Raw genomic sequence first — 144,179 nt, forward strand, 5'->3', positions numbered from 1 at the left:
GTGAAAGCTGCCCTATACAATGACCAGTTCCCTATTCAGATAACCTGGAGGAGTTACCACTGAGGGCCTTAATGAGGCTTTGGTTTCCTCCTTGGGGTCAAAGAAATGAAAGTCAAGTAACTGACTCCCTTCACATTAGGGCCCTGAGATGCAGTGGGATCATTAAGTTGATTTGTTGACTAAATTGAACTCCCTCAGCTTGTATAGGCACCTTCTCTCTTTTCCTTTCGGCAAAGCTTTTGGGGACAGTTCTATAAGTGATGCCTATGTCAGGTAAGTCCTTGGCCCTCATCAATGTCCATTGTCATTTCAACAATTCCCATGGTCTCAATATTATATAGAAAGCTCTCCAAATGTACTTTAGGTATCACCTCCTGATCCAGACTAGAGTCCTAAAAATCTCCCTATTAGAACTGATTATTGCACTAAAATCAAGGTACCATGAAGGAGCAGTGGGATGAGGGTGGGGCTTTTGTAATTGCTATAGCATGTCTGCATGCTACTTCCTAAAGACCTACTGAATAAATGTGAGTCCTTGTTAACCCTGCTTTTGGATTTATGTCTCAGACATTGGTTCTCCATTCTATGCCCTCATGAACTTTGTCTTCTGTCAAATTTGCTGGTCCTTAGTAGGTTCTTTACATGCTTGCTGGTGACCTGCCTGTGACCCTGATCTCTGATTTTAAGTATATACCCCTTTTTCATTTTTGAACAGGCTCCGGTAGCTCAAGGGAATTTATTAATCTTTCATCACCCTTCAATAGCTTCTGGAAAATATTGACTTTCAACCATACTTTATCTATAGTAACTCCTACAAAGTGGATTATCCACTTCTGTTATTAATGCTTTTACATATTATAGCATTTATCACCTAGGACCTAACTTCAGTGAGCTTGCAATCTGGTGTGAGAGCAAGATAAATAAACCTATCTTAAGGAACTCCAAAAAAGTTGCCACAAAGGGTAGAAGAGACAACCAAAACACAAATACCTAGAATAGTATGGGATAGGAAGAGGTTAATTCTCACATGGAGATCCAAGAGATCTTGCTTAGAACAAGGGGTACTTATACTAAAGATTAGTCAAGCTTTCACTCTGAAAAAGAGAGCTAGTGAAAAACTAGGTAGAGAAGCGCCTGGGTGGCTCAGTGCTTGAGTGTCTGCCTTTGGCTCAGGTCATGATCCCAGGGTCCTGGGATCAAGTCCCACATCGGGCTCTCCTCAGGGAGCCTGCTTCTCCTTCTGCCTGTGTCTCTGCTTCTCTCTCTGTCTCATAAGTAAATAAAATCTTAAAAAGAAACCAACAATAGGTAGGACCTAAGCTGTCGTGGACTCCCAACACCAATGTTAAGGACAAAGTTGAAAGAAGACATTGCCACAGGACACAGAACGTCAATCTTTTCCCTCCTGAATCTGTTCAAACTCCATCTCTTTGGCTACTTCTTCTCTGCACATTGGGTGAAATCCAGGGCAATGCCCTTTGACCCATTCTTTATCTCAGTAAAGAAAAAACTCAACCCCATGTAATAGTCAAATTCCAAATTTCATTGAAAGTTAAAACCTCTTTCCCAGATTTGAAGGGTTAGCATCTTTTCTATGCTTGTCTCCTACATCCCCATTTCTCTGCAGCTGGCTAGTCCAAGCATTGGGAGGTGTATGCAGTCACAGCAGGAGGAATGAGAAGAAAAGGTTTTCCTAGATTAGAACTGTTGTGGTCTCCCATTGGTATACTGGGGGGTTGGGTGACTGACTGGTAAATGTTCAAAACCGACCTTGCCTCTAATGGGCTGTTTCTGTGAATCCTTCAGTAATCACCTTTTGGAAACATTGATTACAACTCTCTCAACAAGAAGTCTTATCTAGTACCAGGTATACATAAAATACCCTAAAACTTAACAGCTTAAAAGAATTATCTCACCTGGTTCCTATGTTTGGGAATCTAGGAGCAGCTTAACTGTGTCCTTGGGGTTCAGGGTTCCTCAGGAGGCTGTGGCCAAGCCATTAGCCAGAGAATAAGTCCTCTGAGGGCTTGACTAGGGTTGAATGTTCCCCCAAAAGGCCTAATTCAAATGGCTGTTAGTTTGAAGCCTCAGTTCTTAGCTCTGTGAATTTCCCTTTAGAACAGCTCCAGCGTCCTCACAACATAGCAGCTGGTCTCTAAAAAACCTCCACCTCCCAGCCTCAGCCTGAAGTCCTCTTGGGTGAAGCCCCTTATAAAACAGTCCTCTATGTGGTTACTCCAAAAGAAGGCTGACCCTGGGGTACCTGCTGATGTAGTCACGGGAGCATGTGACTCAATCTCAGGGTTGTGAGTTTGAGCCCCACATTGGGTACAGACATTAAAAAAAAAAAGCCATTTAAAACAAAACAAAAACAAAAGACTGACTCAACTTATTGATACTAGAGCAGTACAACTTGCTCTCAAAGTAGCTACTTTTCTTTGCTCCACCACTGGGAAAATCTTGTTCTTCAGACTTCTCAGATGTGGGTGAGACACAAGATCCAAGAACAGAGACCTCTCTTGGATGGACTTTTTGTTGTCCTCTCACTAGTCTTGAAATGAGAAATCATCCAGTGGGAAGGCAGAGCAGGGAAAAAGACCAAAGTATTACAAAAAAAACTTTCTTCTCAGCCCAATACACAACTCAAGAGTATAGAAACAATTGACTTTGAGGAGGCTGGGAGTCACACAACCACATAGATCACCCCATTTGCAAGCCCTACATAACATTTTTGCCACATATTTTGTACCTGCTATTGAAAGTTTCATCCTAAACTGAGAGGACCCAATCTGTTTTAACATTTTGTTATTCTAGGGCAAGGATTTCATCAATGTACTTGTCAAGCCAGCTCTGCATGTGAAAGTCTTTTGTCTTGGGGTTCCCTAGAAGTAAACCCTAAGACAAAGATTTGAATGCAAGTAGTGTATTTCAGAAGTAATGTCAGTAAATACTTCTAGGAAAGTGGGAGAAAGAGGACAAAGAAGGGAGCAAATAAATGTTGTATTATCAAATCAGTTACTACGATAGACAACTAGAGATTAATTCTGCTGAGAAACTCCTGATAATAGCAGAAAACACCTGTTATCCCCTATCAAAGGAAAAAGGGTAGGTATTTATCTACCAACTTCCTTTTTGTCATTACTTGAGGGCATGCGTTGCTTGGGGACTTGATGTACTGAAATGAGCATGAAGTACTGTGAGTTAGCTCCCCAGTTTCCAGACTGGACTTGGAGCCACCTTGAAATTTTTTCCGAGTCAGTTAGCCATAGGAGGGTGGTCCTAGACGTGAGAGAGCAGACTGTGTTGGAAAGCCACTTTTGAGTATGCACCTCGTAGTGTGGGGGAGAAGGGATGGCATAGATTCGCTCCAAGTGGTGGGAGTGTGCTCTATGAAACTCCTCAGCCTAATATCTGAAGCCTTCTTGCTCTGACTCCTCCAGGTACATTCTCCAGTCTTATAACCTGCTATTCTCTTCCTTGAAGCCAAGTTTTCAGGCCAAACCTAATTTTATGTTTCTCAATGATCACATCTTACATTATCTCTTTTCCATGTTTTTTCCCTCTTCTGCTAAAATCAACCTGCCCTCTTTCCTGGACAAGATGATGCAACATAGCATACTTGCTGGGATTTCTGTAGTCTGAGGAGAATAAGGGACAAGGTGTAGGGGTGGAGTGGGGAGGTGTAATACTAGACTCGAAATGTGGAGACCTGAATGCAGCCTCCTGCAATGAGGCTTACACACCACAGGACTTTACAAACTGAATGACCTTACCTCTCTGGGCCTCAGTTTCCTCATCTGTGAAATATAAAGAAGCCTACCTGGTGGGGCAGCCACAAAATAGTGATTGCAAAGTGCTTTAAATTGTGAAGCAAATCCTTCTGCATGTGTTTGCTTATGCAAACGTAAGGGATTGTCATTAGTATTCAGGATCATCCTAGCTGATGTGTTTTTGCAAGAGTTTGGCTAGAAACATGATTAAGATATGTCCCAGCTGAGTAGCTTCTTGCAGTGCAGCTTCAGCCCATAGCCACAAAGGGGATAGAATAGGCCTTTTGTGATTGTTTTTCACGTAGTTGGAAGCATTTCAAAGCATTAGATCTTTTTTTTTTTTTTTTTTAAATGAACCCTGCTTTATTTGCCTTAAAAATCTAGCTTCATCAGTGCCGAAGAAGCTTTGGCTCCAGTTAATAGGATAAGGATCTTTTATTTTCAACTATCAAATCTTTAAATCTTTAAAAAAAATTCGGATTTTTCAAAGAGTTCATATATCCCTGACAATACTGATGAATCAAAAGGAGAATTGAGGAATCAATCTTGATTAAACATTATCAGCCTAGAAAAATTTCCTCAACTATGAAGCTTGCTTCTTGACTGTTAGAAAAATAGAAGTTAGATCCAATCAATTAAGAAATTCATGAGAAAAAAAAACTTAAGGAGAACATTCTAAAGTGAAGGACTGGAAAAGGAACAGGTTGGGGAAGAATATGATGAATTCACTGGAATCTTGATTTCAAAGTGCCTTTGAAAGAGGCCATGTTGAAGTTCAGACCTACAAAGGTAAAATGCAAAAGTGATGAATAGAGGGTGAGACTTAAATATGACAGATTAGAATTTAGATGGAGTGAAACCCTGGGCCTAGAGATGATGAGTGAAGGGGAAAAGTGCCAGCATTTAGAGCTCAGGACAAAGATGAGTATCTAGCAAAGAAGGCTCAAAGGGCAGTCAGAAAGGTGGTAGGAAAATCCAATGAAATGGAGTGTCCCTGAGCCAAGGTAAGTATAAATCAAGACAGAGGTCAGCAGTCTGCAGTGATAAATGAGGCCCTTAAGTCTAGTAAGAATTCAAAAATTCAAAGTGGTTTCCTGGATGCAGCAACATGAAGGTAACTCTAGTGAGAACCATTTTGATGGAATTATAGGGCAGAACAGATTGGAATGGGTTAAAGAGAAGATGAAAAATGAAGACAGAATGTAGAGGTTTGTTTTGTTTTGTTTTCTCCAAGAAATTCAACAGTGAAGAAGGGGAAAAGAGGACAGTACCTGGAGGGGAATGAGGACTCAAAGTCTTTTTGTAAACTGGAAGAGACTGGCATGCTTGATTCATAGAAGGGCTCCAGTTGAGTGGGAGAAGTTAATGACATAAGAGAAAGACACGTAAGATAATCTGTTTGCCAAGGCACAGATCAGGATCACCCATCCCATCTGTTGTCAAGGGAAGCTACCTGGAGAAGGTAACACCTGAGTTAAGCTTCTTAGATGAATGTATTTCTCCAGGCAAAAGGAGTACATGAAGAAAAGGCATTCCCTATCTAGTGCACTTTTCAATTTCACTACTGGGGCCTTTCAAACTTGCCTGATTGAATGAAGAAAGTGCTCTTGAGTAACATTTGGTGGGGCTGTAATTTTTCTAAACTCATTTTTACAAATAAAATGTGGGTTTGCTTACACAAGGCTTATATTGTATGTCTCTACCCAGGGTACATTTCTCATCTGGGTTATTTCCTTTAGAAAACGTGCAGCTAATGGTAGTGAGTCTTAACTCCCATGCGTCTGCAACTATTTATATCATGCAATGGGTTGCCTTACTCCCTATCACATTTCCTTTGTATTTAAGTGAATAATTTCCTTATAATCATGATGCTGCCTAATTAGAGCCTGTCCATCTCAGCTGAAAGGGAGAACTTGGCCTTTTAGGTGGTCGGTCAGGTCTGAGCTCACTTGATGAAAGACATATTTCTCAGTGATGAGAGGTGGGGGGGCTGGGTCTGGATTGGGAAGGAGACTTAAGATGCAGCCTGTTCTGTGAGACACACAATCCACAAGGAAGGTCAGCTATTTAAAAACTCATTTTTTCCAAAGCTGATTGTCACACACTAACAAAAACTTAATAAACATGACAAATTCAATTCACAAATATGTGGAATAATGTTCAAACTCTCTAGTAACTTAAGTGCTCATTAAATTGAAGTAATATTTTCACTATTAGCAATATTTTCTTCTAAAATACAAGTAGCTAAAGCTAGGAATATATGGGAAAAAGTAGTATCTTTGATTATTCTTGTTATTGGGGTAAATTAAGGTAATTCTTTTGGAAAAGGATCTGGAACCATGAAACAAGAGATATAAAAATGCTTATATATCTTGACTCAAATTATTCTTCAGGAAACTTATCTTTTAAAAATGACCTAAAGATGGGAATGAGTTTTAGCTCCCTTACAGAGGGTATGATTTCCTAATTTTCTGTACCTCAATTTCTGACTCTGAAACCCATTTCTTTAATAGTCTTAGAAAGTTGAAGATCATTTTTTGGTGTTTTCCTGAATAGAGTCATGTACAGGGTTCTGGGATCATACATGATGAAGTTTCATGTGATTGGGAGATCGGTGTTCAGTTATCCACTGTTGCACACCCGAGGTGCCCTGGCACTCAGCCTCTCTGTTGCTTCTGCATCTTATGGAAGGCAAAGGGATCACCGAAAAAGCTCAGAACTGTGTCTCTACAGTCCCACACTATGTATAACCCCTCTTGGCATGGGGCCTTGTTACCTTCCTAGTTTTGCCAGGAGGAAGACCTTGGATTCCTGCTTTATTGATGTTCTTGGTCACATAGTTCTCTATTTCTCCTCCGTCCAGGGGGCTTGGGAGGGAATGCTCCCCAGCACCCCCATAACAAGGAGAGAAGAAGGAATCCTGTTCTCATTCTATTTTCCAAGGCACTCTGCCTCTCCCCAGATCCCCTGGCTGCCCTCTCCTCTTAGCCCTCATCAACTCACATGCCCACCTCTAGCCTTTAAAAATAAAAGAAAGAGAAGAATTTTATTGAAGGCTGTGCTTTTAGTCCAATCCTGGGCCTTTTATAAGCTGGAGTAAGAACAGTTTATCTATTTGGATGAAGGGCCACAGACAGAGAAAAAATATCTCAAAATATTATCCTGGTGAAGAGATTAGAAACAAATATCCAACGATGGGGAGACATGATCCTATATAACTGTATAACCAGAGCAAACTCCTTTTCTCCAAGATTACCTGAATTTAATCTTTATAATAACCTTTCGAATATCATGATCATTAGAAATAATTTTGAAGACCAGGCGTCAACCCAGAATATTATGTAATGTTAATAATCTGGTTGTGCACAAACATATTTTATACTATTGCAAAAGCCAAAAGCCACCAGCAACGATGAAAATGTCTGCAGTGTTTGGGTGGCAGGATTTCGTGTGAGTTGTTTTCATAGTAAGGATTATATAACAATGTTAAAAGAAATAGAAACTGAGGAGAAAATACTTCTTTCCAGATCTGGAATGAGAAATGAAGAAATCCTTGTGGATTTTGCCTCGGAGCGTATCAGCAAGATGCAGTTCCAAGAATTCAAAGCTATTCCAGCTGCTGCCATTGTTAATGAGTTGAGATTGCAAAGACCATTTTTTTCTCCCTTGATTTAACATTCTCTAATTCACTAAGACTTATTCTCTGTTTCTCCAGATCCTATCCATCTTTTAGATAATGGGGAAGCTCAGAATAAAAAAGAATTTGGAAAGAAATAGTCAATAAGTCTTCTGGTAAGAGATGAGCAATGTCTGGCCCATCTGATAGAGCATTTGTTTCCAAGCAAGTGGAAATCATGCTTGTAGGATACCTTCTATGTTCCAGACACAAGGGTAGATATTTCACCATTACATAATCACATTTACTCTGAGCTCTATTTTACCACTGTGGAAACAGCCCAGAAAGGTTAAGTGATTTGTCAAGTGCTACTCAGTGACTGAATCAGAATTCAGACTCCACTCTGGCTGAGCTCAAGGCCCAAGTTACTTTCCATGACACTGTTCCCTCTCCTCAAAGTAGCCCCTTATTAGCAAGTCTATCCTGTCTGCCTAAGGCAAAATTTCAAAAACCTCAGTTTCATTATCATTATAAACTAATAGAAATATCAAGTAATGCATTATTACTGAAAGCAGAAATACCATAGGCCAGCAATACCCAAAAATATATAGTCCATGAAGTGCTTCTTAATATATTAGATAGAAACATTTCGTGGCAAAATATCACAGATGCAATATCCATGGGCTCCTTTTGGAGATTCGCCACCCACTAAAGACTCAGTGTAGTTGGAAAAAACTCCCTCTTTAAATGCAGTGTTGTCTAGACTGAACTAGTCCTAAAACTGCTTTCATTCCAACACTTTTACAGCCCCAGGCCCACTTGTACAAACCTGTGTCAGAGACCATGGAGGGATCTCTAGGGAGAAGTTAGAGGACAGTATTTTCCTGGGGAAGGGGAGGGTATTTTGTAAAAATTGGGAATACCTGGGCTCAGTGACCTAGGAGAGAGGGATGTTCTCCTTAACTCTGAGCAAACACCGAAAAGTCTCAGCACAGTGAAAACTCCAAGAGCTGCGACTTCACATTGGCATGGCAAAAGCCTGCTCTTTTGGGGACATCAGGACCCAGGCAGCACCATGGCATGGCCAGTAGGACTCAGCAGTGATGAGAGGTCCTCCAGTGGCTTCTAACCATACACCTCAGTGAATACAATTAGAACAAGAGTGGGACCCCTGTTCCTGGCCCAGAGCAAACACACAATGTTAAATGTCATGGTGGAAAGTTTGCTTGAATTTATTCAGGTTTTCCCTGGGACTCCAAGAAGTACCTGGATATATCTTCTTGGCCTTGGCAGGAAAGGGATGGGCCAACTCAGCAGGGTTAAATGAATAAGGATTTCATGAAGGGACTCTTGACAGAGAGGTTTAAAGGAATCAACAAAGAGTGGAAAAGCACCCAGGAACCAGCAACTGCAGGAAGCTTTTTCTACCCCCTGAGTCTGAAGGGAGTAGAAAAGAAAGCAATGTTGTCAGAACCTAGTGAGAACCAGAGCCATGGAAGAGGCTTCACCTGACAGGTATGTGGCAGGAAGAGAAGAGCCAGCTCAGCAGTAAGACCTATGCGATGGGCTAAGAACCCCATAGAAGCAGATGGGGGGAAACTGCCCCAAAAGGGGTGTCATTATTGAGAGGTCACAGTGTATGTCCATAGATTGGTGAGGCTCGGGGATGCAAAGAACTAAACTGAGAAACTCCAAATCTAAGAGGCTTAGAGTCTTAGAATTTTAAAATACAAAAAAAAAAAAAAAAAAAAAAAAAAAAAAAAAGAATTTTAAAATACAAAAACTCATGGTTAACGTGAAAAAAAATAATTGGGTGAAATTGAGGCTCCCTTCCCATTTCTGTGGCCCAGTGACTGCCTCCTACTCACTGATGCAAAGCATGCTGAATTAATATATGGATGTTGCCTCCTTTTCAACCTTCATCAGGTGGGACACTTGGAGACTGTGGTTGGTACATTTATTTTCTTAAAGCTTTCCTGTAAATGAGCCCACCCATGATATCTGGGGAAAGCTTATGTCTTGGGAGGAACTATTCTACCCCAACTAAGTAGAAAGAGGCTATCAGTCAACCCCATGAGCCATTCCAGAAACATGGGCTTGAGTCCCCATGTCCTTCTCAAAAATGTGCTCAGAAACCACAGGGATGTCTAGGTAATGGCCCAGAATGTGTGGAACGTAGGGCCCAGGATTCTGCTGACCAAAATTGGATGAATATAATCAGACTTGTTTCTCTGAGTAGGCTGTGTATAAGGAAGAGATGAAAGCGTGGCCAGAAGAGGGTGGGGCAACTCTGATACTAGCTATGCTGGGAAGCGTCTACCGCCTATAGGACTAAAGACCCTGTTTCCAGATCTCTGTGGAAGCTGGAACCTTGAACCTCAGTGGGCCTGCCCAGTGGGAGTTTGAGCCACAAAGAGCGAAGACTATCCACTAGTAGCCAGGTCCATGGGGCAGATGCAGTCCCTGCTGGAGATGCTACTCAAAGCAGAGAATATGTGGAAGAAGTACTCTGGCTCCACTTTCCTGCCAAGGTCTTTCATAAACTTAATTCGGTCTGAAGTTTGGCTGTTGGCAGGGCATGTTAGAAACTATTTCTCTGCAGTGCAGAACAGAAAAGGAAAAGAATGGAATGGGTGTAGGATCAAACAGGCAAATGACTGTACACTATTGTACGCAGATATTCACCCCTACACCTCTGAACTGCTCTCATCAGTGTCACCCAGGACCTTCACTTTGCCCAATATTATGATAAATGCTCATTTCTTATCTTAACTCTCAACAGCATTGGAACTCTGCAAGTATCACTTCAAGTATTTTCTTCCCTTGGCTTCTGTTTTTTGTTTTTTTCTTTCCCCCTATGTTACTTGCTGCAAATTTTTTTTGGCCCCTTCACTGGTTCCTTCCCATCATCGATGTTGGAGTGCTTCAGAATTCTTTCTTTAGTTATTTCCTATTTTCTCTTCTACTCCTTTGCTGCTTTTATCTGGACCTGTAGATTTAGATGCCATCTACCTCGATAATTCCCTTGAAATTTCTAAGTGCAGCCCCACTCCTCCCCTTTTGTGCTGTGTTTGGTATATCCATGTGACTGGAAGAGCTCCAGTTGGAGGCTAGTGGGCATCTCCAATACAATAGGTTATAAATTTAAAACTTTTTTTATAAATTTGTTTTCCCATTTTCAAAGCTTAGTTCTGTGCCCATAGATGTGGAATGTACATATACTTTAAATATATTTTCCATAATCACTACGAAGTATTTTAAAAGCATTTCATTAAACAAGTACTGGCAGAGTGCCTGAGAGGTGCTGGACCCTGGGCTAAGTGCTAGGTAAACAAAAATGAACCAGGCATGGTACATGACCTCAAGGGAGAAACACGTTACTTGCGTCCACTTGCACACATATTGTGTATATAATCAGATCCTCCACCTGGCTTTAGGTTCCTTGATGACTAGTGTATTGTTACTGTTCTTTGAGTTGAAATAGAAACTAGTTTAAGCAAGAAGCAGGATCTTGGGGTCTGTTCCAGAAGTCAGAGAAGGTACAATAATCAAACCACAGAAAGGCAGGGACCTCAGCAGCAGTTTGTGGACTTTTCTCTAGAATACTATAATAATAAGACTCAGCTTCAACTCTCATTGGCAATAGAACAATAGAATCACAAAGCATAAAAATGACAAAGATCATCTCTGTTAACCCCAGGCTCATCTATAAAATAAAGTTAATAATACAGTGCCATTGTGGGGATTAAGGATCATAATGCACATGAAATACAGGACATGTCTGGATATAGTAAGAGAAGCTAGCATTGAATCAGTGCTCACTACTTTTGTCTTTATTATTTATTCCAACTCCTCATCTGTTATGTGGATGGAAAGTAGAATCCAGGGGAAAGCAACTTAATGTCTGCTCTAAGTTTGGCAGGCACAGAGCTGGGACCAGAAGAGTGGCCACCAAATTGCCAGTCAAGCAGTGTCCTCGTGGCAGAGCCATGTGTCTTCGTAAGTGTGATTCTCTAGGACTCAATCCCTGAATCACCATATTTTAGCGAATTTTCATGTTCATCAACGATTTGCCTTCTATTTTACATGTAGGGACCTATTTATGAACAAATGAGCTCCTTATCAGAGCCCATTTGGGAACAACCATTTAGAAAGCTCAGTTTATACAAAACTCATATCTATCTCTTCCCAAGCTCGGCCTTTTTTCTTTTGCCTTCAGAAGACATTCAGAACTTGAATCAGTCTTTTTTTTTTTTTTTTTTTTTTTTTCTATGACCGCTTTTGAGGTATTTGAAGAAAGATCTCACTGGGTTTTCCCTTTTCTATTGTAAATGTTTCCATCCATCCCACGACAACCTTATCACCCAAGAATCTGGTCTCTCATCCCTTAGACTATTAAATACCAATCCTCTGAGTTCTATCACATTACTATTTCTCAAACCAGTTCTCTGGCCCATCTCTACTGTCACTACTGCATTGAAGTTTCTGGTCACCTTGCAGCTAGATTATTATAATCACTTCTTTATCCTGGCATCTGTCCTTCACTCTTATGCCTTTTAATTCATCACCTATACTTACTACTAGAGTTAGTTTTCTAAAATTCAAGTCTGACCCCATTACTCGATTCCCTGTTTCTTACCAAATAAATTCTGAACTCCTTAACATGGTATATGAAGATCTTCATGATAGGAACCTCTTTATAGATGTCCCCATTACTATCCAGTAATACTGGATATTGGCCTCTTGAAGGCAGGGAAAGAAAAAGGCTCTTTTAACAGCTGAAGTGGGAAAGGAGAGTGGTCATAAGGACAGTGGGATTAGAAATTAAAAATAGGGGCTGGATTTGGAGGGCACCTCAAAGGTAAACTCAAAAGACCGTGGTTGATTCTTTGCCATTTAAAGATAACTGCCAAATTTCTGTTTTGATTGACTAAAGTGATGCTGGGGTTACTCATTTAGAATAAGACACAGAGAAGCAGGCTGTCAGAGCTTGGGAGCATAAGATGGTGAGCACACTTTTCAATGAGATTGAAGGAACCCACAGTTAATACAGAGGCAAGGGACTGGGGGAGATATATATACCCCTGGAAAGCTGCACATTGGTGATGTAGCTTGGTATGGAATCGGCTGCTTTGGTGGCCACAGGGCATAGTTGGTTCTTACCAAGCTACAAATGGAGTAAATTCTGCAGATGAAAGAATGAAGTCTTGCCCCCTGTCTGACCTTGGAGCAGGAAAACAGCTTTAAAACAGCCATCTTCTGTGACTGTAGAAGGTTGTTTTTATTGTTGTAAAGAAACATTCTACTTTGCTTAAAAGATTTGTTTATCCTCTAATCATGAAGGATGCTTCCAGCTGCTGTAACTCTTCATAACTTACACTTTACTTTTCATTGCCCATAACTGGGAGGTCACCCATTCAGGGAAGGGAGTGGGTCTTTATTTGGCATCAGAAAGAGATCTAGGCAAGAATGATACTGTCTCCAAAAGCAGCAGATAAGCAGATGATAATCTCACTGGTGACCAGCTAAGGTCAAAAAGAGTCATCCGGGCAGCCTGGGTGGCTCAGCGGTTTAGCGCCGCCTTCAGCCCAGGGCGTGATCCTGGAGACCTGGGATCGAGTCCCACATTCAGGCTCTGCATGGAGCCTGCTTCTCCCTCTGCCTCTCTCTCTCTCTCTCTCTCTCTCTTTCTCTGTGTCTCTAATGAATGAATAAATCTAAAAACAAAAGTCATCCATTTAATAACTATCATTTTATGATAAATACTAATAGATAATCACTAATTATATAAGAATGTGTATTTCAAATGCAGATACTATGGTCCAGACAAGTTCAATAATTTGTCTAAGGCCATACTTCTAGGAATAGAAACAGACCTTGAATCCAAATCTGACTCCTTGAACTTAGCCTTGTTATGTCCTTCAAAGCAATAAACATACCAAGGAGATTGTCTTGACTCAATAAGGAGCTATGTGCAGAGACTATAACTTGCCATGAGTCTTGGCTTTGGGTATAGAGACTTGGATTACCTTCTCTTAACTGTGATTTTTTTTTTTTTTTTTTTTGAGCAATTCACATGAGAATAGTTTGTCCTGTTTGCCTGATGATGTTGCTATGGTATTCAAGATCAGTTAAATAAAAATGATTTATAAACTTTAAAGCTTTATACACATATGCAGAGATATTAATCATGATTGTAATTCCTGCTTATGATCGTGATTATTGTAATAGCAAAGTCATTTCCTTTTCCTCTGGACCCCAATTACCACATCCATGAAATGTTTGAGTTTCACCAAATACTTTTTAGGTTCCTCCAAGGTCTATTAGCAAAGAATCATGAGAATTTTAAGTACAGAAAGCAAGGGACTAGGGTGTAAGGAACACTAGTGAGACCCTTTGGCTGAGACAATTGCAATGTAAACTGAAAACAAAGTGGTTGTCAAATTAAACGCTAACTGTCAAAAGAACCTTGATTAATATTCCAGAAATAAAATCCTAAAAATTGTCCAGAAAACCAATTAGCAAGTGCTTTAGAGCCACTAAATAGGATCACATTTGTGCATAGTCAACCATGAGCACGAAGCAACAAATGCTGACTTGCATGAAGGTATTCCCATGGAAGACTTTATTGTCTGAAAATACCTCCCTACCACCTTCATCCACGAACACTTCTACTACATATATTCTGGAGTATGCTTTAAGGCATTTTTCTTTCACAAAAATCCTGTAGGACTTATTTTTCCTTCATGTTCCTCCATCAGTGGTCTTCCGTTATAATGACATTCTCATTTGAATGTATATAATCCTGTCAAGGGTCCTGGCTGAAGGGTATGGAAGGTGGGTTAGGATCTAGACCCTGCCATCTACTTGGCATGTGGAACCTTGGAAAAGTCTAGGTTTACTCCAGGATTCCTCTCAGGAGAACTTCTCTAGGACTTATAGGACTCACTTGAACTTCAGAACTGTGTGCTGCTTCTGGAAGTTTCCTAGCCCTCATTGAATAGATGATAAATCCAAAACCATTTTAGTCCATACCAGATTATCTGTGGACAGAACAACTTGCAGACCATCTCCACAGGCTGGCACTTCCATCTCCATAAGCACCGTGCATTATATTAGGTGCTATGCAAGCTATAGACCAAATGTTTGTGCCCTGAAGTTCATATGTGAAATCCTAATCTCCAGTGTGATGGGATTTGGGAGATGCTTAGGTCCTAATAGTGGAGCCCTCACAAATGGGACTTATGTCCTTATAAAAGAAACACCGCAAAGTTCCTTTGTCCCTTTTGCCACATGAAGACACAGCAAAAAGACTGCCATCTCTGAACCATGAAGCAGGCTCTCACCAGGACACCAAATCTACTGGTGTCTTCATATTTGGCTTCTACATTATACCAAATCCCCCAAGGCTCAAAATCACTCCCCACTGAGAATACTGTATCACATAATGCCTACCAACAACTTGATGAAACCTGTAACTATTAGTGTGATTTTTGTTACTGTACTATCATTATTAATGTTGTCTTCTGAAGATAACATGGATTTCTAACCTGTGGTGTCATAGAGAGGAATTTAGCTTTCAAAGCTCAAAGAAATAATTCTAGTATCATAGAATTGGTGGCTCCAGTTTCCCCATGTGTCAAATGGTGGTACTGCTTAGGCTGGTGAAGATTTCATGAGCAAACACAGATCACACAGCCTGGGGCTGAGTAGATCATCAGTGACTGCCTTCTGAATATCCATTGTATGAAAAACGGTGCTCTAAGAACCCTGGTGTCAGGAGAAGAGGTAAGTCACAACTTAATGCTTATCTCTGCAGAGCAAAGTCATGTTTGAGCACAGCTGGGGGCAGCTGTTCCCATGGTTTCCTAGGAGTGAAGCTTGCTCTGTGGATGAGCCTTTTGGGCACCAGAATGGACAGAGCTAAGCCAACCTGGGTGTTTGCCAGGCACAAAGCAGGCCTAGCCTTGCCTACCCATGTGCAACCCTCTTCTGCTGTAGTTTCATTAGAAAGGAAAGAAATTCATCTCCAACCCCTCTTGCAGAAAGAAAACTTTCTCTGATTTTCCAACAAATTTGCAGGGAAGCCCAAATAGGTATTTGTGTCACACTAGCATATAGTAAGTATTCAACTTGTATTTTTTAAAACCTGTGATGGTGCTAGTTTTATGTATACTGCTTTAATCTTTACAATAACCCTTGGATTTAATATTAGTGGATTTTGTTGGAGAAATGAAGGCTCACAAGTTAAGCAGATTTTCTAAGAAAGCATAGCAAGCAAGTGGTGGTCCTTGGGTTTAACCGATGACCAATCCTGTTCCCTTCTCTCTAATATTACACCTATAAGGGTTGAGGAAGAAAAGTAAACTTAATTATTTCCTGAAAAATCTGGGCATCTGAGCCTTATGATAAACACACTTTCACTTAAGCAGATGAAGAGATTGCCCACTCAGGCAAGACCAAGTAACAGATAAGTTTCTCTGACTTCATTAAGAGCAATTTCATATCTAAGAATTCAATGTCTCATCTATTCATCCTTTGGCCAGGCAGGCTGAGTATTTGAAGCTGAGAATTCTGATCTGATAAGCCTAACTGGAAGACTTGAACGAACTTAAAATACCCACTGGGAAAAGGGAGATAGCCCTTTTGACATTTCCTTGCATGATCCTCATTGTGACAATGATGTATTCCTAAGTGCTGTGGGAACATAGGGCAGCCGTGAGCAGCTCTATCTGTGGGAGTCAGAGCTTCCCAGTGAAGAGACACTTGACTGAATCTGAGAGGATGAGTAGGAACATGTGTGAAATGACTTGTCCCTCAGTCTGGGCCTGTATGCGATTGATTGAATTTTAGGATCTGTCATTAGGATGCAGCCCTGGCTGATAGGGCATTCACTTGTGGGCAATTCATGCCCTTCTAAAGTTATCAGATCTAGATGTGAATGAGGAAACAGAAGTCCAGAGAAGGAATTAGGCTTGTTCAGGGCCACTGGAATGAAAACTCCTCTTGTAATTCCCAGAACACTCCTTACCACCCTCACTTGGAGCCGTGCCTATTTGTCTTCTGCCTGGCCCAGATTCCTGGGGTCTCAAACCACATGAGACCTAAGAGGAGGCATTAGTCATTTGTATTACTATCTGACCAACATAGTTTCCTGGTCATGAAGCCTCCTGGCTTTGGAGCTGTGTAACATGTGCTCATTTCCTTGCAGGGTTCAGCTTCATTTAAGCTCAAACAAATGAGAAATGCTCCAAAAAAATGTACAGTCCTTGACCTTGGAGCTCTTCTACTTGGCTCATGGCCTTGGGTGAATTCTTCCCCTGTGAATCAAAGTCAGGAGCCAAGTTGCATTATTGTAAAGACTTCAAGCTCCATGCCTTTTCCCTGTCTGGAATACTGTTCCATCCTCCCAGAAGTCCTACCAAGTCTTTGAGGCTTAGGCCAAGTGCCATTGACTTTAGAAGCTACTTCCAATCCCCACCTCTCCACCGCATTCAGCCCATAGTTACTATTTCCTTCTCTGAACTCCTAACATACTATCTCTACTACCCACCCCACACCCAGCATATTTTAATCTGAATAGTAAAAGGAAAATTCATATTATGTCTTAAACCAACCCAAGATTCTACACCCTGAAGTATTCCCCCCCCATGCCTTTTGGTATTATCTGTCCAGTGGCATATTGGCTTACTGCTCTTTGGGATGCCATGCCTACCTCCCCTTCCACTGTTCTCATATTGGTTTCCTTCTCTCTACCCCTCTAGCCACTTTTCTGACTCACTACTGGCTCTTAGTGGAGGCTGAATGCTCAGCCAAGTTACCATGCAACCCAAGCTGTTCATAATGAACTAGGTGTTGTCTGACCTTTATTATGACCAAGTGATAAAGTTAGGTATGCACAGCAGTACTCTGCCATAAAATAAGAGTGGTATTCGAGATTGAGCTCAAATAAGCCCTGGAGGCCTAAGTCAGCTACATGAAGTAGCCCAAATGCCAATGATTGCTTTCCCTAGCCTGTACCTATGCCTTGTGAGGAGTAGCCTGTCACCAGGGGACACCATCGTTTCCCTCCAGGTAAATATAGAAGCCCCCAAACTTGTTCTCCTTCCTCTAGTCTCTTTTACCTTTAGAGCTCTCAGGGCACCTGATCAGAGCCCAAAGTAACCTCTGCAAGAGTCTTTGAGGACTAATGACTTACCTAAGAATTATACCAACCTGACCTTCTAGTCCATAATTTTTCTGGGTGTTTTAATATTTTGTTACATTTCCCTGTTAAATTTGCTATTTCAGGCAAATGTACTCTTTTTATCCTATAGCTCTTTGTATATAGTACTGGCATGCCACCATCCCTCTCCCATGTCAATATTCCCAAATTTGGGCCCATGCTTCTTCTCACACTTCTTTCATACTTCTGCTATCTCTTTGGCTTGGTTCTGTGCCTGAGAAATTCAAAATCTAATGAAGGAAATTTCACACTATGCTATGATGATATTCATATCATCATAAATTATAAATAGTAACCAGTACTAGGCATTTGCTGGGTTAGTGTATCCTCAGTATCCGTTCCTTAGCCTGAAACCAAACATAAGTCATGACTGCACACAATAATACTATTAACACAACACCAGCAGCTACAACTTACGTAGTGCTTATTCTGATCAAATTTTTCTTTGACACTTCTCAACTCTTTAGTATTAGTAACTAATTGTAGCAGTAGAAGTAATATTAACACACATGCTGATGTAGTCCATTAGAAATAAAATGAGTTAAAGCATAAAAATCACTTTGAAATGCTCCTACCACAGACTAGTCCATTAAGAGACCATCCTGAATAACCCCTCCCTGAGCTCCGCCTCCCTTTCCTACCCACAGAAGTTCAGGCAGAGGTCTCCCAAGATCCCTGTGGTTAAAAGTTTCAGGGAGAGCGTGTTGAAATTGGATCTGACTAGAAGAGCCATAGGCAAGAAGGTGGAGTTTCAACTATGTGAGTTCTTCTGATTGACACTCAAGGACCCACTTTGGTCTGGCTCCTATTAACAATAGGCAGTCCTCAAACTTAGAAGCCTTCTCTTAGAATGGAATTTGTGTTTTAGTTCCAGGAAAAGGCTCTGCTATTGAAAGAATGTGAAGAAGCCCAGGTGTGGGGGCCCACTGTGTGCTGTCCTTGTGCTAGACTTTGGTATATAACTGACCCTGTATTTTCCTCATGATGTCCTGGGATGGGCACAAGACCATGGCTGTCTTACAGATGTCAACACTGGTGCTCATTTAGTCCCATACCCAAGGTAATACAGAAAGAAGCATGCAGCACCAGTATTAGAAGTCCTATACATCGAACCACAAAGCTTGATTTTAAAGAAGGTACATGGTATAAAGTTATATTTGTTACCAAGAATATAACATTAGTATAAAACTTTAAAAAGGAGATGTCCCAAGAAATACTAAGAACTTTACATTTGAAGTCTCTGGTCCTTAGTTATGCCTTATAGGAGCAATCTCCTACTTCCTTTAAAAAAAAAAAAAAAGATTTCATTTATTCATGAGAAACAGAGAGGCAGAGACATGGGAAGAGAGAGAAGCAAGCTCCATGTAAGGAAGCTCGATGTAGGACTCAACCCCAGGACTCGGGGTCATGCCCTGAGCTGAAGGCAGGCGCTCAACTGCTGTGCCACCCAGGTGTCCCAGGGCATAACTTCCTCATATCTATAGAACTCAGAATTCTCTTCATTATTTTGTGTCTTTAAGTGAGATGGCCACAGGCCTCAGTGGGTATGATGACAGTGGACAGATGTGTGCTTTCTAGGATCAGTTGTTTCCAGAGCCAAACAGAAAGGGCAGGTCGCAGAGGGTGGATGCAGGAAATGGCAATAGGAAAAAGTGCGGTAAGAGGGAAACACCTCTGAGGGTCTAGCAGTAGGAAAGGGAAGGGCACATAGACAGTTATCTAAGGTCTCCCTCAATTTGCTAGAGCGAGATCAGTTAAAGGGATGGGGGCAGAGAGTTAGTTGAAGGCTACAATTTTAAGATTGAGGGAAGGAGCAAGCAAGAACTTCTGGGCTTGGATTTCATAGGATTCCCAAAAAAAGTTACCAATGTATGGTATCCAAACAACACCTGAGTCTAATTATAGAAACAAGAGCAGAATGATCAATGCATGAATAGGATGAACAGAGCAGGTAACTTGACACAGAATTCTGTGAAATACCAAACAAGGACTCCCATGGTCCCATGTCTGGAAACTGTGTAAGATTTTGCCAAATGCTGACATCAGAAAGACGCTAAAGGCAGAGAGAAGAGCATGTGCCAAAACATAAATGCTGAATATACATGACATTTAAGAGCAATAGCAAATAGTTTTTTGGGCTTTGAATTAAGGGAAGTAACACTTAGAGAATGTTAGTGGGGAGGAGATTATAGAGGACCTTGAATGTCATTTAAAGAGTCTAGAGTTCATTGTGGGGAACCAACCAGTCTGGATGATTCTAGCTGATGGAAGATAGAGGAAAAGAGGACACAAAGCTCACAGTAGGTGTTTGGTAGGGGAGAAATGGATCATACATCGACTGCTGCTTGTAGGATCACCCAGAGCAAAAGAATGAATGACAGTATTCAAGCTACAAGATATCTTGGAGACTATAATTTCCTTATTTTACAGCCTAGGGATACCAGCCTACAGAGTGGAAATTACAGTGATCTATGCAGAATGAGGAATCGTGCTTATTCCAGTCTATTGTACTTTGAGATTGCAAAGTTCATAGAAGAACAAGAGTTCTCCAAATTTTGATATTGTTGGTTATAAAAATAAGTGTGTGTGGGGGGAATCTCTGGGTGGCGCAGTGGTTTGGCACCTGCCTTTGGCCCAGGGCACGATCCTGGGGACCCGGGATCGAGTCCCACGTCGGGTTCCCGGTGCATGGAGCCTGCTTCTCCCTCTGCCTATGTCTCTGCCTCTCTCTCTCTCTCTCTCTCTGTGTGACTATCATAAATAAATTTAAAAAATAAAAATAAGTGGGGGAAAAATCATACTGCCCTGGGAGTAGGGCTGAATAATTAAATTCAAAGCCAAATTTCTAACCTAAATTTGCAGAGTCCAAGGATTTGTGGTCCCCCTTGGCTCTTCTTCCCAACTTCTGCAGGTTGGCTTCACATGGATTTGATCCTTTGGTTTATAGGACTTTTAACCCATAACTTGCACAAAACACAGCAAAGTCGGGCAAATACTTGCAAGAAGACTTTCTGTTTTGCAGACTTAGCATGGAAATGCAATCTGATTCCAGGAAAGAGCTAGACACCAAATCCAAAGAAAGGCAAGATCAATATGAAAAGAAATCCAACCACATTACCAGTTATTGGCCAACATGTCCCCTTTCCCTTAACAGGGGCCTAAATGGAGAAGGGAAAAACAGTTTTCTAATACCTGATTCTCCCAATGTGACAAAGGCACATTGCTTATCTCTGTTTTTGTTACACACCAGTACCCTGGTGAGATCCGCTCAAAGGATACGTGGAATCCAGAGGAGGAAGCCGTTGCTCTTGGGGGAACCAAAGGGCTCACCAGGAGACAACATTTGAATTAGTTTTTGAAAGATAAGAAGGTATTTTTTCAGATGAAAGACAGAAAGGTTTTTCAACAGAGGAAATCATGTATGCACAGACATAAAAGAGACTATTGGGTGGAAGCAAGTAGATCAGTGTGGCAAGAAAATGAAAAGCTGAAGGTATGGAGGAAGAAAAGCATTCCAGGCTTGTGCAAGGACATTCAGGTGTGGGAGACCCTGAGTGTGAGAAATGGTTCTGGGTGGGGTGACCCTAAGGCACAGAGAGGGAGCCACAGCTAGAAAGGGAGAGAAGGCTTAGGCCCAGGAGGGCTGTGACTATCCCTCTAAAGAGTCTGGCTTTTATTCAGCAGGGAGTAATGAGCCACTAACAGTGTCTGAGCAGGGGGTGACACCATTCATTAGAACTGTGCTTTTAGGAAAATGATTGGAAAATGAGAGACGGGAAATAGAATGCTTATGATATGTGCTCAGATAAGACACTAAAACTAAAAGGACACAAACGAGAGCCTTGTCTGTGCTGTAGACCCAGTTCTACCAAGGACTCTCCCCAAGCTTCCTGTCTACACCAATACCACCCTTGTCCACATACCTTACTGCTAACATGACTCCCAATCATTGGACCTCTAACAACACTACTAACTGTAGATTTGTCTCCTTTGTGCTGTGAATGGCTTTAAGGCATGAATGTGATCTGAAAAACCTCTATCTCCAGCATACAGCGAAGAGTCAGTCCCATGGGAGTATTTGTTGACTGAATGCAGGCTGAAATGGCTGAATAAATCAGTGAATGAATGGAAATAGGATGCAGCTGTGTGCCCCACCCACCTACTCTCCTTCCCTACCCCAACCCCTCCCAGTCCTAACACTGGCTGGGTAAGTAGGGCAAAGTTGTTTCTTTATTCATTCATCAGTAGGACAATATTAATCATTTTTAAGTGCCACTTGGCTACCACTCAGACAACGTGAGAGCAAATGAAACCAGTTGGCCGGGTGGCTGTGGAATGTGCTACATCCTATGACTAGGATACCATGAATGCTTCCCACATCATCCATCTGTCCTTCCCATGTAGACCCATACACGCACATACTCTGGGAGGCAAGACCCACCTGATAATATTGGCTAACTAAAGGATGGGCACGGTTGGATCTTCAAGACCTGTGGGCACCTGGCTCAAGGACCTAGGCATGGGATCCTTCCAGATAAGGAACTGTGCCAGATGGTAATCACTGGTCTCTCACATCTAGTGTCTATCTTTATTAGATCATATGACACTGCAAAGTAGGTCTTACCCTCCTTGTGTAACAGACGAGGGACCCAGAGCTTAAAAAGGTTAAACCAGTGATTTTCCACCCTGGCCATAATGGACAGTCACCTGGAAAGTTATTAGTGATTCTGAGGACCAGGCCCTAGCCCAGGCTATTACAATCAGTTTCTGGAATGAGATTCGGACATCAGTGTACAAGGTGACATGACTGGTGATCAGAAACCTCTGGCCTGAAACTCAGGCTCCCCTAGCCTTAGGAGCTTTCCCAAACTCTACTGGCATTAAGTACCATTCTGGTCTAGAACTGTCCTGAGGAACTTTCAGTCCAGTGTAAACAGGAGCTAGGGGGTTGGGAGGATGCAGGGAAGGCAGCAGATAGGGAAACAGGCATCTCATCAGTTTGTCAGTTCCTATGTTCTCTGCTTTTGATCACAAACCAAAGGATTTATTTGTGGCTTTGATGGTTAACTATTTAGGTTCCTCACACCCTTCTACTCAGAACACAGCCTCTTTCCTGCCAAGTGAGGCCTTCCTGGCACAGAGGCCTGGCCTCTGCTGCTTCTTTGATTAGGGCAAAGCAAAGGGCCGCTTTGGCAGCTTTATGGGCTGCCTCTCAGGCTGCTGACACAACTGCCTGACAGATGACCTGCCACACCGTGCTGCTGGGGCTATGTCCCCAAGTTCACCAAAGGAGCCCACTCGGGGCATGTGTTTAGGCTGCTTTTTATGAGAAGATTTGCATTAGCTCATGAATCAGAGTAGCCATGCTAGAAAAAACCTTATAGGTAATCTAGTTGACTACCTCTACCATCACCACTCCCTGGACACTTTTCTGATGAGAAAATGAAGGCTTATTTGATAATTAAGTATTAGCAATAACCATGAGTCCAACATAGTAAAACACTTCAATACCAAGAAATTATAATAAAAATAGATGTTTATTTTGCGTCGACTATACTCCAGAGATGTTACATACATTACATTGGTTAGTTCTAAGGTCCACTGCACCGCCCACATCCAGGGGTCAACCATAGTCTCAGGGTACACGTGATATTGCAAGGATGTTCATGGATCTACTAGAAGAGTGCTGTTCATAACTTGTGTGGCTATTCCTTGTGGCCCTCTCAAGACTGATGACCATGTTATGAGGAAGCTGTCATTTCTGTAGTAGTTTAGGGTATGACCCACATAGCCTGCTTTCTGGAGCACAAGTGGCTCATCATACAAAGATTCCTAGCCATGTGGGAAACAAGTTATCACTTAAATTTGTGTGATCACCATGTGTATCCAATAGCTCTTGACGGATATTGAGCTGCTCCAAAACTTAAAGGGTTTAAAACAAGGACCATTTGTTATTACTCACAAATCTACAGATCAGTTCTGATCTGGGCTTGGTTGACCTTGGTTGAACTCACTGATACACGTGCATCCATGAGTGCATCTATTGAGGATGGCTGGTCTATGATGACCTTCACTAGGCTGGCTTGGATACCTGGGATATCTCTCCTCTGTCTGCCTCTCTCTCCCCCCTCTCTTTTCATTCAGAAAGTTAGCCTAGGATATGCATGGAGGACACAGAGTTTCAAGAAAGTGAAGGGGAGCAGATAAGACTCCTTGAGACCAGGACCCAATCACTTCTCCCTCTGTACTCTGAGGCTTGTCCAATTACAGGGGTAGAGAAATTAACTCCACCTCTCAAAGGGAGAAGATACAAAAACTTGTGGCCAATTTTTGTTGTCTACCACACCCTTTAACTCAGTCATGGGTTACCTCTGTTAGAGAGCATGCCTTAAATCTCCACCTGAAAGCAGTTGACCCACACTCACTGTGATAAGCCCGCTTACAGGTGGAGTATTGGGAACGCAGAACAGAAGATGGAGATTTTTGTCCAAGGTAGTGACCCCGCCTACTAGCTGGGGGTTAGAGTTTGATCTCCATCAGTACTGAGTTTGCTCATTAGGCACTCCTTTTCAGAGAGCAGTGTATATGAGAGTAGAAGAGTCTATAGGGTTTCCACTGAGTAGGGAATAAAATGCATGTTCTCTCCTCTGTGGGTCAAGGTGGGAATGTAGGTACAGAAGGTCCTTTATTGATCAACAGTCCGCAGATCCAGACAAGGAAATGGAGGCTCAGAGAAATTATGTTATATGCCCAAGAGCACACAGTAAAAAAGATAAGGCATACTGTTCAAACTTTAATACTGAGGCACTAAGATCAGCCTTGCTCAGGTTCCCATCCTCTATCTCTTCTAGCCCTTTGCTGAGTGAGTCAAACAAGGTCCTCAAACGTACTGGGAAGCTGATTTGGTCCAAGCACTGTACTCAGCACCTTCATAAAAATCAGTGCAAAAATCATCCCCACTCCAAATGACTATTACTATCCTAATAACTAATGAGGAACAGTAGACTCAAAAATGATGTGTTCAAGGGCTGCCTGGCTCAATCGGTTAAGTTGCCAACCTTGATATTGGCTCAGGTCATGATCTCAGGGTCATGAGTTTAGGCCCCATGTCAGGCTCTGTGCTTAATGGAGAGTCTGCTTCAAGATTCACGCTCTCCCTCTGCCCTTCCTCCCACTCAAGCATGCTTGCACGGGGGTGCTCTTTCTCTAAAATCTCTATTAAAAAGTAATGAGATGTATTTAAGACTATGCTAGTAAATGAAACAACCTGGACTTAAATTTGAATTAAGGCTCTCTCAAGTCCAAATGCTCTCTTGGGTATGGGTAAACTACTGGATTCCCTTGTCATGCATTGTATGCAGTGGACAAACTGGGTTATTTTTTCTCCCCAGAGGATTTTTCTTTATTCTTTGTTATTGCTTTCCCTCTACAAGGAATGTACCAGGAACCACTTTTTTGGTGATGTAACATTTTCCCTTTTCCCCCCGCATCTGTTACCCTTCTTGTAAGACCCCTACCATCTTTGGGGCACCTGGGTGGCTCGGTCAGTTAAGGGTGACTTCAACTACTGTTATGACCTCAGGGTCCTGGGATCAAGCCCTGTGTTGGGCTCCCCACTGAGCAGGGGAATCTCCTTGTCTCTCTCCAGCTCCCTTTACCCCTCCCCCCTCCTTGTGCATTCAGTCTCTCTCTCTCAAATAAAATATTTAAAAACAAAAAACAAAACAAAAAATCCCACAACCCTCCTATCCTTAAAGGACCAGCTGAAATACCATTCCCTCCAAGATCCAAAGTTAAGGTCTGTTGTTGTCCTAACAGGAAGTGCTCCATCCCTATTTTCTCTGTGATCCTACCTTTCATTGTGCACTTTTTAATCTTTGGTTTTGTTTTGTTTTGCTATATGCTACTATTGCTTGGTTCCCAGCTCTAATCTCCTATGACTTGAAAGCTTGCTGGGCCACTGGGCTCATCACTATAACACCATTGTCTTATTGAGGAGACAAAGCAAAAAAGAAGAGTATGATTCCCATGTGCAGGTGGCAGGAATTGAGTAGATCCTCCTTTGCTGCTGGCAAACCTGGAAGACTGCCTGGAGGGAGCTATGGGTCTGGGCTTAGGAGCAACTTCTGAGTTTCCCCGTTGCTTTCGGTCTTTCTCATCCTTTTTGGTCTCTGATGTCTAAAAGGTGTTGAAAGCGCTTTGGTAGAAATCAGTAGTGTGTCAAGCTTGGTTATGGCTGTTCTTGGAAAAGAGCAGGGGGGAAAAAAGTGTGCACAGCCTGGTGTGGTAATAATTTAAGTTTCAGCCAAATGAGATGGGGAGGCCTGCTTGAAGTGACACATTTCTGGCAGCTGATTGTCCCTGGAAAAGATAAAAGGGGGAATGAGAAGACAGCGTTTTGTGGGAGTGCTCACCATTTCCAAACTAAACTGCTTTGTTTCTCATTCTCACAGAAAAGAAGGGATGGGAGTAGCTACTTTCTAAAGGTAAAAGAGACTAAGACTGCACTCCGTGTGTGTCAGGCATCTGATAATTCCTAGCATGTGTCCAGTGCTTTCTGCTCCATAGCACTTCCCAGCTGTTCTCACTCTCAAACTAGCCCATGGAGGAGAGAAACCCAGAGAAGAGTGAGAAGTGCAGGAAGCTTAAACTCATGGCATAATGTAAATTTTTCATTGTCTCTTTTAAAGAAACCTTTTAGTATGGTACATGTTTTCTTTTTGATGACCTTTGATTTTTTTTCTTCAAGACATGAAGGCTGATTCTTTGAAGACTACCCTCCCCCACAGGAAGTGATCCAAGACCAAAGAACAAAAGGAGCGAGTGAGAGAGAAGCTTTAAGTAAAAGAGACATTTCTGGCTCCAGATTCTAGTCAGGGTTTGCCTGTGACCCACCTCATGACCTGGGGCAAGACACTTCAACTGTCTTACATTTCCCCGGCCAGAGAGTTCATCATTCCCTCCCCTCTGCTCCCAACATGTTTTCAACACCATATTATCATTTAAGTTTTATAACATATGTATTGTTGGCCTGCAAGTCACCTCTTCCAGGATTTTCCCCACAATCCTCCCATGTAGAGTGGCTTCTTCCACCAAATTCTCTGTCTTGGCCCCATATTGGTTATTTCATAACCCCGATCATAGTTGATCATATGGTCCTTGTATCTCTGCTTCCTTGGTAAAGGTCCTGGCACTCTCCCCAACTTCATGAAGCTGAAGCCAGGGCCAGGTCTTTTTTGTTCACCAGTGTTTACCTCAGTGAAGTCAGGCCTCAAATACTGATGGGGAGTAGATGCCTCCTGTAGGAGATGGTGGGGGAGGGGACTCCTCTTTTAGTCTAGGATCTAGTATAGAGCTAGTGCTCTGTTAAGATCATGTTGAGAACAGAGGCCTGTCTCCACCCCTCACCTTATACTCTAACTAACCTTAGCCCATGAGAGAGGGAGCATCTACTTCTATCCTTGTACTCAGGGTTTCCACCTCTTAACAGGCTCTCCTGAGAGGAAACAGGATTGTCCACATGGTTGGATACACCTTGACAGTTCTGACCCTGAGTTGTGAGTGGGCAGGGCCACTCTGTAGAAAGCCACCATGCAGCTGTGAATGTACCCTGTTTGACTTCCTGAAGCATGAGGAACAGGATTCTGTTCCCTCTGTCTCTGAGCTCATGCACATGGGCTGTATTACCTGTTTTCTGTCTGCATTAAGTGGCTGCTGGGTAGGCATCTACCACCTATTCTGCTGTGTGACTTGTGATGGGACGAGATGGTCAGGCAAGTATTCCTCCTCCATATGGTTGTTCAGGTAGGTGAACCTGAGGTTGGCTTCACCAACTCAGATGTCTCACTTTGCAGATAGGAGACTGTAAAACCAAATCAGGTCCAGGGTGTAAGTAGAACATATGCTTAGGTCTAGGCTGCCTTCTCCAAGACAGCTTCACCAGCGTTTTGCAGTGTGGTGGTATGTGCTTGCCCAGACATCAATACAAGTAGTATCTAATTTTCTGTTTCCTTCTGGATTTGTGTGCTGGGTACTTCAGGAGACAGAAGGATAAGTGGGTATTCAAGTTCCAAACTCTACCCAAACACCAAAGAGTATTTCACTTCTCAACATGTAGTTCTAGACCACCTGGATCCTAAAAATGCAGAATCTGAGTGTAAAATGTCTACATCAAGGAACACCCCAGGTGATTCCTGCATACTCAAAACTTGAAAACCATGTCCTTACCACTCTGCTGAATAAATGAATGAGAATGAGTTCCTGTGAATTTGACAGATGGTCCCTGTAGATCAATGAAGCTGGCTCTGACATCCTAGGTTTACTCCTACACGATTGAGAATATGATTCTGTATGAAGACGTCGCTAGTAAAGGCTTATGGGCCTTGGCATTAGACCCATCTGAGCTAGGGTCACAACTCAACCATTCCCCAGTTGTGCAGTCTTAAACTGGGTACTTAACCTCTCTGAACACCAGTTTCTTCAATATATAAAATTGGAAGAATGTTATCCATTTCTTAAGGTAGTTGTGAGGATTACTAATCTACTAGGCAGGTTTTGATGCATAGAAGCAGTTAGTGAATGTGCTGCAAAAGAAAATAAATGAAAAAATAAAACTTTCAACCCTGAAAGGCATAAAGTACAGTGATGGAATATGCCTGGGGTTAAGAGTCTGTTGAAGTCTTGAACTTGCCCCAGGATTCTCGCATGTGCGTAGACACATTTGTGCCTGACTAGTCTCACTGCTGCAGAATAGAACACAGACTATTCTAGCCTGTGGGTGTACCTGAACCAAGTCAGTTTGTCTGCAGCTGGCCTCTGCCAAGTCCTTACAGTGGGCACACTTTGCTTCCATAACCTTGAGGATAACAAGTGCCCTGTCTTCTCTGAAAAGATGGAAACATGCAAGGCCACACTGTTTTGTCTTAGAACATTCATTTGACAGAAACCAGTAAAACTAATTGAAGCTCATTAGTTAGGTAAATCATTCTGATTGGAAAATCATTCCTAAAACAAAAATCAGAAGACCCGCCCTGCAAACTTACTAGGAAATGATTTTCTAGTTCAATGCCCTCTTCTTACAGATAGAAAAAGCCCAGAAAGAGGAGGTGACAAGCCCCGGGTCAGCTATTATAGCCAGTTTCTGGTGAGAACACAGCTGACCATAGCAAGCCAGGAGGCAAGGCCTGGGATGGGCCTAGGAACCTGTGCTGAGTGCTTCAAAGAAAACGTGTTTCCTTGGTCTGTATGGCTCCTTTGCTGGGAGAAAAGACTCTGCTCTTTTGCCACCTAAGACCTCAGTGCTTGTCCCTTCCCCCTTAGGATGCCACAGAAGTCCCTTTTATCATTAGGGGGCAGCAGTCCTCAACAACTTTTGTCCAGAAGATTAATTCCTAGGAAGCCATGTACCAGGCCTATTTAGTCCTCTCAACTATCCCTGGAGCTGGATGTCCTCCTCTCCCTGGCAGAGAGGGAAACAGAAAAGTGCCAAATGGAGCTATGGGACTTGGAGCCATAGGGCCAAGCTACCCTGCCCTGGTGGGAGGCCTGCTATCTAGTTTCTAAACACCCTTTCTTCCCACCACACCCTGCTGCACCTGTTTCTTGTTTAGCTGTCATTTGTAAGATAAAAGTCCTATCTATTGGCTATATCAGTTTCTTTAATGGAAAATATGCTTCTTGGGGGGGCAGGGGATCTCGTCCATCTTATTCTTTAGTATTTCTGTAGGCCTTGGGCAATGATAAACAAGAAGGAAGGAAGGGGAGAAGGCAGGGAGGGAATGAAGAAAGGTTTCTGCTTCTGCCCCTAAGCCTCTTTTTTCTGTTCTAGAATAAGATCAAAATAATGACATCCTCAAAGGTACATAGACTTCATCTTTATAAATGTGTTTTACAGGCCTGCTGGGGGGAATCAAGAGAATGCAAAGTGGAAAGAAAAGGCATCTTTATACATATACTCATATACATATACTCATAATGTAATCCTCTTCTGAGAACTACTGAGTCCTAAGAGTCGGGAAGGCCATGGGCTACAGCAGTGACCATACCTGCTCCTCCTTTTCCCCCTGTCCCCTTCAATGGAGTATTGCAGCCATAATCGGTGGTAGTGGGACTGTGCACAAAAGGAAGGGATCTGTTCCGGGAGGCCTTCTGGAACTCAGTACCCCAGACACAACAGATACTTGAGTTTGGGAAGAACATGTGCAGAAGGAACAGCACATGCAAGGTCCACACGTCTGAGAAAGTGTGGTGCCTCCTGGGAATGATGTGGCTGGAACCCAAAGTGCATGGAAAAGAGCAGACACAGGTGCTGAAACTGGAACTGTGCACCAGACCTCAGGGAGGCCTTGAATGCTTGGACATCAGCCTGGAGACGGAGCCATTGCTGATGGACATGGGCCAGCGTGTGGCCCCCTCTGAACTTCCTGTTAGCACTGCATCTTTAGAGTCCTCTCCTAAGGGCGGAATGGAGCTGGGCAAGCCTATGGGTGGCCAGAACAGTTAGGAGGCTGGAAGGAGCATTCTGGAGAGAGGGGACAGAGGGAACAGAGGATGCCCTGAGGCCGTCACAGCACATTGCTGCAGAGGGCAGAAAGTAAGGGGAGACTCAGGCAGAGTGAAGGTCGGAGTGGGCCTCGCTCTGCCCAGGGTCTCCACAGCAAGTAAAAGGCAACTAGGGCCTCCGTGTCCTGGGTCAGCATTCTTGCCCCCACAGGGCAGCACTGCCTCACACACCCCTGCAGTATGGCTGGGGCCCTGGAGACGCCTTACACTCCCCGAGCCCCCGGCTGTCCACCCTCTGCTCTGCCAGCTGCTCCTGGCCCTGTGCCCATCTGCCTCTGTTTCCTCACTTGATTCCCCTTAACTGGGAGGCTGAGCAGTTATGATGCTGTCAGTAGTGGGAAAACGTTCCATTTCTTCTACCTTGAGGGTTAAGGGGAGCCCTCCACCCCACCCCCGAGTTACCTCTGTTCACTCATTCACTCCACAAATATCTTTTACGCTGAGCGCCGGGACCCACCTGGCCTCTCAGGACCTCTCCTCACTTTATCTGTGGGCTCGTTTGATGTGAAAGTTCAAAGATTTTTGAATTCACCTTGGCTCAAGGTGAGCCTGCCACTCGTCCAAGGTCCCAGCAAGTGAGTTAACAGCTCTGGTCTCTAGGCTGACTCCCACCTCCATGGGATTTCCCTGACCTCCTAGTGGCCTAGGAAATTAGGGCTTCAACTTTAGTGTCATCAAACCAGAACACTTTTCATCATGGGAATGAGGAGCCGCCAACAGGTGAATGGCATCCCTGGTTCCAGGTGAGGCAGCAGAGTGGGTTCCCTGGCACCGCGGCCGCACGAGCCAGTACAGGGACGCATGTGGGGTTTGTTCTTGCCTCATTCTGTGGTTGATGTGCTCGTCGATGAGCTGCGGAGCACATCCAGAGTGTTTTTGGAGCTGTTAGCTATTATGTCCTAAAAAATAATAAATCGCTCGTTGTGGCTCTGTTTCTTTCCCTCTTCCTTTCAAAGCAACTGGAGAGCTAAAAATACTGAGCTGTTTCCAGGGCCCTTATCATGTCAGAGTCCCCACCAACAGGAAGAGAGGGTCCCAGAGGCCCTGGAGCCCTTATTGACTTTGCAAAGCTCACTGGGCACCCACGGAGAGCCCTCTTGGCCCCCGGGCCTTGGGAGGATGCCTTCCCGGGCTCCTCTGTGCAGACGCAGACAGCAGGCTGCCCGGTGTTGGCAGAGCGGAGCTGCACCCCTGCCCGCTCCTCGGGCCACCGGGCGGGCGTTTATTATTCCAGATGATAAAGCATACTGTCCTGAGGAGTTCAAAGCCCCAAATAACGCGACTGCCTCATGGGCAGGAAGATTGTGGTTGTCGATTTCCTAGAGCAGCGGCCAGCCTCTTGCTGTCCCCTTCCCCCTGCCCTCCCTCTCCCCCCTCCCCTTTGCTCTCCTCTTCTTTCCTTCACAGGCCCTATTCTCCAGTCTCTCTTCTTCCCTTCTTTGCTTTCTTTTTTTCTTCCTTCTCCCAAGAGCCCCTGAGGCAGCTCAGTAGAAAGCCGTTGGAAACACTGGGGTCACTTGCTAAGGGCCTCCCTGGCACCAATAACATATAAAAGCCATTCTTCTCCATTTTTGTCTTAGGTCACACATTTTGAGTGGGAGTTTATAAGACAGGCTGATAAATGCCCAGCTTTCAAGCCAGGGAATGGAAATCCCTAGCCCAGCCTGCCTGGAATATTAGTAGATTAAAAAGCTGGTCAGAAATAGGAATATCTACATGCAGCAGAACAGACCAGAAAATTAGACAACTCTGCAACATTCCTAGATTTTTCATATTGGGGAAAATGATTTTTCTGTTGGTCCTCAGTTTCTAATAAGTCTAAAGGGGTTAAGAATCCTTGGCTCTCTCCCTTCTAGGAAGGATTGAAGCTTACATAGGATCACAGATAGGATAGGAAAATCCTTTGCGGATGTGATGCTGTAGTAACATTAGGGGCTCCCTATGAGCCATGGTTATTGTAAGAATGAACCAGGACTATGTATATAAACTCCTTCACATGCTGTCAGGCACAAATAAACATTAGCTACAATCGTCACTTGTCACTGGCTAGGTCCCCCAAGTGGCAGGCTGAGCTGGAGATGTGCATGCAGAGATTTTATCAGGGAATGTTCTCAGGACTCCCCACGTCCTGAAACAGAAGGGATGGTGGAAGGGCCAGGCAGAGGAAGATGTGGGTTATGGTGCAACCTCAACAGAGGTCTCAGCCAACATTACAGAAAGTTCTAAAGTGGGAAGGGCCTCTCTGTTATCCCTAATTAGGGGAAGGGAGCCAGGCATTTATATTCACCCCCAGAATTCAGTCGTTGGATGTAAGCTGCCCTACGAAGACCGTGTGATCTCAGGAAAGACAGCTCTTTTCAGCTGATGCAATCCTCAAAGGGGACTAAGAATGGAGGGCTGTCTGCTGGCAGCCCTCCCAGCAGCTGGAGGAATAATTCCTTAAGTGCAGAGGCAAGGTCTGGGTCATGCATCCCAGCATCTCCTACATCATAATTATTATTACATAAATACAGGGATTTATTTTGTTTCTTCATGTGGCTGAAAAAATTCTGATATTGGCTAAAGAGTCTGTAATTAGAAATGGGGGGAAAATATCTACCTAACCAGCCAGTAAGTAACCACGATCAGCAGCTGCTCAAAGGAACACGTCAGACTGACCCATCCGATGGGCCCACAAGGAAGAAGTGTGATTTACAAGACCACTTAGTGACCTATTGATCTTCCAGCCTTGCACATTCTCTCACCCCCTACTGGCCAATTCTGTGTACTGTCTCGATAGTTCTTTCTTACTGCCCTCTGATAGTAGTAGCACCCTATTGCTTAAACAAAACCAAGGGCTTCCATCCCCTATGGAAATAGTCAGGACTCCTCTTCACAACTACTCTGTCCTTCCCTCCACCTCGTGACCCCAGGAGCATCCTACATTCCAGGTGCAGCACTATGTCCACACCTGGAATTCTCTCTCCATGTCTTCCTCATGGTAGATTCCTACGTATTCTTTGAAGCCTGGCCCAAATGCCCCCCACTGTGTGTGTTGCACGCACCTCTAGGGTAACACAGCCAGTCAGCCCCGGTGTGAATCTAGTCTACCCTTTCCAGATTTGAAGCTGTTCTGCAAAGTCTCCGAAAGACTCTGAGGCTGTTTCCTTATCTGTAGGATCAGAATAATTATAAGGGATTATCCCTCACTTCAAAGGATTGTTGTGAAGATGAAATCAGGTGAGAGGTGTAAAACTCCATGGCCGAGCGCCGGAGTCTCAGTTTGGGGGTTCATGGAGAGCAGTGTCTATTTCTGTGTTCTCTGGGCACAGATCTGGCATAGCAGAGGTGTCTCCCATACTGGGCTCTTAAGTTCCCTGAGGGGCAGGTCTGAATCTCCTTGTTCAAGATTGCATTCCTAATGCACAGCTCCATGCCTCAGTAATTTCTAATAAATTAAAAATAAATATTCTGAAGATGTTGAAATCAATAGACTTGAACAGGATTCCTTAAGGTTTTCTAATGCAGACGGCATCCATGTCCTTTTTAGAGAAAAGCAAAATGAAATAACATGATGACCAGCCCTGGAGCATCAGCAGATGGGAGGAGGAAGGACTGGCCTGCCATGATGAACACCCCATCTTTCTTCTCCTTTCAAGGCAGCTGCACTCCACAGTGATTCAGCCATGCCGGACAAGCTCAGACTAAACACATATATATCACTGTCTCCATGTGTTCCAATGTGTCCACGTCAAACTTGGGAGAAGGTTCCTGAGGACAGTAAATGGGACTGAGACCATCTCGAAGTAATTTTGAACCTGTGGACCTGTCATCCTCCTGCCACTCTTTCTGGAGCAGCCTTGGGACAAGTCCACAGGGCAACGATGCTATGTTTCCATCAGACCACTCCACTCACCCTTCATGAGCTAGACACAGGCCAGCTCACTAGATCCTCCTCCTATGAAAAGAGCAAATTATATGGCTGACAGGAATTCCACTGAGAAGAGTTGGTCCGCTCTTGGCTTCTTTAGTTCTTCATAAGGAACATTTATGATATAATGACAGGAGGAACTCACATTCAGTAATCTGGTGGGTACAAAACCCTCATAAACAACTAAAAAGACCAAGGATATCAAAGATGGTATTCTTCTCTTTCACGCGATATTGAGCAAATATTTATTAAATGTCCACCATGTGCCAGACATTATTACTCTGTGCACTGGAGGTCCAAGGAAATGAGACACCAACTGCGCCCACATGATGCTCACAGCTAACCAGGTGGCAGTGTGATAAGCACTGTGGTCAGCCACGTACACTTGTGGGTCAGAGCCGTACTACAGACTTGGAAAGCTCCCAAGAGCATTAATTAAGCTGAGTCCTAAGGGATCATCTCAGAGTTATGGGAAAACAGGCAGAAGGTAGAGCAGGAAAGAGTGTTTCTATCAGAGGAGATGGTGTGTGAGAAAGCACAGAGGTAAGCAGAGCATTGCTCATTAGAAAGGACACATCCAGTCACTGTGGGTGGAGCACTGCATCTGCAGATGGAGGCAGAAAGCTTAAGATGGAGGGACGTAGAAGCCCTGTTAGGACATCCAGATCTTAGGAGCACAAAAGAGCCCATAAAGCTCTTGAAGCAAGACCCTAAAATTTAAACCAAAAGTCTACTGTGAAGGACATACCTGCCACCTTCATTTGATGGCAGTCTCCTCATTTCCATGTCCTGTGCTGGCCCTGCACACACCCTAAATTATCAACCAAACATAAGAAAACTTAAAGCTTGCTTTCAGAACTTGCCCAAGCCTGAGGAAGTAGGAGAGATAAATATAGCAATGGACTAGTGTGGTTAATTTTATGTGGCAGTGGGCTGGGCTAGGCTGCACAATTGTTTGGTCAGATACTAATGTAGATGTTGCAACGAAGGTCTTCTGTGGATATGATTAACAATTATAGCCACTTGATTTTGAGTAAAGCAGATTAGCCTCCATAATGTGAGTGGGCCTCATCCAATCAGTTAAGGCCTTCACTGCAAAAATTGAATTTCCCTGAGAAGAGGGAATTCTGCATCAAGACTATAATACGGAAACCCTGCCTGAGTTTCCAATCCGTTGCCCTGTGCTAAGGGTTTGAGACTCAAGACTGCATTATCAGCGCTTACCTGCATCTCCTGCCTGCCAGCCTGCCCTGCAGACTTCTGACTTGCCAGCTTCCATAATTGCATGAGCCAATTCCTTAAAAGTAATCCCTCAGGTAGAGATAGATGACAGAGATGATAGGGAAGAATGCATGTGCACATGCCTGCACACTTGTACTATTGGTTCTCTGTCTCGGAGAGAAACCTGACTGATAGAACCAGGATTCAGAAAACACTCCAAATGGCGCTCTCTCCTTGAGCTTCTCTGAGTCCCTTGTGTCCTCAGCACAATGGGTACTAACCACCCCTTCCCAGGATGACTTTGAGGATTAACTGGATATGTAAAGCCACTCTGCATGGTGGCTAGCTCATAGTAGGTGCTTCAGATTGCTTCCTTTTCCCTTTCCTTGATTGATAGGACCAATCCATGCCCAACGAAAGGGCATTCTTTCTGCTGACACAGGCTGCTCTGGATGAAACCTGATCTAGAATGGGAAGTGCTAAACAAATAGAAAAGAATTTACTCTCAGTAGTATTGCCACTGTGATGGATGGCTGCTCCAAAGGCTATTTCTCAAGAGTCCACAGTAGAGAAAAATGTTCCGGCTTGATTTTCTATGTGTGTGGAAAATAAATTGTATGACAAGGGTGGCGACATTTGGACGGGGAGAGGGCTTAGCCGAGGAATTAAACATGTCAGGAGGCTCAGAATGAAAACAACACAGAAATGGAAGGTGAAAGGGGCATATTTGGAGAGCTTGACAAGTGGCACAATGAGAGGAAAGGTGGCATCTGGAATGGGATGTCGGCCATTCCCTGCCACTACAGCCACAGTAAGCCCTCAATAACTCAGCAAGGTGAAAAGGAAAAAAATATGAGCTCAGGTTCTAATACTCTGTTATCACAACTGGCTTAAATTATATTTCCTTGCTTAATTGACCACATAGCAAACAGAGCAAAAGCAGGCAGGCTGCTGCTTTTTTTTTTTTATTTTATTTTTTTTTTTTTATGAAATCTTTACCTATTTAATCTCTCAAGCTCCTGTCAGCAAAACTTCCAATGTTAGATCTATCCGAGACCCAGAGAGAGGAAGTGTCTGGAATAATGTCACCCAGAACAGAAGTGGAAAACCCAAGTCTTAACCCCAGGTCTATCTGAGCTCCCAACCCCAGGGCTTCCATCTAGGCAGGGATGGTAAAGGGGTTGCCCTCAGTGCATGGGCTCTGATTGATTGACAGCACTTGGCTGAGGGGCATGAGAGCAAATGCAGGTTTGACATGAAAGAGGGTCATAATTGATTAGTGACATCTGTCATGGGAGACAAACGTTCTGCAGAGAAGCCAAATATTTGTCATTCCTTACCTGTCCAACTTTTCCCCCTTTTGCCCTGCATTATATAGGTCAGCAAAATATAGCCAAATGAGGCCCACAGCCTATATTTATAAAGTTTTATTGGAACACAGCTCTACTCACTCATTCACATATTACCTATGTCTACTCTTGCTGTACAACCACGGGAAGGAGATTTCGTGACAGAAACCAAGTGGTTCCCAAAGCCTAAAATATATATAAACTGTCCACTTACAGAAAAAGTTTGCCAACCTTTGCTCTAGGGTACACTGGGAACTGGGCTGACCTGATTCCAGAATTCCAGTCAGATAATGAGGTCATTCATTCATGATTCATCACATATTTACTGGATGTCTAATGTGTTCCAGATACTCTCTATGTATACTAGTAGTATATACAGCATAGTAATATGTATTAGGAAGGGAAACAGCCTGATGACATGGAGATATGCATCTGGATGTACATGTCATCCTCAGGCTATTTCCCTTCTTAGGCACAGAATGGCTGCCAGGGACAACCTGGTCTGTATGCTTCATCGCTCACATTCAGCAGAGAAGGCGAAGAATCTACCCAGGGATGTGCCATGTCCAGACTAGCTCTATTAGGATCAATCTCTAAAACGGAGACAGTAGCCACTTTCCCTGAGCCATGTGGGGGAGAGAGAAATACGTGCGTAAAATCAAGCTTCAGATAAGGAGGAAAGCAACACAGATGGTTGGACAACCATCAGGGTCCCCTACAGTGGCACTTGTGCAGGAGAAGGGTGGCAGTGACTTCTTAGGGGAGACCAGGACAGAAGACACTGGACAGATTGGAGCAAATATAGAAGTAGAGGGACGTGGTACATGGAGTGTGACAATGGAGGGCAGAGAGAAGGCTCACTCCCTCAAGTTCCTGGCATGTGCAATGAATCAATGATTTTTACCAATAAGGTGCAAGCATGGAAGAGTCAGGGAACTCTGTTCTCAATCCTGCCTGCTTCTTAGAATCACTGGAAAGCTTTTTAGAATATAATTATGTGTGGGTTCTTTTCCAGACCAATTAAATCAAAAGCTCTAGAAAGAAGCCTGGACAATGGTGTTTTTGAAAAGTGTCCCAGCGGATTTGAATGTATAGCCTGTTGAGAACCAGGGTTCTAAACCATTTCAAGTAGGAGTAAAGCCAAGAGATTATTTAACCAAACTCCTTATTTTATGAGTAACAAAACCCTGAGTTTTGTCCAGTGTCACAAGCTTTACCCCATTTCCTTTCATTTAAGTGAGCTATGTTTGGGTGCCCATAGTGTGTTGAGAACTGGGCTATGTAATGAGAAACCAAGGTTAGTGGAGGGCCTCACCATGGTGTAGTAGGAAGAGTGTAGATTCTGGAATCACACCAACTGGGGCTCAGTTCCTGGCTCTGCCACCATGAGGTCTTGGATCAATCATTTGAACAATGAGTGTCTTTCTAAATTCTGAGGAGTGAGAGTATCTTGTGGAGGGGTGGAAGAGGTTAGCTGAGAGAATGAATGTACACACTGCCCACAGAGAACCCGAGAGTCAATTGGAGATTATTAGCACCTTTCCAAACAGGTTGGGGATGATTTCAAGCAAGTTGGGGACTGGCTGGGCAATAATTCTGTAACTGAACTGGATATCCCTGCTATACATGATCGCTGTTGGCCAGGATCACATGAATGCACAGGCTGATGGGCCATTAGGATTTCAGTTCAGGTTTTTGTAAGAAAATGACATCCCTTGCCGAGATGACTGATGCCAGAAGAGAGCCCAATCTAAATTTAGAGGGTTTCATAGTTCTCTCAAAAGTCCAGAAATGTGATTTGTCTTCATGCTCAGAGCTTCCAAGATCATATGTAGTAGCCAAGCTGACCATGGTTTCCCCACTTGCTCCATTTTGAACAGTGAATCACTGTATCTATATTGTCAGTTTGGGAACTGAAAGATTGATTCACCAGAGCCATCCAGCTTTCCATGGTAATCAGCTGTCATTAAGAGAGAACATGAGTCATTAGGAATTTGCACATGTGCCTCTGTGTGTGTGTGTGTGTGTGTGTGTGTGTGTGTACGCGCACGCGCGCCAGGGATTTACTCGTTCCTTCTACATGAATCACCAAAGGCACAAAATCATGACCAGCCTGGAGTGATGGTGCCAAATGAGCATGACCCTGGGGACCCCAGGCCGGACTCAAGACCATCAACAATCTGCAAATAAGTGCACATCTCGCTTGCCTCATGACTTTCCCCATGGGATACCTTGCCTGAAGTTTCCAGGTCAGGAAAAATAATCTCCATCCACAGGGAGAAGATTCAAGGTCCAGGAAAAAAAAAAAAGGTCAGACTAAAAACATGAAAACAGAAATGCTTTTCAAAAATAATACCTGGATTGAAGGTGACACTTGTCTGGAAGGGGGATAGGACAAATAGATATGGAGTGCTTCCCATGTGTCAGGCACTGAGATTGTAAACATAAAACATCAGAGTAAATTAATTCTGCATGCTTATTTCTTCATCTCAATACTGTTTTGAATATGTGTGTCCTAAGTTTTGAGTTATAAAAATATTTAATAATAACAGGAAACACTTATAAATCATTGAGCTAGACACAAAATTAAATCCGTGATATATACACTACCCTGCTGAAGAGAATAATGCCCATTTAAAGGAGATAGAGCCTAGAGCCATGGCACAAACCAGGAAACCAAGGCCTCCAACTGAGGCTCATCTGCAAGATTTCACACAGAAAGAGCAATCAGTACCATAAACCCTGGCTGCTTAATGCCAAATCTCCCTGCCCCCACCTTCCCCAAATAAATGGGGACACTAGTATGGTATGGCACTTTAATTTTTCTAAATCATAAAGGGGCAATGCACAGTCTTGAACCTGGTGTTTCCTGGCTCCTGGTCCACTACTATTTTAAACTTCTGCCTTAATATGTCCCATAAAGTCTAAAGCAGGTCAGACACCCTGAGGCTTCAGGGTGTTTGCACATCTTCTTTGGTGAGGAGCAACCCATAGAATGGTGAAGGCCAGTAGTCCAGACCAGAGGTCCTGGAGTAATAAGAGATACTCAATATCTGGTAGCCATGTCCCGGATACTCTAGCACATATCATTAGTCATTAACACAAGTCTATGAATTAAGTAGAATTATCTCTGCTTTATAGGAAGCAGAAACCTACAAAATGAAATTACTTGTCTGAAGTTGCTTGGCTGGCATATGAAAGAGTTTATATTAGGATAATAATTTTCTTTCCTGCTATCCTGAAATTCCTTGAGGTCAAAAGCACGTGTTGATAGTTTTGGTAACTTATCACAGTGCCTGGAACAGAGCAGAGCCTCAATAATTGAAAATGTATGTTCTTCTTTGACACTAATATTTAAGAATGTGCCTGGCATTGTGCTAAATGCTTTATAACATATTTTTTTCGGTGTTCAACATGAGCCTCTGAGATAGATTTTGGATATCCCTTTAGGCTGGGGAAATATTCTAAGTGAGACTAAGGCTAATGATGAGCACACAGCAGATACAGAATTTAAATTGAGGTTTGTGCAAGCCCCGTGTCCTCCAAATTTATGCTTCTCTGCTTTTTTGGAAGAAGAATGTTACAACCAATAGTCTGATGCTGGAACTGCCTCGCCTCCACGTCTTTCATGCCCTCAACAATTGGCTTCCGACAGCACTGCTGTGCCTTGCAAAGAAAGAACCTGTAGACTCACGGGCAGAAAATGGATTTGCCAACATTTTCCAGGCCGTTTTGGAGTTTCTAGAGTCTGAAGTCAGAATTATTGGAGCTTGGTGTTCCTTACACACTATTTTTATACCTGGAATGTGTTGGGAGCCAGCTGGCTGCTGCCATAGCTCAGATATCACCTGGTGCTTTTTTCTGAACAGGGTGAATAAATCCCACGAACAGCTAAGCCAGACTGTGTCTGTCTGGGTCTGTATCTGATAAGAAGCTCTCAACAACAAGTGAGCTGTATTCCACTTTCTGGGGAGCTGGCTATGTAAAAGGCAGTGGACAAGTGGATAAGAATCACTGGATTTCAAAACGGGAAGGCCCATCCAACCCCATTGCTTTAAGGTAGAAAAATGGAGACCCAGAGCCTTAGGCTGGTATATTGGGTTGCAAAACATGGAAATCAACTCAATGGAGAGTGGCATATCATAATTACGGAGGGCTATTTCATTGAACCCACTTGTAAGACAGACAAACCAGATCGCAAGAATTGGAAAGTCCTCCCTCTTGTGGCAGAGAGATACAGGACACAGATCTCTCCCACCTCCTTCTTTAAAAAAAAAAAAAAAAAAAAAAAAAAAGCCCCAAGGCTGAGGAGAATGTTGCCAGCAGGCAGCTTCCAACTTTCCATTCCTCAGGAGTCTGCCTTAGCTATAGAGGCCAGCCTCCAGCAATGCCCTTACTGGAGTGGCCCACATCCTGTGACTAAGCTGGCCAGTGTCAAAGCCCAGCCATTCAGACTAACAAGGGACATCCTGACAGGCAAAATTTATTCCAAAATACCCACTGTGTTGGCTAATGCTTTGTTGGACCTCTATCACAGGTCAACTTCTTCCTCTTCCTCACATAGCTTCCTCTCACTTCCTTTCACAGATGTTCACTCCTAAATACCTTGTACCCCAAACTCTAAGGATCTCTCTTGGAGAACCCAACCTGCAATACTCTGACTCTCTCTGGTCAAATGATATTTTCTTCCTGCAGTCCCTGGTTTATCTGCTCTATTTGACAGCTCTTTTCCCTATAAACTATCTTTGACTTTTCTTCTTGCACATAACCCATCGTGGCTGCACCCCAAATGATTTGTCTCAGCACCAGTGGTACACCATATTTTCCAAACTAACTGCCACAATAGTTTCAGTCCTACATGTCCTTCCAGAAACTGCCACTCCCCATCAAGAGGCAGAGTCTGTTTCTCCTTCTGATGAAGCTGGGCAGGACTTTGTGACCACGTTGGTAAGTAGAATGCATGTCATGAATAACATCATGTGACCTCTAAGATTAAATCATAAAAGACAATATGGCTTCCACCAGGCTTTCTCTTGGGAGACACTTTTTTTTTTTATTTTTTTAAAGATTTTATTTATTAATGAGAGATCCACAGAGAGAGGGAGAGAGGCACAGGCATAGGGAGAAGCAGGCTCCATTCAGGGAGCCTGATGTGGGACTTGATCCCGGGTCTCCAGGATCTGGCCCTGGGCTGAAGGCAGCGCTAAACTGCTGAGCCACCAGGCTGCCCTCTCTTGGGGGACACTTAATATTGGAACCTAGTCACCATGCTCTGAAGGGAGCCCCAACTAGCCCATGTGGTGGGAAAACGTGAAAAGAAACCAAGGCCTCCAGCTGACATCTAGGATCAATAGCCAGACATGTGAACGAATGAAACTTGAGATGATTCCAGCCCCCTACCTTTGAATCTTCTAAGACCCCATACATGGTGGCACAGTTCTTCCCACTGTGCCCTGTGTGAATTCCAGATCATCAGAATCTATGAGTATCATAAATGGTTGTGGTATACCACTGAAGTGATTTGTTTCACAGCCTGGTAATTGAAACAGTCCCAAAGTTCACAGGTGTCTTTGACTCCTTTTCCATAGCCAACTGACTCCATCTCAAAGCCCCAATTCCAAATTCCTTGGAAGAGACAAATCAATTGGACCAGGGTGGACACATGACTCAGACCAATCAGCTGTGGTCCTGTGACCAAAAAGCAAGTCTTCACATTTAAAATCCTTTATTGATAAATAATCACATGTCTGTGTGTGTTATATGTTGGATGAGCTATACTGTGTTCACAGTGGGGAGACAGACATGGCCCAGCTAGCATGAAGTGTATTTGTAGAGAAATCAGATAACAAACAAGGAAAATAAATCACTTTTTTCTAAGGCAGCTTAGAATCTCAGATCTCCGATCTCAGTTATGGAGACTAAGGGAACTAATTTTTTGGAGAGTCAAGAGTGTGGTCAAGAGTACTATTTTTGCTTTATCCAGATTCAGCAAGCATTTGAGTGTCTACTCTGAGTCTCAGGCTATGCTAGAGGATATTTATGTACAGATGATCCTATATGATGAATATTTGAATCTTCCACTAGGCCTTGAGCATCTTAGGTCCAAAGACATGACAAAATTGTTTGAGCCTGAGCTCAGACCTGGACCACTATCCACCCTTCTGATGGTCTCCCCCCTGACACCAGGCTGCCTTAACCCGCATCTGTCAACATAGCTCAAGGTAAAAAGAGTCCTGCCAGAGACCGAATGATATAAAGTGCATGGGCTCTAGAGACAACCTGCCTAAGTTCTAACCTTAGCTCTACCATCACAGCCAGTAAGGAGACAATACAGGGCATGGTTAGCCTTTCTGAGCTTCAATCTCCTGGTCTGTAAAATTGGATATTAATAGTGCTGACCCTGTGGAGAGGAAGAGCTAAACCACGCAATGAGCTTAGAGTACTCTGACACATGTAAGTGCTCAATATATGTTAGCTCTTCCGATCCAGTTCGAGAGGCTGGAGGAAGCTTCCCAGAGAAGGGCCCTTTGAGTGTGCAGATTTTGAACACCTAAAGTTAGGAAAAGAGATTTCCTGATGGAATTAGCAGTGGGAGCAAAACTAGGGAAATTATGGGACACTTAAGCAATCCTATTTCATGGAGCTTGAAGGAAATTTGTCGACTTGTTTATCTTCTGCCTCTCCCATTAGTACATTAGCCTCCCATGAGATAAAGGGCTTCGTCCCACCTAAAGTGTAGTGCCCAGTACACAGCAGGTGTGCAATAAAATTTTACTGACAAGATTAACGAGGTATGCACTGTGTGGTTTTGGGCAAGCTGGCTCTCCTCTCTGAGACTTAGCTCCCTGCCTTCCCAGAAAGGGATAGGACACAATTTTCATGGGCTGTTGAGAGACTTAAATGGATAATCATTGCAAATCCTGGCCTCTAGTAGATATTCAACACAGCTAATTCCCTTTCCTTGGAGTCAGGTATCCAGCACAATGTGAAGTGGAGTAGGATCAACAATAAGAAATGTAAAGAGGGAAGTGAAGAGAGGAATTGGGGCATGCTAGGAAAAATAGGGATGTCTTCCTAGAGGAAGCAGAATTAAAACTGAGCCTTGGAGGAGGGAAGCTGAGCTGTGTTTGCACCATAACTTCCAAGACGGACTCCAAGTTCATAGGGAGCTAGGGACAATGGGCATCTACACATGTGCTGCACTGGGCTCCACAGGAAACAGAACCTTCAGGGCAAAGACTCTGCCAGTGAGATGTGCTCTTCCCTCAAACTTTTCAAGTTGTTAGCTCTTGGCACCAGAAAATGACACACCTCTTAGTTATAAGACACCAGCTTGTTATGTGATCTGAGCAAGTCACTAAACAAGCTGGATTTAGGTTACATCTGTAAGATAGGATCGATGAGCACCATGGACCCCCCCCAGCTCTGACACTCTCAAGTCCCTAGACAGACATCAGGCAGTCATCTCATAAACACATCAACAAATGCAGTTATGCAATCGTTTGCACGTAGTGTTCTTTTGTATTAAAATTTCAAAACAATTTCCAATGAAAGACCTAAAGTAGTTTGATGGGAGACCTGTTTTGAGGGTCAAGTAATACAGAACTAATATAGCAGCAGTGGGAGTCAACTGGCCCTTGGCTATACAAATTCTCTCCTCTTCTCTGGGCCTTGAGCTTTCCCTCTATATAAAGAGGGAGCTGGGTGAAAGGTTGGAAGGTATCTCTGGGCCTTTCAGATCACCAAATTTTTATGATTCTCCTGGGATGAGATCCTTCAGAAATAGTTGCCAGGAATGCTGATGGGTCCCTGAAAGCCTGTTCATTTGGACAACCTGCAGAACTGTGGAATCTGAGTCTGTTTGTGGTCACATCAGGATGGCCTCACCAATGATCTCATTCTCTGGCACATCTTCTGTTATGACAAAGGCCTTGGTGCATCCAAAAGACCTGCCCTGGGTCTAGGGTGTAGCTGTAGCGCATCTCAGCTAACAGAATTGCCTAAACCCCAGGAATTATTTCGCTACGAGGACAGCCTGTGCCAGGAATAAGGGTGGATGGATAATAATAACTCATAAAATCTGCCAAGGGCAGCAAGAGGGTTGCAAAGATTCCTAATTCTAGAGTCAGGAAACCTGGGGTCACACCCAGAGCTCTGTCCCAGCCAGCTATTTGTCCTTGGTTAGGTGCTTACCCTTTCTGAGTACCCCTTTCCACATTTCAGAGTGGGGATGGTATCTTACACACCTCACAGTAAGCTTGTGATGATCCGGTGAGATTACAGATGCATATCCTTGGAATACTATCGGCCCACAAAGTTGAGACAACGTTGTCTCTGATAGTTGCATACACAGAGTGCTTGACAATTTATGGAGCACGTTATTCTTAATGCACGTTCACACCAATTATCTCACATGCTCCTCAACTGCCCTATAAGGAGATTGAGCAAGCCTTATCCCCTCACTGCTTATCAGCTCTGCTCTTGGGGCACTTACTTAGAACATTAAACCTTCAACTTCGTATTTTACTTATTTATGCACATATCTAATCTCCCTATCTTAAACAGAAGCCAGAGCAGGCACGGGGTCTCATGGACCTTGCTCCACCCAACCCCCATCCATACACTACTGTCCTATACATGCTCCATCCTTAGGAATGGAAGTAAGGAAAAGGATGGGAGAGAACAAAGAGATGTGGGGAAGTATGTTATTGGTCCTTGTCTTAATTGGAATGGTATAAGGTAAACTGTCTACTGTAATAGCTACTAGCCACATCAGATTATTTAAATTTAATTAAAATTATATAAAACTTAAAACTCAATTTCTGGGTTATACTGGCCTCATTTCAAGTGCTTGATAGCCATAGGTGACTACTGCATTGCTCAACATTTCCATCATCATAGAATACTCTATTGGACAATGCTTATATAGAGGAGGGAGCATGAGCTCTGTGTCAGAACCGATTCCAATCCCTCTTCTGGTTCATGCAAACCAGCTCATCACTCTAAGCCTCAGTACCCATATCTGTAAAATCAGGATTAATAATTATATCAATATCCCTTTCACAGGATTGTTGAAAAGTAAGAAAATTAGTTGTTGTTAAGATTTTGTGAGAGTGTGTGGACAAGCAAGAGGTAAGGGACAGAGAGAGAAGCAGACATCCTCCCCCTGACCACCACTGCTAAGCAGGGAGCCATAATGTGGGCTTAATCCCAGGACCCCGAGATCATGACCTGAGCCGAAGACAGACACATAAGCAACTGAACCACTCAGGTGCCCCCAAACGAATTCTGTTTTAAACCTAAATGTGAGCAGTCCCTTTGTTCCGATGCCTCCACATGATGGTTAAGATAATGGGTAGATCCAGAAACTAGTATTTACACCATGGGAAGTATCAGGGCTGAGTGGAAGGAACACAGGCAGAGGGGCAGACAGACTGAAGTCTGAATCTTAGTTCTACTTGCCAGCTATGTGATTTGAAGATGATCATTCAACCTCTCCAGGTCTCATTGTCTTTTCAGGTGGAAAAAAATCATTATCTTCAGTTACTTCAACATCTCTACAAGTTAAATACATAAATACATCAGTTCTGGGCAATAGTACATGTTCAATGATGGGAAAATTACATATCACCACATTATTTTGTGGTGAAAATTATATCACCACAAAAAGCACATAGCTGAAATTATTAGTATCTAATTGCTTTAAGTATGGTCACTGTCTTTATCATTATTTTACCTACTACTAACTAGTTAGCTAAAGGTATATACCTTAAGCATAGTAGGGGGTCAAGAGGTGCTGAGAAATTGAAATAAAGTTCTCTCCACAAAGCAGCCAGAAAAGTACCAGAAAGTAATTTTTTGTTATGAAAGGCTGATCATGTCTTTGTCCTAATCAAAAATATCAACATCTTTCCCCCACACATAGAATACATTAAAATCCCCACCTTTGATGGTCTCTAGCATCTGTTGCTGACATACCCTTCTTAGTACCCATGCCCTGGCCACACCAAAGGTCCTGCTCTTGCTAAGGCATGGCAAGCTTATTCCTGCTCCAGATCTTTGTATTTGCCTTTTTCTCTGCCTGAGCTTCACTCCCCACATCCTTACAGAACATCCGGTTCTGGCTCCATAAGCCTTTACTCAAATGTCGTCTGGAGGGCTACCCCTCCTCCATGATTTGCTCCCTGTCCTGCTGCTTGATTGCTTTATAGAGCCCTTACAAATATCCTCTCAACTGAAGATATGGCTTCCTTCCCTCACTGCATTCTAGTATTCACTTTATTAATGCAGTGATGAGTAACTCAAATGTAATCTCTGTGAGGGAGAGATCTCTATCTTATTCATTACTTTTACCCTGGATTCAAAACAATGCCTAGAACTTGCTAGGTTCTCAATATATTTCAGTGAATGTTAACATTCAAACAAAATCTGAGGGCTTTGGAACTCCCCTTTCCATTTCTGATACAAAGATATCAGCTTGAGCTCAATGGCCATATTTTCAAATATATTCATACACCCATTTGTTCCCCAAATATTAAACATGTACAGCATGCTTGGTACCTAATCCAGTGCCTGCCTCTGACAAGAAGCATATGACCCTTCCTTAAGGAGTCTTCTCTCCATTCCTGGATCTCCATGAGGAAGCTCAGAAACCATCTGCTGTCTACAGGCTTGAGTTGAAGAAACACATAGAAACCCAGGTGAAGGAATGATTTCTTCCACTGGAAGACATCAAGAGAAATGCCTCAGTGGAGGTGAACTCTGAGCTGGGATCTAAAAGAATAGTTGGGAGTTTGAACTCCCATTGAATACAATATGACCTCTGAGCTGAGATGCCTGGATTTTTTATTTATTATTTATTTGTTTATTAATAAATTCATTTTTTATTGGTGTTCAATTTGCCAACATATAGAATAACACCCAGTGCTCATCCCATCAAGTGCCCACCTCAGTGCATGTCACCCAGTCACCCCCACCTCCCCTTCCACCACCCCTAGTTCGTTTCCCAGAGTTAGGAGTCTCTCATGTTCTGTCTCCCTTTCTGATATTTCTCACTCATTTTTTCTCCTTTCCCCTTTATTCCCTTTCACTATTTTTTATATTCCCCAAATGAATGAGACCATATAATGTTTGTCCTTCAACTGACTTATTTCACTCAGCATAATACCCTCTAGGTTCATCCACGTTGAAGCAAATGGTGGGTATTTGTCGTTTCTAATGGCTGAGTAGTATTCCATTGTATACATAGACCACATCTTCTTTACCCATTCATCTTTCCATGGACACCGAGGCTCCTTCCACAGTTTGAGATGCCTGGATTTGAAACCTGTTTCTGCTGCTTCCCTCCACAGAACTGTCCCCAGATGTCCCATCTGTAAAATGAGGACTGTAAATTAGATACCAAGTAGGATTGATATGAGAATTAAATTGGATTATCCATTAAAATTCTTAAGTTGGTGGTTGGTGTCTAGTAAATGCTCAATAGATATCAATTAGGCAGCCATTTTCTTAGGAGAACATCCGAATGCTGCATGACCATAGAAGAAAGTTAGTGCTTTCTCATAACTGCAGCATGGAGCACCTGGGTGGAGCAATCATGGAAGGAGAGATTGGTTGAGGTCATGTCCATGGAGGGCTTTGTAAGCAGAATTTGGCTTTGATCTGAAAAGAAATGAAGAGCTCTGGAAGGAGCATAAGTTGGAACATAGCATTCTTACATGTGCAAACTGTCTAACTGCTGCACAAGGATGTGAGGAGCTGGCCAGAGTGGAGGCAGAAGGAAGTAGGCTGTCACACAAGTCCAACCTAGAAATGAAGAGCATCATTAGTGGGAGAAAGAAGAGAGACCCTGAAGAAATGAAGAGTCTTGGTCACGTTGTCACTGTGGGTCCAGCAGGCCATAGGCACACTCAGAAGGATTGTATTTAATAAAAAGCCACCCTGAGTGGTATAAGCAAGATTAAGGAACAAGTTACAACTAAGAGAATGAAGGCATCACCACCCCCAGATCTGCGGAGACAAGGGAAGGGAATAATATTTACAAGAACCCAGAGAACTCAGCAGCCAAGGAAGATGGCTGATCCAATATGAGCTATACCCAGAGTCAGGAGCACAGCTGCTACAGACCATGGCCAAGCAAAAGGAGGAAGGGTAAGGAATAACATACCCAGCTCCTATCCCCTTCCACTCTTTGGTCTCATGCCAGTGCCTCTCTCTAGCCAAACCCAGCTGGAAGCTAGAGATCAGAAGAGCCTAGGTCACGTCATCTGTAGATATTAGCTGCCTTGGGTCAACAGAAGGTGAGAGAAGGGTGAAAAATGGGTCTTGGGGAGGGGTCCATTGATGAATAGTAAGTTTCACAGTTACCAATTAGATGAGGGTGGATACTAATTGGCTGTGGGGAGGGAGAGGAATTTGTCCTAACTCCTGAGGTTTCTTGCTAAAGAGACTTACCCAATAACACATCTGTGAAATGGGCATTGAGATGCCTCTCCAAGCAAATCCCATTTGAGTTTTCACATACCCCTCAGTGTTTGCCCCAAGTGTCTTGATCTTCTTCCCCTTTCCTTTCCACCCAACAAATGTTACCTATTGCTGAATGCTTGGAGAAGTTTGCCAGAAAAGGATTTGCACTAGATTGATATAATTTCATTAGAACTACAGCTAAAAAACTGGTTTATTGCATATTTTCAAAGTCATAAACAGATAAATACAAGAATGACCTCTGGAGGCAAAAAAAAAAAAGTGATTGTAGCAAAAAGTACCTCACTCCTTAGCAAAACATATTATTTTTCCATAAACACCATGGGAAGCCAAAAAGCTACATGGAAACAGTCCCAGCTACATAGCCCTGCCCCTCTCCTTCTGACACATCTAATTCCCTGTGTCTCTGACGGGTTCCAGGCCTGGATGGATCTGTGCATGCTGGAGCACCAGGCCACAGTGACGTGATGCTCTGAGTGACGCTGAGGCAGGCACACCCAAGAGAAGAGAAAACTGCCTGGGGACCAGGATACCATTATTACAGGAGTCACAGGAACTGTTGACAGCAACAGCCAGGACTTCTTTCTACAAAGTACTCCCAGGAAGCCTTCACAGGCCTGGAGAGCAGAATGGTTTTCATCATTAATTAACACACTTTTCACAATGGGGCCAGAAGTAGTTAGACTAGCTAACAGATACTAGGATTCATGGAGGAGACAGACTGGCAGCTATGGGCAAGCCTCAGCTTCAAACTCTGCTCTGTGGGTCACAAGGAGAAGTCTGAACTCCTTGGGAGGTCTTTCAAGACCTTCCAAGATCTGATGCTTGTTTGTCCTAACCTTTCACACAACCAAGTTACTAGCATTCTGTCCAAATATGCCCTATAGGCACTTTGGGCATCTGGGCTGCTTCATGTCCCAATCCCTCTGCCTGGAATGCCCTTCTCTTCTTTACCTAGAACTCTCCTACTTTTTTCATAAGACCTTTCTCTATTGACATCCTTATTTCTCAAGAAAGGCTCTGCAGAGAAGGTAATGTCAGGCACTCCCCTATGTCTCCATAGCTCCTTGGGCTGCACTTACAAGCAGTAAACAAGTAGAGTATTTGTGCCACTTCCACATCAAGCCTATGAGCCCCTAAGAGGCAGGGTTTGCATCATGGTGCTCCTCTGGGACACACCCACTACTCACACAGGAACTTACAGCACTAAAGCTTACCATTCTCCCATTGGACAATTCTTCTCACCGGAAACTTCTTCCTATTTTTTTTCTGAAGTCTGGAGTTTCTGACCAGTACTAGTTTGGCTTTTATATGTAATAACAGTCCCTGCTGGTGCCACATCACAGCCATTCAGATCTTCTAAAGCAATGACAATGCCCTACTAGCCCTTCTCTCTACAATATTCTTTATTTTTGCCTGTTTGGTTTCTGTGGGGCTTTTTTCCCCAAAAACATCACTTTAGGATTCAAATAGATTTGATTTGGATATGAGTTCTGCTACAACCCAGTCCCAGTTTACTCCTCTATCAAATGGGGATAATAATGTCTATGTTGGAGGAATGTTGAGTGAATTAAATGACATATTTGATGGAGATCCTGGCAGATAGCATGTCCTCAAATACTGCTGAATGAGTGAACTGGGGCTCTGTGTCACATAAAGGGAGTAACATTCTCTACATCTAAATCTCGTCTATTAGTTAAAAGTCAACAAATAGTATATCTATGCCAGATACTTGCTAGAATCTTAGGATAGAGCAATGAACAATAAGGCATGTATGATCCATGGTTCCTAAGAATGTCATTGGACAAATAATGTCAAAACACACATGTAGTAAATAGTATGAGGGTGAACTTGCAGATCACTCAGCTGAGTTCACCTAAGCAGGTCATTGAAGGACTCCTTGTGGAAGAGGCTCTACATTAGCAAATAGAATACTTAGACAACTTATAATTAAAATTCTTTGCTTCCCATCCTGTTATCATTTGTATAGTTCTCTTGGGAACATTATGGAGAAAATGAGATAGATTGGCCAGACAAGAATATTAAACCCTGGAATCCCTGGGTGGCTCAGTGGTTTAGCACCTGCCTTCATCCCAGGGCCTGATCCTGGAGTCCCAGGATCGAGTCCGGTGTCGGGCTCCCTGCATGGAGCCTGCTTCTCCCTCTGCCTGTGTCTCTGCCTTTCTCTCTCTCTCTCTCTCTCTCTCATGAATAAATAAAATTTTTTTAAAAAATTCTTTCTTAAAAAAATATTAAACCCTGAATGTACTATTATCAAAATTGGACAACTTTTAGTTCTAAGTACTGTACTGACTGGTAAATATGATGGTAAACACACTAACCAGTGAATACATGAAGTCAGTGGTTCTCAAATGACAATAGAAATATTGCATATGTTGCATACTTTTCACAGGTTTGATGCCAATTTTTTCAGTGCATAAAATTTGTGTATAACTGAAATTATATATTATGTCTGCAATATTTCTCATCTGAAAGATTAAGTTGAGGATACCATGTGTCCTTGGTGTTCGGTAGAGTGAAATTTGTTTGCACTATCACTATTTCTATTCAGTATTATACTAGAGGTGTTAGCCAGTGTAATAAGTTGAGAGGGAAAAGAACACAGGAATGGGAAAGGAATAAATAAGACTGATATTGTGCACAGATGATATTAATGGTATATGTAGAAAATCTAAAACAATCTTGGACAAATTGTTAGAATTAAGATGTGAATTGAGTAAGACCACTAAATTCACATGGTCAATATATAATTTAAAAATGAACTTTAAAAACATAATTGCTCTAAGAAATGTCAGACATTCTAACAAAAATTGTATTTTTCTATATACAAGTTTTTCAAATCATTACTGAGAGAAATCAGAGGACACTTGCTGAAATTAAAGGATATACCATGTTCATGGATTGGAGGACTCAATATTGTAATTTTGTCAGTTCTATCAAAACTGATCTATACATTCAGCATAATCCTGATTAAAATCCCAGCAATTTTTTTTTCCAAAATGTCTTCGTTTGGATCACTTTAAAGTAAACCCTGAGATGAGGATTCACATGCAAGTGATTTATTAGAGAAATGTTCTCAGAAGGAACTGATTGGGAAGTAGAGAAGTAGAACATGGAAAGGGAAGAAAGTGAGCAAAAATCTGGCCTCTGCATGATCCCACAGGGAAATTAAGGAATGTAACTGACACCTGAAATCTTTCCCACTTCAATGCACATAAGTTGGGCTTTCATATTCCTGCAACAGTTAGTCATTGCTAAGATCTATGGAGTACCTAAACTCCCTGGCATTTAAAGCTCTCTATACATTTGGGCAAAGTGGTTCCTGTAGCTTTCAGGGCATCCTTCAAAGAGAATTACAGGTACAGGCTGCAGGAAATAAAACCTACAGGAGCTAGGAGAGAAGGGCAGATATGAAGAGCAAAGGATTCCTGAGGGGCTTGGGGTTGAAAGTGGAAGATTCTTACTGTATGGAAATCAACAAGCTGATTGTAAAATTTATATGGAAAGGTAAAGAGCCAAGCCAAACAAAGATAATCTGAAAAAAGAAGAGTAAAGTTGAAGTACTTAAACTACCAGATTTCAAGACTTGCTATAAATCTACATTAAGTCAAGTGTGGTATTGATCCAGGTATAGACAACCAGTGGAACAAATACCAGAAACAGATGCATACATACACAGTCAATTCATATCACTGCAGTACAGTGAAAAAAGAGTGATGTTTTTAATAATTGGTGCTGAGTTAATTGGATATTAATATGGAATTAAACTTTGAACTCTAATATACATAAAATTTGGTTCTAGATGGATTATAGCCCTACTGTGATGGGTCAGGAAAATAAAACCTCTAGAAGATAACAGAAAAGCATATCTTCATAACCTTGGGGTAGGCAAGTATTTCTTAAGTAGAATACAAAATACACTAACCATCAAGGAAAAGAGTCATGAATTTGACTTTATTAATATTAAAAACTACAGCTTATCCTGAGGAAAGACAACAGTAGGAAAAGGTATTTATATTACACATAGCCAACAGAAAATTCATAATAAAAAAATATAAAGAACTGTAAATTATTAATAAGAGAAATTTTTTTGTAAATAAAAGACTCGCAGAAGCATTTCACAAGAGGTTATCCAAATGACCAGTAAGCACATGATCAAATCAGAGAAATGTAAATTAAACCACAATTAGATGCCACTATGTATCCACAGGGATTTCTAAATGGAACAAGAAAAAGAACTCTGACAAAACCCTAACATTTCTAATAGTGTTCAGCACCTGGAACTTTTATGCCCTATTGGTAGTAGTATAAACTGCCTCAACTTTGAAAATTGGGAGAATCTACTAAGACTGAAGAAAAAAAAAAAAAAAAAAAAAACACGGTCCATGACCAAGTAATTCAACACCTAAGACACATACCTAACAAAAGTTTTATTAATTTGCCCAACAAAAGGCATGCCTAAGGAATGTTATAACAACTTCACTCATAGTAGCCAGAAACTGAAATTTATTTATATACCGAAATGCCAATATATACAAAATGTAGACAATAAAGCAATGAGAAATATCAAACTGATACACATGATATGCATCAATCTCATGGCATAATAAGTGAAGAAAAATCAAACACAAGTGAATAAAAACTATTTCATTTTTTATGAATTATGAAATGCAAAATGAATCGATGATAATAGAAATTATAATAGCTGTCACATGTATAGACTGTATTGACTGGGAGGTGATATAAGGGAACCCCATGAGGTGCTGGGAGGAATTTTATCTAAGTAGTAAAAATTCACTAAAACATAAGTTTAATACCATGCTGTCTATTGCATGTGAAGTCGTATTTCATTAAAAAACAAAAACCAGAGCTCTAAAAAATAAATAAATAAATAAATAAATAAATAATAAATAAATAAAATTTTAAAAAAAAAAGTGCCACAAGTTTATTGTGGACATTTAAGAAAGTATGGAAACACACAATGAGATATCCCAGTGTTAATATTTTTTTAATTACAAAAATTACATAGATTGTAAATGCTGTTTTGTAGTTAATAAACAAGGTTCCTGTACCTGTAAAAAAAATGTCATGATAATTTTTCTTCAATAGATTTTTTTACTGCAACATAAAAAATATTTTCTTACGTAAACAGTAAGAATATAACATGACTCTAAGCTAGAGAACTTTGCCTCATGCCCAAACACATAAGAATTAATAGTAGGACAGAGGAAAAGACATTTCTGAAGGGGTGGATGGTCTGGCATAACCACATAAATATGCAACAACTGTTCACACAGTTTATGAGAGCTTCTCAACCTGTTTGTCATACTCTTTCAAATACTGAATTGTTTTGCAGGCAATATTAAAGAAGTATTAACAGCAAATTCATTCTGCCTTACATTTTTTCCTAATTAACACCAATAAAATGTGGAATTATTTTTTAAAACTTGACAACTCTGAAGGGAAAAAAAAAAACTAGGATAAGACTTTGGTGAGGAAAAAGTTTAGGGAATCCTTGAACTAAATTATCACCAGGAATGCATCTCCCCATTGGTGCCGCTACATATACTCCAATGTTTGTGACCAGCTATGAAGCATGGTATACATTAATTGTTATAAGCATTAATGAAAAATAGGGATTGTAGCTGGTTTATGCATTTTTGTAAATTAAAGCAGATTCAAATTTCTATAATTTCACTCATTTATATACTAAGATGCTAACTTGTGTGGGAACAACAGAAAGTTTCATGAAGTTTACAGGGAATTGAACACCATTCTGGATGTGCCTGTAGTGTATATTTATATTAGAATCACCCGTTGCAGATGTCTTATTTCAAAGCCTTTTTCTTTTTTTACAGCTTTATTCTGAATCATTTCAAGCCTCATTTTTGTTATCCATTAGAAAGGTATAATAAGTCTCACCTTGAGGTGCCTGGCTGGCTCAGTCACTGGAGCATGTGACTCTTGATCTTGGGGTTGTGAGTTTGAACCCCAGGTTGGGGGTACAGCTTACTTAAAAATAAAATCTTAAAAAAATACTAATTCTCACCTAACTTGTATGTTGCTGTGAAGATAAAAAATAAAACCTGTTCGGTATGTATTATGTGCTAAATGCTATATCAGGAACTTCCCATGCATCAGGTATTTTCTGGAACCAACTTTTTAAACATTGTATTTATTTTAGAGAGAAAGCAAGCAAGTTGGGGGTGAGGGGTAGAGGGAAGAGACAGAGGAAGAGAGAGAATCCCAAACAGGCTCCATGCCCAGTGTAGAGCTGGACGTGGGGCTCCATCTCACAACCTTGAGATCATGACATGAGCCAAAATCAAGAGTCAAATGCTCAACTGACTGAGCCACCCAGGTGCTCCATGGATCTGACATTCTGAACATAAAATGCGAGTCCATTTCTTCAGCTGAGCAATAGCCCATGTCAAATTCAGTCCATGATTGTATGAAAACTTGATTTTTATTCATGGAAAGAAGCATACATCATTAGGCTTTGACCCAAATTCAATTTGTTGGGATGAATATTGACAGACTAATAAACCAACATGCTTTCGAGTAGCAAGAAAGGGAAACACAGTACTTCATTCTCAGAAGAGTTAAGATTTAGTGACCCAAATACTAGTAAGAAATAATTGTTCTGGGGTTAATTTTTTAAGCAAACATAGAGCCTTACAGCCCTACTCTCTATCCTTCTCTACTTCCTCACCTGAGGGGGGGGGGGGGGGACAAGAGAGAAAGAAAATATGTCATCTTTAACCAGAATGAAAACTCCAATCACCCAGCTGTTTTGTCAGTTTTATTTGTGATCTAATTTTAAAACTTAGAAGTCTGCCTGAGACACAGTGGCCACACCCTAAAAATTCATTGACTAATTGCATGAATGAATGAATGAATGAATGATGGGGGAAGGGTTTAGAGCTATCATGCCTATATAGAGTTGTAGAGACCATTAGCCTCTGTTCATCTACTTCCTATCACTTAAGCAGATGTGTCCCTGGCTTCAGGGGAGAGTTTCTGCTTGACCAGCCCATGTTAACACATAATCGACAATTATTACAGCCCAACAGCCCCTGTACCAATCAGTGTCCTGGTAAGAAACAGAACACTCAACATGTTTAACTGAAGAAAACTTAAAGAAGAGATTATTTACAGAGGTGAGGACAGCATTAAGGGACATATGCAGGTGGGGCACCTGGGTGGCTCAGTGATTGAGCGTCTGTCTTTGGCTCAGGTCATGATCCTGGGGTCCTGGGATCAAGTCCCACATCAGGCTTCCTGCTTCTCCCTCTGCCTATGTCTCTGCCTCTGTGTGTGTGTGTGTGTGTGTGTGTGTATGTGTGTGTGTCTCATGAATAAATAAATAACCTCTTTTTAAAAAAGGGGGGGGGGAACATACCCAGAGTCTAGGGATTGCAAAAAGCTACTGCTACTCCAGTAGCTGAAAGGGAAAGAAAAGGGACCAGCTGGATCAGAGCCCAGTGAGACTGGGAGATGAAGGAGAGGGGCTGCCCAACAGGAGCTACCCTAACCATGGCAAAGCAGGGAGGGAGTAGACAAACTAAGTACCCACCCTCTCTTTTCTTCATTCTACTATCCTGTCAGCACTTAGCGGCCAAACTCAACTGAAAAACAGGAAAGAGCCAGAGTGATACATTCTATAGAGGTCAGACTCTGGGCATTAGAGTCAGTCAGAGAGGAGTAGAGAATAGATCTAGAGGACAAATAGGGAATAACCAGTACAGTCGTCTTCATACATGTTCCACCACAATGAGGAAAGCTCTGAGGCCTTGACAATGAGCCCAAATATTCACTGGTCCCTTGGTTCTGTCTTCTATCATTAACTGTTTGCTCCCAGTTTTAATCTTCTCTCTCCAACTACATTCAGTGGTCTGGGGTCTTCTTCATCATGGATGATTATACATGAAAAGCACCAGTTAAATATTGGCTAAAGAGTAATCACATAGTAGGGAGCACTCAGTATGGGGGCATTTGCATGATGCCATGCATTGGACTCAACCCTGGATAGAAATTGCAAATGCAGCAGAGATTATCTCTTTCCTCAAAGCACATACAGTCATGGAGTGGGAGTATACAGAAAGTAAAAATTAAATTAAAAAAGAAAGCTAGTGATAATGCAACAATGAAGAGGACAGTTTATTGAGAAGGAATAAATGAAAGCATGAAATGCCTTCCCGTTGGAAAAGGAAACTTACATTATTATATTTTTTTCCCAGAGTTTAATCACCTTTTGATTTTTATATTCCACAAAAAAAAAGAAAAAATATTGGTGTTGATTTTGGGTAACCAAAACAATAGTAAGTAGAAGGAATTTCTGGGCACAAGAAAGAGAAGTTTTGGAATTAGATAGACTAGGAACCAAATCTTAGGCCTACCACTTTGAAGTCTGAAACTACTGCAATCTCATTTCTAATTGGTGATAGTGATACTTCGGTTGCAGGGTGGCTGAGAAGATGAAATCATTTGACTTTCTGACAAAACCTGGGCACTGGGCTAAGAATTTGGGATGTTGTGGTTTCTAGTCAAAATATTCAACCTGTGTATATATTAAGGATGAAGGGAAGGAAGGAGGTCTCTAATATAGGTAAAATCTCTATTTCCCTATGATTATAATTAAGGCCACCTTAGGAATAAAATACTATGGTAACACTGTCTATATGATTCCAAATTGTGCTCTTAATTTTCTACTCCAAAGGAAAAAGCATATGATTGCACATCAAAAAATGTCTGCTCAGTGGTTGAAGTTTAGATTGGAGTTAATTTCAAGGTTGATTGGAATGTCAGAGTTAATGATTTTGTCTGCGAAAACTTGGAATTCGTGATTATCCTTAAAGACTGTAAACAGTGTTGAAAAGAGGCTATTTGTCCTCAACTTGTTTTTTCTCAGAATTGTCTCCCCCACCATGATCTTTCTGCAATAACCTCAACTGTCTGCAATAGTAGTTAAAATTATGGTGCCTGACCCTCTCTTGAATTTATAAACCAGTCAGTCTGTTATTAGTGTTGTTATTAAGTCTCAAAGATTGTTTAATCAAAAAGTGACCTGATTCTCTTCCCATAGTATCTGGAGAGATACAGAGCTAAGACTAAATAAGAGGCAGAAAAAAAATGCACATAAGTTAAATAATTTGGGTTGGAAACTAGATAATAAAATGCATGCATCAAAAAGAAAAGTGAAAGAAGCAAAGTTCTTTAAAGAATGAGAGAGTAGTTGTCAGTAGCAAACCAGGACAGGGAGAGAAGGGAGGCGAAGGAGCCTAGAGAGAAAGAGAACAGGGAGGAAGAAGAGGAAGGAGAAAAAGACAAGAAAAGGAAAAGAAAGCAAGCCTCAATCCAATCTTGCAAAAGTTCACAATAACACTAGAGTTCGTGAGAAGAATGGGCTTTCTCCCCTACTGTGGCATCCAGTGTCATCAGATATTTAAAAGACTCCACCATCCAGGGATTATTTATGGACTCCAAGACTGTAAATCATTTCTGTATGACCTTGGAGCATGGCTTGCGTCCTTTGGGACATGTTATATGATACCTCTAAGCCTCCGTTCCAGCCCATTCCCCATCCTTGATGCCTTTCTCTCCACAGTCTTTCAGTCTTCTCACATTAACATGGAATTCCACTCTGGCAGAGCTAGAGGGCTCTTGGAGGTCATTTAGTTCAGCTCCCCCATTCTAAAGAGAAACGAGTCCAGAGAAGAAGAGGAGCTATGTGTTCAAAAAACCAAGACTGGAAAAAAAAATCCAACACTTCTTCTAGTCCAGGGTACCTTCAAAAGATGAATTCTTAAATGGGGTTGCAATTGGGATAAGGGAATCAGGAAATACCTACATACCTCTCCCCCCCAATTTCTTAACTACTGTTTCCTATACTCAGGGATTCCTTTGATAGGAAACAAAGCTCTTCACTCTTCAGGAAGAAGGAAGAATGCTGTGACTGACATTTATTGAGCACCTTCTATGTGCCAGGCACCATGCCAGATGCCTCCCATCCACGGTCCCATTTAATCTTCACAATAATCCCATAACCGAGGTTCTATTAGTCCCACTTTCCTTCTCTGAGTTCAATTACCTCAGCTGTAAGATGACCTTCCTGAGGTCACAGAGGTTAAGTTCCAAAAACAGGGTCCAACTGTAGGTTTGTCTTTCAAATAACAATGGTGCTTCATTGGGGTGGGGGTGGATTTTGGAATCAAACTGTATTGTGTAACAAGGCACATGAGGAGAGAGGGTAGAGTGCTGTGCAAGGGAGACGCACCACCTCTCCACCTTCCACTGGCAAGGGGGCCAAGATGAGATTCAGCTATGTATCCAGGATGAAGAAAGGAGACTGAATCATTGGTGAGCACCGGTGTTCTCTGCCATGGTACGCTGCCTTAAAAAGGCAAACAACTCTCTCATTATCGTCTGATGAGATTACCCACAATAACCATATGAGTTCAGCGCTCTCAGGATGAGGCTCCAAAAGGAGGATGGTATTCAGTCAAGATCACAAAGGCATAAGCTTCAGAGGCAGAAAATCTCAGGTCAGGCTCCAGCTGTAAATCCAAATGTCTTCCCTCTACACTGCCTGTAGATCTCAGCTGATCCTCAGGCTGACAAAGAGCCAGATCACATTGGCCCCTCCTTACCCAGCAGAGCATCTGCAAGGAGTTTCTGAACCCTGAACTGTGATTATAATTGCACTGAATGAGACACTCCACTCCTCCATTTGCTTCTATCAGAATCACCACGTAAATGTAGCCAAAGAAGGAAGAGCTTGGGCTTCTCTGTCTGAATTCTCAGAATCAGTGAGTCAAATTGCCTGGCCTGGGAAGTCTCAAGGAAAGTATGTTGGCACAGCCTCCGTGAGGGAAATTGGGTATTCTGACTTTCACTCAGAACTCTCCAAGCATGCAAGAGCACTGAGGCCCTCTGGTTTCTGCCTGTGAGATAATTGGATATTTCTCCCCCACCATCTCCCCATACAGGATAATAGTTTACAGATTGGGAAATTAAACAGAATCTTCAAATGCAGAGGGTGGGTTTGTTTCAGTATATGGTAGAAATAATAGAATCAAGAGAATTTTTAAAAAGAAAACACAGATCAATAGAACACTGATAGAAACCAAACCAGGGTCAAAATACGTGGGGTTTGGGGCCTTCCTTTGATGTTATTGGTCTGGGGAGAGGATAGTCCCATCCTCTCTCTGAATCTTGACCTCCTCTTCCTTGAAACCAAATGGGTTACTTGAGTGATTCTGGGTCAGGGTAGCTCTACCCCTAAAGGGCATTTGTGAAAGTATAGAGACATTTTGTGATTGTCACAGCAATTGATCAATTGAGGACACAATTGATCTTTAGCAGGAAGAGGCCTGCAAGATGTGGGATAGTCTCACCAATAAAGGACTGTCGCTCCCATAACACCAGTAGTATCGTTGAAAATTTTTTGATAATCTCTTGCAGCTAGAATCAAAGATTTTTAATGAAAAATTGGCCTAATTTTCTGCTTTGGTAGCTAGGAAACTCCGAGCAAACTGGAGAAGCCTCAGTCACAGTTCTCTGTAGCCTAAGACCTTGGTATTATTATGATACTTTCTATTTATTCTTCCCTTGTCCTCCCTACATACACATAAACACACACCAATGTTGTACTTCTTGAACTTTCGCCATTACCTTAGTGATCAAATTTTAAATGAATCTTCTTTTCTATTGTTCTTTCCTTTTTTTAATGGATTTGCATTTTATTATCACATGGTTTCATTGTGAGCTATTCGTATATACGCTTCCCCTACTAGACTAAACTTCTCAATGGCAGGGAAGTGTCTTGCTCATATTCGTTCATTCATTTGATAATTCAAATGATACTTTTAATAGCTAATATACATTGAGCACTTACTATGTACCAGCAACAGTACCATGAGCTTTTACATGTCTTGAGTCAGTTAACCCTTAAGTACTCGTATTATCCCCATTTTATGGATGAGAAGATTGAGGCTAAAGGAGGCTAAATGACTGGCATGCAGTCACACAAGCAGGTATCATATTAAGGATTGCAAATCTGAGACAGAAAACAGTTCCTGCATTCAAGGAGCTTGCGTTCTGACAGGCAAATGAACCAATACGGACAGCACAGCACAACATGGTCTCTGAGTGTGATTGTAGAGATTGCCAAGTGAGCCCCAAGGAGAGGCACAGAGCCCAGTGTCTGGAGAGGAGACCCAGAAAAGATGATGCCTAAGCTCAAGTTAGAGACCCAGTGAGAATGATCAGAGAGGCCAAAGAGCAAGGACACTCCACTGGGAAACCCAAAAATAAGAGAGTATACATCTCAGGGACTGCAAATGCCCAGCATTTTAAGCCATTGCTTGAAATGCGACTTGCCTATAGGGACTGAAATCCAGTATAATTTACCCATAGGGAGACTGAAAAGGTATGTTGTTGAAGTCCCAGAATTTGGTTTTGATGGGAACCAAGCTGTAAATGATCGGGGCATAGCCTACAGCCTTGGTGTCAGTCCTCCTCAACATCAGAGGCAAAGAACAATAGGGAGAAGAAATGTGTGGGAAATATCAGAAAGGGAGACAGAACATAAAGACTCCTAACTCTGGGAAACGAACTAGGGGTGGTGGAAGAGGGAGGAGGGCGGGGGGTGGGGGTGAATGGGTAACGGGCACTAAGTGGAGCATTTGACGGGATGAGCACTGGGTGTTATTCTGTATGTTGGTAAATTGAACACCAATAAAAAATAAATTTATTTAAAAAAATCAAAGATAAAAAAAATAGGGAATCAAGCTCTTCCTAAAAGCTATACTTGATGCAAAGCATCTTCCCTGCTATTTCATTGAATCCTTGCTTCTGCCCAATAGGATAGTATTTTTACCCCCATTTCACAATTGAGACTACTGAGGCTCAGTGAGGAGCAAGCCAGGAATTAAACTCAGAGCTGACTGTGAATTCCAAATTCCTAAAAGGCTACCATGCTGTTCCCTGGTCTCACTCTGTGTGCGTGTGTGTGGGGGGAGTATTTTTGTGGGGGGGGGTTGCACACGAGCGCACTCAGCCCAGGCATGCTCACCAACTCTGCTGTCCCTGGGTCTCTGAGAGGCTGCTGAGGTCTCCCTGTTAGGTCTGACACTGCACGTGAGTGTTTACTTGAAAGGACTTTCTCCCCTCTTTTGTGTGGTCTGAAGCAGCAAATCCAAAGTCAATTTTGTTCATGCTCAATCTCAGTTTAGATAAACCAGTTAGCAGGGTATATATGATAAAATTCTCTGCCAAGTTATAAACTAAGTAGTCAAACAAACACAAAATCAAATGAAGATCTAATTAGCTTGGTTCAATCACTCTGTTCCCTTCCAGCTAGTTCAGGATAATCTATAACAAACACCAAAGAAGGAAAACAAGCTACCTGCATTCATGTCTTCTTTTCCTTTTTTTTTTTTTTTTTTTTTTTTGTTTTTTTTGTTTGTTTGTTTTTTTTGGATTTATTTTTTTTTTACTTTTTTATTTTTTTTATTTATTTTTTTTCTTTTCTTTTTTTTCTTTTTTTTTAATTTATTTTTTATTAGTGTTCAATTTACTAACATACAGAATAACCCCCAGTGCCCATCACCCATTCACTCCCACCCCCCGCCCTCCTCCCCTTCTACCACCCCTAGTTCGTTTCCCAGAGTTAGAAGTCTTTACGTTCTGTCTCCCTTTCTGATATTTCCCACACATTTCTTCCCCCTTCCCTTATATTCCCTTTCACTATTATTTATATTCCCCAAATGAATGAGAACATATAATGTTTGTCCTTCTCCGACTGGCTTACTTCACTCAGCATAATACCCTCCAGTTCCATCCACGTTGAAGCAAATGGTGGGTATTTGTCATTTCTAATAGCTGAGTAATATTCCATTGTATACATAAACCACATCTTCTTTATCCATTCATCTTTCGTTGGACACCGAGGCTCCTTCCACAGTTTGGCTATCGTGGCCATTGCTTCTTTTCCTTGCTCCTTAGTGTTTTGCAGGTTTCCTTCTGTCTCTCTCTAGGTTTTCCCCTCTTTTCTGCATTTCTTTTTTTCTTTCTTTTCTCCTTCTTTCATTACTTTCTTTTTCTCTTCCATCCTTCCCTATCTTGCTTCCTTCCTGCTGTTTGTCTTTAGGGCTCAAGTGGAAACTCTAGCCTGGGAGACATGTGAGGCTCCCATAAAAGCCAGTTCTGAAAGGAGGCCATCAGTTTTTCCCTGCTGACACAGACAGCCTGGAGCTGAAAACCGTCTCAACACTTTTCAGCCATGAAACTGGATATGTGCACTCCTGGGATGCAGGAACCACAGTGTGTCTCTGGTCATCTCCAATTGTCCCTGATCCAGGCTGAGGTTAGGGACCACCTGCTTGTGAAACGCCAATAGAAGTGCACCAAGGGGCGAGGAGTTGCCTGGTAGCACGGTGGGCATCAGACATAAATCCTTCTTTCATTTTTCAGTCCTAGCCCCAGTTACACACACACACACACACACACACAAACACAAAAATTCATTCCAACCAGAGAGAAGAAAGTGACAAGTGAGCCAGGCTTTAGCTTTTTAATAATGTGAAAATTGAAGCAATTGAGGAACAGTTATTAATAAGCACAGTTCATGCTATGAAAGCATGGAAATTTTTTTTTCTGTAACATAGCATAACCATGCGGGTGGAAATGTTGATTCATTTAAAATAAACCTCTGGGTAACTTTCAGCAAGTGAAGGAAACTGCACAAGGGAAAGGAGCGTGAGCTTGGAGTCAGACTCTATCCATCACACATGAGTTATGTGACCCTGGGCAGGTCATTTGCCCTATTAGACCTACCCTGCCATCTGTCTCTTCACTGGTAAAATGGGGCCAATAAATAAGCAAACCAATAAGTAGAGCTCCTCTCAAACAGTTTTCTTGGAGTACATGAAATGAACAGTGTTAAATCTCAGCTTAATGAAAGTGTGCAGAAAACTAACAATTCTTAGAATTCTTATCCACATTTCCTCATTTGCTTTGTGATCAGAAGTGAATCGCTTCACTTCTCCAGACCTCTATTTCTTCTCTTCAAAACCAAATCACATTCCTGGGGATGCAACATGGTACAGTGACTCTGGTTTTAATCAAGTTAATCATGCACTTACACTGTTACTTGCCAATCCCACTACTGGGTATTTTCTCTAGAAAAATTAAAACTTAGGTTCATGCAAATAGTCATATACAAATGTGTTTAGTTGGTCTCTTCATAATCACCAAAAAGTGGAAACAACTTAAATGTGTTTCAGTGGGTGCATGGATAGACAAACCATGGCTTATCCATACCATACAACACTGCTCAGCAATAAAAGGAATGATTTTGTGATACGTGCAACAACTGGGATGAGTTTTTTTTTTTAATTTTATTTTATTTTATTTATTCCTGAGAGACACAGAGAGAGAGAGGCAGAGACACAGACAGAGGGAGAAGCCGGCTCCCTGCGAGGAGCCTGATGCAGGACTTGATCCCAGGACCCTGGGACCACGACCTGAGCCAAAGGCCACCCAGGTGTCTCTGGGATGAATTTCAAAGGTATTATGCTAAGTGAAAGAAATCCATCTCCAAGGCTGTGTACTGTATGAGTCCATCTATCTGCTATTCTCCATTTAGAGAGACACAGAACTATATATAGTCTAAGAGAATGCATCAGAGGCGGCTCAGGGTGAAGGGTGCAGGAAACATGTTATTGTAAATAGGTGGCAGGAGGGAGTTTGGGGGTAACAAGAACTATTCTGTATTCTGATTTTGGTGGCAGTTACATAAATCTCTGTGTGTGTTGAAATTCCTAGAACTGTATGCCCAAAAAAGAGTGCATTTTACTCTGTCATTTAGAAAATAAATAATAAATTGAGTGGGAAGAATAAAAATAAATTACTCTTATTTATCCATAACTTTTTGGTTCACAAAGTACTTTCATTTGATTCTCACAGCTCAGAAATCATAACTGACAGACACAAAATGACTTGCCTGGCAAATACTGATGTAATGCTTGAATCCCATCCTTCCAATTTCAAATTCTAGGTCCTTTTCAGCACACCTCACTAGGTGATACTTGAAGTCCTTTCATTTTCTGAGAGGCTGTGTGTTTGCCGGAGGAAGCTGTTATATACTGTCTATTGTTTGCCTTGTTTTGTTTTGTTTTTTCCAAGTTCCTATGTCAACCTGCTCATGCTCCTGGGAATGTTTATATTTTTGTAGGGAAAAAATGAAACGGGCCAGTGCATAATTCAGACAAATGACACATGAGGGGAAGGCACTTTTTTGACTGTCTTTTTGAATGAATGATTAGAAAAATAAGTTGTGGTAATCTTTAACAACTTCATGCATGTATTCATTCATTCAACACATCTTTACTCAGCCACTTCAATGGGTGTGCTGTGACTTGGCACCAGCCATTTCTTTTGCTGTAGAAACTCTCCCTACATCCCTTTCTGGCTAACTCTCATGCATCCTTTGGATGTTGGCTGGAACTTCACTTTCCTGGTGGTTTCCCTGACCTTTACCAACAAGCTTGCTTTGGTGTTTTCCTGGGACTGGAGCATCCTGCACATTGCTCTACATCAGCACTAAGGATTTCAGTACAACATGGTGGCCGTCTCTCTGCCTAGACTGTGAGCGTTAAAAAGGGAGGGACCAGATAAGAATCACTTAGCACAGGGCTCTGCACAAGTAAGAGGCCCTCATTCATCTGTTGGCCAGTTTTTTACATGGCCCTGCTTTGTGTCAAGCAGCATTCTCTTGTGGGGAGATTGCCCATGTCTACATGGATCTTACCATCAAAAGAGACCACAAAGAAACAAATTATATGCACCACCACTCTTATATATCGCTGAAGAAAATAAAAGTGGGCAAAAGGACACAGTATAATGGGGTCCTGAGGAAGAAACATTCGAGCACAGATGGGAATGAAGCACAATTCCTCATTCAGTGTTTACTCAACAGAAATTTCCTGAGAAGATAATACTTCACTAATTTTTCACCATCTTTTAGACCCTGGGTCCTTTCTTGACCCCCATGGCTCAGTAGGCATGGGCCCATCTGCTAATATTGGCACTTTGGGCCCTGTTCCCTCTGGTGACTGGAGCCATTGGGATTCCATCGGCCTGGTGTGGGAATATATCTCCCACTTCACTGCCTCTGACAACCTGAGCAAACTTCTCCTGGGCAGGGGTGCTGAGAGTAATTTTGTTTTGGAATCTGGGTTGGTGTTTAGATTTTAAACTAGTAACCTGCCAGTCTCCGGCCATTTAAGAACTTGGCTTCCTTTGACTCATAAAGTGTCCTTTATGCCTCAGAGGTGACATAAAATATCATTCCATCTTTGCCCTGAAATACTCCCGACTGGTGCATGAAATGGGCCTTTATGGTACATCAAAGGCCCATAACCATATCCTTTCCTGGACCTTTGATATTTTAACATTTGGCCAATGAAAGTATTATCTCTTCAATCCACAGAGCACTTATTTATTTTGTTGGTTATATCTTTGTTGTTACTTCAATGATGAGAGTGCTAGGCAAGGAGAAGGAGCCCAGCCTCTTGGCAGCTCCAGAGTTGGACTTTTTCTAACTTTTATCTCCAAAAGCGTAAGAACTCAGTATTTGAACTTTTTTGGTCTAGGCCTCCTACGGGAAATGTCAGACAGCATCCCCTTTAACCAGTGCCTCTAATTTATGCTTCTCATAAGCCCACCAAGTTCCTTTGGTAGCCTTCCATGGGCTATCTGGATCTTGAGGAATTGGTGTTTAGTTTAAAACGGAAGCCAAAGCTTCATTATTATTGGAAATGTGCTGCTCACATTCAGTGAAGAAAATTTGGAAATCTAATATACGTCTCCTTTTAAGTTAGAAACCCAAGAACCATCTGAAATCCCTTACCCACTTTTTTATATACTGAAGAAGCACTTATTGAGGTTCTATGCCCCATCAGACACTGGGCAGGACCTCAATGATATCCAGCATAAGACAGTCTGCCCTAAAATCCTTCAGTTAAGTTCCTTTCTCTCTTAAACTCCCCTTAATTTTTTACCAAGTCCTGCAGATTCTGTCTTCCCAAATAATTCTCACATTCACCTCCCTCTCACTGCCCTCTCTACCTCTGCCTTAGATCAGGATCTAATCATTTTCCAACTGAATTATGGCCACCTCTTATGGCTATCTGTTAACTGGACTCCTGACCACGAGCATTACCCCTGTGGCCCACCCGGGATCCAGCCACTGGCATGAATCTAAAACTCAAATCCAATTTTATCAGTGCTCTGCTCCAAACCTCTCAAGCTCAAATGCCTTCAAGGTCCAGGCAGGAAATAAAAATAAGTAAAGTAGCAGAGTAAGGTCAGGGCCAGGAAGAAAGTAAAAAGTAGAATTGGAGAGTGCATGCCCCACCTAAATTAAGGCCCTATGTGAATCAAGTGAACATGTCTTTGGGCTGAACCCCAGGCCCACCAGCCTGAGAGCTCTGGCTCGCACTGAATTCCTACTCCTCTCTTCAGCGTCTCTCACTGGTGCCGCCTTATGAATTGGCCCAACCAAACTTTCTAGTCTTGTTTCTCACTCTGACCATCCCCCACTCACTTCCCCTTCTAATCTGTGCTTTAGCTATATTAAATGTCTTGCTTTAGCTTTCCAAAAACCATCACACCTTTGCATCTGCTCATGCTGTTAAATTTCCTGAAAATTACCCCAATTTCTCATGTAGGGAGTTCTGTTTCATCATTCAAAATTTACTCTCCAGTATCCCCTCCCCTGACTCTAGAAAGGATTGATCCTTCCTTCCCTGTCTTACTTCTTTGCCTTGTCAATCGGTGGGTGGAGAAGACCAGCATGCTAGCGGGGAGCTGTGGTTAGTGCTTGCTGGCTGACACTGGGCAATATTTGTGGTCCTGGGATCTTGCACTGAGCAAATACTTCAGTAGAAGCGAGACAAACTGAATGATCAGTTTCAGTGCTAAGTAATTACACTTATTTCTTATTTAATTTTTATAAGAGGCAGCCTGAGAGGCATGTGTTACTACACCCATTCTGTAAATGAGGAAACCAAGACTAAGCAGAGCCTAATGTTACATAGTAAGTGAGCAGTAGAAGCTGGCTCTGGCCCTAGGTCTTTTAATTCAGAGGCTGGCCTACTTCCAACAATGCGGTCCACTTAGTTCTCAAACTGAATGCAAATATACCAATGGAAAGTCCTAGAAGTATCTGTTGTGTCTGAGAAAAGGTCAAATTTTGGTAAGACCATTGATGGAAGAAGATGAAATAGATGAAGAAGAAAATGCACATAAAGAGCTAGAGAAACTGGACTTATTGCTCTTCTTCAGCACTATGTCCCAGACTGTCACAGTACAAAGAGGCTTCACTATTATGTAGGCATCCTGGCTTCTGGGCCTAGTCCTGCTGCTCACTTACTAGGCAACCTTGAGCAAGTCACTGTCCTTCTCTGACACTGCAGTTCTTCACCATGAAGTGTGGGGGCTGGACTCCCTAGTAACTGAGGTCTCTTCTTGCTGTGTCTAATGTCATGTCACCAAAACCTGGAGAAGTAGCAGGAGTGAAATTCTTACCAGGTCTACCATTTCTGACTGAGGCTCCACCCACTGCCTCACCACCCACAGTCTTTCCTTCTCTACCTTTCCCTCTGGAGAATCTAGAAACTGGGAAGCCAGGCACAGGTATAGCAGCAGTGAACAAAGATGGCTCAAGTTTTTTGCATCCACGTCCAGCTTTCTAGAATGAATGGTACAGTCCAATGTGTTGCCTCCCACAATGGGAGGCTTTTTTGTTTTGTTTTAAGGACTTGCATTTCCCATCATCTTTCTTTATATTTTAGAATGCTGGACTAAAGAATTCATTAATATTCAATGAAGGATAACATTTTTTTTTAGGATCATGTTAATTGTTTAATGTATTTGACTTCTGTCCCTTCCTCCTTGGAAAAAAAAAAAGAGAGAGAGGAAGAAATACTTTGAAAGAAAAATTTACTGACCATTTATTCAGGAATAATCTACTGGTCTTGTGATGATTTCTGGATTTTATTATGTCCTCTCTCCTCAAACCCATACCCCACATTGGGGGCCACAGGCTAGAGGTGGGGAGATTCATGAGGGACTTGATGCAGTCAGTCAGGCCTTCATCAGCCTTGGCCTGGACTACAACAGTTCGTAAGAAATCTAGAGAAGGCGATAAAAGTGAAAGATAATTCAGAAGCAGAATCTATAGGACTCAGCTAACGATTGGATATAGAAGTGAGACCAAGGAAAAACAGTCTAGGATAACTCTCTATTCTGGTTTGGGTGATGGGGTAGACAGATGGTGGCACCATTTCTGTGGAAAAGAGAGAAAGAAGGGTACACTTGGGGAGCAGAGGTGGTTGAGTTCAGTTTTGGACATGCTGAATTTGAGGTAAAGCATCCAAATGTAGCCGTTGGAAATATGAAGGAAAAACAGTTGGATATACTAAGTTTAACCCAATTTTGATAGACTGTATTACTGCCAGAATCTGCTGTTCCTTCCTGTAAGGCCCTACTTTATTGGACCTGTCCTTGAGGAGAACCATAATTCCCATCCCATTGACATTGGACGTGTCCATATGACTTGCTTTGGCTCACAAAATGTGAAAGAAATGGTATGTGTTCTTTCCAAGCAAAAATTCTAATGAGCAAACAACAGTTCTGCTTTGTTTCTTTCCTCTCAGCCATGACACTGACATGTCCCAGGGAGGGGTTGCTCCTTCCACTTTGATCTGGGGAAAAGGAAGACCTGGAGCAGAGCCACCACCAATCCAAGAGAGCAAGAAGTAAATCTTTGTTGTTGTGAGTGATTAACATCTGAGGATTTGTTGTGATAGTAGCCAGGCTTAGCCTACATTGAGTCACCCATCCACCCTCTCATTTATGGGAGACACTGAGACCCAGGCAGGGATATAAATTGGAAAAAGGAGAGGAAAAAAGTAATCTCCAGGTTTTCAAATCATAATAAGGTTTTTCTCCTCTCCATGCAGAAGTTCTCATGTCAATGGTATTTGTGTTCCTTGAATTTAATATGTTAGAATTGAATACCTTGGTAGCAGGGCCCAGTTTCCTTTTTCTTTCCCTTTTTTTTATAAGTAAAACATTATTTTCTTTTCCTCTGCAGAGATTTCATCTACATCCTGTTTTTTTCTCTCAGTTTAAAGTTCCTGTCTAGCATCAAGCCCATTAACATGAGATTTCTTTCCCACCACTCTCCCTCTCGGCTCCATAATACTGACTTTATGCACAAAAATTTTATTTGGGGTTAAAGCCAGGTGTGGGAAATTTTAAGACAAAAAGCCATTTAAAAATCTGTGTAGAGTGGAGGAAAGAGCATGTGACCAGGAGCTAAAAGATGGGAGTTTTATTCCCACCTGAGCTGCAAAATGTCTGTGTGACCTTGAATAGGTCACTTCACCTCTCTGGCCTTCCATTCCCTTATCTGTCATAGATGAATAATACATGCCTATTTCTAAGGTTTATCTGAAGATAAACTAAGCACCTATTTATAGATGTCTTTGAAAGACTGAATGTTGAAAGAGTAAATGTGTGGAGGTAGGGGACTTGGAAGATCAAGTATTGCCAAGCGACCTTGGACAAGCAGTCTCTTGGCACAGATTAAAATCCCAGTTGCCTGTGAAAGCATTTGTACCATGCCAGGCCAGTAGGCAGAAGCTTGGATGGAGGAAAAAGATTTTGGAAAGTGTTTCCAGTGTTTGAATTTCCCCAAGAGTAGGATTTCTGGCCCAAGTTTCAAGAGAGGGGAGCAGGGTTTTGGGGTCTGATCCACTGTGATGCTGGTCTGGTGGTGGTGGTCTACTGCGTTTAGAACAATACATTACACATCTCATCAGACCTTCACAATAATGCCATCACAGCCCCCTGTTGTTAACCCTCTTTCTATGAGAAACTGGATCTCAGAGAGGTTAAAATGTATAAAGTAAAATCCCATGATAATTTTTGAGGAGAGGAGTAGCTTCACCAAAGGCTGGAGGGTGGGTAGAGAAGGCCAAGTGAGGGCAGAGAGGCCAGGAGGAGAGAAGCCATTGAACGTGTCCAGAGGAAAACAATTAGAAGCTAGACCACACAGACAACCTGGGGATGGACTTGAAATACTGTCAAGACAGGACATTCACCCAAGGTCATGTGGCAAATTAGTGAAAAAACAGATCTGGATCTCAGGTCTTGGGCTCCTAGCCAGAGCCCTTTCTCTTCTTTCATCTTCTTGTCTAATACAAAGTGTTCTTCATGAGGTTGATGGAAATGTACATGGAACAAAACTTTGAATCATGAAGAAAAAAATTTAAAAGAAGCACATTGTTAAAGGGACCCAGAAAATAACCATGCCCAATGGCTCCACACCATCAAGCAACTCTATTAGGGCAGGGCTTGCACCCTGCCTTTCCCACCCACCTTGTCCTGGCCAAAAGAAACACTGAGGATGGACTCAAAGAGTTAGAGCAATTTAGTGGGAAAGGAATATGTGTACATGTACACATGCCTATACATAGTTTTAATAATCTTTGCAAAAAAAAAAAAACACAAAAGCTTTTTACACACTTAAGATTCATTGAGAACAGGAACTGGCAAATGTTTTCTGAAAAAGGCTAAACAGTAAAAGCACCAGGCTCTGCTGAAACTATTCAGCTCTGCCACGGTAAGGCAAGAGTTGCCCCAGGCAATATTTCAATGGAGTGTCTGTGTTTCAGCAAAACTGTATTTAGAAAACCAAGAGGTGGGCTGGTGTTGGCCCTAGGAGCATAGTGAGCAGGCTCCTGCTTTAGAATAAAGTTGTCCACTGATGCACTATCTGAATGGGTGGGACATTGGTGCCAATGCTAGGGAAATGATCAGCATTCAATAACCACGCTGACAAAGTGGTTCAACATTTTAACAGCTCTAATATGGCCATCCTATGGAGTGTGGTAGAGCCATTTAAACAAAGCACTGCTTACAGAGCCTGCAGTGCTATATTGAGCATGTATTACCTGCCAGGCACTGTTCTAAGCAATTTACATGAAATAACTCCATTAATTCTCCCTACTGTGCCTATGAGGTGGGTGCTGTTACATATCCTCATCTTTCAAAATGCTTTTACTGTGCTTGCGTACTTCCTGTAATATACACGTGGGTAGAGGGGAAAGGAGAGCCTTGCAGGTCTCAGGGCGCTCACAGTAAAGGTATCTAACTCCAGACCTTTGCCACTTGGGTGGCTGATTCCTGGACTCCTGTCCTCTTAGGGAAGATGCCTTAGGGAGAATGTGGTTATCAAATTCCAGCAATTTCCAAAAGTTAAAGGATTCAATGGTTTCCAAAGCTGCATTTAATTTTTACTTAGTTTCTATCCTAATAGGAACACTGTGAAGCCTGACTGGTTCCCTAAGGGCACAGGCTTCCTGAGAAAGACAGTGTGGCACATGAGTGTTTATTCTTAACCCAGCTCTACTTTTCATCATAAATAGCCTCTCTGCATGGCCCAGAGGGAGTGTAGTCAGGAAGACTGTGTTCTATTAGGCCCTGGCACTATCTTGTTGGATGACTATGAGCCTCTCACTCAACCTGTCTGGGTGTTGGTTTCCTTGTATATTAAGTGGGAGCATAAAGAAAACTGATATTCAAGCTATTTCTCAGCTCTAAAATTTTGTCTGTGTTCAAAAACTGGGGAGGAGCAGAACTGAAATTTGAGAAAATGGGATTTCAGTCTAAGCTCTGCTACTACTTCTATAACCCTAAATAAGTCCTAGGCCTCACTTTTCCCAAAGAAAAAAGGGTAATTATTGCTAACTGTTAAATAAACCTACTGCATATGAGGCACTTATAAAACCCGTTTATATGAGTTTATGCATTCAAGTCCCTATGGCCCCTAGAAGGTAGTCCTCTTATTATCAAGCCTATTTACAAGTACAGAGAGGCCTCAGAAATAGAAACTCAACTCTATGGTCAAATAATCTTCAACAAAGCAAGAAAGAATATCCAATGGGGAAAAAAACAGTCTCTTCAACAAATGGTATTAAAAAAAATTGGACAGCCACATGTAGAAGAATGGAACTGGGCCACTTTCTTACACCATATACAAAGATAAAATGGATGAAAACCTAAATGTGAGACAGGAATCCATCAAAATCCTAGAGAACACAGGTAACAATCTCTTCCACCTCAGCCGCAACCACTCCTTGCTAGAAATGTCTCCAAAGGCAAGAGAAATGAAGGCAAAATTTAGCTATTGAGTTTTAGTAAGATAAAAATCTTCTGCACAGCAAAGGAAACATTCAGCAAAACCAAAGACAACTGCAGAATGGGAGAAGATATTTGCAAATGTCTTATCAGATAAAGGGCTAGTAACCAAGACCTATAAAGAACTTATCAAACTCAACACCCCAAAAACAAATAATCCAGTCAAGAAATGGGCAGAAGATATAAACAGACATTCCTCCAAAGAAGACCTACAAATGACCAACAGACACATGAAAAAATGCTCACCATCACTGAGCATCAGAGAAATACAAATCAAAACCACAATGAGATACCACCTCACACTGGCCAAAATGGCTAAAGTTAATAAGACCGGAAACAACAAATATTGGTACAGATGCAGAGAAAGGGGAACCCTCATACATTGTTGGTGGGAATGCACGCTGGTACAGCTGCTCTGGAAAGTAGTGTGGAGGTTCCTAAAGAAGTTAAAAATTGACCTACCCTAGGACCTAGCAGTTGCACTACTAGGTATTTAGTCCAAAGATATAAATGTGATCCAAAGGGACAGCTGCATCCCAATGCTTATAGCAGGAATGTCCCCAATAGCCAAACTATGAAAAGAGCCTAAATGACAGATGAATGGATAAAGAAGATGGTGTGTGTGTTTGTATAATGGACTATACCTCATGGCCTGTGCTCTGCAGATGCCTCAGCCCAGCCCTCAGCCCCAGCTGATGTAAAATAGTGTACCAATTGTTTCTCTATGAAATGCTGTCCTTCCTATTAATGCTGCCTTCACCAAGAACTAGAAAGCTCTTCCTACCCCTGCCAGGGTTTGGAATCCTATAATTTCTTAAGGGCAAGTCCTGATTTTATTACTGCTGCTGCTGCTACTGCTACTACTACTACTGTCATTTTAAATATGGAGGAATTGAGGCTCCATGATGCAGAGCATCCTGCTCAGGATGTAGGACTCTAAAGTCCAGGTTCCCTTCTACTTGCTCCATTATGGATCCCTGCCCTGAATCACCTCTCCTTACCCTATTAAATGTCATGTCTGTAACAATCCTAGCATCCTGGCTGTGAGTTCATTTTTCACTCTGAAATTCCCAGAGCAGGTAATTTTATTTCCATTTTACCCTGAGGGAAAGACTTTGTGGAGCATGTGGCATGCACTTCAAAGAGAGTGGCAGGATAAAAATACACTGACGCACCTGCCTCTCTCCCTCCATTGCCCTGCCCAACCATTTCTCATCTTATCTTACAGCTCAAACCAAATAGGTGTCTATATGACAGAAGGAACCCTTGCTGGTGGTTTTGAGTTAAGTTCAGCCAAGAGTGACAGTTGCCCCAGACTCTAAGGCCATCATCTGGGAGCTCTCAGAGTGCCCACAAGTGAAGTTTGATTTGCAAGACTGCTATGTAAAACTAGCAGGTGGGTTGAATTTTGTCCCTGCCCCAATGACTTCCAAGAGCTATCCTCCTCCATTTCCCCCCCCCCCAAAAAAAAGGCAGAGACAAAATACCTGACTCAGCCTTATACAAAGGATTTTCTCTTCAAACAAGTATTTCAGGGTTTCCTTTGCCAAATCTGGGTCTCCAAGTTCCTTCTGTATCATCCCTGCCAACAATTTTGCACCTGAATTTTCTGATGCCCCCTCCTGAAGTGGCTCACTGCAGTGTCTCATGGATAACCACTCATTAGGGCAGAAGCCTTGATGCCTTGCCAGTAGAAAGTGCCAGAAGCACCCAGATTTTCCAAACACCTGGCCAAATTCAACAATCATTTTATTTGCTAATTTTAAAATTGATTTTACACATACATACACACACACACACACACACACACACACACTCTTATATGTTTCAAAGCCCTCCTCTTTAAAAGAAGGGCTTAGCACCATTTGTTTCAACGTGGATGGAACTGGAGGGTATTATGCTGAGTGAAATAAGTCAATCGCAGAAGGACAAACATTATATGGTCTCATTCATTTGGGGAATATATATAATAGTGAAAGGGAATAGAAGGGAAGAGAGAAGAAATGGGTAGGAAATATCAGAAAGGGAGACAGAATATGAGAGACTCCTAACTCTGAGAAACGAACTAGGGGTGGTGGAAGGGGAGGTGGGCGGGGGTTGGGGGTGACTGGGTGGCGGGCACTGAGGGGGGCACTTGACGGGATGAGCACTGGGTGTTATTCTATATGTTGGCAAATTGAACACCAATAAAAAATAAATTTATAAAAAAATAAATAATGCAGAGCATTTTCTCATATGCATGTTGGCCATGTCTATGAAAGGAGGGCATAGAAGTACAAGCAGAAAATCCTATCTCAGGAGTAGGGGTTAAAAGTATGGAACAGCCGACTTGGGAACCAATCCCATTTCTGTCACTTAGTAGCTATGTGACCCTGGCCAACTAACTAAACTGCTCTGGGACTCAGATTTTGATTATAACAGTACCAACCTCATGACCTGCTCTGAAGAGGAACTAAAATCACCCCTGCAAAACACAGCACAGACTTAACATATCTTAACATTTATCACATGCTTATTATAACTATTAATATGATAATTAATGATACAATATGGCATATGATATGTAACATGGGATATATGATATCCCTATGATCATCATTTTAAGCCCAGAGCATTTTAAACTCTTGAGGGTAAGAACCTCAAATGTCTTTTTGCTTCCTATCTCCATTGCCTGGAACAATGTCTGGCTCAATACTCAACAAATATTTGTTAATGAGAAAACAATAAATGTTGGAAAGAATCTTGAAAGATGATCTTCTCTGAATCAGGTTCTTAGAGCTCTACCAAAATATTAGCCATTTTAGTTCATTTGTATAGGTTTAACAGTTTTTTGACTTACAAGTTTTCCAAGTGAAATGCATTCATTTCTTTCTATTTTTATTTATATTCCCTGTATTTACAAATTGCTCCTAATTTCATCACCTATAGACTTCTAATATTTCCTATGCTCCTTCTTTCTAATCAGAGACATTTTTTTTATTGGAGTTCAATTTGCCAACATATAGAATAACACCCAGTGCTCATCCCATCAAGTGCCCCCCTCAGTGCCCATCACCCAGTCACTGCCACCCCCCACCCACCTCCCTTTCCACCACCCCTTGTTCGTTTCCCAAAGTTAGGAGTCTCTCATGTTCTGTAATCAGAGACATTTTTGATGCATAATACAAATATACTCATTTCCCAAAGGTTAAGCCACAAAGATAAGCCTTTTCTTCAATTTTGGTTGGAAGGTAATCAGCTTGGTGGGGTCATATTGCTGGACATGAGATCATCTGTTCTGTGTAGCTTTCCATTACTTTTCAACCTATAAATAGTGTGTTGAGTTTCCTCCCTATTTTTAATGTATCAGCCTGAGAAGCAAAAATCTTTCAAAACATAATATCCATTCTGAGATTATAATAGATGAGGTCTTTATTGATGAAAAGTTGAGGAACCCCTAGGACACCTGGGTGGCTAAGCATCCAACTCTTGACCTTAGTTCAGGTCATAATCTTGGGGTCCTGGGATCGAGCCCCACATCAGGCTCTGCACTCAGCAAGAACTCTGAGGATTTCTGTCTCTCCCTCTGCCTGTTTACAGACATATATGCGCTCTCTCTCTCTCTTTCTCTAAAATCTTTAAAAAATTGGGGAACCTCTAAATAGGTCTAGTGCCCTTATCTAACCAGCTGGTTGGAGCAGGTAATTAATGTTCAAAAATACTTATTTACCTTAATTTAGTTAATCTTCAAGTGTCTATAGAGCTAGTTAGGTACATCAAGTGGATACCGTGAAATGATAAAATATATATAATTGGTCTTTACCCCCAGTTCCTGGCACAGACCTTAGAAATTCCTTAGAACTTCCTGTGTAATAGGAGTGTTTTCTGATATTGAGAATGATCCCCTTTACACCATGTCTGAGCTTGTGCAGACAAGGGGATTCAAATTGGATTGTCATGTTTCAAAGGAGAGGCTGGCTGCACACCTGTTAGAGGATTAAAGCTTTAGCCTTACTCCCTACCCTCTAGAGAGAAGAATGGGGCTAGAGATTGAGTGATCAATGATTGGAACAACCATGCCTACATAATGAAGCCTTGATGGAAACTCTAGACCGATGGAAGTCTGGGGAGCTTCTGGATTGATGAATACTTCAATGTGCTTGGAGGGTGGTACAGACAGAAAAGGCACAGAAACCCTACACCATGCCCACCCCTGACCTTGCTCTCTGTATCCCTTCCATTTGACTGTTTCTCAGTTGTATCCTTTATATTAAAATTGCGATATTAAGTATAGTACTTTTCTGAGTTCTGTGAGTTTTTTCTAGTGAATTATTGGACCTGATGGGGGAGGGGAGTGGTGGGGAACACCCCGAATTTGTAGCCAAGTTGGACAGAAGCGTAGGTAGCCTGGGGACCTGGGACTTGCTACTTCAGACGAAGGGAGGTCAGTCTTATGCAGCTGAGCTCTTAAGCCTGTGGAGTCTGACACTAACTCTGGGTGGTTAGTGTGAGAATAGGGTTGAGTATAGGACACTCAGTTGGTGTTGGAAAGATCCAGGTATCTCATCTATTAAATGGGAAAAGTGAGACTCAAAGGAAAAACAAAATACCCACGGTCATATATCTTTTCTTCTTTCCATGTATTTCCTAAGGAGACTGCCTGCCTTAGAGTCAACGGGTAGCCCATGTTCCCCATACCATACTCAATTCTTCCTGATGGAATGATTCATCTAGTAGCTGAGTAGTTAGTCTGACACTCACCAGTGTGTTTCTAGACTAGGTAGGGTTAAGAGCTTTGATTTATAGTCTTTGCTATTGGAACTGCATGGTCAAGGGGCAGTGATTCTTCTTGCACTAAGCTATGTAAATGTTTGCCCATTCTGTAGATTCACACTCTCAAATGTGTCATTCAAAGTCCTGTTCATGGAAAAAAATAATGAAAGTCTATTTGGCCTCAGGTCCAAGCCTTGCCATCCAAGGCAACACTACCAACAATGAAGCCTGGAAGTTTTACCTTCATCTTGCTGTCCTTTGTGTTTGTTTCTCAATTGGTTCAGAACTTATAGGGAGAGGGGGAATTATTCCTTATTACTTTTAAACCCCTGTCCATGAGGCATTGCTTTCAACTATGATTCCAAAGCCTCTTTCTTTCTTTTATTTCAAAGTCTCATAACACTGAGGCAAAAGACTTGAGGAAACAAGAATGAATATATAAATAAACATTTTTTTTTATATTTACAGAGCAGGACATTAATAGTATTGTGTAAGAGAAAGAAGATGGTCTCCATATCCTATCCAAACTACCTCACATGGCTTGAAAATTTTGTAATACTCCCTGGAAACACTTTTTGTCAAGAAAGAACTTACCATGGGTAGTGCCAGCACATGTTTCCATTTGTTGTTTTATATATTTTATATTTGCTTCAATTATGGAGCCAGCCCTTTTAAAGACAGGAAGTATGCATAAAAATGTGTGTTGAACAATAATTGTTCTTAAGGTTTATTTCACTTAAAAATAAAATAAAACCCACCATGGTTCAAATGAAATGACCCAGTTAAAGACAACGCGTCTCCTCCTGTGGGTCTTTTCATAACTGTAGGACTAAAATTTCCAAGGTATCCTTTTGACTGTTTTCCTAAATTGTTACCATATTGAAAACAGCTGTTTTCAACAGTTAGGTGCAAAGAGCTAGGGGGAAATGCTAGGGGTATCCTTTTCTCACCCACATGAGTCCACCCATTGACCAGTTGGTCATCCCTGTTCCCCTACGGTTTGGGAAAGATGACCATTAGCTGAAATCCATTGTTTTGCATAAAGCTATTATTCCTGCCTCATTAGAGTTCTGAAATTTGTCTTTTCTGTCCAACTGTGTTTAATCAGATCACCAAGTCACTCTCATCAAGGTCACCAGTAAAATCAGAAGCATTCATTTACTACCTGTATGGCCTAGGCTGCCTCTGCCTAAGCCTCAGGTCAACGACACAAGATGGGTATTTTTATCCATACTTACAAAGGAGGAACTAAAATTTGGAGATGCGAAAGACCCAGGACCTTTCCGAGGTCACAGAACCTTGTGGGTGGCAGAGAAAAGTCTGGAATCTAGATGTGGCTGGCTCCAGAGCCAGCGCTGTGCACTGAAACAGCAAGCATGCTTGGAGAGCTCTTCCTCCAGACCAGAAACCCCGGGGGAGCATGCACACCCCTGGGATCCCCAGAACCAGGGAGCCCGTGGCTATCAGCTATCGATTTAGAAAATGTATAGCAAATGCACAAGGCACAGAATCCCGTGTTTTGGTTTAAAGTGAAACCATCTGAAGCAACCCATATCCTCCTTTAAAGCAAGTTTTAGAGAGGAAAGAAAGATGAGAGAGGCTGCAAGGCATTGATATAGTTGGTGGTTTCCATGTTATCAGCTACTGATTAAGAAAAAAGGAGACGTACTCCCTTTGATTTGGGGCCCTGCCTCCAGAAAGCATCTCATTGCTCCTAAGATGATGAGGTCAGAAATCCTATCTGCCTCTCCTTCTGTGGCACAGTGGAGTTGCCGTGGAAAAGCACCAGAAAGTTCTAGAAGACTGGTGGGGGGGAAGATTGTGCCCCCCACCTTCAGCTTCTCAGACATGTTCCAGCAGTGGAATAATTAGACCAAGGAGAATATGCCTCAGGAAGCTCTGTCCCCGGAGGCCCGTCCAGACTTGTTTAAAGACAGCTGCTCTGATCGTTAAAATGAAATAGGACATGTAACCAGATTATGGGGAAATTATTGCTATTAACAGCAATAATTACCCTCTGTTCAAGTAGCTTCCTGAAATAAAAAACATCAAAGCAGAAGTTTTCAATTACTTTACTTAGTACCCCACATGAACCCTTTGGGTATGTGTGTGTTTGTGATACATCAGAGAGAGATAGTTGGGGTTGGGGAGTGGGGAGAAGGGTGCAAGTGTGTATGTGTGCGTGTGTAGACACGCACTGTATACACACTGAATTGTATGAATACCTATTTTCATTGAAACCAATGAATCTAGTGAGTACCTATAGTGTCAGGCTCTGTCGGGGATACTGTGGATGTGAACCCAGAGAAGACTGAGTCCCACCCCACCAGAAGTGGAAGTGTGGAGTGAGAGGCAGACCTGTAAAGAGACCGGTGTCATAGGCATGGTAAATCCTAAAGGAAGCACCAACGGCTATAGCAGCACAGGGAACAAGCCTCATTCTATCTAGCTTGGGAGAAGGGAAGGTAGGCTTCCTGGAGGAAGGGGTGCCTACTCCACACATCCTGAAGGACACACGGGCTGAGATGGAAAAGGGAGGAGTCTGGGTCAGGCTTCTGAGCAGAGGGTCCAGTCTGACAAAAGGTCAGGTGGTTTGAAACAACTGTAATGATCTCAGTCCCTGGAGATGAGGCTGCAGATGCACAGGTAATAGATGAAGTACAGAAATCCAAGGAAAATCTGAAGTAGAGGAGGTATGAGAGAGACAACTCTGGTCATAGTGTAAGACCAGTAGAGACCAGACCGAGGAGAGGGAGAGATGTCAGAAGGTTGTAGGAAACCATGCTATAAAAGAAAGGAAGGAAGAAAGAAAAGAAAGAAAGACCTCCCTGAACCTATGGACTGAAGAATTAAAAAGTCCTAAGATTTGGTTAGTGGATGGATATGGGCAAGGGTGATATTTGAAAGGTCCAACAACCAGAACAGCACAGGCACTGAGCAATCAGAGTGGACAGCAGCCAGACTCTGCTGGCAGAGCCAAACTAGGCATCTAGCTGTAAGTAGCCCTGGCCAGTGGTCTGCGCTTTTCTGTCCAGGTCACCCTGATGGTGAGAGTGTCACGGGAGGCATGTCCTTTACCATGATTTCTTCTCTCCCCTGTTGTGCTAAACCGTTGGAATTAATGCTCCACCTTTTCTTGCTCCTCCCTACCATTTTGGACTTAGGAGTTTCACTCATTAGGGCAGAAGACTTTCCGCACCCCATGTGACTCACTGTGGCTAATATGATCGGCTTGAAGGGACGGTGTGCCAGTTCTGAGCCCAGACCACAGAGGCCCTACATGTTTTTTCTTACTCACTGCACTTCTCCCATGGTCCTCAGGCCATGTACACACTAGTCTGCTGAAGAATAAGGGGCATACAGAGCAAGGCAGAGTCACCGCAGTTCACCCCCATTGAGGCCATGCTGGGCCAGCCAACAGCCAGTCAATGCCCAGACATGCAAACAAACCCAGGCAAGGTGAGCAGAGCGGCCTAGCTGATCCCCCGCTAGCTCCTGATTGATAAATGCTTGTGGCTGTTTGTTACAGACCATTATTATGGGGCAATGGATAATAGGGATACCTTCCCTCCCCAGTCCTTCTCACAGCACATATACATGTGTCTGTTTTACAGGATGCTCAGTGTGTCATCTATTCTATCATCAGCATTCTCAATACAAAGGTATCAAAAATATTTCACAGAGAAAATAACTGAAAATAAATCTGCAAGTGACTCACAGGACAAATGCCTTTTAAGATCCCCACTCTCATTGGGTGGTGAGGAAAACTCTGGAAAATGTAAGGAGGGAGCAAGAAATGCACAGGTGGGGGATTAACTAGAGCATCTCTGCCCTTCATTGCTTGAGTACCCTCCATCCATATTAAACACATCCTTATTTTTTTAAAGATTTTATTTATTTATTCATGAGAGAGAGAGAGAGAGAGAGAGGCAGAGGGAGAAGCAGGCTCCATGCAGGGAGCCTGATGTGGGATCACAACCTGAGACAAAGGCAGACACTCCACCACTGAGCCACTCAGGCGTCCCAAGCACATCCTTATTTTTAATCCAGTTCATCAGAGCTTAAAGGGATTGGCAAAATGTGTCTTTCTTCCCATACTTCAGAGCCAGCTGACATAAACACCACAGCCAGGCAGATATAGAGAAAAACATCCACTTCTGTGCTGATAAAAGCTACATCAGAGAATACGGCTTGAGGTATGGTCAGTAGGTAAGAAGTCAATGGTACTTCAGCCTGAAATTTAGTCCATCCTCCTGGCACAGAAGGTGCTGGAAACTGGAGCAAGACAGACTGCCTAGGCATGGCTACTGTCAGACAGACTGCCACACCCCTCATCTGAGGGAGATCCTCCCTTGCATGAAGGGAAGGGAGGAGTGAGGAGAGTGGCCAGGGGAGTCTTGCTGGTGGAGGCCCTCCACATGGAGAAGGGCAGAGGTAAGGAAACACATTCCTGCTGACATTTAAGCAATCTTGACCCAGATTACAATGGACTTTCCAGCCATTGTGCAGTTTGCCTGGGGCATGGCATCTTCTCCCTGACAGAACCTAGGGACTCCAGTGTGAAGATTCATGTCCAGCCCTGCTGTCCACAGAAGATTCTTCTCGCGCAAAACAGCTACAAGTCTGCATGCACCTGCATGCACACACACGTACACACCCCATGAAGCACATAGAACATGCCTTCCTTCACTCTTGACAACCTCCTACCCCAAACTCTGAGGACCAAGGCCTCTTAGTGTCCCAGTGAAAGGTGCCCTAGCCAGAGCTGGGTACATCCTAAAGAGGTTTAACAGTTACACTGGCACACCCATACTCTAAGTGAGTCTGAATCCTGCTCTGTTACCTGCAAGCCATTTGTTCTCAGGGAAATTATTCAATCTGGGTGAATCTCTGCTTCCCCACCTGTAAAATGAAGATCACAATAGAACCCATAGGTTCATGTGTCCAGCTCATGGTAGTTAGAACAATAGTCCTCAGTGAATTTTATGTTACATAACATACAACATACCCATAAGATGTGTGATTTCATCTTACCGGGGGGAGGGGCAGTAAGGGCCCTTGGACGTATTTGAGTCACCCCATGGCCTGGCTTCTATGGCCCAGCTTGATCCTGTCCCTAATGTCCCCACACCTCCTCCCCTGCCAACCCACTGTGACCTCTATGCTATAGCTGTGCTGAACACAGTTTGTTCTCACAAGCCTCCATGCCTTCCAGTTACCACTGTCTTTGCCTGGAATATTCTGGCCATCCCCTTCCTCTTCTCATACACATCCTTACTCTGCCTAGGCTGCTACCCATGGACCAGATCTCAGCTAAATATCATTTTCATTTACTTGTTCATTCACTCCAAAAATATTTCTTGTCTACTTTGGTGCCTACATTGCTAAGTTTGCCATAACAAAGTATCACTAACTAGGGGGCTTAAACTGTAGCGATTAATCTTCTCACTGTTCTGGAGGCTAAGATCTTTTAGCCCGAGATCGAGGAATCCATAGGGCTGTTTTTCCATAGCCTTCTCAACCTGGCTCACAGGTGGGCATCTTCACCCTCTGATTTCTCATGGTCTTTCCTTTGTGCTTGTGCATGTCTGTCCTAATCTTTGTTTGAAGATACCGGTCATATTGGATTAAGACATGCCCATGTGACTTAATTGTAACTTAATTACTGTTAAAATACATTCACATTCTGAGATACTAGGGGTTAGTACTTCAATATATGAGTTTGCAGAAGATATGTCCAGAACAGCCCATGACAGCACCATAATACAAAGCATGTCCTACTCCCCAAATCTGAATAGGAAGACATTTCTGCATCCTCCTATATATTTCCAATGATTCAGGATTTTCTTTACTATACACTTCTCCAGCAAAATGAATTGCATCTCCAGCCAGATTCCAGCCCCATAAGGAAAGGCTCAGCATTGCTCTTAGTCATTGTGTTAGGCTCTTCCGATATGGTGATGAGCAATATATAGTAGATGACAATGGATATTTGAGTGAATGAATGTCCTTGGCTTCCATCTCTGTGTGCCAAAACCACATCCTTAATAGAAAACATAGCTTAGAAAAATGTGTAATAATAATCCCCTACCTTTAAAGGGCCCTTCACAATTTAAAGAGCCTTTATATTCCTCATCTTTTATGCCCCTCCTAAGTGGCCCAGTGGCATGGGTACCACTGTCTCCTTTTAGCAGAAGGAGCCATTGAGGCCCAGCAAAAATAAGGATCTTGACCAAGTTCCCTGTGCAAGCAAGTAGTTCCGGTGGACCCAGCCCACCTCGATGAACAACCATGGATTTTAAAATTACAGTGAAATAAATTAAATTTGTAGTAAAATTTCCTGCTTCCCTTGAGAAACTTGAAGACCCTGGCAGCTGGGGAAACTAAAGCATCAGTGTAACCAGCAAAATGGAGCTGGACTTCCCCCTTACTTTGCACTTTCTGGCATTCCATCCTCCCAGGGTGACACGGACACTATGCATCCTACATGTTTAAATGCTAGTCTCACGCTTTAAAGTTTGAAAGGCTGAAGAGGAGTCTGAACTTCAAACAGCAATATAAGAGCCTTGCCCTTTCAAGCTTAACATTTCTTCAAGAACAAAAAATAGTCCAAATTGTTGCTTTTGGAGTCCAGTTATTATTACTCATGTTTTTTTTTTCCTCCAAAAGAAAGTCATTTCACATTTTGGTAATGCCTCTTGGCAGCACTGGTTGAGAGCAGTCAACAGGCACCTCCAGGATCGAGCATGACCTGGCTGCAGACAGAGGAGCAGGGCATGGGAAAATATGTGTCTTTTTAAAGCGGTCATTTGGAAGTTAGAGTGTTATCAGAGAGGCTCAAAACAAAGTATGCTGTGACCCCGTGGGAAGGAGGCAGAAAGCAACGCTAAAATGCACAGGCCTTGGCACCTGTAGACCTGCTTTCAGATCCTGGCTCCAGCATTCTTATTGTGTGATTTGGGACAGGTAGCTTATCCTTCCTAAATTTCTGATTCATCATCTGTAAAATGGACATTCTAGTAAGGCAAACTTCAAAATATCATGAGAATGAACAGATTAATGCATCTAAAACTCTTATCCCAGTGACTGGCACACTAAGGACCAGTGTTTATTGAGAGCTTCCCGGGCCATGCTAGCCTGGGGGAGAGTCGAGAAAAGGGGTCTTAGAAATGATTCCATGTCTGTGTGGTGGTCCCATTCCAGTCCTTGCTCTCTAAACAGGATCCTCCTGGGGGTGGCCCCCCCTGCTCCCAAAAGACAACCTTATTCTCTACCTACTCTGAGTTCTCTGCCAAATTTCCCTTCCCAAAATTCACCCTGTGCATCTCCAATGTCCAACAAACTGCAGTTCTGATGCCCCAGACCCCCTGACAGATAGCCTTCCACCCCATCCCACATCCTTAGTGAGAGCCCTCCCAGTCAGGGCTCCTTAGTTGTGAAGACAACTTTATGCATCAACTTGCTCCCTTTCAAGTGCATTCCTTTTCTATCCAGTATTTGCACTTCTTGCAGGATATAATGTTGTCATTCCATTATTTCTCACTAAAATGGATCTGGGTCCTGGGGTCAGCCTGCAGACCAAATGGCTCCAGTCATGGTGTCTCCTCAAAATCACCCTGGTTGACCTTGGTCAGTGTACCTCCCCATGCATCTAACACTTATGCCTGGCTTCTCCTTGGCCCTATTTCTGCATCTTTTTGGGTTGGTTTTTTTTTTTTTTTTTTGCTCTTGATATATAATAATTTTATTCATTCCTTTTTAATTCAAGTATATTTAATATAATATCTGGGATCCCTTTAACCCCTCTTTGACCAATCAATTTATTTATTATGAATATTTACCTAGGACCTACTCTGTGCCAGGTACTCTGTGTTAGTCACATTGACAGCATTTTCACTTTTGCTTCCAAGATTTTATACTCTGCTGGGAAGAGAAGACCCGTAAACCAACAATTACAATAAAATGTGATCCAAGTGCTTAGGTAATGGAACAAAAAGACAAGTGGGAATAAAGAAGAATGGAACTTATCCCAGACTGGGGAGTCATGGAAGACTTCCAGGTGGAGGAGACACAGAATTTAAAGAGTCATACTGAGCTGACTACCTAAATAAGATAGAGTGTGTGCGTGTGTGGCAGGGGGATGCAGAGAGAGAGCATTCCAGACTGAAAAACGCCATGCTCAAATGCTATGCTCAAAGTAGGGTCCTGGAAATGGAGTGCTATGTTTGAAAAACTATACAGTTTTCCAGTTGCATGGCATTTCCCCCACAGAGGCATAGCCCAAGAGGTGAGGTTAGACCCTGAGGGGTGACTACACAAGTAGAATGTCCTGTGGAGTTACCTTTTGGTTTTCCATGGGAGAATGATGAGATCAGACCCGTGCTGAGGAAGCTCAGCAGAAGACAGAGGTATGGTCCTGGTTCCCTCAGAATGCCACCCTGGAAGACCACCCTTCTACCCACCTTCATCTACTGCAGAGCCACTAGAGAGAAGTGTCACCAGTGGCAGGGGGTGCGAGGACGTGACTGGCACAGGGGAAGGAGTAGTTTGACTTCTATGATGACTTTGCAGTCTTTACTTTCCTGAGCACAGCAAAGAAAAATAAATCGCTCCTCAAATGGCAGGGGCCAGGCCTGGCCGCGTGATTGTCTAATTAGGTGTAAGATTACACCACAGGTCTGGTTACTGGACCCGTGGGGATCAAATCCAACAGCATCAGACCAGACACAAGAATAAGTGAGACCTTGCCCAGAGTGAAAATCAGAGCAATAGAAACGCCTGCCATTCTCCCCTCCTGCGTCTTCAGCTACCAAACTGAATAGCCAGATAATGAGGGATTTAAAAACAGAAAGATAATGGTCTGCTAAGATTTGACACTCAGTTTCATTTCTGCTGTGGGTCTCTGATTACATCCAGATAAACTAAAAAAGAATCAGGGAAGTGGGAGATCACCACAAGTATAGTTTATTCTAATAAAAAATAAAATATTCTAATAAACATTCTAATAAAAGACTGAAAAATAATTGCCTGTGATGGGTAAGATATAGCCTTATGGACCAGGTACATGGAAGGGATTGGGCCCCTCTGAGGAGTTCACAGCCTCCTAGGAAAGAAGGATTCAAAACCTCACAACAGAAATTTCTGTTGGCGTTTATTTTCATTCTTATCGATAGGCTTCATTTTATGTATACAGAGAGAATATCCAGAAAGTTGTCAGACGAGATGTTGGATTTGAATGGTCTTTAAAAAATGAAAAGAAGAGGGGACACCACTACTGGGAAGTATACATATGAAAAGTAAGGCATTTCCATGAATAATAAAGACATTATTTCCTTGATTCCAAGAACTCATGGCTTTTCAGACCGACTACTAATATTAGTATAATTAGGGGGATCATAAGTATTATAAGGGGAGGATAAAAACAAAAGATATATTACATTAAATAAACACCTATAAAAATTATCTACCCATAAGAGCCTATATGTGTCCCCACCCTAAAAACCATTTTTTTATATCAGTGAATTTCCCTATGTCTTCTATACATTCAGCATCCATTCTTCTGAGTCATTTTTGGACACGAGAAGTTTACATAGCATAGTGACTCAGTTTTTGTAACACTTGCTCCACATCTTGACCTCATTTGTACCTTTATGGTTGATGGTATAATTTTTAGAAGCACCTGAGAATAGTAGAATTGTATTTGCATTTCCTATTTGATAATACTCACAGATTTCCTTCCCTTAATTGAATTATGAAATACTAAATATTAACCTTCTCCTAGTTTTATTATATTTCTTAGGGGGTCATTCATTTTGTCTGACTCAAAATGAAATAAAAAGCCCAAGTATTCATTAAAGAAATTGAAGACTGGTTTTAAATCTTCCCAGAAAGAAAATTTCAGGCTCAGATGGATGGTTTTACAAGTGAATTCTACCAAACTCACAAGGAACAGATAATTCCAGTATAATACAAATACTTTTAGAGAACAGAATAAATACCCCCCAACTAGTTTTATGAGCTCAGTATAATCTCAATGCCAAATCCAGACAAAGTTGGTATAAAAAAATTAAAATTACAGGAGGGCTGTTGTCACTCATGGAGATTTAAATATTCCAAACTCCATATTTTCAAATTTGTTTCATTGATGAGTAAAAAATATAAAGCAATTCGATGATTTTTTTTTTATTAATCTCAGGAATGAAAGTTTAGTTTAGCATTTTAAAAAATTTCTGGCATAATTCCCTTTATTAATAAATAAAAAATCTCACACTCTTCTTGCTAGATTTTTTAAATGTTCAATAAACTTTAAAAATTTACAATTAAAAATTCTTATAAAACTAGGAGTGGAAAGGAACACTTTACTGCTAAAGGGCAACTATCAAAAATCTACAGTAAAGCATATTTAAAGGTAAAATGTGGTAAGCATTTCCTTTGAGACAAGAATAAGATGATTTCCTCTTCAATATTTGTCTTAGCCTACATAATAAGTCAAGATAAAGAAATAAAGAGAATAATAATAGGAAATACTCATAGATGTGATAATTCTATCAAAAACTTTAAAAATGCAAATTATTATCATTAATAACAAAGCAAGATAATTGGAGAAAATATGAATACACAAAAGCCAATTGCATATTTAAATTGAGGAAACACGTGGAATAGCTTTCTAAAAGATAGTATTCAGTCACAAAATGCATATACAAATATTTTATATGTCATATCTATGATATATATAGCTATATATTTGAGAAATATAACAGAAGCTGTACCAAAATTCCATGGAGAAAATCTAAAAAAATTCAAAAGAATGTCCAAAAAAAAAAAAAAACAATACAAATGTTACTGAGTGCATGGATGGGAAGATCCAATATCATAATGACATCATTTTCCCAAAAGCAATCTATAGAATCAAATTATTTCAACCCAAATCCCAACAAGATCCTTCCTGTAAAATTTGAAAAGATTTGCACCTGTCTTGAATGAGCTTTGGCTCTACCAGAATGCTTATAAAGTCACTAGACAGTCTCATGTATTGGCCCAAGGACAGACAAATGGATCTGCATGAGAGAATTGAGAGTCATTCTACTTTGAATATCTGGAATTTTGGTTCATAGCAGAAGTAGCACTATAGATATGAGGGAAAGAGGAGCTGTTTAGCAAATGGTGTCAGGAATATTAGGGATCCATTATGGGGAAAAATATGAAACTGATACTACCTCACACCATACGTAACAATCTATTCAAGTGGATTCAGTACTTCCATATGAAAAGTAAATCTTTAAAAATTTAAAGGAGATTATAGAAGAAGGTCTTTATAATCTCGGTATAGGGAAAGAGTCCATAACAAGCCAAGAGGCCCTGATCACACACGTACATGCACATGTGCACACACACATACACTTGTGCACACACACACAATTGATAATGTGACTACATTAAAATTAAAAGCCTCTGTCAAAATGCTTGTAAAAAAAAAAAGTGGAAAAACAAGTCAGGAACTAAGAAGTTTGCCATATAAAAAAAACTTACAGAGCATTATTATCCAAATATATTAAAGAATTCTCTCTTAACCAATAAAGAAATAAGTAACCTAATAAACAAACAGTGAGCAAAAGACATGAACAGACCTTTCACATAAAAAATAAACAGAAGAACACAAATGGTCTATAAATATATAAAAATGTCCATCCTCATTAGTGAACAGAAAAATGTTAACTAAAGCCAAAGTAACTATTCTGTACTCACAGATGGGTAAAAATTTCAAGCAGCACAATATTAAAAGTTGGCTAGTGCAGAGCAGGGGAATTTTCATACACTGGACATTGGTATAATCACGCAAGGAAAGAATCGAGCATAATCTTGGCAAGTTGGAGATACACATACCCAGGGACCTGGCAACTTCTCTCCCTGGGCACAGCCTCGAGCAATTCTTGAATGTGTGCAACAGAGATGCTCTCAAGGATCATGACAGCATTGTAGGTAATAAAAAAAACAACTTGAAATACCCCATGTGTTTGTCAACAGAAAATGGATACATTGGAGTAGGAATTCCCACTATAGAACACCAGGCAGCAGTGAAGAGGAATGAACTACAGCTTCATGCATCCATTGTGGATAAATTTCAAAGACATAACACTTGAGTGAAACAACCAAGTTGCAGAGTACCACACACAGTATGACACCTGTATTATAAATATAGAAATGTTCACAATATGTTGTTGGGGATGCAAACAAGCGTAATAAGCCAGAATGAAAAGCAACATAATAATGAACACAAATCTGAGTAATCACATATGGTTATCCGTGCAGAAAGGAAGGCCACAACTGAAGAAGAGCATACGGTGTGGGGGTGAGGAGGCTTCAAAAGCATCCAGAACCTTTTATTTCTTCAACTGAAGCTTGGGCACATGAGCAGTTATTTTTTTATTCTTCGTATGGATATGTGCATGATAATGTTCTTCTGTGTGAATGAAATGTGTCCTAATAAAGAGTACATGGTAAAAAGCACTACACAACATCTGAATATAAGAGGGTATAAAGAAAACATAATCACCTCCAATTCTACCTTCCATAGATGACTATTGCCAGTGTTTTTTAATATTCTTTTACTCATTTTATATCCCACCACAATGAAATGGTTTTTCAGAACATACAGAAAAGTGGCTGAAAGCCTTTGACAGATAGGAGTTGGTCCTTGAATGATAAGTTTTTCAAAAACAGGAGAAGTTGATAGAATGGATGTGGGGCTGTGTTCATTCTCTCTCTCTCTCTCTCTCTCTCTCTCACACACACACACACACACACACACACACACGGAGGCAAGGACCACTTTATCACGACTGACTTTGCTAAGTGGCCACCAGCAAATTTATTTTAACAAGAACTACAAAATGCATCTCAGAAATGTTAGAATGTGAAAAAAATACGTCTCCAAATCTAGAAAATCTACTAACTTATTATAGCTGGAACAGAGAGGGCAAATGGAGGGAGGAAGGAGTGGGGAACAACCAGACACGAATCTGGTAAGTAACATCAGTACCAGATTGCAATGGGCTTTGCATGGAAAGCTAAGGAGCCCGCAGACACTGGTCCATGCTAGAGGGACAAACACGCTGATTGTAGCATCCTCTCTGTACAGAAAAGAGAAATAAGTCCATGCCTATAACATGTATTTATATCTTTATAAATTGTATGTTTATTTCTCTCCTCATAGATTGAATGAAAGTACTATTTTCTTCCTACACTGCAAAGCATTGCCTTGAGCGCCTTCTGAGAGACTCACACCCACACACCCCTCTGTGGAGCCTCTGCTCTATACAAGGTCCATGGAAGGATTTTTAACAGGGGGGTAATATGCTCCGATGTGCTGTCTGCTCAATCCATATTAAATAAAAACAGAAAAGAATTCTTCAATAATAAGTGAACAATCCAAGGGATAAATTCTCGAAGCATGAAAAGGGGGGAAAAGGATGGGTAGCAGGGTATCCAGCTGCCCAGGATATGAGTTTGGATTAAACTGCACACTAGTCATGCCTGGGGGGCTCAGTCCGTTAGGCATCTGGCTCTTGGTCTCAGCTCAGATCTTGATCTCAGGGTCATGAGTTCAAGCCCCGTGTTGGGCTCCACACTGAGCATGGAGCCTACTTTGAGTTGCACACTTGCCTCCAAAGTCAACACCAGGGGAGGATGGAGTGAAAGGGGATTTTGAGATTTAGTTTGTAACTAAATTTGATATAACCAAAAATTGGATTAGATATGATAGTTGAGAAAGCAGCAGTTTGTCAAGGATGACCATGATAGGATGGATCATGACCCCCTACTTGGGACAAAGAACCCCTGGCAGAGGAGCAGGGCTGCAAAGGAATGAGGAAGATCTGTTTTGAACCTGAGAACCTGAGAAGTCTACAGGACAGTTAGTGTCTGGACCAGACCACAAGGGGGTGGAAGGTAGGGGGAAACAGAGAACTCTTGACTGCAGCACAAGATAAAATATTTTTACGAGGCCAGCCAGGCCACACATGACCAGGTACAAGTGAATACATGTACATATACAGAACTGAAACAGAAGTTTTACAAAACAATGCTTGTCCTGATTGTATGGAACACACGGTCATATTTATATTCTATTATTTTTAATACAAATAGCAGTTCATAAAAATTAATTTCATGATCCCAGAGTTTGGAAAACAACAGGCTACAGGAATTGGTTTAAATAGAACAATTCATTTTAATCATTCAAGCATCAAGTTGTAAGAAGACATTGGACTACAGGATCCGACAGGCTTCAGTTTGAATTTCAGAATTAGCACCCATGATCTGGATAATTGTGGACAAGTCTGAGTCTCAGAACTCCTCATCTGTAAAAAATGGAAATAACAATATTTGCCTCTTAGGCTTGTGGTGATGATAAAATAAAGGAGAATAAATATGTCATTAGACACAGGGTTGAGCCTCTCCTTATCACTTTCCAACCCTGAGAGAGAACACAAACTGTTGAGGCATTTCCCCCCCCCCGCCCCAGTTTCCTGACAATGGATATCAAAGCATAACTACTCAACCCAAAAATTAGAGAGAAAATTAAGACTGAGTTGACCTTGTTCTACCCAGAGATTTAAGGGAGATTTATGCAGATATATGGATGCCTTGAAATCCTGCATAATCTGGGTGTCCTGTGACCCAGTAAGGTAATTCTGGGCCAAAGGAAATTGCCCTGTGCAGAGAAGCACTTGAGACGCGCTGCTATATTCAAGTCATGGCTCGGGGGAAAGGTCGACGTGGCCCCAGAAGGCAGAACTGAAAAAGAGTACTTGTTGTTGATGGATGTTTTGAAAACACGATGATTAAACACATAATCCCCCAAATAATAGTCTGATATCTCCAAAACCTGAACAAAGTTTAAAAACATACCCTGGAAATGAAAAATAAATGTGAAAGAGAAGCAAAGAAGGAATGTTGTTGTTAATAAAGTGAGCTTTGGAGTCAAATAGACCTTGTCCAATTTCTGTAGAACTCAGTGATCACACAGCCTTGAGCAAGTATTCAACCCCTGTGCCTCAGTTTCCTCACCCATAAAACAAGGATACACAGCACCTGGCTTGCCAGTCCCTGAAACTCTTATCATTGTGCTGGACACACAGTTTGGCGATAGAGTGCAGGGCGTGGTCGCCCCAAACAAACAGGAAACAGGCAGCCTGTGCTATACATGGGATATGCGGTCTCTAATATGTACTAATATAATTTATGCTGTGTGACAGCTAGAGGAGGGTCCTATTCCTTTGTGTCTCTGCCAAAAAAAAAAAAAATGTGATCCTTATAGCCATTTTAATTGTATTTTTGCAACTGTATTTCACAACTATTTTTAGAAATCATCTCAGCTCTGATTAAATTCAGGGTTTAGAGAAGTGGATTTATAGTTGAACCTACTGTCTAAAACCCCCATAACCGAGAACACTCAGACATTTTTGAAAAGAATCAAGCATTTTTTACAGCCTTGTGAAGGCTATCTTTGAAATCTTCGGAAACCTTAATGAAAGCTATGTTTAGCTTTCAAACATAGACACTGCTTTTTTTTTTTTTTTTTTTTTACTACATCATGTTTCCCACGTACAAAAATATAAAATCAAAGCGGGAGAATTAGAATAACAGTTTAGGACTATGCCATTTTTCTTTCCTCTCTTCAGGATTACAGGGAGTTAACACACACAAGAGAACACACAAAATAGGCACTTTTATGCCTCTGGGGGTTTTATTCAAGTTGTGGCTTCAGTTCAGAGTACCCTTTCCCCTTTTCTGCCCCAAAGTGAATTCTTGATTCTTGTTCATTCTTTTTCAGCTCAAATATTGTCTCCTTTGTCATACCTTTCCCGACTTGACCCACCCACTGCTGAAAGAATTAAACATTCCTTTTCTCTGCTACTGGAGCTTTTTTTTCCATGTGATTAAAACCTAATCATCAGCCACATAAATGAATGGAAGAATGTTACTTCCTTTTAGAGATACATTACTTGGGATCCCTGGGTGGCGCAGCGGTTTGGTGCCTGCCTTTGGCCCAGGGCGGGATCCTGGAGACCCGGGATCGAATCCTACATCGGGCTCCCGGTGCATGGAGCCTGCTTCTCCCTCTGCCTGTGTCTCTGCCTCTCTCTCTCTGTGTGTGTGTGACTGTCATAAAAAAAAAAAAAAAAGATTAGAGATACATTACTTAAGTGCTCCCTAAACTAGTGTTAAGCTGCTGTAGTGTCTAGACCCCAAAATAGAATGGCACTAGCAAGATAGAAGTTTTTTTTCTTTGTTTCTCACTTAAAAGTCCAGAGAAGGTATCCCGGGTCAGTGGGCAGCTCGCCTCCCTGTGGTCACTCAAGGACTCAGGCTGCCCTTGGCTCTACCTGCTTTCCAAGGTGTCTCTGGTATTTGACATGCTAGACCGGAGGAAGGCAGTCTTGGGTGTGATTCCAGCCACGTCTGCTCACGTTGCACTGGGTACATTTTGGTGGGAGCCCACCGATCCTGCCACATTCCCATTGTGCCATATTCATCTACTTATCTACGATGTCTAGAAGAGTGCTTGGCACACTTCAAGCCTCTCATTAACACCATGGCCAGCCCCAAGGGCCCACAATGCCAATCCCAGCAGTTTACAACCCCTACTTCCTTAATTTTTTTCTCAATGCTTTATTACTATTCAACATCTACATTTTACTTATTTGTTTCATTTCTGCCTCTCTCCTGCTAGGATGCCCTCCATGAAGGCAAGAATTTTTGTCTATTTGTTCCCCCTTTATTGTTAGCACCTAGAACAATGCCTGACATGTCATAGTCACTCAATAAATATTTGTCAAATGAAAAACTAAATGTAGCAAATATTTTCCTTTGAGGGCTACAGGTCTAGTGCTCTGAGCACTTCCTGAACTAACCTTGCTGGTTGCCTGTGAAAACAAAACCGTTAAAACCCATAGTGCTCTCATTTTCCAGCTGATTCCAATTAACTTCTCAATCAAAATCTGGTGGGTGAATTTGCAAGATTTTTTTTTTTGAGGACCAGCTATTTTAACACAGAACTGTGTATTCCAATATTGAGTATGCGTTTAGTAACTGCAAATAAATAAATCTGCTTACTAAGACAACAAATTATGGGAAGGGACTTTAAAAATACAGAGAGCCGTACACAAAAGTTAAGAGAGTGGTACTTTAAACTAGTCCTTGTTTTTGTATAGAAAATGGGCTTTATTTAGGAAGCCTGCATGGCTCAGTCGATTAAGCATCTGCCTTCAGCTCAGGTCATGGTCTCAGAGTCCTGTGATACACCCCCACATCAGCTCCCAGCCCAGCAGGGAATCTGCTTCTCCCTCTGCCCCTTCTCCTCCCCTCACCCCCTCCCCAACTAGTGCATGAACATGCTCTCTCTCTCTTACTCGTGCACATTCTGTCAAATAAAATCTTAATAAAAAAAAAAAAGTAAATGGGCTTTATTCTCAAAGTATAATGACAGACTGAGATGTGGGTGGCTGAGCATAGCTCTAGCAGAGAACTTACAAGACAGCAGGTCCTGTCTGAACTATCCTGTAATAGGCCAGGGAAATGGTCAGGGGTGGCAGGTCCCACTGAGATCATATGGGCCTGGGTCCATGAGAAACTGCTGCTGCTATTGTGCAAGTCACTGAGGGTTGCTATTGTGCAACCCTCCAAGGGGCTCCCTAAACCGGCATCCCGGGCACCAGAGAACCAGGGAACAATGAAAAATTCACATTTGGTCGTTGGACTGTGAGCCAGAGGTGGGGTGTGTAAGTGTTGAAAGCCATGGCCAACAGAGACCCCAGAGAAAGGGCAAGCAGCCCAATGGGAGGGGAGGACAGATGCAAACCAATATTAAGAGCCTATTGTATACCAAAAACCATGCTAAGTGATGTACTGTCTCATCCCTTTTATTCCTCACAAAACCCTAGATCATCATCATCCTTAACATTGTCATCCTCATATTAATATCCACTTTAAAAACACTCTATTTATTGAAGGCCCACTAAGAGCCCTACATTGTACCAAGGTCTGTATAGCATCATCTCAACAATTAACTCTCAAAAATCCTATGGGGTAGACATATTCTCCTTATTTTGTAGACTCTCTTAGAACTCAGAGAAGTCGGGATCCCTGGGTGGCGCAGCGGTTTGGCGCCTGCCTTTGGCCCAGGGCGCGATCCTGGAGACCGGGGATCGAATCCCACATCGGGCTCCCGGTGCATGGAGCCTGCTTCTCCCTCTGCCTGTGTCTCTGCCTCTCTCTCTCTCTCTCTCTCTCTCTCTCTCTCTCTCTCTGTGACTATCATAAATAAAAATTAAAAAAAAAAAAACCTCAGAGAAGTCAAGAATTTGCCAAAGGTCACTGAAGTCAGAGCATAAATAGAAATCTGAAAGTCTAATCCTGTGTTCCTTCAACCATGCCAAGCTACCAAATAATGTAAACAGCAGGCTTCCTTCTATTTTCCAGTCTCTAAAGCACCAGACCATTGTCGTTTGACATCAACGTTCTCAGGGACTGAGGCCAGACAGGCAATGCCAGGAACTTCTTCCTATTTCTCTGTTGATCTTGAGGAGAACATGGTCAGGAGTTGGTTGTACCTGTGATGGTGGGATTTGTCAGTCAGAGCTTCATAGCTGAGCATCCACTAAAGCCCCCTGCTTTCAGTTCTGGGGCCTCTGAGTACATCCAAAACACGCCAGCAGCTATCATCCTACATCATGCTCTGATTACATCACTCTGCTGCTCCGCACACTGCTTCCATCATTCAGGGCAGATCCTAAACCTAGACTTTCAGAAGCCATACAATCTGGCTGCTGCCATGGCAGTGAACACTCACCACGCATCTCCCATGTGTCTAAGCATTCTCCACACGTTAAACCAGCTAAACCCTATGATAAAGTGACTGTTCCTCTCATCCCATTTTCCAGGTAGAGAAACAGGCACAGAGAAGTTAAATAATTTGCTCAGGGGCATACAGATAGCAGTGCCAGAACTCTGACCCAGGTGCTCTGGCTGTAGAATCAGCCCTCAACACCATATTTCTTCCTGTTCCATGAACTTCTCTACTGCCTTGTCCTGGGGAGCCCATGGAAAGCCATGGGTACATCATATGTGCAATAAAGAAAGCAGGAGTTGGGAGCTGAAGCCCACAGTGCGGCCATTGATCCAGCGTTTAAATGTGTCAGATGTGTAATCCCTAACACCCCTCAGAAGTCTCATGGGGTCAAGAGCTAGTGGTCCAAAGCAGTAGTGAACTCAATGGTGCACCCTTGCTTTGGTGTCCCTCCTCAGTCTTTCACTCCAAGTGGTCCCTAAGGTTCCTTCCCAAAGAACTACCCACACTCAAGTCTGCCTTAAATTCTGCTTCTCAGGAAACACTGCTTACAATATTGAGGGACCCCCTAACATAGGACACTGAACAAAGAACCCAGAAAGTACTGTCAAAAGAACCAGTTCTGGTAGTTCCTGCCATGCTGAGAACTGACTTCAAGTCTCTGAACCTCAGGTTTCTCATTCATGAAATGGTTAAATGAGAGCTACCCTTTCTATACTCCATCCCCCCCAACAGTGTTGCTGAGAAGATGAGAGTTTGCAAAAACTTTTGAATACAGAAAATACAAAAATGCAAGATATCATTTAGGAATGCACCAAAGCTTAGCGTTGGTCTCAGAATTTGATCCAAATATTTCTTTCAGCTTCAGCTGGACCTTGGGTTTTGACCCCTTTGATATCATTTCTGGCACTCACTGGTGTGTGACCAGTGATTGCATGGCTGCATAGGTCAACATCATATCTGTAATAATTCCAACAGGGCAAGTCTTCTGGATTAATTTTTAATATATGGTTAACTATTTTTCAAACATATATTATCATTCTAGAAGTAACTTAGTAAAAAAATCTATTGTGCTTTGTATGATAGTCAATCTAATATTTCAGTAATGTCTGATATCAAAAGAGTAAAATACTGCCATATTCAATGTTTTTTTGTAAAGCTGTTAATATCTTTTTCAAATTCTCAAGTAGTTATAAAGGGAAACACATTGCTTCTATAAGATTACTGAAAGAATTCTTTAGCTAAATGGCTTTAGGAAAAGCATGTTATAATTTTTGAACCTAAGATGTTTCTAGAAGCAGGCTCAGTTAGGTGGCTCAGTTGGCTAAGCAACCACCTTCAGCTTAGGTCATGATCCCAGGGTTCTGGGACTGAGTCCCACATCAGGCTCCTTGTTCAGTAGGAAGTCAGATTCTCCCTCTCCCTCCTCCCCTCCCCCTGCTTGTGCACATGCATTCTCTCTCTCAAATAAATAAAATCTTTAAAAATAAATAAATAAATAAAAATTTTTAGAAGCTTATATAAAAATAGGACAGCTAGAAGTGCTGAGAATTTATTGTTTCTACCCTTTGTTACCAAACTTTTAAAGTTTGATACTAGAAATTTTAGTAAGTGGATAATTAATTTATAATAAAATTCAAAATATTCTCTCAGAAGTTCCTCTTCTGTCATGGTAAAATTATGTTTTAAGAAGATATTGATGTTGACATTTAGTCATTTGATGTTTAGTCAAAATATATTTTTTGAACTTCTAGTATCTTTTTTTTTCCCCTCAATGTCCTATCTTCGAACATCTAGGAATACTATGAGCTCCTTTAGGTAAAGGTTATCTATTTATTCATTCACTCATTCATTCATTCATTTATATTAATAAAACAAATGTTTACTAAATATCTGCTATGTGCCAGTAGTCACTATTTATCTCTGTACTCCCAGTTCTAGAAACAGAGTCCAATAGAGCTATTTTTAAATTTTTTTGAGCAATAGAACCTTATTTTCTAATAAAACTTTATTTAACATAAGATGAAAGTAAGAGACTCATTCATACAAAACATACCTACAAGGTATTTTGCACTATGCTAGGCACTGAGGATACAGCCTAATAGGCAAAATCTATGCCCTAATGGTACTTGCACTCTAGTTTGGGAGAAAGAAACAACAAAAAACGTACAAGTAATATATCACATAGCAGATGGCCACAGAGAAAAGTAAGGCACGGAAGAGAGGGTAAAGAGTATTGGAGCCCGAGGGGTTACTAATTTTATACAGTGTGATCAGAAGATCCTCACCAGCACAGTGACCTATGAGCAAAGATGTGGTCACCTGGGTTGGTCAGAGCCACTATGATGATTACTGGAATAAGAAAATTATTAAAGAAATTAGATATTACACAAATATAGGAGGCACTGGGGAAGGGGAAGGTCTGGTTTATAGTTGGGCAAGAGTCACTTATTAGTCCTGAAGCACTAGCTTATGAGGACAAATTACAGCTTACAGGAACTCTGAAAAGCCAAGGATGTGTAGTCACTGAAGGAGACCATGAAGAAAGCTCATGGAAAGGTCCATGGGGAGTTGTTGCTTCTAGGTATCTACCACCTCCACAGGGCCATAGCCAGGGATCTGGGTGTGGAGGAGAAAAGAGATAGTACAAAGTGGAATTTGCCAAGCATTTCTGCATCTGCCCATAATAACTTTCCTAGAGGAAGGATCACTGCTTTACTTCATTTGTCCAAGTCTCACACATGTTCTCTTTTTGCCAACTCTAACCTAGAAAGTTCTTAAAAACAAAAGAAAGTTGTTTTTATTTATTTATTCATGGGGGGCACAGAGAGAGAAGCAGAGACATAGGCAGAAGGAGAAGCAGACTTTCCATGGGGAGCCTGATGCGGGACTCAATCCCAAAACCCCAGGATTACAACGTGAGCCGAAGGCAGACGCTCAACCACTGAGACATCCGGGTGTCCCTCTAATCTGGGAAGTTATAGGAAGAGGGATTTTGGAAAATCCCTCAGGTTCTATCTTAACCAAGTTAACATAGCTCAATCCAGCAGAAAAGTGAAGAAAGTGAGGGGTTAGCCCTGTGCTCTCTAGAAGAGAATTTCAGACAGAGGGAGCAGCATGTGCAATGGCCCTAGCAAAACGCTCAGGCAATTTAACTATTCTTTGTCATAGAACTTTCTAAAGTATGTCTAAGTTATTCTATGTTACCTGTATTTATCAATAGGCTGAAAACCACAGCCTAGTGAATTGCATAGAGAGCACTCAACAAATGATTGCTGAATGTAGCCATCCCTAATGCAATTTCCATATCTGAACAAACCCAGCCCTCCTTGAATGAAGAGATGGCCATAGAGCCTTGAAAAAGGAAGCATGAATTGTGTAAAAATATGGAAGGTAGGCTCCTAACTCTTTATCCTAGCCTTCCCCAAAGGGACCTGTGTCTTTTCTACAGGGTAAATATACCTCTGAGGAATTACTAGGCATTGGCCTTAATTAAACTCTAAATCCTAGGACCCAAAACCTCCTGTAGCTTAACAGATAGAATGAGAACCATTGAGTCTATTTAGAGGTCAAGCGATAAATGGAATTTTGACTTAATTGTGTTTCATGGTAAGTTCAGTAGAAACTCTGAATCCATCCTGGAATTTCTGAATAGTGTTGGAAACATAGTCTCAGTAATTCACAGAATCCATACATTGGCCTCCTAACCCATGAAGAAGGAGCCAAATAGGAAAGGCTGAGGGGAAGCCCCTATGGTCCCCCTTCCCTAGCAAAATAGTAAATCAAAAACAGTCATGTCCCTGGGGACAGTCATTGAGATGGGTGTCTTTATCAAAGAACTGGGGGATACCAAGATAATGATTCCCACCACATCCTCCATGCCTGCCAGTTTGTATAACTCCAGAGCACCATTTAGATTAATAATGTAGCATGATTGACTCTCCCAGAGCTATCTGACGTGGTGACCCCAAAGAGGCCCTCTAATTATTCAGTTTGCCTGATAGAGAAGATACAGGACATTTGGAACCATACTATCCTGCTAAAATTGCCAGTGTCCTCTAGAGTAAGAGGTTTATACATGAGAGATGATCAGAATCACTGATCTCTGAGAAAAAGCAGTCTCTTTCCCATCAGAATGTGGAGAGTTCATGATCTGAGATTTCCACTTCACTTTATACATGAAGAAAATGAAATCAGAGAGCAAAGTGACCATCCATGCTCACACACCCACCAAGAAGCAGCGCCAGGTCTAAATCCCCTCCTGGTCTCCTACCCTGTGTCAAAGTACCTGGGGTTCCCTCAAATTCATGCTGAGGTGGAAAGCGCAGGTTGTATAGACTTTAAGCTAGAAGAGAATATGTTTTCTGGGAAAGACAAGAGAGAGACAAAAATAAAAATCAAGAATTGACTACCAGCCATGAGTGATGTTCAAGATGCAATTTCTTCCCAAACCTGACATCATTTGGGAGCTTATTTTCAGTTGAATGTTGTTTGGAGTCAGTGGGGCTAGTACCGAGGGAACACAGTCTACATATGCCTTTTCCTCTTTAGTTTCCAAGAAAGCAGATGGTCACAGCCAACTCCCCAGGTGCCCAAGTGTGCAGTCTAAAGTTCTCCAGGTTTGGGAACAGGCCCAATCCCACAGACTCATCATCTGGGTAGGGAGGTGATTCAATCCAATGACACTGGCCATAACGATTTGAGAGTCTTTTATGATGTGGTCCAACTGTACATCAGGGACTTGGCCAAGATGTAAAGGGATTTTTTTTAAAGACTAGCCCCCCTCATTTCCAAATAAATAGAACATTTGAAACATTCTCTAAACCACCTGGGTCCTGGGATTGAATTTCATCATGCACTTTATAAAATACAAGTCTTAGAAATAACACACCACATTATCAATTAAGGATGTATTCAGATCCTATGCCCATGCACTCTGAGTAGAGAGGAAGGTTAATGAGAAGGAAGAGTGGTGCAGAACGCTCTCTGAGGTTATCTCTGAATGGAGAAAGTTAGCTAGGGTCTCTGTGAAGTTTGAGAAGACTGGAAAGAGTCCCAGAGCATGTTCTTTAAAGCCAGTGGGCTCTGGCTGTTTCCTGCTTCTGGCTGGGCCAAGGGAGGGGTGGAGTCAATATTGGCACCAGTAGTCACAACACTCCAAAGAGATGATGGCTGTCTCTACAACAAGCTCCCCCCTGGGGAGGTGTTTGCATTAGGTCGTGGAGACCCTAGAGTGACAAAGAGTAAGTCCCAAATAAACTGACTTCATCTTTGCTAGTCTTAACTGGTGCTTTGCTGCTCCTCTCCTGCCCAACTCGTATCCCACTTCCCATTATAAAGGTGTCAATGTGTGAGTGTGTCAATGGGTGTCAATGGGTAATCCACATAAAGCCAAAAGTTCTCATGGTCCTGTACCTATAAGATGCCACATCAAAGAAACGTGGGTCTCACTCTGAAAGCTTTGAATAATAATAGTTGCATTGCTGATTTTGTCAAAGGTACAAAACTGGACAATTTGCATAGCATCCCACCCAGAAATCCTTCTGAGAAATCACCTGTAGATGTTCTCCCCTCTGCTCAAAGTTTCATCCTCCTGGAAAATATTGAAAGTCCACCTCCTTCTCCATATCTATCTCCCTCCCTCTGCACCCCAATGCTTCTCTGGTTTGCTGTTGACTCAGTCCCATACCACTCATGCCCCCTTAACCTGTCATCTTGCCACCACAGGAAGCCCAATGGGAGTGTGGTCTGGATCGCTGCTCTGCTCTGTGTCTCCTGGAAGCAGCCATCATTTTATTCATGTTGTATCTCTCTGCCTGCTCAGAAGCTCCATGGAGTCAGGACTGCACCTAACTGCTCTCTCTGCCCACTCTCATAGCCTGACAGCAATTAGTATAAGGTAAAGGCACTGTGAACGTTTGTTTCTGCAGCAAAGCCAAAGGGAGATAGAGGACAGGGATTTTTTTCTGCTTACCTGTCTTGAAATTCTGACCATTAGCACCTACCACCACTCACCCACAGAACACCAGTAAACTGGTGTATTAATTTCCTAGGCCTGTTATAACAAATAACCACAAACTTGGTGGCTGAAAACAACATAAATACATTCTTTCACAGTGCTAGAGGTAAGAAGTATAAAATCAGGGTGTTGACAGAGCCATGCTCCCTCCCCAGGCTCTAGGGGAGACTCCCTCTTCCCTCTTTGAGCTTTTGATAAGCTTTCTCCAGCATACCTCCCATCTCTGCCTCCATCCCCACAGCGCCTCTTCCTCTGTGGCTCTGTTCTGTTCACATAGCCTTCCTATAGGGATACCAGACTTAGGGCCCATCCTAATCTAGTATAATGTGATCTTAACCTAACCAATTATACCTACAAAGACCCTATTTCTAAAGGAGCTCACATTCAGAGATTCCATGTGGACATGAATTTAGTGGGGACAACCTGGCATGCCAGGAAATGAAAACATGGCATTTTGAAGTAGACAGATGAGATGCTGCTTCTTTCTGTGATCTACTCTGCCATATGGTGAACATTGCCTTGTTGCAAGCAGTATCTAAGTGTTTCAAATAATAAAAACTTTATATAGTACATCACACAAGAAATTCCTATCCCATCAGCCTCTAGGCCATGCTAGAATAGGTTTATATCCCATGTCTCTCCATCCTGAGGGCCACAGAAGCCACCATTACAGTTTTCTGTCTCCTGGAAGCTAGTTCACACTTGGTGTGGCCTGAAGCTCGCATAGTTTATAATTGGGAGGGCCCAGTTAGGAAAAAAAGAATACAAAATCATGCATATAAAATTAGTTTCAAGAGTGAATATTTATTTAGCGTGAGAAAATAAATCACCATAAGCTATAAACTTTTAAAAGCTGGCAAAGACTACAAAATCCTCAATTTTTGTTTTTATTAGTTAGCTTTTTACCTACACTTTTGGCTGCATGGTCTTTTATGACCCCTTCATAGAATAATAAATTTGTAATATTTTCTGCAGAAGGAATAGAAAGATAATTGAGTAAGTCTTCCTCCAACACGGACCCTTCAAATTTGTTTTTATAATGGATAATTTAGAGAAAGTCTCAGCTTCACACCTTGTTATTAAGAGTGTCCTATAAATTTTCAGGATTATCATCAAATTGAGGAAAAATCTCTACAAAGTTTCTTTCATATATGAGCTATATAAGATTTTAGGACATTTCAAGTTTTATTGTGTATGACTCATCTTAAATATTTTTTGAATCGATGTCATTCATTAACCAGTTTGACATTCGTGTTCTTGTATGTTGTATAAAGAGTTTAACGTTATTTTAAAAAAAGAAATCTTTCACCAAATCAAGTTGAATGAAATTACTGCTCATTTCAAAAGGGCACAATGAAAGAGCACAATGAATTCATCAAAATTAAGCCACTATTGACCTTTGACTTTTGTGTGTTCTCTTGAAAGTACAGATTAGCTTATTCTTTATTATTTTTGTCTTTTTTTTTTTTTTTTTTTTTTTTACTTCTCTCACTTCTGTTTAGGAGTGTCCTGAGCCTCATCATCTTCTCTTTAGCCTCCTTGTCAACTTCACTCTCTATATTTTCATGGCCCTTATGATTCTTTACTCATCATCCAGTATGACCAGCAGTGATTTTGGTTAGCCTGTGACAGTTTTTGACACTTAAAGTTTCAACCAGTATTTCTTTTTTTTTCAGTTTACATTTTTTGGCTTCCATGAAGATAATTCCTTCTCATAAGATGCGAATTCAGGTATGCTTAATAATTTTGAAAAAAAAAACATATGCCCTGATTTTGGATTTGTTTTGTATATCAAGAAAAAATGCAAATGCATTTTTAATTGCCTCTATATTTTATTGAGCTACATAATTATAGAACCAAATCATTTTTAAACTACATACAGCAACTTGTTAATGAATTTGTACAGAAATGTTGTCATTGAAATACGTTTCCGTATGGCCTATTTTGTGGCATTGGTGATGATTTTAAGTACAATTTCTTCTGGAACCATCTCACATTTTGGGAGAACCAGATGTGTCAGATACGTAAGATCAGATACACTAAGAGGGGACCTGAGACATTGATATGCAAAAGATAGGAGACTTGACACTGACATGCCCACTGTTGGTGGTACTGACCTAGGTCTGTGCCCTGTGACTGCAGGGATGTCCATACATCCGCCAGGGGCATTTGTAATTATACATGCTGCCTTGTTTACTACATTCCTAATGGGCTTCCATTAATTTTGAGTAGGTGCCAAAGAAAACCAAATCTACCACTTAAAATTTTAAACATCTGATCATTTTAAATACTTCCCACAGACTAGCTTCTGGCCCCAGGGATTTCAAATACTGTTTCTCTCCCATTGTCCATCTACTTCTGCTGCACAGAATAGCACAGAAGCTCATACTGGGATGTTACCCCTGGCTCTGCTAGGAAGAGTAAGTAGTAGGAATAGTTCTGGAAGGCTTTTCTACACCAGGATGGCTATCAGAACTTCACTATACATGAAGGGGCTGTGATTCACAACAATTCATCTCACTAACCTCAAGTTAAAGGCAGTCCCAACCCAGCTTCCCCTCAACCAAATAAACCCCAGCAATGCCTGCAGCCTTCTAACACCAGAGGAAGTATGACATATTGGAAGGAATAACAAAGAGGAAGTGGCCTGTACTGGTTTAAGTGAAAGGGCTTACTTTTGAACATTGTACAGATTTATACGACCATGAAGCACATTGCTGGAGGCCCTCTCAGAGCCTTGGAAGGCACTGGGACAAAGGAACCCTGAAGCTTGAGGGTAATCTCAGGGTAAATTCATGTCTTCTTAGCAGTCATAAATACTCTTCACTTGAGGGGCACTTGGGTGGCTCAGTTGGTTAAGCGTTTGCCTTAGGCTCCGGTCATGATCCCAGAGTCCCAGGATTGAGCCCCACGTCATCCGGCTCCCTGCTCAGCAGGGCGTCTTCTTCTCCCACTCCCTCTACCCCTCCCCCCGCTCCTTCTCTCTCTCTTTGTCTCAAGTAAATAAATAATATCTTTTAAAAAGTACTCTTCGCTTGGATTCTGGAAGAAAATTAAATGCTCAGGTCTACTCCTTTCCCAGTCTAATGTTTATCTACAAAGATACTTTATATGTTAAACGATTGGGACTTGGGAGGCAGGAAAGCTGCTCATCACATGCTGATAGATAAGTGTTCTGGTTTCTTTGTAAGTGACTGAGCCTATGATCACACCAGTCCATTCAATCTATATTGCTCAATTACCACACCCCACAACAATCTTCCATTCCAAGAAGATGTGGCAATAAGGACTTCAGAATCAAGACCACACCCCAGGGAACAGAGACTAAAGCTACTTTTAAGCTTTTAAAAAAATTAATTCAAGACATTTATTGATTGTCTATGTGCCAGGTGCTGTTTCACATGCTGGAAATGGAAGAGTGAGCAAGAGTGAGTTTCTGCTCTCGTGAAGCTTGTGGGTTAATACATGCGGAAGGATGGAAACTGGGAGAGAACAGACAATAACCAAATAGGTAAACAGAGATAAGGATATGAGAAAACATAATGTTATGTAATAAGAAACATGGAGGAAAATAGAACATGGGAATCAGCGGGGGGAGGTTGCTACATTATGTAGCATAATTGGGAAAGGTCTCTCTGGAGATGATATTTGAGATTAAAAATAAATATTAGCCATAAATAATCAAGATATAGGGGTATTAATGATAGAGAAAGCAAGTGCAAGGGCCCTGAGGCAGGAATAAACTTGGTTATAGTTAAAGAACGGAAAGACAGACAGTGGGGCTGGAGCAAGGTGAGAAGAGTGGAAGACATGGCCTGAGAGGTAGGCAGTAACAGACCCTGGACAGCTGTCAGCCACAATACGGAACTAGGTTTATGCTGGGTGTGCTGAGGAGCCACTGGGGGCAAGGGCTTTGAACAGGAGAGTGAAATGGTCTGGTTTATGTTTTCAAAAATCACTTTGGTTCACTGTATGGATACTTCATTATAGGCCAACAAGAATAATAGCAGGGAGATCAGTTAGGTGATTATTTCACTAGTCCAGTTAGAATGTTCTTTTGTTTGTCTGGTTTTTGTTTTAAGAAGAAAGGAAACCAAACATTTTAAGTGGGAGAACTTCCACAAGGGAATTTGATTCATTCCTGAAGTTTTCAAACTATTCACCATCGAAGAAAGGAATAATGTCATATTCCCTTCATCATACATTCTCTCTTTCTTTGTCAAAATAAAGCTAATTCTTCAATGGCTCTTCCACCAATCCTCCCAGAACTCTGTATGAGTTCAGTACATGCCTCCTGACAGCCTGTTCTCTGCCTGCTGGGGGATTGTGTGTGCGCTCCCTTTGGGGCTACCAAGTTGGCACAGAGAACACCCTAGCTGGAGAGACAGACACACGTAAAACTGAGAACACAAAATATGAAATGCTGTAGCAGGGGTTTTATTTTACAGAGGCAAGGCTGACTTCTGGCTACTTTGGAGTCCAAAAAGAAATAGGGGGTCAGTACATGGCAGAGAATACACACAGAGTTGGTGTTCATATGACACAGAACCACCAACTGAGGGTTCGGGGGTAAGATGTGGCCTTGGGGAGGAGATTATCTAAAATAGGAAATACACTGGTCACCAGGGCCCCATATTGGACTGGGTGTGAGGGCTGGATGCTGTACATGACTACAGCCCTCGCCCCAGACCTACAACTCAGGCCAAGCACAGGATAGCTCAACTTGGAGCTTATTGGGTGGCAGGGCCTGACTGGGACATATTAAGTAAGGGCCCTTCCTCTCTCAAGGAGCCTGAGTTGAGGGAAACAGAGATGGAGAGCAGGAAATTGGCCTTTGGATCAGGAAACGGTGGGAAGTAAAGCTGAAGGGACTTTGTACCCACCCCGTGTGTAGCTCCAATACCAAGAGGTTCGGGCTTTATTTTTTTAGGAGCCTCAACAGTTTTGAGCAGAGAGAGATGTGATTAGTAGCTCAACCAAGAAGATAAATCTTGCAGCATGTACATGTTAATTAGTGAGGGGAGAGCCAGAGGCAAGGAGATTAGTTAGAAGGCTAATGTATAGAGCAGACAAGTAGTCTGCTTCATGAGAGTCAGACCAAACACTGTTGCACATCTTCCATAACTTAGTGACCTGGATTGCAGTCCTGGCCATAATCTGCTGCGTGGCTTTGGTAAGCCACTCCCCTTCTCTGAGCTCCCCTTGCCTTATCTGTATAATGAGGGGCTTGGATCAAAGGATCCTTTTCAGCTCTGCATTTCCATTCGCTCTTTGCAAATTCATTTCTACATTTGTGAGCACTTGTGAGAGACCGATAAGGCACTTTGATTGAAACCAGAGAGCCAAGGTGTCCAGGGAGACCTCACCAGGTTTCTCCAGATGTGGGCTATTACCTATTTAGCACTAAGGAACGCCAGGCAGCTCAAACGGAATATTCAGGAAAATGACTCCATAACTGGCCATTTTTCCTTGTAAGGTTAAATCAAAGCACAACAGGAATAAACTGTTCTCACAAGGAGATAATATTATTTCTCCTGGCCTGGCAATGCACTGGACACAGCGCTTCTGCTGATCCTTGTCCAGTTCACCGATTGCAGAGGCTGTAACATATTTCCAGAGGCAGGCAGCCAGCCAGCTGTCCAACAACTGGAGAGAAATGAAAGAGACAAATAATAGGGGAGCCTCACGCTTCCTTCCAGCTAAGCATTTCTTTGCCTCTCCGATGAAACCAGCAGGCAGGAAGACAAAAGCAAAGAAGAAAACAAAACAAATCAAAAATAGGGCGGAAAGCAGGGAAACAGGAAAGATGTGAAAAGTGGAAAGCAGATCTTGGGAAGAGGCAGTGTGGTGCAGTGAACTGGGAGGAGCAGGGAGTCCAGGGGAGACCTGCCCCACACCTCTATCCCCAGGTATGGGACCACCTCGTCTCCTGGGAGCATTCTGGCTTTCACATTCTGGGGTTTGACCTCAGGGGTGTGGGTCAGATAATTTCCAGGGGGAAAAAGAACATGTTTGGGGATCCTTAAGTCACACCAGCTTCCACATACATATGCCAGCACATGATGTCAGGCAGCTCGTTTGGCCTCCAGGAACCTCAGTTTTCTCTTCAGGAAAATGTGGAGAGCAGCGTCTACTGTATCTCATCAGATCTAACACACCATAAATTGTAAGATTCACCATTTTTGCTGTGCATTTAAAGAAAAACAAAACCCATGGGGCGCCTGGGTGGCTCAGTCTGTTAAGCATCTGCCTTCAGCTCAGATCATGATCCCAGGTTCCTGGGATTGAGTCCCACATAGGGAATCCCTGCTCAGCCGGGAGTCTGCTTCTCCCTCTACTCCCTCTAATCTTCCCCCCTGATCATGCTCTCTCTCTCTCTTAAATATATAAAATCTTAAAAAAAAAAAAAAGACAAACATGAAACAAAAACCACGGTATTAGGTTCTCCTACCACATAGATTATAAGAGGTGAGTTCCTCTTGGAGAATCTGTGAAATATGAATCAGGAAACATGACACAAGACCATGATGCACTCCAAAAATGAGACCCATCTGTGGGAAAATACCCAGCTAGTGTGGCACTAGATACATTTCAGGGAAAAAATCATATTCGCGATTATCATTATCATTCTCATCATTAAAAACTTGTCTGAGCCCTCTGCAATTTCCTAGGAAGTGGATTTTGTTGGTGTCACCGTGCCGTGTCCTGTTTCCCTTCTCTACAATGACTCCCTCAATCCTCTAGAATGCTTAGCAAATGTCCACTAGTGCATTGGAGTGCTAAGGGCTTCATGAGCGCTGATCATGATCAGCTGATGCCCTGTCTCATCCTACGTGCCTAGAAAGAATGCAGAGACCAGGATGCTCCTGTTGAAAAGAAGGGCTGCTTCTTGGGCTGCTGAAAGAGTTAAGACCATCATTTGGGCTCCTAACCATCAGTTTCTGCTGCTCAAATAGGGACCAAAAGATAACCAGCCTCTCCAGTGATTTTAAGCTTCATATGCTTTTTTTTTTTTTTAAATTTTTTTTCATTGGAGTTCAGTTTGCCAACATTTAGGATAACACCCAGTGCTCATCCCGCCAAGTGCTTTATTTTTATTCCTTCTCCCCTCTCACATTTTTTAAGTTTTTATTTTCTTTTAAAGATCTTTCCTTAATCATTTCATAACACATATATGTATATATGTAAATATATATTTTTTGCCTTCATGTTCTTAGCTTTTTAATTCTTATTTTTACTTCTAAAAAGTCCTCTTTTTACCTTTTTAACCTCATAGGTCATGGCCTAAAATCATCATCATTTACCTCTTGATTTTCATATTTTTTTCATTATTTGGTTTTGGGTGGGCCTTTTATTTTAAATCTTGTCCAGACTATCTCATTATTATATTTAAATTCTTAGCCTTTCATTTTACTTGATTTTTAATTCTCTTTGTTTCTCATGGATGTGCTTTTACTTAAAAATAAGATCATTGAAATTTAAAATTATCTCCATTTCCTACTTCATTTTTTTTCTTCATCTATCTCCCCCTTAACACGCTTTTTTCTCTTTTTAATGTGTTCTTGTAATGACATTCAAGAACCATAATTCCTCGGTCATATAAAAAAGGGGAGTTCATCAGATATAAAAGATGTACATACATAACCACAGGTATATGTATATACATACATATATACGTCCACCCTACAAATTCCAATGAAACAGGCAAAATAATATATGGTGTTAAAAGTCAAGATAGTAATTACTCTCACTGGGGGATGAGGGACAATCCACATTACAGATGGGTCATTGGATGCCTTTGAGATACGGACAGACGTAGGAGAAATTGTAGAAAGATGTGGAGGGAAAAAGCCTTAACTCCTCCTATGCTAATAAGGATGATTTATTTCCTTTGTCCTCAAATCTTTGAATATTCCAGAACCTATAGGTTAGCCCTGCCCAGGGCCACATTTCTGTTTGAACAAACACTATTCCTGATGTACTTGCAAGCTCACTCATTCATCTGTCCCACCATACTGATTGGCAGTCTGCAGTACTTTGAACAATATCTGGTGTGAAGTAAATAGCAGATATAAACAAGATGTCACACTGTGTTTTCATAGCCTTTTCTTTTCTCTCTCCTTGCTAGACCCTAGGCTCCATAAGGAAAGGAGCATTGTCTGAGACAGAAGGGAGAGGCAAGGGAAGCACATGGGAGGGAACCCAACACATTAAAGTATATGAGTGCGGGGAGAGCTTGCGGAAAGCTGTCCAGGGCGGAGTTTCTGAGGTTGAGATGTCTAAGACCTAGACAAATGGAGTGGGCAAAAACAGGGCAAGTGCTCGAAGCTAAGCTGCCCACATGTTTGAAAGACCCTCAGGTGAGAAGCATGGAACTCCTGAGGAACTAAAAAAGACTCAATCTGGAAAGTTCTCAATAGTTTACACCACCAGCACTTTAAACTCTATTGAGTTTCGTCACACTGCGCCAACACATGTCACATGCCAGGTTGGGCAGGTGGCAGGAGGCCTCACCTGAGAAGAAAGTCCCCTTTTGAGCAATGAGGAAGCTATGAACATCACATGGGAGGAGCACAGGAACAGATCTGAGCCAGGCTTCTGACACCCTGTCTGCTATTATTCTTGTACTTTCAGGTTGCTCCATCAACTTTCCTGGTAGATTTCTAAGTGCTGCCTCTTGGTGTGGTTTTTCCCCATAACCTTCCCTTCCATGGTGGTCTAAGAGAAATAGGGTTAAACTCCCCCACTGAGTACAAAACTTAGACTGAGTAGAGCACACCCACCCAAAGTATTGGAACCCAAAGTACACCTGGGCTTTGGACCCACCAGAAAAGAGCATGGGGGCCCAGGGAAGAGACTAAGACTGTTCTTCACTCCTTTTCCAAGTTCCCCAAGGGGAATAATAAGCTTTTCTGTATACAATAAACTCTAAAGCAACTGTTAAAATAACAAAACAAGGAGATACACTAATAAGCCAAAAAGGAGATAAAATGGAATCATAAAAAAAGCATTCAATCCAAAAAAAGAGGCAGAAAATAAGGGAAGAGGGAATGAAGAACAGATGGAACAAATATAAAACAAATAGCAAGATGACAGACTTAAACCTAAGCATATTAATAATCACATTAAATGTAAATGTCTGCATACACATAGATACACACTTATAAACAAAATTTAAGCAAATGAAACTTTAAAATATGTTTAAAAAGTCAATGTATCATGACCAGATAAGTCAATCCCAGGAATGCAAGGTAGTCTTAGCATTCAAAATATCAATGTAGGGGGGAGGAGCAAGATGGCGGAAGAGTAGGGTCCCCAAATCACCTGTCTCCACCAAACTACCTAGAAAACCTTCAAATTATCCTGAAAATCTATGAATTCGGCCTGAGATTTAAAGAGAGACCAGCTGGAATGCTACAGTGAGAAGAGTTCAGTTTCTATCAAGATAGGAAGACGGGGAAAAAGAAATAAAGAAACGAAGGCCTCCAAGGGGGAGGGGCCCCGCGAGGAGCCGGGCTGAGGCCGGGGCGAGTGTCCCCAGGACAGGAGAGCCCCGTCCCGTCCCGGAGGAGCAGGAGCTGCACCAACCTTCCCGGGGGAAAGGGGCTCGCGGGGAGTTGGAGCAGGACCCAGGAGGGCGGGGATGCCCTCGGGCTCCCGGGGACAGTAACAGCAACTGCGCACCCAGGAGAGTGCGCCGAGCTCCCTAAGGGCTGCAGCGCGCACGGCGGGACCCGGTGGGACCCGGAGCAGCTGGAGGGGCTCGGGCGGAGGCTCCGCGGAGGGGGCTGCGCGGCCCCGGGAGCAGCTCGGAGGGGCTCGGGCAGAGGAAGAGGCTCCGTGCGGAGGGGGCTGCGCGGTTCCAGGAGCAGCTCGGGGGGTCGGGCGGCGGCTCCGCGGAGGTGGCTGCGCGGCCCGGGAGCGCGAATCCAACAGCGCAGGCTCCGGAGCACAGGGCGCCGGGACACAGCCCAGGATCCCGCCTCCCCCGGGACAGGCAGAGGCCGGGAGGGCCCAGGACAGCAAGGACGCCCCTGCCCCAGCTGAGCACATCAGCGGCCCCGCCCCGGAGCCTCCAGGCCCTGCAGACGGAGTTCCTGCCGGAGCTGAATCCAGGTTTCCAGAGCTGCCCCGCCACTGGGGCTGTTCCTCCTGCGGCCTCACGGGGTAAACAACCCCCACCGAGCCCTGCACCAGGCAGGGGCACAGCAGCTCCCCCAACTGCTAACACCTGAAAATCAGCACAACAGGCCCCTCCCCCAGAACACCAGCTAGACGGACAACTTCCAGGAGAAGCCAAGGGACTTAAAGTACACAGAATCAGAAGATACTCCCCGGTGGTTCTTTTTTTGTTTGTTTGTTTTTGTTTTTGTTTTTGTTTTGTTTTGCTTTTTGATTTGTTTCCTTCCCCCACCCCCTTTTTTTTCTCCTTTCTTTTTCTTTCTCTTTTTCTTCTTTTTTTTTTTTTTCTTTCGTTTTTTTTTTCTTTTTCTTCCCTTTTTTTTTTTTCTCTTTCTCTTTTCTTTCCTTCTTTCTCTCCTCTCTTTTACTCTTTTTCCCAATACAACTTGCTTTTGGCCACTCTGCACTGAGCAAAATGACTAGAAGGAAAACCTCACCTCAAAAGAAAGAATCAGAAACAGTCCTCTCTCCCACAGAGTTACAAAATCTGGATTACAATTCAATGTCAGAAAGCCAATTCAGAAGCACTATTATACAGCTACTGGTGGCTCTAGAAAAAAGTATAAAGGACTCAAGAGACTTCATGACTGCAGAATTTAGAGCTAATCAGGCAGAAATTAAAAATCAATTGAATGAGATGCAATCCAAACTAGAAGTCCTAACGACGAGGGTTAACGAGGTGGAAGAACGAGTGAGTGACCTAGAAGACAAGTTGATAGCAAAGAGGGAAACTGAGGAAAAAAGAGACAAACAATTAAAAGACCATGAAGATAGATTAAGGGAAATAAACGACAGCCTGAGGAAGAAAAACCTACGTTTAATTGGGGTTCCCGAGGGCGCCGAAAGGGACAGAGGGCCAGAATATGTATTTGAACAAATTCTAGCTGAAAACTTTCCTAATCTGGGAAGGGAAACAGGCATCCAGATCCAGGAAATAGAGAGATCCCCCCCTAAAATCAATAAAAACCGTTCAACACCTCGACATTTAATTGTGAAGCTTGCAAATTCCAAAGATAAGGAGAAGATCCTTAAAGCAGCAAGAGACAAGAAATCCCTGACTTTTATGGGGAGGAGTATTAGGGTAACAGCAGACCTCTCCACAGAGACCTGGCAGGCCAGAAAGGGCTGGCAGGATATATTCAGGGTCCTAAATGAGAAGAACATGCAACCAAGAATACTTTATCCAGCAAGGCTCTCATTCAAAATGGAAGGAGAGATAAAGAGCTTCCAAGACAGGCAGCAACTAAAAGAATATGTGACCTCCAAACCAGCTCTGCAAGAAATTTTAAGGGGGCCTCTTAAAATTCCCCTTTAAGAAGAAGTTCAGTGGAACAGTCCACAAAAACAAAGACTGAATAGATATCATGATGACACTAAACTCATATCTGTCAATAGTAACTCTGAACGTGAACGGGCTTAATGACCCCATCAAAAGGCGCAGGGTTTCAGACTGGATAAAAAAGCAGGACCCATCTATTTGCTGTCTACAAGAGACTCATTTTAGACAGAAGGACACCTACAGCCTGAAAATAAAAGGTTGGAGAACCATTTACCATTCGAATGGTCCTCAAAAGAAAGCAGGGGTAGCCATCCTTATATCAGATAAACTAAAATTTACCCCAAAGACTGTAGTGAGAGATGAAGAGGGACACTATATCATACTTAAAGGATCTATTCAACAAGAGGACTTAACAATCCTCAATATATATGCTCCGAATGTGGGAGCTGCCAAATATATAAATCAATTATTAACCAAAGTGAAGAAATACTTAGATAATAATACACTTATACTTGGTGACTTCAATCTAGCTCTTTCTATACTCGATAGGTCTTCTAAGCAAAACATCTCCAAAGAAACGAGAGCTTTAAATGATACACTGGACCAGATGGATTTCACAGATATCTACAGAACTTTACATCCAAACTCAACTGAATACACATTCTTCTCAAGCGCACATGGAACTTTCTCCAGAATAGACCACATATTGGGTCACAAATCGGGTCTGAACCGATACCAAAAGATTGGGATTGTCCCCTGCATATTCTCGGACCATAATGCCTTGAAATTAGAACTAAATCACAACAAGAAGTTTGGAAGGACCTCAAACACATGGAGGTTAAGGACCATCCTGCTAAAAGATAAAAGGGTCAACCAGGAAATTAAGGAAGAATTAAAAAGATTCATGGAAACTAATGAGAATGAAGATACAACCGTTCAAAATCTTTGGGATGCAGCAAAAGCAGTCCTAAGGGGGAAATACATCGCAATACAAGCATCCATTCAAAAACTGGAAAGAACTCAAATACAAAAGCTAACCTTACACATAAAGGAGCTAGAGAAAAAACAGCAAATAGATCCTACACCCAAGAGAAGAAGGGAGTTAATAAAGATTCGAGCAGAACTCAACGAAATCGAGACCAGAAGAACTGTGGAACAGATCAACAGAACCAGGAGTTGGTTCTTTGAAAGAATTAATAAGATAGATAAACCATTAGCCAGCCTTATTAAAAAGAAGAGAGAGAAGACTCAAATTAATAAAATCATGAATGAGAAAGGAGAGATCACTACCAACACCAAGGAAATACAAACGATTTTAAAAACATATTATGAACAGCTATATGCCAATAAATTAGGCAATCTAGAAGAAATGGACGCATTCCTGGAAAGCCACAAACTACCAAAACTGGAACAGGAAGAAATAGAAAACCTGAACAGGCCAATAACCAGGGAGGAAATTGAAGCAGTCATCAAAAACCTCCCAAGACACAAGAGTCCAGGGCCAGATGGCTTCCCAGGAGAATTTTATCAAACGTTTAAAGAAGAAATCATACCTATTCTCCTAAAGCTGTTTGGAAAGATAGAAAGAGATGGAGTACTTCCAAATTCGTTCTATGAAGCCAGCATCACCTTAATTCCAAAGCCAGACAAAGACCCCGCCAAAAAGGAGAATTACAGACCAATATCCCTGATGAACATGGATGCAAAAATTCTCAACAAGATACTGGCCAATAGGATCCAACAGTACATTAAGAAAATTATTCACCATGACCAAGTAGGATTTATCCCTGGGACACAAGGCTGGTTCAACACCCGTAAAACAATCAATGTGATTCATCATATCAGCAAGAGAAAAACCAAGAACCATATGATCCTCTCATTGGATGCAGAGAAAGCATTTGACAAAATACAGCATCCATTCCTGATTAAAACTCTTCAGAGTGTAGGGATAGAGGGAACATTCCTCGACATCTTAAAAGCCATCTATGAAAAGCCCACAGCAAATATCATTCTCAATGGGGAAGCACTGGGAGCCTTTCCCCTAAGATCAGGAACAAGACAGGGATGTCCACTCTCACCACTGCTATTCAACATAGTACTGGAAGTCCTAGCCTCAGCAATCAGACAACAAAAAGACATTAAAGGCATTCAAATTGGCAAAGAAGAAGTCAAACTCTCTCTCTTCGCCGATGACATGATACTCTACATAGAAAACCCAAAAGTCTCCACCCCAAGATTGCTAGAACTCATACAGCAATTCGGTAGCGTGGCAGGATACAAAATCAATGCCCAGAAGTCAGTGGCATTTCTATACACTAACAATGAGACTGAAGAAAGAGAAATTAAGGAGTCAATCCCATTTACAATTGCACCCAAAAGCATAAGATACCTAGGAATAAACCTCACCAAAGATGTAAAGGATCTATACCCTCAAAACTATAGAACACTTCTGAAAGAAATTGAGGAAGACACAAAGAGATGGAAAAATATTCCATGCTCATGGATTGGCAGAATTAATATTGTGAAAATGTCAATGTTACCCAGGGCAATATACACGTTTAATGCAATCCCTATCAAAATACCATGGACTTTCTTCAGAGAGTTAGAACAAATTATTTTAAGATTTGTGTGGAATCAGAAAAGACCCCGAATAGCCAGGGGAATTTTAAAAAAGAAAACCATATCTGGGGGCATCACAATGCCAGATTTCAGGTTGTACTACAAAGCTGTGGTCATCAAGACAGTGTGGTACTGGCACAAAAACAGACACATAGATCAGTGGAACAGAATAGAGAATCCAGAAGTGGACCCTGAACTTTATGGGCAACTAATATTCGATAAAGGAGGAAAGACTATCCATTGGAAGAAAGACAGTCTCTTCAATAAATGGTGCTGGGAAAATTGGACATCCACATGCAGAAGAATGAAACTAGACCACTCTCTTTCACCATACACAAAGATAAACTCAAAATGGATGAAAGATCTAAATGTGAGACAAGATTCCATCAAAATCCTAGAGAAGAACACAGGCAACACCCTTTTTGAACTCGGCCATAGTAACTTCTTGCAAGATACATCCACAAAGGCAAAAGAAACAAAAGCAAAAATGAACTATTGGGACTTCATCAAGATAAGAAGCTTTTGCACAGCAAAGGATACAGTCAACAAAACTCAAAGACAACCTACAGAATGGGAGAAGATATTTGCAAATGACATATCAGATAAAGGGCTAGTTTCCAAGATCTATAAAGAACTTATTAAACTCAACACCAAAGAAACAAACAATCCAATCATGAAATGGGCAAAAGACATGAACAGAAATCTCACAGAGGAAGACATAGACATGGCCAACATGCATATGAGAAAATGCTCTGCATCACTTGCCATCAGGGAAATACAAATCAAAACTACAATGAGATACCACCTCACACCAGTGAGAATGGGGAAAATTAACAAGGCAGGAAACAACAAATGTTGGAGAGGATGCGGAGAAAAGGGAACCCTCTTACACTGTTGGTGGGAATGTGAACTGGTGCAGCCACTCTGGAAAACTGTGTGGAGGTTCCTCAAACAGTTAAAAATATACCTGCCCTACGACCCAGCAATTGCACTGTTGGGGATTTACCCCAAAGATACAAATGCAATGAAACGCCGGGACACCTGCACCCCGATGTTTCTAGCAGCAATGGCCACTATAGCCAAACTGTGGAAGGAGCCTCGGTGTCCAACGAAAGATGAATGGATAAAGAAGATGTGGTTTATGTATACAATGGAATATTACTCAGCTATTAGAAATGACAAATACCCACCATTTGCTTCAACGTGGATGGAACTGGAGGGTATTATGCTGAGTGAAGTAAGTCAGTCGGAGAAGGACAAACATTATATGTTCTCATTCATTTGGGGAATATAAATAATAGTGAAAGGGAAAATAAGGGAAGGGAGAAGAAATGTGTGGGAAATATCAGAAAGGGAGACAGAACGTAAAGACTGCTAACTCTGGGAAATGAACTAGGGGTGGTAGAGGGGGAGGAGGGCGGGGGGTGGGAGTGAATGGGTGACGGGCACTGGGTGTTATTCTGTATGTTAGTAAATTGAACACCAATAAAAAAAAATGGGAAAAAGAAAAAAAAAATAAAATAAAAATAAAAATATGTGGAAGTCTTCATAAAAAAAAAAAATAAATAAATAAAAAAAAAAAAAAAATATCAATGTAGGGATCCCTGGGTGGCTCAGGTTTGACACTTGCCTTTGGCCCAGGGCGTGATCCTGGAGTCTCGGGATTGAGTCCGGTGTCAGGCTCCCAGCATGGAGCCTGCTTCTCCCTCTGCCTGCGTCTCTGTCTGTCTTTCTCTCTCTCTCTCTCTGTCTATCATAAATAAAAAAATAAAAAATAAATTGTTAAAAAATATATCAATGTAATTCACTATATGAACAAATAAACTGAAATATATATACTCATCTCAATAGATGCAAAAAAAAATCATTTGACCAAGTCCAACATCCATTTCTGATAAAAACTCTTAGCAAACTATGAAAAGAATGGAACTTCTTCAGTCTTCTATATAGGGTATCTATGAAAAACTTACAGTCAAAATCACACTTAATGGTAAAAGACTGAATGCTTTCCCTCCTAAGTTCAGGAACAAAACAATGATGTTTACTCTTACCACTTCCATTCAACATTATACTGGGGCTACTTAAAAACATAATCAAGCAAGAAAATCAAACAGAGGGCATCCAGATTGGAAAAGATGAAATAAAACTATCTTTTTTCACAGATAATATAACCACCTATGTAGGAAATTTTACATACTCTACAAAAATACTATTATAATGAGCACTGAGCGTTATATGTTGGAAAATTGAATTTAAATAAAACATTTTTTAAAAACCACTGTTATAATTACTGAGTTTAGCAAGGTAGAAAAACTATCAATGTCCAAAACTCAATTGTATTTCTATATGATAGCAATGAACAGTTAGAAAAAATATGTATTTTAAAGATTTTATTTATCATGAGAGACACAGAGAGAGAGACAGAGACATAGGCAGAGGGAAAAGCAGGCTCCATACAGGGAGCCCAATGCAGGACTCGATCCCAGGTCTCCAGGATCACACACTGGGCAGAAGGCAGGCGCCAAACTGCTGAGCCACCCATGCATCCCAGAAAACTTTTTAAAATGCAATTTATAACATAAAAATGTATTTTTATGAAATACTTATGGATTAGTATGACAAAAGCTGTGAAGAACCTGTACACTTAAAATTACAAAATATTGCAGAGGTTTAAATAAGACCTAAAACAATGGGAGATCTACCCTGTTCATAGTCCAAAAGACTCAATATTGTTTAGATGTTAATTTGTCCTATTTTTCTTATTTATTCAACACACCACAACCAAAATTCCAGCAGGATTTTGTTGCTATTTGTGTTTGTTTGTTTGTTTGTTTGTTTGTTTGTTTGTTTAGAATTAGCCTGCAGAACTTTACAGGCTGATTCTAAAATTCATACAGAAATGTAAAGGCTCTAGAACAGCCAAAGAACAAAGTGCAGGGCTATCACTGTCTGATTTCAAGAGTTCTTAGAAAGCTTCAATAATCAAAACAGTGTGATATGGGCATAAATAAATAAATCAGTGGAATCAAATAGAGTCCAGAAATAGATGTGGACATATATAGATGACTGATTTTTTTTTTTTTTTTTTTTTTACAAAGAAGCAATGGCAATTCAATGGAGAAAGGATGGTCTTTTCAAAAAATGGTGCTGAAGAATTCACATGCAAAAAAGTACCATGTAGAAAATGAACTCCAGTATCATAAAAACCTAAGATAAAGCCTAAACTATCTACTTGAAAAACTGTCTACCTGAAGTGAATTTAAGACTTAAATATGAAATCTAACTCCTGGAGGAAAACATTGGCAGTAAGCTTCTTGACGTTGGTCTGGCAATCATTTTTTTGGATATGACCCCAAAGCACAAGCAACAAAAGCAAAAACAAATAAATGGTACTACATTAAAAAAAAAAAAAAAACTTCTGCACAACAAAAGAATCAACAAAATGGAAAAGTTACCTCTAGAATGGGAGGAAATATTTACAAGCCATATACTGATAAGCAGCTAATATATGAAATATACAAGGAATTTATGCAAATTGATAGCCAAAAAAACAAATAATCTAATTTAAAAATGAGTAAAGAACCTGACAGACGTGTTTCCAAAGAAAAAATGCAGGTACATAAAAATGTGCTCGGCATCATTAATTATCAGAGAAATGCAAATCAAAACCACAATGAGATATCATCTCATACCTGTTAGAATGGCTATTATCAAAAGGACAAACAATAACAAGTATTGGCAAGGATGTGGGGCAAAGGGAATGCTTGCACACTGCTGATAGGAATGTAAACTGGTATAACCATTCTGCAAAATTATATGGAGGTTCCTCAAAAAAAATTAAAAATAGAACTAATATATGATCCAGCAATCTCACAGGGTATTTATCCAAAGGAATTGAAATACAAATCTCAAAGAGACATTTGCACCCCACATTCATTGAAACATTGAAATTGTTTGTTTTTGTTTTAATTTTGTTTTTAAAAAATTAAAAATAGAACTAATATATGATCCAGCAATCTCATAGGGTATTTATCCAAAGGAATTGAAATACAAATCTCAAAGAGACATTTGCACCCCACATTCATTGAAACCTTCACAATGGTCAAGGCATTGAAACAACTGAAGTGTCTATTGATAGATGAGGGATACAGAAAATGTGAATAAATAGTTGTGAAATTTAAACTCTGAACTACAAAACTTTTAGAAGATAAAATGAGAAAAATCTTTGTAGCATTGGGTCAGGCAAAGATTTCTTAGATCTAACAGCACAATCATGATCCATAAAAAGAACAAATAGATAAATTGATAGACTCTGTTTTAAAAAAAAATGAAAAGAAAAGCCACAGACTGAGAGAAAATATTCACAAAGGTAGATCTGATAAAGAACTTGTATCTGAAATACAAAAAGAACTCTCAAAACTCAATAATAAGAAAACAAAATCTCAATTTACAAAAACAGAGAAGATTTGAGGGTTCTTGGGTGGCTCAGTTAAATGTCTGCCTTTGGCTCAGGAGGCAACCCCAGGGTCCTAGAATCCAGCCCCATGACTGCCAGGCTCCCTGCTCATCAGGGAATCTGCTTCTCCCTCTCCCCCACTCATGTTCTCTCTTTCTCTCTCTCTCTCTCAAACAAATAAATAAAATATTTTTAAAAAATTAAAAAACAAGGGATCCCTGGATGGCTCAGCAGTTTAGTCCCTGCTTTCAGCCCAGGGCATGATCCTGGAGTCCCAGGATTGAGTCCTATACTGGGCTCCCTGAATGGAGCCTGCTTCTCCCTCTGCCTGTGTCTCTGCCTCTCTCTCTCTCTCTGTGTGTGTCTCTCATGAATAAATAAAATATTTTTTTAATTAAAAGGAAAAAAACTAGAAGATTTGAACATACACTGCACAAAAAAAAAAACAATATATGTTCATCAAATAAGCACATGAAGAGATTCTCAACATCACAGTCATAAGGAAACTCAAATGAAATGAAAAAAAAAAAAAAAACCTGGTAAGATATGACTACTCATTGATTACAATGGTTAAAACTAAAAAGACTGACTATACCAAATGTTGGCCAAGATTTGAAAAACTAAAATTTTCACACACTGGCAGTGGAAATGTAAAATGATATAAACACTTTGGACAAGAGTTTGGTAAAGTGTTGAGCATATAGCTACCATATGATCCGGCCATTCCACTTATTTACCCAAGAAAGAAAAAAAGTTAATCCATATAAAGACTTGTACAAGAATGTTCCCAGCAGTTTTCTTTGCAACAGCCAAACACTTTAAAAATCCCAAATTTCCATCAACAAACAAGTCAATGTTTATACAAACTGTAATATATTCAGACAATGGAATACTACTCAGGGGTAAAAAAAGAACACAAATATGGATGAATTCCCAAGCAATTATGCTGAGTAAAATGAGCTAGATTTTTTCAAAGAATATGCTGTATAATTGCCTTTATGAAAAAATAATAATTGCCTTTATGTCAAGTTTCTTTAAAAGTAAATAAATTTCATAGTGACAGAAAGCAGGTCAGTGGAAGTCTGGGATGGTAGAGATTTAAGGTGAGGAGGACCAGAAAGAAAGGGATTATAAAAGTGGATGAGGAAACTTTTGGTGGTGATGGGTACATCCACTGTCTTGATTGTGAAATGGTTCTACAGATATACACATATGTCAAAAGTCTTTAAATGCACGCAGTTTATTGTATGGCAGCTATACCTCAATTTTTAAAGAAAGAGAAAAAAATCCTACAAAGGTTTCATCTCATCACACTGCCATTTGTGTTTTATTCCAACCCCTAATTGTGGCCCACAATTAGGCCTACAACATATTCTGGCCTCGGCGATCCCATCTGTTCTCTCTTCCCTGTGTCTTCTACTGCTTCAGCCACAATGGCCTCCCTCCTCCTCCCTTTAAGTTCTTTCATACACCAAATCTTTCACTTGTTTCTCCCTCTTCCCCAATATATTCCCCTTACTGTCTCTCAGCTTCAGTGCACAGCACACCCATCACCCTGAATGAGGTCTTCTGGATGACTCAAAATAGGTCCCACAGCACTATTCTTCACTGCCATGCAGGGCTTACTTACTTCCTTCATAACATTTATCACCATCTGACAGTAGCTTATCTATTTATTACTACTTGGCTACTATCTATCTCTCCTTCCTAAAAAGCAAATCCATACGTGAAGGGTAGAGACCTCTATCTTATTCAATGCTTTACTCCCAGTGCCTGGATCATTCTCTGGTGTGTGATAGAAGCTTAGTAATATTTTTGAATGAATGACTAATTTCAGTATACCATTGAAGTCTTGAAAGTAAAAGCCAATGAAGTGTTCACTTTTCATTAAATATTAATACTCTAGACATATAGGAGAGCTTGGTTTTAGAGCATTTATCTTCTGAATTCATACTCTTCATCCATCCATCTTTCTGACTTTCAGGAATGCTTACTTTTCTCTGTTTATAAGCCAAGATCAGCTTCCTTGGCCTATATAAACTCCAGGATGCTTTCTGACTGGGTCTCCATGATTTATCAAAAACTCAAGTTTAAAATAAAGAATTCAGGAGAGATTCCTTGTCTAAAAATGGAGGGCACATGGAAACAAAAGCAAGTATTCTGATGTGATTGAAGTATTGGGTTGGAGGAAAGAAATGATGTAATATTTTATGTTGACCTATGAGCCAAGCAAAACCACTGTGTATGGCAAATGGTGTTTATTTCCTTTCTCTAAAGGTAAAAACTGAGTAAGCCTTCTGATGTCAAAAATCCGTATTCTTTCCAATAAGGGAAGAAGCTACAGGTAAAGCTAGAACAGAAGGAAGAATTCTGTTATCAGCCATGATAAGCTAAAGTATGCTACAATCTCAGTGTTTAAACACAAAAATGTTTCTATTTCTAGTTCACACAAAGCCCTTTGTCAATCCAAGTACCTATCTAGGACAGCTTTCCTCCACGTAAGTTCATATTCAAGTATTCTTCAATTTTATGACACCTCCATTTAGATATATACTTTCATAATCCTTGGAACAAAGGAAGTGGAACCATGGAGAATAGATCTCCAGCTCTCAAACATTTCCACCCAGAAATGACTTACATTGATTCTACTTGTACTTTATTAGCCAAATCGAACTTCATGGTCTTGGCTAATCTCAAGGGACTGGAAGGACAGTCACTCCATGTACCTGGAAGGAGGAGACCAGAAATACTAGTGAGTGGCATTGTTTTCTCAGGTTTCAATAATGGAAGACCTCTGAGCTTCAACGGAAAAGAAGCATGGTTAGCCAGCGTACAGCCAAGGAAGGTTAGCCAGCGTACAGCCAAGGAAGGTTTGGAGCATTGAGGGGCAGTATCAAGCCAGCGTACAGCCAAGGAAGGTTTGGAGCATTGAGGGGCAGTATCAAGCCAGCGTACAGCCAAGGAAGGTTTGGAGCATTGAGTGGCAGTATCAAGAATTAGGACTTTATTAGGGCCTAAAAAACAGGGATCTTTAATCCCATGCAGCCTGATTTCAACCTGTGAATATCTAGAAATATTAATGGTGTTTATGCCTGTGAGCACACAGGCTTATGTATCTAAGCATTTGCATTTAAGGTAAAGACCCATATCATCTTGATGTAAACAAGGATTAGCACATGTCTATCTGCCAGCTCTGCAGGTGGGAACTTTCTAGTCACATCCCCACCTCCAGCCAGTTATTACTGCCCATACCCCCAGCACTGCCAAAACATCTTCCAAACAGCTGGAGGTTCTACTTGCTGACTTTGCAAAAGCCCCTCTTAAATTCCTCTTTTCTTAGAAAGTGACTCTGGCCAAGTACTGAGAAGTTCACACCAGATGGGATGCATTTACACAGAACCAGGGCCAAAGAACACCCATCTCTTTGTGCGTGGTCACAGTCTGGGCAGAAAACATCCTCTGAGGCTCTGCTTTTCACACCTGTCAGATAGAACAACTCTGTGTGAGCATGCACTTTGGTGAAAGAGATTTTCCTGATTAAGGAAATATTTTTAAACAAATATACAATTAGGCTTTTTTTCCTACTACAATGTCATTCCCTTCTTCCTCATGATCTTGAATCAAAGCCAAAAAGATGTTCTCTAGTTATGTGTCTTTGAAAGTTGGAGCTTGGATCTGTCCATTCCCTATGTAATTTATGAGAGAAATATGTTCTGACTATAGTCACATGCCAGTTATGGTCATTTCTTTCTCCAGGGCTTTTCTGTGGGGCTAGACTATTCATCTTCAAGTTCAGGCCTTTCCTATTTGGAAGATGTCATGCCATAGCCTGGGTTTCCTGGGAAGCGGGCTCTGAGAAGGAAATAGCATGCAGGATGTCTAATAGGGCACACTCAAAGGGAAGGGGAAAAAAGGATGCAAGATGGGGAAGAAGGAAAAGCCATGCTGCAGAGAAGGCTTCCGCTGCCTCCATAGAGGGCTCAGAAGCTGGAAAGGCCCTTCAGCATTGTCCACTTCACAACACAAGCAGAGGGCTTTCTGCATCGGGTACCCATTGGGTGCAGGCTACCCCAGAAAGGAGGAATGGTTTTGGATGAGGAAATCTATCCAGTGCAGGGCAATTTCAGGAAAATGTCAAAAAACATTTCCTACCACTAAAGAACAAAATCATTTATTGCTAAAGAGGGATCTAGGTGGAACATTATACTATCCCCTATTCATTTTGTATTCATGGTTAGAGTTCAAGTTAGGCTAGGTGATGTCATAGGGCAACACTTGATCAAAAGAGCACTAGACAAAGATCAGTGATCTTCAGTCAAGCTGAATTGAGCAACTCAGGCAATCATAGGGGTGCTGCACCTCAGTAAAGATTAAGGACTCTAGTCAAGCCCTTGATGTTTGTGATCCTTCCCTAAACTCCATAACATACAGCCCATGGCCACTTACAGGCTGGTACAAACTGGAATAGATTTGTCTCACCCTGACACTTGTGGTCCCTTTCCTGAAAAGCTGATGTCAGCTAACAGCCCACTGCTGTAGACCACCCTGTGCCTTTAAATCAGGCCAACTCACCCACAGCCATCAACAGGGATAATCGCAAGTACTCTAGCCTGTTTTACTTTGCTCAGGATCTTACACTTCCAGATGCCAGCATTTGCCTGGCTTGAAGATTTCCTTCACCCTGTTGGCCTCTGGGAAGAGCTAAAGGAATGTGAATTTCCTAACTGGGGTCCTCATCCTCCCTGTTTCTGGCTCACCATCATTCTTTTAATTCTTCATCTCTTAGACATGTCAAGGAGCCTCTGCATGCAAACTTCAAGATACTTGGCTTGAATTGTGGCTTGAATTATGCCATCCAAAAATAACATGTTAAAGTCCTGACCTCCAATATCTAAAATGTGACTTGATTTGGAAATCAGGTCTTTAAGAGGTAATCAGGTAAAAATGAGGTCATGAGGGCAGGCCTAATCCAATATGACTGTGTCTTTATAAAAAGGGGGAATTTGGTCATCCACACAGGGCAGATCCATGTGAACAGGAAAGCAGAGATCAGGATGATTGTCTATAAGCCAAAGATTGCTAACAAACCGTCAAAAGCTAGAAGAGAGGTATGAAAGAGATTCTCTCTCACACCAACCCTACCGACACCTTCCTCTTAGACTTCTAGCTTCCAAAACCATGAATCTATACAGGTCTGTTGTTTAAGCCACCCGTTTTCTGGTACTTTGTTAGGACAGCCGAAGCAGACTAACCCACTTTGGAATCTCATCTACTCATAGCCTGCATCCTGGTCATCATTCCAGACAGGCCTACCACAAGCCCCCTGAGACAGGGAAACCAGACATTATGCCAGGGTCACAAGGTCAACAAGTAAAAGAGATGACAATAGTACTTTAGAAGCTAGGACATCTGCAAATCAAAACCACAGCGAGCTGTCACCTAACACCCATCAGAATGGCCACTACCGAAACCAGATAATAGCAAGGGTTGCCAAGGATGTCAGGAAATTGAAATACCTATGAACTGCTGATGAGAATGTAAAATGGTATACCATGGAAGACAGTATAAAGGTTTCTCAACAAATTGAAGTAGAATTACTTTATGACCTAGCAATTGTACTTCTGGGTATAGAAAGATCCAAAGGAATTGAAATAGATCCAAAGGAATTGAAAACAGGATCTTGAAGAGATACTTGCACACCCATGTTCACTGCAGAATTATTCACAACAGCCAAGAAATGGAAGTAGAACAAACACCCACCCACAGATAAATGGATGAACAAATGTTGTATGTACATACAATGGAGTGTCCACCCACAAAATTAAGGGAATCCTGTTATGTGCTACAATATGGATGAACCTTGAGGACATTATGCTGAGTGAAATAAGCCAGTCACTAAAAGACAAATCACTGTATGATCTTACTTACATGAGATATCTAGAGTAGCCAAAACCATGGAAACAGAAAGTAGAGGGGTGGTTGCCAGGGGTTAGGAGAAGGGCAGATTGGGGATTTAGTCAATGGGTATAGAGTTTCAGTTTCTCGAGGTGAAAAGTTCTGGAGATCTGTTACACAATAATGTGAATATAGTTAACACTACTAAACTGTACACCTAAAAATTAATAGAATAAACTTTATGTTATGTGGTTTTTTAACCACAATTAAAAAGAAAAAGAAAGAGAAGCTGGAGGCCAGGTCATCTGGCTCCTGGCCCAGCACTCTTTGGCGCAGCATGCCACCTCTCCCTGCCTGCAGGATCCACCCAGGGAAAATGCCATAGGGACATGAAAGCAGAGATTGGGGTGACAGATCTAGAAGCCAAAAGAATGCCAAAGACTGTCATCAAAGCAACCCATGTGAATGCTTTGCAAAAAGACAAGGGACAGACTGGTCATCCAACAAAAGTGCTGCCCGTCCTTTGGAGCCAGGAAAACAGAAAAAGGAGCATTCATTGAACATCTACTGGGGGTGGGGGGGTGCTCAAAGTATACATAGTCTTCTGAGCAACACTGGTGATGGTTCTCATTTCTCCAACATGTAGATGAGGAAGCTGAAGTGCAGGGGTGAAGGGACCTGTTCCAAGTCCCCCGGCTGGCAGGAGGCTGACCTGGGACCTCCTCCCTCCACCACCGTTGCCTGTTTGATGACTACTTAGCAAAACCACTTGGCTTACAAAGCTCTTAGGAGCCTTTCAAAGGGGTAACTGGAACTCTCTCTCTGCCACACACACTTATCTGTGTGTTCATCTGTTGTTTTTCTTTCCTCTTTTTTCTGGAAGAGAAAACTGATCAGCTAGTGAAAAATATTTTTCTTAGAGATCATTCAAGGTATTTGGCAATTTGGATTGCCAAATATCGCAAAAGAGAAAGAAGTATGATGTGGGGCTGAGGGTGAAGGTAAACATTCAGCCAGTCCTAAGAGGCTTGGGAAAAGCTTCCAGCATGGCTCCCTTGCCACCACCCCAGATGCTCACACAGCCTTTTAGGTTGGCAGACCCTTGGGAGCCTGCACCAGGGTGGCCAAGGCCACCTCTTGCCAATCTCGGTTACCCTCTCAAATCCTGCCCACTGAAAACAAACCCACCGCCCCCACTCGCAAGCCTTGGTGTGTTCGAATTTCTTTCCCTCTTGCCAAAACCTGATTTCCTGTTTCTAAGAAAAAAAACTTTTAAAATACCCCTTTAAAAAATCTCCTTAAGGCAGCTTACACATCAAAGAACTCTTAGAAAGTAGGGTTCTGTTTGGTTAAGTACACATGAATCAGAAAAAAATCTGATTAAATTTCCCCTTTTAAGTGCTAGGATTTTTACTAGACTCGGGCAAAAGGTTTTTGGACAAAGCATAGATTCTTGGGGGCCACAAGGAACATTCATTTCATCTAGTACGCTCATTGCAGAGATAAGGACCCCAAAACCCAAGGAGGGAAAATAATTTCCTAAGGCCTTGGGGCAAGGAAGAATCACAACCAAACCTTAAACTGGGCTCTTTACTCCTGGACTGGTGGTGTTTACATACTTCTGTCAATTTCTCTGTAAGGCTTTTTTCAAAGTCAAAGATGATTTAAAGTTTAAAACACTCAGAAGGAAGCTGATTACTAATCTCATTTTTTTTTTAAAAAAAAAAGGTATCAGAGTCTTAAAAAGAATGGCCATAACTACCTTTCCTGAGCACTTATCATATATACACGTTGTTCATTTAATCACCACAATTCTATGAGATATTTACTGTATTCTGTTTTACAAAACAAAAAAGAAAGAAAAGAATTTTTAAAAGAGAGGGGAAGAGGGAGAACAGGATTCAAATCCTGGTTCAAGCTTTTGCTCTGTATTTTGAGGGACTGAAATGTGCCAGGGTCTTTCTTGTACCAGATATCCGTGAACCTTCAAAACAATCTTACAAGGTAAGTATTATCATTTCCGTCACACAAATGACAAAAGCAGATCTTAAATTTGTCAACCCTTCCAAGTTCTTGCCACTAGTGAGTAGTAGCACTGGGATTAGAACCTATATCTAGACAGCAAAGCCCACCCTCTTTCTGTCATTTCACAGGGTTGTTTTGAGGGTCAAATCAAATCATGGAAGTGAAAGCCTTCCGAAAAACTGTAAAGAAGATAGCATATTTGAGGAATAATCCTTTGAATTCTAAGCTGTTGTATTTTTCTAAATTTCCACCCTGGCTTTTAGCAACAGGATCCCAGAGCCAGCCAATGACCAGGGGCCCAAGTCTCTCAGCTGAAAAACATTTTCCAAATAAAAGATTTGATTGAATACACTCTTGTTTTCCTTGGGCAGGTCCCAACCACCCAAATGTTTAATTGGGTTGGAAAGTTTTGATCCTGATGGCCATTGTTGCAAGCAAATGAGAAACGTGGAACCTTGCTCTTTGACCCTGAGAGGAGAATGGGGCCCAAGAAGCAGAGAGCAGTCACCCGGCTAGGGGTGATGCTATCCAAATAGCAGCATTATTAGATCAAATGCTAGTTCATTCATTTGCCTGGTCACTTGTTTATTCTAGGCTGTCTTATGAGCATCTTCTGCAAGTCATACCCTGCTTGAGGCATATGGAGTACAAAGGAATAGCTACAGTCGTTCCCTGGAGGAGCCCACAGTCCTGAGGCCTTGGATAACATCCCTCATGAAGGTTCCCCTGCCCTTCCTAGTCAGAACATACTGTTTCCTCTTCTCTGTGTCATAATCTTGTGCCAGTGTTAAGTGCTGAGTTATGGACCACCCTCAACAAATTCATGTTGAAGTCCTAACCCCTTAACCTCAAATGTGATTATATTTGGAGACAGGGCCTTTAAAGAGGTAATTAATGTAAAATGAGGTTGTATGGATGGGCTCTAATCCAATATGGCTGGTGTCATGGTAAGAAGAGGTTAGAACGTAAATGTATACCCAGAGGGAAGGCCACATAAAGACACAGAGAGAAGAAGGCTATCTATGAGACAGGGAGAGAGGCCTTGGAAAAACAATCCTGCCACACTTGGATCTCATACTTGGAGCCTCAGGAACTCTGAGAAAATAAATTTTTGTTGTGTAAGACACCCACTCTGTGGTTTTTGTTATGACAGCCCCAGCAAACTCATATAACTAGCTAGAGCCTTGACTCTGATCTGCAGGCTATAAGAATTATTTTTGTGTTTACTGAATTTTAAAATAATGGTAAAAAATAACTATAGGTCAACCCTCAACAGGTTTGCAGTCTTAAGGGGAGACTGGCATTTTTTCTTCCTATTCTGTGCTAAGTGCTAGAGGCACTGGGTTGGAAACACTGTGAGCCTTCTTTGTAGGGTATTCACTTAGTGGGGAGCCAAGCCAACATCTTATGCATAGTGATTTAAGTGCTATGATAGGAGACTACAATGCCCAGGATGCAGAGGAACACCCTGACCCAGCTGGGGGAGGGACAGAGTCAGGAGATTCCTCCAGGAGAAGAAACTCCTCGACTGTCATGATGTACAAATAGCTATTACCCAGGAGTGGGTGGGGACAGACCATCCCTAGCATGTGCACAGGTGGGTATGAGTAGCCCAGCATGGCAAGTCAGTGCAAATGAGGGAATAGGAAGAGAAGAGGCCTCAGCTGAAGCTGACACCAAGTCCCAGAGAGGGTAAGAGCCAGCCTTCCACAAAAGAGGCACTCCAGGAGTGTTCGCTGAGTTGAGTTGAAATGAGCACACCTGAACATGGTGTGCAGACCCACCTGTCAAGAAGAAACGATCCCATTTCCCTTTTTCCTCTACTCTACCCAACCAGACCCCATTCTTTCCTCTTTCATGCCACCTCCTTCTTTGTGAAATCTGGCCATAGTTTGGTTGGATGGTGGTCTTTATCTTCCTAGCAGTCACATTAATGCTATTTGTTGAGATTACAGAATAACAGAGGCTCTTCAAGTAAGCAGACCTGGGAGCCAGTCCTGAAAAGTTCTGGGACCTTGGGGTGAGTTGCTCCAGTTTTGGAGGCCTCTGCTACCTTATCTTTGAGCTGAAGGTCACAAGACCCACCAGTATCCATCCTCCTTTTCTTCCTTTTTTATCATAGAGCCTCCCTATCATCCCATGTTAGCTGGGAACACACGGCCACGAGCTGGAATCTGTGTTTCCCAGGCTCCTTTGCAGCTATGGTGGTCAGGTTCCTCAGGTCAGAACAGTGGACCTGAGCAGAAGTGAAACAAACAACTCTTAAGTCATTCCTTAAAGACAGCTTCACTACATGCCAGGGGACCTCTTCCATTCTTCCTGAAGGCTGGGAAATGGAAACAACCAGAACAGTCTCAAAGCCACACCAGGCAGGTGACGGACTGACCTACCAGCCAGGGGTTCTGGATTCCCTAATAGAATAGAGAAGTCCTGCCAACCTCAGACCACTTCTCTCTGGACTCTTCTAAAAAGGAGTAAATATCTGCTTTGTTTATACCACTGAATACCTGGGTCTTTCTATGCAAACACTTCATCTATACCCTAAGTAACCCCAGCCTTATTTTGGAGATTGTAGATAATATGTTCAAAGCAACTTAACACAGAATGGATCTGTGATGAGTTGATTCTAATAGCTATTATTAGGATGAATTGATAGGATGTGGTGACTCTCTATAGCTGGCCAAAAAAAAGGGAAAGCTCCCCAGACTCTGGGATTTCTCACCCAAGAGTCTAGGACAGTGGGGCAATTCTGGCTAGAAATGGGAGCCTATGGAGAGGGCAACTCTGGTTTGAAATGGGAGCCTATGGTTAGAGGAGGAGCCTATGGAGAGGGGAAATAAAGGCAGACTTTAGCTGTGTTGAATTTTAGTTGCTGGCAGGACTTTTGGAAAGAGATGCCAGGAGGCAATTTGAAATTCAAGTTGAAGGTAGGCCCAGAAATCAGGTAGGCCCAGGAGTGGGGGGTGGGGGGAGCTGTAGGACCATATGAGATTTCTAAGGGAAAGAGCCACAGACACAAGTCTTAGAAGGATACTGAGGAGATCAGTCAGTCTGGAGCAAAGACTTTTAAAGTCCAAGGGAGAGAAAAGAATAGAAAAGCTGGGTCAGATCTTGGAGAGCAGCAGGAGCCCTGCTGAGGAGTTCAAATTTTACCCTACAAACAGTGGGGAGCCATGGACCATGCTGAATGAGGAGGAGGATGACAAGAAATCTTCCTGTCCTACCAGAGGATCCCTGGGTGACACAGAGGAGCACAGCTCATCTGCAAGACAACCAGCTACCAGGTAAATCATTGCACTGTTATTTAACAGACACTTGCAAAGTATGGGGAACACCATCAATAAATATTTGGCCTCAAGGTGATGGCTTGGGAGATCATAGAATTTTTTTAATATAAAAATTGAATGAATTAAATGTGTTAAAACGGCCATGTGCATTATGAACTAGGTAAATCAAAGCACTTAAAGGTTGAATATTTTGGAGAGATTCTATGCAGAAGGTGAAAGCAAAGATTTTGCCAGAGTGACCCTATGGATTGAAAAATGACAACATGAAGGAGGAGGAAAGACAAATATCTCCCATTCATCCTTTTGGTCCTTGAGACAACAGATCAGCATTGAAGGTGCACTCCATGTCTGTGTATGCTGGGTGCTGATGGGAGGGTGGAGACAAGACAAATCTGTTGGGAGTTGAGGAGTTTGTGGTGGAAAATAAAGCTTAATGAAGGAATAAAAGTGAAGAGTACAGCTGCCTTAGCTCAGAGAAATTCCCTCCGAAGCAACCTTTGAGCCCAGAGGGCAGCGAGGAGCCCAGGTGGGTCTCAGACGCAGAAGGAACAGGAGTGGCCCAGAGGTGGGGGACAGCATGACATGAATGGCCATGAGGTCAAAGCTAGCACCAGGGTAGGACGAGTGCCTAGGTGCAAATTTAAGGAGGCCCTCACTCTCAGGGCCACACAATTGCCAGCTCAGAGAGTAACTATCTCCTGACATACTGTTTCCAAGCCACTCTCCTTCCATTCTTGGGTCTCTCAGTCCAAACCCTGGTGGTAGAAGCTGAGCGCAGGATGGGGAGAGTGGCAGCGGGCCCCAGAGTGGCCACTAGACTCAGAAGATCCCTACCAGGAAGCCCAAGGCCACAGATGCTCACCTGCTTGCTCTGCCTAAGAAACCAAATGTACAGTTCTCAAGAAACCCCACATGCCTGGAGGTGTCACCTAAAGGGTAAGAGGAGGGTTTGGACCTACTTCTCGATTTGTTAGAGGATCTTCACTAAGGAGAAAGGTCCAGCCTTATGTCCCAACATGACATGGCTGTAAAACCTCAAATAAGCCCCTTCTCCATTCTGGACTCAAATTTCCTTTTGTGTACCATCAAAGAATTGGATTTGATGAACTCAAAGTGCTCCCCACCACCACGCAGGCCCAAAATGTTAGGATTCTATGAACTCAAAACAAACCTCTGTTTTCAAAAGTAGAGAAGTGTGTCAAGGAAGCTGTCAAAAGCTGAAAGAAAAGAAACCCTTTTCTAACTCAAGTAATATGGGAGCTAGTTAAGAGGTCTAGTTGTGGGATCAATCTCTCTCAATAGGATGGATAGCCTCTTTAGATATGTGATGACCTAGCTATTACTCGAAATCTGCCACCCTGGAGAGTGTTCAAATGTGAGCGCTTTCACTGCCCGGAACCATAGTGCACACTCACGGTAGGAGTAACTTCAGGATTCAACAGATAAAGAGCAATATTCTGTTTTGAGCAAGGTGGTCCAGGGCACTTGGGTGGCTCGATGGTTGAGCGTCTGCCTTTGGCTCAGGTCATGATCCTGGGGTCCTGGGATCAAGTCCTGCACCAGGCTTCCTGCTTCTCCCTCTGCCTATGTCTCTGCCTCTCTCTGTGTGTCTCCCATGAATAATTTTTTTAAAATCTAAAAAAAAGAAATGGAACAAAGTGGTCTACTTGAAGCCAATATTTCCATTCTTAATCCTGAGCCAACACAGTTATAACTGTCCCGTTACCCTTCTCTCTTAGGCTTTCTGCAAGCCATCTTGTTCTTTCCACATTTCTAACAATCTCCCAGGGGCTTAGAGTTTTGGGGGCAATTTCCATTTTGACCTCTAACTTGACTTCTGCACCCAGGATCTGAGGCAGAAACTATCATCATTGCTACTTTACAAATGAGGAAACTGAAGCTTTCAGAGAGAAGAGCTACAAACCACCTCCCATGTGGGTGTCATTCCCGAAAAGCTGGCAGCAAGACCCTATCAAATTGTATCATGAAAGCTCATAATAATAGAGGGTTAATGACAAGAAATACCCCTGCCTGTTGCATCAGTGAATCAAATCTCTTTTTTATGCCTTATAAATATCTACTGTCTACTTATCATATCCCAGTATAACAGATAGTTGGGACACAGATGCCACACTATCCCTTCTGTCCTCCTCTACACCTTTACCTTTAGACTCTTGGACACATATCAATTCCTTTCTCTTCCTACTCTCCCTTAAAAAGTCCATGCATATCAGCTCCAGCAACTAGATCCATGGAAGGATCACCATGCCACTGGTTCTGCCACCAGCCCGACTCCAGTGCAGGTCTAGGCTCCACTGGAGCACCCCTGCTATATGCCACCTTAAGGAAAATCTTTTCAGGGACTTAGAGTGGCCTCCATCCTCTAAGGGTAGAAGGATGGAGACACATAGATCCAGGACATCAGCTACTCTAATTTTCCATTCTTGACTCACAGTGCCCTGCCCAGAAAGCCGTTTGGGTCCCAGACTATACAGAGTCCAGAATGCCAGGATTTAATAGATGTTTTTGCATGTGTAGTATGAGCCAAAGAATGGAAACTCTGTCCACATCTAGAGGGAACGCCCATGACAGATGTGTATTCCCTAAAATAACCTGATAGCAAAACTTGGTAGAGGCAAGAGCTAGAGAGGAGAGACAGTGGTCTCTCAAGTTACAAAGCACAGTTAGACACATGCAGAGAAAGGCCTCTGGGGCCACCACCTAGAGGAGGGTAGACTCATGACAAAGACAAGTAGAGGGCAGAAGTTACCTTGATAATTTGGTTTGTTTTCACTTTGGGTTTGGCAACCAAGGATTTGCCTTATAGAAAATGGAAAAGCATAAGTTCAAAGATTTAGTCTCCTGCAGCCTGCTTCAGGCCAGTCGAATCAAGCAATAAGTGAACAAATTACCCATGAGAAGAGCAAGGAAGTTCAGAATGGATTCCAGTGTGACCTGGAAAAATCTTCCCCCTGCCTTGAACTTCGTAAAGTGCTTTCATTTACCACTCAGCTCTGAACCATCCCAACGGCCTTGTAAGAGATGACTTATTTCTATTTTGTAATGAGAAAACTTAGGCACAAAGAAATAAAGTGACTTATGCCCAAAGCCACATGCTGCTAAATGGCATAGCTGGAATTCTACCCCAGGTCTCTTTGAACCTGGAATGTCTAGCCAGCTTACCACATGCTTCGGAACAATCCGATGAAGTAGGGACTTCTTATACCTCAGAGTCAAAGGAGTTAACTCAAGGTTGCATGAACAGTAAATTCAATACCAGGAGGTAAACATAAGTTCTTAGCACCAGAACTAGGCCACTTTCCACCACACACAATGCTTTGGTGAACACTCTCTATCCGATCTATTCCTCTACACTGCTAATGCAGCATCTGGTGTGTAGTAGGTGTTAAATAAATACTTGGTGGGTAAATGAGACTTTCTTTGAAGTGAAGTTTTATTAGGAAAGCAGATGATCGTCTTAACTGAGCGAGATAGTCACTGACTCATTTTGTTCAGGGCTTAAATCTGAATTTGGAGCAAATCTCTTGACTTCACTGTGAAATACAGCCCAGGCTCCTCCCCACTTAAGAAGAGGGACAACTGGAAAAAGAACCCACTGTTCCTCTCTGGAATGAGAATAAAACCATAAATTAGGCTTTTCTGTTTTTTTTTTTTCCCAAGGTAATCAGGGAATAAAGTTGGTACTTGACTACATTGTGACACCCAAGAGCACAGCTTCTAAGTGGCCAAACACTACTTTTTTCCTCCATTATCTGTTACTTTGTTAAGCTATGGTGATTTACCAATTGAAAATCATAGAAGAAACTTCTATGCTTACCTCTAGGGAAAATTTACTCATACATCCCTCTCCTACATTCTTTAAAGTACTGGGTAAAGCACTAACATCTAAGGGGTGGGAGCCAGTGGAGGCGGCACAGTGAAAGGGGCTGCTGTGTGCAGGCATGCTTCCACAGAGGATCCCTTTAATCCTCATGGTGAGCCTGCAAAGAAGCAACCCCCATTCCACAAGGGAGGAAATTAAGGGTCAAAGAAGCTTTGGAATTATTAATTTTCCCACAATTAGTAAGTGGCAGTCAGGATTTGAACCCAAGACTTTATGAACTCAGAACCTATGTTCTATGTCATATACCATGTTTAGAGTCTATTAATGATAGGTATGACCACAGGAAAACTCCTCCACAAAGAGGCTTCACTCACTTTATCTTTTATAGTATGTGAGGATCAAAAGTGATGGAGAGGGACACCTGGGTGGCTCAGTGGTTGAGTGTCTGCCTTTGGCTCAGGTCGTGATAGTGGGGTCCTGGGATCAAGTCCCATATCGGGCTCCTCACAGGGAGACTGCTTCTCCCTCTGCCTACGTCTCTGCCTCTTTCTCTGTGTCTCTCATGAATAAATCAATAAAATCTTTTTTAAAGAAAAAGTGACAGAGAGTAGGGATAAGAACTCCCATTTTATAGGTAAGGAGACAGAGGCATATAGTGTTTTGAGTGATACACGGATGTAATATATGCTCCATATAGTTCCTATTTTATTATAGAAGAGAGAGCTGAAGCTCAGAGATAATCATGTTGCATAAGCATATACATATATTAATACTGTGCTCCTACTATGTGCAGATTCTATGCTGACATTTATATTTCTCCAAACCTCAGCTGCTTCTTTTGTAAAATGGAGATGAGTGGCTTAACCAGAAGTAATCATCTAGAAAGGGTTGCATTTAGAATCTGCATCTAGACTTTTCTAATTTTCAGACTTATTAAACTTTTTTATGTTACAAAAATCTCAAAGCTTTTAACTATTTCCTTCTACCTTGATATCCTAAAATATGTGGCTTCTAAAAGCATCTAAATGGAGACCATTTTATCATTTCCTAGTCAGGGTAAATATTCAAATACTTCTCTGAACCTGTGTAGGAAGTCTTTAACTCAGCTGCTTATATGAATCATTTACTTGTGGAATCAAAACTATTCATTCTACTAGTGTAGGAAAGCCGCATCTGAATAAATCCTGCCTGGCATGTCGCCTATGAGGTGGTGGGAGGGAAAAAATTTATTAACTTCCTCCAAGAGAATGGACAAGAAGGCCCTTCAGTCAGGGCTCTATGCCAAGTACGTAAAATTAGAATGGCTTTTGTCCTCTTGGAGTGCAAGAAAAGCTATATTGGACAAAACTATGGAAGACAGAAACCCTTAGCCAATCTCTGTAGAAAGATTCCTTTCCGGCCAAGGTTGTTCAGCACCAGTCCTGAGCTTAGGGAAGTTCAGCAAAATGCCTGAGGAGCACATGTTACCACCCTTGGAGGCCAGGCCCAGAAGAAGACAGGGTAGATAAGCCTGGCCTTGACGAGGAGCCATATTTTAGAACTTTCAGGGCAGTCCAGGCACAAACGCTCACATGAGCAAAAGCTTGAGTTGAGAAACAAATTGGACGTGAGGGCCACACTGGGAAAAATCATTAAGGTCTGGACCAGAAATTTGGACTTAAGCTATTAGACACTGCTGAAGGTAGCAAAGAAACATAATCAGAACAGTTTTAGGAAAACTAGTCTTTTACTTATTCACCAACTACCTGTTAGACATTTTGATGTGTGGCATCTTACCGGGATTTGCACACTTAGTCTAGTGCACAGATGTTTTGGAGGTTTTCAGTGTGGGAAGTGTTGCACTGGAAATGGTGCAAGCTGCAGCAACCCTGAAGCAAAGAGCCTGAGGGCAAATGGCTCATTTAGGAAATGATCTCAAGAAGCATTCATAGGGAGACTGAGGGAGTGAGACAGGAAAAGGAAAACTAATACCTCTGGAGTAACAGAGTCTTAATCCCAGTGGATGCTTCCAGGGGAACCATGCAGGGCACATTTCAGAGCAGTCCCACGTAAGGTATGAGAAAACTAGGGTATTTACCTACCAAATACCATCCTTCATTGGCTCTGGGGTGCTCCCTGGAGACAGGAATGGCCAGGCTTTCACAAGCTATGCTCTGCAGCCAGAGAAACCCTGAGGCAGATAGTCCCAGAGGCTAGAAGTGTGTATGGGAAGGGATCCAAGCAGGGAGGAGCTTATCTCCTGCCATGGTTCCCTGGAAGGACAAGGAGGCACCACTGCACAGGTGGTGCTTGAACTGAGGCTAAGAGAACTAGCACATTCTCCCCAAAGGGCAGTACAATAGACAGTACACTCCAGTAAGTAAAATGAAAGAAGGGAGAAGGAAGAGTGAGTTATGTCACTGAGCAAGTAGGCAAGAGCTAGATCACAAGGACCTTGGAGTCCCTGCAAGGGCTTCATGGCATTATGGAAAAAAATTAACTAGGATGTTTCATGGTCAGAATAGCACGCTTCTGTGGAGGAGGGATGCAGAGGCCAGACCTGGAGGGTAAAGACCATTAAGATGTAGGGTATGGGGTGCAGGGAATCCCGGGGGGGGGGAAATATAGGCTTGAACTAAGGCAGAGGCTGTGGGATTAGAAATGAAGTTGCTGACAGGAGAAATAGTTAGGGAGAAGACGCTAAAGATTGTCCTCCATGCACCTAGAAGGATACCTATGTAGGATTTGCCTGTGAAGAGCACAACAAATAGGGAAAAGGAGCTGAGGGGCAGAACCCAGAAGCACTGCTGCAACCACAGAGGCACTGCCATAACCACATTCAGGGCCTGGAGGAAGAAGAGCCAGCCACAGAGCTGTGAACTTTGAGGATACCCAGGTGTCTTTCTACGGAAGCCAAGAGAGGAGCACAGCACAACCAACACTGCTGGTCAGCAGAGGTCAGGGAGGAGGAGGCCCATCCCAAGACCACAGCTGTTACTCATTAGCTGGAGGTGGCTGCTGACTCTGACTTCTTCAGTAAGGGAGCAGTCAGGTGACAGGGTGACAATGGTAAAAATTGGTGAAGATGTAGAGGCCAGTGGAGCCAACCAGATGGAAGAGGTCTGGCCATGAGCAGATGAAGAGCTGCATATGGCTTTGACGGGTAAGAGTGGTGTGGAGTGAGCAGGGGACACAAGGTGTGGGAAGCACATAAAATATCTTCAAGCCAAGGAGGCCAACCAAGCTATGGCCTGAGGAAGAGACTAGAAGCAGAAGAGGTTAAAGATGAAAAGGAAGGAGGTGTCAGTGTTTGATGGAAAGAACTGAGATCTTTTAAGGAAGTCCACTACTGCCATTGACTACCTGGTAAAGAATGGTCCTTACCTCATGGTATCTACAACCTTGTGTGGTCCCCTCCCACATGGTAGGGGGGCTGATCTACACAACCTCTGGAATATGGCAGAAGCGATGGTACATCAATTTCATGATCAGGTTAACAAAAGATACTGTGGTTGCCCTTTTGCACTCTCTTCTCTCTTTCCCATCACTTGCTCTGGGGGAAGCCAGAAGTTATGTCACGAGCAGCTCTATTCTGATGCCCACACGGGAGGAATCAAACTCTCTACCAATGGTCCTGTGAGTAAGTTGAGTTTGGAAGTGGACAGCTCAGCCCAAATGACCACAACCCCCACCAACTGCTTGACTACAGCCTCGTGAGGAAGCCTGAGCCAGAGCCACCTCCCAGCTTGCTCGCCTCCAGAAACCGGGTGAGATAGTACTTGCTTATTCCTTTAGGCCACTATGTCTTGGGGTAGTTTGTTACACAGCCATAGATAACTCATGGTCATCTTCCTGGAACAGTTGATGTGACAGCAAAGTGACATAAGGAATGACATGACATAGGGACTCATGAAAATATAGAGGAGAGAGAAAGAGGCAGGCTCAGAAGTTCGGGTGAGATGAAGGGCCACCCTCCTTATGATGTAAGAGGCAAAGAGCAGAAGCTCCAGGTCCTAATCTGTGGTGAGCACTACCCAGGCCAGGCACTGGTGAGCCCATTATGCAGTCTCTCCTCTGAACCCCTAGCAGGACATTGAATCATATGGGTTTTACTGCACAGACACCAAAGCTGGTGGAGATTTATTTAGTAACTTGATGTAGATACAGATCTGGGAGGAAAAAAAAAAAAGGAAAAACAGGGCCTTGTTCAGGGCAGGGCTTAGGGTATCAGGCCTTAGGTGGAGCTGGGTGAGTGGCAGGAGAAAGGTTGGAGCCAGACAGACAGCCAAGGCAGGAGGCCTCTCCAGCAGGCAGCTGGATCCCTGGGCACAGGAGACTTCCCATGTGACTCTAAATGAAGGGCCAGCTCACTTTATATCCTTTTAAAGTAAAAAACCCAGGGATGTTCCCAGGCCATCTGTGTTCACCAGAAAGGGCCATTTTTCTACCTCCTGGTGTCCAGGAAAGACACTCTAAGAAGGAACAGAGCGTACCTCCCTACCCATTGCTCCTCTCTGCCAGCAGGCCCAGCTTGGCTCCACACAACTCCATCCATACATGATCAATGCATTCTGTAAAACACTTGGAGGAAGGAGGACGTAGGTATCCCAGTGCATTTCAAGTTCTCCTGAAAACACTGGCAGATGGTGACTGTGCTCTGAACCATCTTCCTTTTGTCCTCCCCAGAAGGCAACCAACCATGTAAGAAACTTCATTAACACACCATTAAGAATTCTTTTTTAATCAACTAGGTTATTACTTCATTTCCAAATTGTTTTGTTTTTCATGTCATAAAAATACAAGGAAATCTGTGGTGTAGACATCTAAGTACACAAAACAAACATAAAAGAATTTTTAATAGAAAATAAAGCAGGATTCATTTATTGATAATGTTTTCCTATCTAGAATCATAATTTTTTAACAAACATCACAGCTGACAAGTGTGTATTTGTACATATTTTGCAGTTTGCAAAACTTTCCTCACTTAACCTTCATACCACATCTGTACAGTAGCAGGGCACAGTTCCCACCCCTTTCAGAGGAGGGATCTGCCTACGGGGAAGCAGGAGGGTAGTATGGACAGCTGAGGACTTACTACATCCTGCTCAGTCTCAGTCTCCTCATGTGTGTCATGGGGATGAGAAGAGCACTGACTTCGACTAGTTAAAATTCTCATAGTGCTAAGAACCTAAATTTGGTCAGTAAGCAAATGACACTTGTTTATTGTTGCTGTCACTTTATACTGCAAATCTGTAAGGATTAGAAGCAGTGTTTATAAAAATGCCGAACATAGTACCCAAAACATAAAAGGTGCTAATTTTGAAGAGGTAAAGCTAAGATTGTGAGGGGTTTCTAATTCCTTAATAATTCATCTTTCCTCTGCACCCCAGGCACCTGGGCATGGGTTCAGTGAGACACATCTCTTAGCTTGAGAATGAGTAGACTAAATCTTTATTGAGGGAGGGAGGGAAGGAGGGAGGGAGGGAGGGAGGGAGGGAAGAAGGAAGGAAGGAAGGAAGGAAGGAAGGAAGGAAGGAAGGAAGGAAGGAAGGAAGGAAGGAAGGAAGGAAGGAAGGAAGGAGTAATGAAGTCTACCCCCACCCTTCTGCCCTAAGATGATACTTTGCTGTACTCATGTTTTTGAAGATTCACACATTTCTCTGCATGAGTTGTAGGGGAAGCAAGGATCATGAATCTGTAATATTTTCAGTGTCTCTCCATCCTCTAAAGAAAAAACCCATCTCCATATCCTTGTTCAAGCTGTCCCTAAATGGCATCTACTCCATTTCCAGCTACCATCCCTCTGGGAAAATCTCCCCACCACCCACCCTTCCCTCCCACCTTCCCAGACTGCCACACCTTTGCCCATGCTGTAGCCCCTGCCTGAAATGCCTTCCCTCACTTCACCTACTGAAAAACTCCCCACTCCTCAAGCTCTGACAGAGAGGTCAGACCATCAGAAGGGGTCATCTTTGAGGACAAAGGTAACATCTCATCATCCCTGTCCCCTTAGCACCCAGCACAGGGCTGGCACCAAGGAGCATCTCCTTGTGTTTACTGAGCACACCAGTTAGAATGAAGCAATTGACCCAAGTTCTTTCCTGGCAGAGGGGGTTGCAGCATCCCAACCCCTAGGATATGCCTGCCAGGGAGAAGGTGGCAGAGACAGCACACATGTAACACCCTGTTCCTCTACTTTGTTCGTCTCCTAGTTGTCAAGATGAGGCAAAAAAGTGGATCTTACCCTGGTAATCACAGACTATCTGGGTGTTGCTCTGGTTTTTCTTTAAAAGAATTATTAAAAGGGATGGACCCTCCAATTATAGCCATGTGGAGAAAGCATCACACATTGCAAGACAGGTCATTTTAGAGCAGAGAAAAAGTACTCTTATAACTAGTTTGGCTTGGGTCCACGGCCTGTCTCTCTCCAGTACCGAGAAATGCTGCCACATGAAAGATGGCAATTGCAGTCACAAGAGGCAAGAGTTAGCTTTGATCGCAAGGCAGCTGCATGGGCCTGAGTAGTAGAGCCCCACACAAAGAAGCTATACCCCAGGACACCTGCCTTGTATTTCTTGTTGCCCTGGGTTTGGGTCTCCTCACTTGCAAATTTGATGGCCTTCCCCATTCAGAGTCTCCCTGTTTCCTGTTTAGTAGACATCAAACTAATCCAAACAAACCCTCATCATTGTGATGAGATTAAAGAGACTGCCAACTCCATGAGGACAGGAAGTCTGTGACCAGCTGACAGATTGCTGCCTCCCCTCAGTGGACAGTTGTCAAAGGTGTGAATGAACAAATCAAGATAGCCATAGGACCACATAAGTTACGCCAATATTAATGTGCTGCTGGGAAATCTCAGCCCAATAAATGTTTCTTAAGGCTTTGTCCTGGAGTAATCCCCTCAGTAGTGTTGGAGAGTTTATCTCACTGTCTTGGTATCTGACCAATCGATAAACAACTCATCCACAAAGCTGGGGGAGGAAAGGAAGAAAGGAAGGAGCAGGACCACCTCCCCACTGGGTCCCTCGAATGTGAGGCTATGAGTGGTGGGTATGTCTTACTATTTTCTGGCTCCATGACTTTCTTTGTACCCACTGTGTCCTCTGCCTGGAATTTCCTCCCTCCCTGTTTTTCTAATACCTACTTATCCTTCAAGATTCAGCCCAGGATCACCTTCTCAGGATGGCCTCTCCAGGTGCCCTGTCAGGGTCAGCTGCTCCCTCCAAGGCAAGTGTAGGGCATGGCCATGCTGAGCATCACACTTACATATGGCATTGTCATATCCCTTTAGTTGTCTGAGAACCCTTACATCAGTGAGTTCCTTAAGAGCAAGGAACCTGTCTTCTCCTTTTTTAATCTAGCACAAGGGATTGTCAGATGTTGGTTATTCAGAGGATGAACGTGGAAAGGGGAGAGAAGGGAAGAGCATTCTCCAACAGTGAAAAGTACTATTGTAGATAATAGTGAAGTCCCTGTCACTTGTAGCAGGCAAGTATCCTATGCATCTTGTGGAAGAAGAGCCCCAACAGAGGCCCCTGCAATGCTACCCCCAACCAAGACTCA

At 42.1% G+C, this 144,179-nt stretch overlaps 1 long non-coding RNA gene across 2 annotated transcripts; it reads left to right on the forward strand.

Annotated features, from left to right (window-relative positions):
• Positions 1-17,288: 17,288 nt before the first annotated feature.
• Positions 17,289-77,704, forward strand: LOC111095950. 2 transcript variants are annotated; one of them, XR_005359747.1, is made up of 5 exons: positions 17,289-17,460; positions 41,523-41,599; positions 69,880-69,997; positions 74,658-74,825; positions 77,438-77,704. It is a non-coding gene; the product is annotated as an uncharacterized LOC111095950 (long non-coding RNA). The 2 variants fall into 2 exon arrangements; XR_005359748.1 differs by lacking the exons at positions 17,289-17,460; positions 41,523-41,599 and adding an exon at positions 56,231-56,316.
• Positions 77,705-144,179: the final 66,475 nt, after the last annotated feature.

This window comes from Canis lupus, chromosome 5 (genome assembly GCF_011100685.1).
Source record: "Canis lupus familiaris isolate Mischka breed German Shepherd chromosome 5, alternate assembly UU_Cfam_GSD_1.0, whole genome shotgun sequence".
In the NCBI taxonomy this organism is placed as follows: Eukaryota; Metazoa; Chordata; class Mammalia; order Carnivora; family Canidae; genus Canis; species Canis lupus.